General features: G+C 47.4%; 2 protein-coding genes across 2 annotated transcripts; both read left to right on the top strand.

The window, feature by feature from the left end:
• The first annotated feature begins 11,473 nt into the window (after positions 1–11,473).
• Positions 11,474–27,501, top strand: HSPBP1 (HSPA (Hsp70) binding protein 1). Its single transcript, XM_069742375.1, has 8 exons — positions 11,474–11,613; positions 13,482–13,611; positions 21,973–22,156; positions 22,855–23,079; positions 23,312–23,467; positions 24,768–24,864; positions 25,442–25,553; positions 27,267–27,501. The coding sequence occupies exons 2-8, from the start codon at positions 13,495–13,497 to the stop codon at positions 27,342–27,344; spliced, it is 969 nt and encodes a 322-aa protein (XP_069598476.1). The 5' UTR covers positions 11,474–11,613; positions 13,482–13,494; the 3' UTR covers positions 27,345–27,501.
• A 21,412-nt stretch (positions 27,502–48,913) lies between these two features.
• On the top strand, positions 48,914–126,975 carry PPP6R1 (protein phosphatase 6 regulatory subunit 1). Its single transcript, XM_069742854.1, has 23 exons — positions 48,914–49,207; positions 86,957–87,189; positions 87,347–87,533; positions 91,482–91,619; positions 92,953–93,018; positions 95,572–95,684; positions 96,844–96,957; positions 97,048–97,210; positions 97,286–97,438; positions 97,516–97,650; positions 100,124–100,188; positions 107,340–107,455; positions 107,541–107,626; positions 107,895–107,984; positions 109,389–109,486; positions 117,442–117,499; positions 117,597–117,742; positions 119,517–119,638; positions 119,925–120,087; positions 122,746–122,846; positions 123,349–123,544; positions 123,658–123,780; positions 126,077–126,975. Exons 2-23 carry the CDS (start codon positions 86,963–86,965, stop codon positions 126,078–126,080), a joined length of 2,664 nt encoding a protein of 887 aa, XP_069598955.1. The 5' UTR covers positions 48,914–49,207; positions 86,957–86,962; the 3' UTR covers positions 126,081–126,975.
• The last annotated feature ends 17,204 nt before the right edge of the window (positions 126,976–144,179 follow it).

Raw genomic sequence — 144,179 nt, 5'->3', positions numbered from 1 at the left:
TTCCACTGCCCCCCTACTAGGGCTATAACACAGGAATTAAATACAAGGCATATACAAGCCAGCGTAATCTAAATGTTACTGACATATACTGATGTTAAAAGGGCATCATAGTGATATAGTAATATATATGAGTATACATTAAAGACGATAATCAAAGAAGTCATAAACAGTATAAATCCATGAGTATGGAGTATAAAGTAAGGCACAGTGGCACCTATAATACAAGATCTCACCAGTCCACAGAGAGCAGGAACCGACGCGCGTTTCACATCTAGCTTCACCAAGTATTCCCAGGGCCACTTCGGTGCTTGACAGCCCACGAGCGTCTCCTCGGTCCATATTGGTGGGGGCTGATCCCCGGCTGTTGACCGGCATTGTCTAGGTTTCTGCTTGACCATTGACGAGTACAGTCTGGACTTTGACTGGCTTTGCTCTGGTCTTCGGTGCTTGACCGTCATCATCTAGGTCCGGGCCTGGTTGGTACCCATCTAGGTCTGGGTCGAAGCTGCAGCAGAGCGCCAAATCTCCTCCCGTTTTGGAGCCCTGACCTTTTATATTGAAGGCTGGTTTCATCACTGTCACCTGATCCAGGGGCACTGCCTAATTCTGTCCCCTCTGCAACTCTTTTCCTTGAGAATAGTTCTGCAGGGTTTTTTCAAGTCTAGAGGTCACACGGCTTTGTCACTTTGTCTCCTATGCTCCGTTCTCCTATGCTCGACCACTGTGTCTCCAACCGATCCTGAGAAAGGGACTCTGAAGTAACCCCTATGAATAGAGCAGAGGTCGAGAATGTGCAAGCCCACTACATTCATTCATAATGGGAGTCCCGAAGACCAGCCGAGAGCTCCTATTGAGAATGAATGAAATGGCGGTGTGTGTGCTCAACCTCCGACTCACGTGCTTGTAAGAGCCCTGTTCTCAGGATCTGTAGGGGATTAACTTCCAAACTTGACGCAACTGCTTTAATGTTTGGAGCCGTAAGATATGGATTGCACCATGTCAGTGGAACATGTTTAGCATGCATGACTGGAAAATCTACCAATGTAAACTTATGCGTAGGCTTCAGGAGCCAACTAGGTGATCAATATATGCCATCTGGTGTGGGTTTGGCGGATAATTCTCAGGATAAAGCTGCCTTAAAGGGGGTTCTAAGCTTAAACTATAGATGATCGATCCCCAGATTGTTGGTTGTTCAACACCCAGTTCCCCCACTGACCAGGAAATGTACAGCAGTTCACCGTGTAGTGGCCATTACTGGGTACTGCAGCTCCGCTCCCATTCACGTCAATAGGAACTAAATTATATTGAACAGCATGGTGGACTATGGTAATAGCGAACATATGCAATAGACTTAAAGTTGGCCAAAGAACGAACGAATACTCCCCTACTTCTAATATACTATATGGTGTATGAAACTCAACCCGCCAGTTAGGAAAAAACCCGACTACATCATCCACATCATCTCACTCTTGTCATTTCTAACAAAACATAATCAAGCGTTTCTGGATAATAATATCTGGAAGAGAAATGTTGGGATCTGAACAAAAGGCTCTCGTCCGGGTCATTAGGAGGCCGGCATGCACTGCAAGACGTGCGAACGATTGGTTCTGAAAATACCAAATCCGATCTCGGAAATAGAACAGTGTTTCACGCTCTGCCACAATGGAATGACTTTGGGGTGTTGTCAATAATTAGAATGAAGTGTGATTATTCTGCTGTATGCTGATGGGAGAGGGACTGATCATTAGCGAGACTGCAGCAGATGCTGAAATGATAGTCTTGTAGTAACGGCATTGATGTCATAATCAGCCTGGAGAATAGGAAAAGCTGAATAATGCATTTCACACTGCACAAAGACGGCGGTTTTATTTTTCACACAATAGCATACATATCACAGATGTAGCAGAGCCGAACTTGACATTTGGCACGGCTCATTAGTCTCTTGGTTAGCAATGTTTCCTTGTATGGGAACATGGGTTCAGATGTGACCAGCATCAGTATTGAGTTGGTCTCCTCGTTTTTGCTTAGGTTTCCTCCAGGCACTCCAGGTTCTCCACACACCCGAAGATATGTAGAAACATAAGTATGGTAATTGGCTTCCTATAGAATTACTGTGCATACCTCCCAACTTATAAAAATAGGAAAAACAGGACACAAGCTTCTGCTCGTATAGTGTAAGCCTGTACCCCAACCTTGTATCATCCCCTATGTGCCCAGCACACAGAAATATTCTCCTAGTGAAGTCCATTAGTGTTCACACACAGTATGGTAACCCTTTCGTGGCTCCTACTGTACCCAGTATGATGCCCCCACACATTATGAAGCCCCCACGGTGGTGCTTACTACAAACCATGTGATGTCCCCACTGTGCATACTCTCACCACACAGCATGGTGCCCCAACGGTACATTCCCTCCCACACAGTATGATGTCACCACTATACATTCCCCCACACACATTATGATGTCACCACTGTATATCCCCACACACAGTATGATGTCTCCACTATATATCCCCCAACACAGTATGATGTCCCAACTATATATCCCCCCACACAGTATGATGTCCCCACTGTATATCCCACCACACAGTATTGTACTCCAACAGTACATTCCCCCACACACAGTATGATGTCACCACTATATATTCCCCCCCACACACAGTATAATGTCCCCACTGTATATCCCCCCACACAGTATTGTACTCCAACAGTACATTCCCCCACACACAGTATGATGTCACCACTATATATTCCCCCCCACACACAGTATAATGTCCCCACTGTATATCCCCCCACACAGTATTGTACTCCAACAGTACATTCCCCCACACACAGTATAATGTCACCACTATATATTCCCCCCCACACACAGTATAATGTCCCCACTGTATATCCCCCCACACAGTATTGTACTCCAACAGTACATTCCCCCACACACTGTATGATGTCACCACTATATATTCCCCCCCACACAGTATGATGTCACCACTGTATATTTCCCCACACAGTATGATGTCCTCACTATATATACCCACACACAGTATTGTACTCCAACAGTACATTCATCAGACACAGTATGAGGTCCCCACTATACATTCCCCCACACACAGTATGATGTCCCCACTATACATTCCCCACACACAGTATGAGGTCCCCACTATACTGTATATCCCCCACACAGTATGATACCCCAGCAGTACATTCTCCTACACACAGTATGATGTCACCACTGTATATTCCCCCACACAGTATGATGTCCCAATGTATATTCCCCCACACATAGTATGATGTCACCACTGTCTATCCCCCCACACAGTATGATGCCCCAACAGTATTCTCCCCACACACAGTATGGTGTCCCAACTATACATTCCCCACACACAGTATGATAGTCCAACAGTACATTCCCCCACACAATATAAAGTCCCACTATACTGTACATTACCCCCACACAGTATAATGTCCCCACTTTACATTCCCCCCACACACAGCATGATGTCCACAGTATACCCCCACACAGTATGATACCCCAACAGTACCTTCCCCCACACATTATGATGTCCTCACTGTATATTGCCCCACAATATGGTGTCCCCACTGTATATTACCCAACACAGTATGATACCCCAACAGTACATTTCCCCTACACAGTATGATGTCCTCACTGTATATTCTCCCACAATATGGTGTCCCCTCTGTATATTACCCCACACAGTATGATTCCCCACAGTACATTTCCCCCACACAGTATGATGTTCTCATTGTATATTCCCCAACAGTATGGTGTCCCCACAGTATATTCCCCCACAGAGTATGATGCCCCAACAGTAATTCCCCCCACACACAGCATGATACCCCAACAGTACATTTCCCACACACAGTATGATGCCCCCACTATACATTCCCCCACACAGTATGATTTTGCCGCTGTACATTCTCCCACATGCAGTATGATGTCCTCACTGTATATGTATGATGTCCTTATATTCCCCACCCAGTAGGTTATCCACACAGTACATTTCCCCATGTAGAGTATGATGCTGTCACAGACCCCCCCCCCCCCCTCACAATGTGATGTCCTCACAGACCCCCCACAAGGTATGGTATCCCCACAGTACTTTTTCCCATGCATTATGATGTCCCCACAGTGTACATACACAACTGTGCTACACGTCACTTTGCTACATCAACACACAGTTCTGCAATACACAGACACCTGCTCCTCTTTACTCTTCGCCACTGATAATGTCACATGATCTAAAGGTTCTGGCAAAGCTTTCAGTCTTTATATAGACTGAATGTTGGAAGATTGATGTAATGGCTCCCTACTCCACCATCACAATCAGTTGCATTTGTGATCTTAGGACACCGATACAACTGCAGTCAGGACATATCTCAACAGCTGGGACTGTCTAACACATCCCGCACAGTCCAAGTAAGTCCTGCTGACGTCAGTACGTTGACTCGAGTTCATCGGCTATGAACTCCGCTCACCTTCTTCACGTAACCGCTCGCCAATGAAGCTGCGTTCTCACGCTCAGCTCAGTGTCTCCTGGATGCAGGGCTGAGGGGTCACATCATGCCACCGCTCATCAATGCATCCAGATGTTTTTCTGCATGTGTGGTTTTTATCTGAATTTAACTTATGAGGTTAGTAATGGGGGTGTCTGATAGACGCCTCTCCATTACTAACCCATGGGCTTGATGTCAGCTGACAATACAAAGCTGACATCGACCCCAATACTGTTAACCCACTTGCCACCGCACCAGGGCAAATGGGAAAAGCCGGGCAAAGGGCAAGAATTGGCATATCTGATAGATGCGCCTTTTCTGGGGCGGCTGCAGGATATTATTTTGAAGCCTGGGAGGGCCAAAATCCAGGGCCAGCCTCCAGCTGTCTGCTTTAGCTTGACTGCTTATCAAAAATGAGGGGGAACTCCGCACTATTTTTCTTAAATTATTCATATAAATAAAAAAAAGCATGGGGACCCCTCTATTTCGACAATCAGTCAAGATAAAGCTGACAGCTGAGGGATGCAGCCTGCAGCTGTCTGCTTTAGCTTTGCTGGTAATCAAAAACGGGAGGGGGACCCAACGCCATTTTTTAAATTTATTTACTCTAGAGCTGCAACAACTGCAGGGTGTCGCACTGCGCTCTGCGAGCCCCAGCTGCTGGGAATTGAGGTGACGTCACTAAAGATATCTCAGTTCACAGCACCCGGTACTCATGAGGGCAGGGCTGCTGTGAACTGAGAAAATCTTACTAAAGGCACCTGAGTTAATAGAACCTGGTTGTCATTCTGTGCAGCGCCAGTGCCGGACTGATGAATGAGAACAAGTCTGGCACTCGACACTCCAGTATTCATCAGTCTGATACTCGTCACTCCGGTATTCATCGGTCTGGTACTCGACACTCCGGTATTCATCGGTCTGGTACTCGACACTCCGGTATTCATCAGTCTGGCACTCGACACTCCGGTATTCATCAGTCTGGTACTCGACACTCCGGTATTCATCAGTCTGGTACTCGACACTCCGGTATTCATCAGTCTGGTACTCGACACTCCGGTATTCATCAGTCTGGCACTCGACACTCCGGTATTCATCAGTTTGGTACTCGACACTCCGGTATTCATCAGTCTGGCACTCGACACTCCGGTATTGATCAGTCTGGCAATCGACACTCCGGTATTCATCAGTCTGGCACTCGACACTCTGGTATTCATCAGTCTGGCACTCGACACTTCGGTATTCATCAGTCTGGCACTCGACACTCCGGTATTCATCAGTCTGGTACTCGACACTCCGGTATTCATCAGTCTGGTACTCGAGCTACTGTGAGACCTGTCGGCTGTGAACTCAGGTAGCCAAAGGTTATCTTCTCTTTTTCAGCTGTGAGGCCCGGAAACCTCATGGGAAACTTTGTGGGACACTTTAAGTTTACTTGTTTTTCCAGCTGCTGGAACACCTGGAGGCTGTGAACTAAGGTTACCTCGGGTATTTTACTGCACTTGTTAATAAATAAAAAGTATTCCTAACCAGCTGAGGAAAACCCGACTGCTGGAGGCTGTTAATATTCTTGGAAGGGGCCAATAGACATAAAGGTTCCTAAACTATTAATATCAGCTCACAGCTGTTTGTTTAGCCTTTACTGGTTATTATAAGGGAGATCCCCCAAAAAAGTGACGTGGGGTCCAACTATATTTACTAACCAGCAAAGGACAAACAAGACAGCTGCGGGCTGATATTAATAGCCTAGGAAGGGGCAATGGATATTGGCCCCCTCCCAGACTAGGAACATCAGTCCTCAGCCGCCCCAGAAATGATGCATCCATAAGATGCGCCAATTCTGTCACTTAGCCTCGGTTCTTCTCACTTGCCCTGGTGTGGTGGCAAGTGGGGTAATAGTTGTGGGGTTGATGTCAACTGTTTTACGGCCACTGACATTAAGTTGAGGGGTTAGTAATATAGACATGTTTATAAGAAACCACTGTTACCACATTCCTGGTCAAATGAGACACAAGTGTCAAAAACGCATAAAATATTGGTCTACGTGTAAGTTTTGGTGCATTTTTGCAAAGGTCTAGGCACAAACCTATTAGTAACATAGTAACATAGTTAGTAAGGCCGAAAAAAGACATTTGTCCATCCAGTTCAGCCTATATTCCATCATAATAAATCCCCAGATCTACATCCTTCTACAGAACCTAATAATTGTATGATACAATATTGTTCTGCTCCAGGAAGACATCCAGGCCTCTCTTGAACCCCTCGACTGAGTTCGCCATCACCACCTCCTCAGGCAAGCAATTCCAGATTCTCACTGCCCTAACAGTAAAGAATCCTCTTCTATGTTGGTGGAAAACCCTTCTCTCCTCCAGACGCAAAGAATGCCCCCTTGTGCCCGTCACCTTCCTTGGTATAAACAGATCCTCAGCGAGATATTTGTATTGTCCCCTTATATACTTATACATGGTTATTAGATCGCCCCTCAGTCGTCTTTTTTCTAGACTAAATAATCCTAATTTCGCTAATCTATCTGGGTATTGTAGTTCTCCCATCCCCTTTATTAATTTTGTTGCCCTCATTTGTACTCTCTCTAGTTCCATTATATCCTTCCTGAGCACCGGTGCCCAAAACTGGACACAGTACTCCATGTGCGGTCTAACTAGGGATTTGTACAGAGGCAGTATAATGCTCTCATCATGTGTATCCAGACCTCTTTTAATGCACCCCATGATCCTGTTTGCCTTGGCAGCTGCTGCCTGGCACTGGCTGCTCCAGGTAAGTTTATCATTAACTAGGATCCCCAAGTCCTTCTCCCTGTCAGATTTACCCAGTGGTTTCCCGTTCAGTGTGTAATGGTGATATTGATTCCCTCTTCCCATGTGTATAACCTTACATTTATCATTGTTAAACCTCATCTGCCACCTTTCAGCCCAAGTTTCCAACTTATCCAGATCCATCTGTAGCAGAATGCTATCTTCTCTTGTATTAACTGCTTTACATAGTTTTGTATCATCTGCAAATATCGATATTTTACTGTGTAAACCTTCTACCAGATCATTAATGAATATGTTGAAGAGAACAGGTCCCAATACTGACCCCTGCGGTACCCCACTGGTCACAGCGACCCAGTTAGAGACTATACCATTTATAACCACCCTCTGCTTTCTATCACTAAGCCAGTTACTAACCCATTTACACACATTTTCCCCCAGACCAAGCATTCTCATTTTGTGTACCAACCTCTTGTGCGGCACGGTATCAAACGCTTTGGAAAAATCGAGATATACCACGTCCAATGAATCACCGTGGTCCAGTCTATAGCTTACCTCTTCATAAAAACTGATTAGATTGGTTTGACAGGAGCGATTTCTCATAAACCCATGCTGATATGGAGTTAAACAGTTATTCTCATTGAGATAATCCAGAATAACATCCCTCAGAAACCCTTCAAATATTTTACCAACAATAGAGGTTAGACTTACTGGCCTATAATTTCCAGGTTCACTTTTAGAGCCCTTTTTGAATATTGGCACCACATTTGCTATGCGCCAATCCTGCGGAACAGACCCCGTCGCTATAGAGTCCCTAAAAATAAGAAATAATGGTTTATCTATTACATTACTTAGTTCTCTTAGTACTCGTGGGTGTATGCCATCCGGACCCGGAGATTTATCTATTTTAATCTTATTTAGCCGGTTTCGCACCTCTTCTTGGGTTAGATTGGTGACCCTTAATATAGGGTTTTCATTGTTTCTTGGGATTTCACCTAGCATTTCATTTTCCACCGTGAATACCGTGGAGAAGAAGGTGTTTAATATGTTAGCTTTTTCCTCGTCATCTACAACCATTCTTTCCTCACTATTTTTTAAGGGGCCTACATTTTCAGTTTTTATTCTTTTACTATTGATATAGTTGAAGAACAGTTTGGGATTAGTTTTACTCTCCTTAGCAATGTGCTTCTCTGTTTCCTTTTTGGCAGCTTTAATTAGTTTTTTAGATAAAGTATTTTTCTCCCTATAGTTTTTTAGAGCTTCAATGGTGCCATCCTGCTTTAGTAGTGCAAATGCTTTCTTTTTACTGTTAATTGCCTGTCTTACTTCTTTGTTTAGCCACATTGGGTTTTTCCTATTTCTAGTCCTTTTATTCCCACAAGGTATAAACCGCTTACACTGCCTATTTAGGATGTTCTTAAACATTTCCCATTTATTATCTGTATTCTCATTTCTGAGGATATTGTCCCAGTCTACCAGATTAAGGGCATCTCTAAGCTGTTCAAACTTTGCCTTCCTAAAGTTCAATGTTTTTGTGACTCCCTGACAAGTCCCCCTAGTGAAAGACAGGTGAAACTGCACAATATTGTGGTCGCTATTTCCTAGATGCCCAACCACCTGCAGATTTGTTATTCTGTCAGGTCTATTAGATAGTATTAGGTCTAAAAGTGTTGCTCCTCTGGTTGGATTCTGCACCAATTGTGAAAGATAATTTTTCTTGGTTATTAGCAGAAACCTGTTGCCTTTATGGGTTTCACAGGTTTCTGTTTCCCAGTTAATATCCGGGTAGTTAAAGTCCCCCATAACCAGGACCTCATTATGGGTTGCAGCTTCATCTATCTGCTTTAGAAGTAGACTTTCCATGCTTTCTGTTATATTTGGGGGTTTGTAACAGACCCCAATGAGAATTTTGTTACCATTTTTCCCTCCATGAATTTCAACCCATATGGACTCGACATCCTCATTCCCTTCGCTAATATCCTCCCTTAAAGTGGACTTTAGACAAGACTTTACATAGAGACAAACCCCTCCTCCTCTCCGATTTTTACGATCCTTTCTAAACAGACTGTAACCCTGTAAGTTAACTGCCCAGTCATAGCTTTCATCTAACCATGTCTCGGTTATTCCCACTATGTCAAAGTTACCTGTAGATATTTCTGCTTCTAGTTCTTCCATCTTGTTTGTCAGGCTTCTGGCGTTTGCGAGCATGCAGTTTAGAGGATTTTGTTTTGTTCCAATCTCCTCACTGTGGATTGTTTTAGAAATGTTCTTACCTCCCTTCTGAGTATGTTTTCCTGGATCTTCTTTGTTCAAGTCTAATGTTTTTCTTCCCGTCCCCTCTTCTTCTAGTTTAACGCCCTCCTGATGAGTGTAGCGAGTCTTCTGGCGAATGTGTGTTTCCCAGGTTTGTTGAGGTGTAGTCCGTCTCTGGCGAGGAGTCCATCATACCAGTAATTCACACCGTGGTCCAGGAATCCGAATCCTTGTTGTCTGCACCATCGTCTTAGCCAGTTGTTTGCATCAAGGATCCTGTTCCATCTCCTGGTACCATGCCCGTCTACTGGAAGGATAGAAGAAAAAACTACCTGTGCATCCAGTTCCTTTACTTTCTTCCCCAACTCTTCAAAGTCCTTGCAGATTGTCGGTAGGTCCTTCCTTGCCGTGTCATTGGTGCCAACATGTATCAGAAGAAATGGGTGGACGTCCTTGGAGCTGAAGAGCTTTGGTATCCTATCGGTCACATCCTTGATCATCGCACCTGGAAGGCAGCATACTTCTCTTGCAGTTATGTCCGGTCTGCAGATGGCTGCTTCGGTGCCTCTCAGTAGTGAGTCTCCCACCACCACCACTCTTCGTTGCTTCTTGGCTGTACTTTTTGCTGTCACTTGTTGCTGTGTGCCCTTTTCTTTTTTGCTTGCTGGTATTGCTTCATTCTTAGGTGTGCCATCTTCATCCTCTACAAAGATTTGATATCGGTTCTTCAGTTGTGTGGTTGGTGATTTCTCCATGGTCTTCTTGCTTCTTTTGGTCACATGCTTCCACTCATCTGCTTTTGGAGGTTCTCTGACACTTTTTTCACCTTCTGTGACCAGTAGAGATGCTTCTGTTCTGTCTAGAAAGTCTTCATTCTCTTTGATGAGTTTCAAAGTTGCTATTCTTTCTTCCAGACCCCGCACCTTTTCTTCTAAAAGGGCCACTAGTCTACACTTCTGACAGGTGAAATTGGATTCTTCTTCTGGTCGATCTGTGAACATGTAGCACATGCTGCAGCTCACCATGTAGGTTGTCACATCTGCCATGTTGCTCCTAGATCCTGCTGACTTGCTGTGTGTTTTCCTTCTTGTGTAATCTACTCAGCCAAGCTCTCTTGCAATAATGTCCTACAGGCAAAAATAAGGCGCGCGGTTTGGTGATGCTTTCGAAGCAGCTGGTCCCGGCTGTACCCAACGATCTTCTAGCTTAGGGAGACTCTTCGCTTTTCCCAGAAGGCACCTGGAATATGCAAATTAGCCTCCTCAAGCTTGAATCCCTGTGAGTAGTGACCCTCCCCTGTCAATGAGACCTGACGTTTTCAGTGATGCCATATTTTTTATTTATTTATGACTTTTTGCTCGTTTTTTATTTCTTTTCTTTATGTGTCAATATGATGAGAAAAATTAAATTTTTGTGTTTCTTTAACTGGTGAAACATTTTTGTTGTTTTCATTTTTTTTTTTTTTACATTTTTTATTGGACTTTTTATAAAAATGTGTTACTCAGTCCCAATATGGGACTAAACAAAACAGCTTTTACCGGTCTGATCCCTGCAATACATCAGGACGCGCGTTACACCCTGCTAATGGCGTGACCTGACAGGCCACCGTACCGCGCAGGACCTGGGGCGAAGATCTGGCTTCAGGTCGCCATCCGCACCCCACGAATGTGTCATGGTGGTACTCATAGGGATAAACAAGGCAGCCCCCTTCATCGTTATCAATCTAGATGTCGCTAGATAGCGGCATCTAAAGGGTTACATAGCACCAATGGGTGCGAGCATCGATTGTTGACAATTTAAAAAAAAAATAAAATACTTGTTTTTACAGGATAAAAAATCTACACCCCCAAAAAATATAGTGTCTGCTGACGTCACTGTTGCTAGCCACCATACATGCAGCATATGACGTCACATGACCATGCCGAGCAGTGGCCACCAGGTGGCGCGCCCGCTGTGCAGTCAGGCTGCCGGCTGCAGGAAGGAAGAAGCTTCTGGAAGAGCCTGGAAGTGTCAGCCCCATATAATATAACGTGCCGGGGCTGAGGAGGAGACTCCCACTGACAGGCGGTGACCGGGGCAGGTAGGTGTGGGCTCCGGTAGAATGACGGTGCTGGCGCCCTAATTCAGGCTGGTAGCGGTTCCGGGACTACACATCCCGGCATGCTCGGTCCCTGGTGCACCAGCGGTGGGCAACCTCGGTCCCGGAGCCGCTGCCCGTGTGCCTGCGGTCCAGCTCACCCGGATGTAGTGAGTGACGTGCGCGGTGCATCCTGGGAGCTGTAGTTTTTCCTGTACAACGTGGCTGGTGCTGTGATAAGTGTGATTGGGCGTGCGGGTTATATAAGAGTGTTGTGTGGCGGGTGATGTTCCTCCCCTGTGTGCCCACATGTGCCCGCACTGCCCGAGGGCACAGGGGCCACCTTCTACACGTGCAGTAGTGCTGCTCTCAGCCATCACCGCACACAGCCCCAGTGTGCTGCTCCTCCTCCCCCGGGTGCAGACCTGCAGGTGGCCGCCATGTGCCGCTGCGGGGAGAAAATGAAGAGTACCTTCCTGTCATGTCACTAATGTCTACCCCAGAGACACCGCGTTGTCCCCTCACCCCTAGGGAGCGCCTACAATATCCCCCACGGGCACCCACTCCATTCCCCAACCCCCCAGGGGCACCCATGCAATCTCCCCACCCCCAGGGGCACCTGCCCCGCCCGCCAAGGGTGCCCATACTGGTTACCGCCCCCAGGGACAGCTATCATGTCCACGGGCGCCCAAGCCATCTCCCTGCCCGCTAGGGGCACCCAAGCCTGTTCCCAAGGGTTGCCTATACTGTTCCCCCGGACCCAGGGATGCCCACATCTGTCCACCTAGGGGCACCCACCATCCCCCCTGTCCCCTAGGGATGCCAACACTGGTCCCCCTGCCTCCCAGGGACAGCATATGCCATTCCCCGCCCCCCAGGGGTGTCCACGCCATCCCCCTGCCCCCCAGGGGGTGTCCACGCCTTCCCCCCCGCCCCCCAGGGGTGTCCACGCCTTCCCCCCGCCCCCAGGGGTGTCCACGCCTGCCCCCCAGGGGTGTCCACGCCTGCCCCCCAGGGGTGTCCACGCCATCCCCCGCCCCCCCCAGGGGTGTCCACGCCATCCCCCGCCTCCCAGGGATGGCATACACCATCCCCCGCCCCCCGGGAGTGTCCACACCATCCCCCCGCCCCCCGGGGGTGTCTATGCCTGCCCCCCAGGGGTGTCCACACCTTCCCCCCGCCCCCAGGGGTGTCCACGCCTTCCCCCCGCCCCCCCCCCCCCCCCCCCCCCCGGGTGTCCAGGCCTCCCCCCACCCCCCAGGGGTGTCCACGCCATCCCCTGCCCCCCGGGGGTGTCCACGCCATCCCCCACCCCCCAGGGACAGCCCATGCCATTTCCCAAGGACGCCTACAATACCAAATCTCTATTTCACCTACATTAGTGACAGTTTGTTAGCCCCGTCTGCTGCTTACCCCCTATAGACACACCCCAGGTGCCCCCTCTTCAGCCATGTTTAGTTGGGATTATAGTAAGTGCAGATTGTGCTCTTGGCCAAGAGTATACGCTGGGAAAGCTCCTCCACCTTCCTGTAATCCACCATCCATGATGGAGACCAATATCGTGTCCTCTGGTAGAGGAACATTGTGTGCTGGCTTACCTGTATGGCGGAGCGCGGCACTTTCCTGCACCGCAACACAAACTACAGAAGTGACGTCCATTCTCCTGCAATGGTCACCGATGCTGCGGCCTCCATCCAACCTGTGGTCACCGTCAGTCCTAAAGCTCAGACGCTGTGCGCACTGACTCCATATCATGCGCCCCCAGCATCGATGGACACTGCCGGGACATGCAGACCATGTCCTGCGGCCATATACTGAGGCTCCTTATTAGCTACGATGGATCTTGCATTTGACTTTTCTTTCTGTTACAGACTTTGGACCATCATGGCGGACGAGCAAGGCAGGCAACACCCGCGCAGTCTTCAGGGCTTGCTGCACATGGCCATCGAAGCCGGAACAGAATCGGGCAGCGACCTTCAAACAGGACAGATGTCAGATGAGGTACAAATCTCAAAAAGGGGCTTAAAAAAAATCCCAAGACCTGCGATCCTGCAGGAAGAAACGTGTAATAATCACTGAACGTCCCCCGGCGTCAGGAGAAGGGGCTGAGCACTGCTCCCATCTGCCCGCAGAGGTGGGATGGTTCCTGTTACCGGGTCTTGGCCATATTATAAGGGCAGATATGGAAGCTGATTCACCAAGAACACGTGAGGTCCCCTCTGGGCTTCACCAATAGATAAAAGCAACCTCTGAGGCCAGGTGCACACTGTGTCCGTTTTTACCATCGGTGTGTCATCCCTGTGTCCGTTTTTACCATCGGTGTGTCATCCCTGTGTCCGTTTTTACCATCGGTGTGTCATCCGTGTGTCCGTTTTTACCATCGGTGTGTCATCCGTGTGTCCGTTTTTACCATCGGTGTATCATCCGTGTGTCCGTTTTTACCATCAGTGTGTCATCCCTGTGTCCGTTTTTACCATCGGTGTGTCATCCCTGTGTCCGTTTTTTACCATCAGTGTGTCATCCGTGTGTCCGTTTTTACCATCGGTGTGTCATCCCTGTGTCCGTTTTTACCATCATTGTGTCATCCCTGTGTCCGTTTTTACCATCGGTGTGTCATCCCTGTGTCCGTTTTTACCATCGGTGTGTCATCCCAGTGTCCGTTTTTACCATCGGTGTGTCTTCCGTGTGTCCGTTTTTACCATCGGTGTGTCATCCGTGTGTCCGTTTTTACCATCGGTGTGTCATCCCAGTGTCCGTTTTTACCATCGGTGTGTCATCCCTGTGTCCGTTTTTTACCATCAGTGTGTCATCCGTGTGTCCGTTTTTACCATCGGTGTGTCATCCGTGTGTCCGTTTTTACCATCGGTGTGTCACCACTGCTGGGTGTCATTCTGACTGGTCGGCGGTATGAAGCTTGTGCTGCTGCACTGTAGCAGTGCCCAGAGATGGAGGAAACGGTCCCCGAATCCTCTGCTCCCCAACTCTGCAGAGTATAGAAGGATGGCACAAGTGCTGGTGTATAGTGTAGTGACTGGTCTCTCCCAAGTGGACTGACATCCAGAAGTCTCCTTGTTGGGCTAAGTTCACATTTTCTGCTACATTTATCGGACCAGTCAAATCCTGGAAATTACAGATGTGCCTGGCATCGTCTTCAATTTGTAGACGTGACTGGTCCGATAACTTCCGCAGCCCATGTGAATATGGCCTTAGCCAGAATATTGGTAATTCTTAGGTTACAGAGGCTGCAGGAAGGGACTAGGCTTGTAAAAGGTCATTTATCTTGGACAGAATAGGGCTTTAGGTGTTTTTTGGCACCATAAACCAACAAGCCGCTGCCATCAGAGGAGCAGTCCTATGTCAGATAATGATGGATGTCTGATGGGACCCTCACCGATCTCCAGAACAGGGTCCCCAGACTTCTGTCTCACCAGGTGGAGAATGAATGGAGATGTGGCAGTGCGGTTCGGTTCTGTGGATCCCAATTAAGGAGATAAGTGCGGGTCCTAGAGGTGCTACCCTCATCCATTAGATATCTAGGTAATAGCCCTTTAACGGGAGCCATGCCTGTTGAGACTCGTTCACATTCACCAGAACAGGACATGATGCCTGATCTATGGTGGCTCCAATGGCGGCAAATCACATACAGTTATACTCCCAGAGGTCAGTCCTCCAGATTAGCTGCTTCTTTTGTATGTGCCAAGATCTTTTGGAATCTGCCAAAATCTGTTCTTTTATGCACATGTAGACTAATAGTTCTCTGATTGTTCTTCGGGAAGGGTGGAAGCTTTTAGTTTCTGCACCAGATGTTTCTTCCTAGGTTGGAGCTGGCACGTTTTCCAGTATTAATCATGACTGCATTAGGCCGGCGGTGTAGGATCTTAGCCACAATGTGAATTATGTTAATGCCCCGTCCTGGCTAACCTCCATGTGGAATTTAAATAGGAATTATGTTTACAATGGCTTTCCATCTTACATGCCATTTTTCAGCTTTGACAGTGCAGAGCTGCGGTCGGCTCTGCAGATTTAATCCTTGGTCCTCCTGAATGCCAGTCGCTGCTGTAGCAACCTCGGCATGTTCTCTCCTTTACACTTTTTGGAATAATTAATATATATATATTTACAGTACAGACCAAAAGTTTGGACACACCTCATTTAAAGATTTTTCTGTATTTTCATGGCTATGAAAATTGTAAATTCACACTGAAGGTATCAAAACTATGAATTAACACATGTGGAATTATATACTTAACAAAAAAGTGTGAAGCAACTGAAAATATGTCTTATATTCTAGGTTCTTCAAAGTAACCACCTTTTGCTTTGATGACTGCTTTGCACACTCTTGGCATTCTCTTGATGAGCTCCAAGAGGTAGTCACCGGGAATGGTCTTCCAACAATCTTGAAGGAGTTCCCAGAGATGCGTAGCACTTGTTGGCCCTTTTGCCTTCACTCTGAGGTCCAGCTCATCCCAAACCATCTCGATTGGGTTCAGGTCTGGTGACTGTGGAGGCCAGGTCATCTGGCGTAGCACCCCATCACTCTCCTTCTTGGTCAAATAGCCCTTACACAGCCTGGAGGTGTGTTTGGGGTCATTGTCCTGTTGAAAAATAAATGATGGTCCAACTAAACGCAAACCGGATGGAATAGCATGCCGCTGCAAGATGCTGTGGTAGCCATGCTGGTTCAGTATGCCTTCAATTTTGAATAAATCCCCAACAGTGTCACCAGCAAAGCACCCCCACACCATCACACCTCCTCCTCCATGCTTCACGGTGGGAACCAGGCATGTAGAGTCCATCCGTTCACCTTTTCTGCATCGAACAAAGACACGGTGGTTTGAACCAAAGATCTCAAATTTGGACTCATCAGACCAAAGCACAGATTTCCACTGGTCTAATGTCCATTCCTTGTGTTCTATAGCCCAAACAAGTCTCTTCTGCTGGTTGCCTGTCCTTAGCAGTGGTTTCTTAGCAGCTATTTTACCATGAAGGCCTGCTGCACAAAGTCTCCTCTTAACAGTTGTTGTAGAGATGTGTCTGCTGCTAGAACTCTGTGTGGCATTGACCTGGTCTCTAATCTGAGCTGCTGTTAACCTGCGATTTCTGAGGCTGGTGACTCGGATAAACTTATCCTCAGAAGCAGAGGTGACTCTTGGTCTTCCTTTCCTGGGGCGGTCCTCATGTGAGCCAGTTTCTTTGTAGCGCTTGATGGTTTTTGCCACTGCACTTGGGGACACTTTCAAAGTTTGCCCAATTTTTCGGACTGACTGACCTTCATTTCTTAAAGTAAAGATGGCCACTCGTTTTTCTTTACTTAGCTGCTTTTTTCTTGCCATAATACAAATTCTAACAGTCTATTCAGTAGGACTATCAGCTGTGTATCCACCAGACTTCTGTACAACACAACTGATGGTCCCAACCCCATTTATAAGGCAAGAAATCCCACTTATTAAACCTGACAGGGCACACCTGTGAAGTGAAAACCATTTCCGGTGACTACCTCTTGAAGCTCATCAAGAGAATGCCAAGAGTGTGCAAAGCAGTCATCAAAGCAAAAGGTGGCTACTTTGAAGAACCTAGAATCTAGAATATCCTACTATATAATTGTCTAAGGGTCACTTCCGTCTGTCTTTCTGTCATGGATATTCATTGGTCGCGGCCTCTGTCTGTCATGGAATCCAAGTCGCTAATTGGTCGTGGCAAAACGCCCACGACCAATCGGCGACGGCCACAGTCCGGCGGAGGTATGGCCGCTCTTTCCTCCCTGCAGTCAGTGACCGCTCCATACTCCCCTCCAGTCAGCCCTCACACAGGGTTAATGTCAGCGTTACCGCAGCGCGGTTTGACGCACTCCATTAACGCTGCTATTAACCCTGTGTGACCATTTACTATTGATGCTGCGTATGTAGCATCAATAGTAAAACGATCTAATGTTACAAATAACAATAATAAAAAAAAAAAAAAAACATTATTCTCACCCTCCGACGTCGTGTCCTGTCCGCCGGCAGGTTCCGGTGCTAAGGATGCTATGGGAGGATGACCTGCCATGACGTCACGGTCGTGTATGTATGTATGTATGTATGTTTTATTTTTTTTTCAATAGGATAGCTAATATGCATCCCGTTTTATCTGATACTGGCTCATGTACAGGTATTTCACATGGAAAAATATTGCAGCAATATTGTAATGTACGGACCCTACTAGAGTAATGTAAGTGCCGGAAGCTCTATGCGGACCAGCTGACAGTCACATCTGCAATTTGTGGACATGACTGGTCCCATAATCCCACTGGCCCATGAGAACGTAACGTGGTGTTTATCAGCTATCTAACGTGTATGTGGGGGGGCACAAAAAAAAATATTCTATTCCCGACATGTTTGTTGGAAAATACCATTTTATTTCATTTGCATTCCTCCAAATTTTGTAACCGTCAGACCCTAAATTGTTGATCTGGTGCGTTCTGCGTCTCCTGCCCCGATACAGCAGCATTATGTCATATTTCGGTATGCTACCAGGCGTACAGATAAGTGTGTCCCCGTGATACTTGCGGTCTAGCTGTGATCTTAAGCAGATGGAGAGCAGAGAAGTGCGTGGCCGGCAGATGCAGATCCATTTTCTGCTTTTAGATGGTGATAGAAAGCAGCGTCCTTGTACATAAACAGCGTCGAGGGTCGGTGAGTGACTCCTGCACATGATTAATTGCTCCTGCGCGGCCCGTGATCCGGGAGCTCGACGCTGCAGCTACAAGGTCTACAATGCATTAATAGTGTAGATCCGAACGCTGCGGGTGATCAGCGAAGCGCACCGTAATCTTTCCTTCTTATAGCGGCATTCATGTAAAGTACGGTAATTAGCTGGTGTCTGCTACGGGGAACGTCTGCTTGACCGAGCTGCACTAAATCTGCATCTGAAGGAGTCGGCGATTAATGTAATGAGAATGTAACTAAATGGCGGACAATTCTTGAAAGGATGGATCACAGATTTCGCCGGTAGTGTGTGTGTTTTTTTTTTTTTTTTTTTGCAGAACTCGGGTTTGTAGTGCCTTCCTGCAAGCACAATAAGGCCGGCTTCACACTTGCGAGTTTTACGGACGTAAGAGCGCAGAAACTACGTCCGTAAAACTCGCAAAAAATACGGCACAATTATTCTCTATGCCCCTGCTCCTATCTGCCGTATTTTACTGATCAGTATTATACGGCTTTCTACGGCCGTACAAAATCGCAGCATGCTGCGCTTGTCACCGTACTGCGCAAGAAATACGCCAATGAAAGTCTATGGAAGCGTGAAAAATACGGATTACACACGGACAAGCAGTGTGACTTGCGAGAAATACGCAGCGCTGTTAGAGAGAAAAGCCGGCAATTCAGTGCGGTGTACAGTAAAATCACACTGACAGCTTACAGTAGAATAGGTAGAATAAATGTGTACACATAGAATAGGTATATATATATATATATGTATGTCAGTGAGACACATATATGTATATATATTAATATTTATTCCAGCGCTATACAGCTTGAAAGCCGGTAATTCAATTACCGGCTTTTTCTTTCTCCTTCCTAAAACCCGACATGATTTGAGACATGGTTTACATACAGTAAACCATCTCATATCACCATTTTTTTGCATATTCTACACTACTAATGTCAGTAGAGTGTATCTGCAAAATTTGGCTGTTCTAGCTCTTAAAATAAAGGGTTAAATGGCGGAAAAAATTGGCGTGGGCTCCCGCGCAATTTTCTCCGCCAGAGTAGTAAAACCAGTGACTGAGGGCAGATATTAATAGCCTGGAGAGGGTCCATGGTTATTGGCCCCCCCTGGCTACAAATATCTGCCCCCAGCCACCCCAGAACAGGCACATCTGTAAGATGCGCCTATTCTGGCACTTGGCCACTCTCTTCCCATTCCCGTGTAGCGGTGGGATATGGGGTAATGAAGGGTTAATGCCACCTTGCTATTGTAAGGTGACATTAAGCCTAATTAATAATGGAGAGGCGTCAATTATGACACCTATCCATTATTAATCCAATTGTAGTAAAGGGTTAAATAAAACACAAACACATTATTTAAAATTATTTTAATGAAATAAAAACAATGGTTGTTGGAGTATTTTATTCTACGCCCAATCCAGTCACTGAAGACCCTCGTTCTGTGAAAGAAAAAACATAATAAACCAACAATATACTTACCCTCCGCAGATCTGTAACGTCCAACGATGTAAATCCTTCTGAAGGGGTTAAAACATTTTGCAGCAAGGAGCTTTGCTAATGCAATACTACTCCTCGCTGCAAAACCCCGGGGAATGACTCTAAATATAGATCAATGAGCTATATTTAGCTTCATTTGAGGTGAGGCGCCCTCTGCTGGCTGTTCATAGATCGTGGGAAATTACCTAGAAAGCCTGGGAGCTTTCTAGGTAAGTTCCCACGATCTATGAACATCCAGCAGAGGGTGCCTCACCGCAAATGCAGGTAAATATAGCTCATTGATCTATATTTAGACTCATTCCCCGGGGTTTTGCAGCGAGGAGTAGCATTGCATTAGCAAAGCTCCTTGCTGCAAAATGTTTTAACCCCTTCAGAAGGATTTACATCGTTGGACGTTACAGATCTGCGGAGGGTAAGTATATTGTTGGTTTATGTTTTTTCTTTCACAGAACGAGGGTCTTCAGTGACTGGATTGGGCGTAGAATAAAATACTCCAACAACCATTGTTTTTATTTCATTAAAATAATTTTAAATAATGTGTTTGTGTTTTATTTAACCCTTTCTTTCAATTGGATTAATAATGGATAGGTGTCATAATTGACGCCTCTCCATTATTAATTAGGCTTAATGTCACCTTACAATAGCAAGGTGGCATTAACCCTTCATTACCCCATATCCCACCGCTACACGGGAATGGGAAGAGAGTGGCCAAGTGCCAGAATAGGCGCATCTTCCAGATGTGCCTTTTCTGGGGTGGCTGGGGGCAGATATTTGTAGCCAGGGGGGGCCAATAACCATGGACCCTCTCCAGGCTATTAATATCTGCCCTCAGTCACTGGCTTTACTACTCTGGCGGAGAAAATTGCGCGGGAGCCCACGCCATTTTTTCCCGCCATTTAACCCTTTATTTTAAGAGCTAGAACAGCCAAATTTTGCAGATACACTCTACTGACATTAGTAGTGTGGAATCTGCAAAAAAAATGGAGAGAAGACATGGTTTACTGTATGTAAACCATGTCTCAAATCATGTCGGTTTTAGGAAGGAGAAAGAAAAAGCCGGTATTTGAATTACCAGCTTTCAAGCTGTATAGCGCTGGAAAAAATAGTAATATATATATACATATATTTGGGACACATGGATCATTTCTATAGCGGTATGTTGGTTTTGCAAGCCTGCGAGAAAACCACGCAGTACGGATGCCATACGGATTACATACGGAGGATGCCATGCACAAAAAACGCTGACACACCCTGCCTACGGAGGAGCTACGGACCACTATTTTCGGGACATTTCAGCGTATTACGGCCGTAATATACGGACCGTATTTTCATACGCTGAGTGTGAAGCCGGCCTAAGGATTCTGTATTTGCAGCAGAGACTTTCACAGTAAAAATGCTGCGTTAAATGCACGCTTTTTTTCCCACAATTTTTTTTTTTTTTTTTATGCGTTTAGAAAAAAAAACCTCAAAGAATTGACACTGCAGATCTGGAATATTTTCAAATCTGCAAGGAAAAATAAGAATCGTGTGCACGAGGCTTCAGATACCTTATTTTGCTGGTACGAGGATATGCTTCAGTTTCTGTGGCCAAACTGCGGAGAAAAAAAATGCAACAAATATTTAATGTGCCTTTTTCAGACTGGGCAATGTCTAATTTTATTTCATACATTTTTTTGGGGAGAAGGGGTCAAAAAGTATTAGAAAAATTGGCACCATGGGGTACATTTAAAATGATTAGTAGCAGAGGTCATACAGAAGATAGGCATTGCATTGAGCACTACAGTGGCCCGGTCATACACAAAGGCAGCACACTGTAGCGCCATAGCATGCAAATATGAAAACTGAATTGCATTACTGCATTAGAAATATGAAAAATTGAGAAAGTTTAGCTCATAAATTGGCCAATTCATGTGTACCTGGAAGCCACGATAAGGCATTTCTCGTTTCCAGGGCCTAACAATGCCTTTCCTCTCTGAGAATAAAGTCTTCATCTGAATGGGAACCTAATTTGAGTCCTCTCTATACGTGCTGCCCATTCGTATGAGTAGGGCCAACTGATGAAGGGGGGGGGGGGGGGTTCTGTTTGGTCTCATTGTAATGTTATCACTTTTTTTTTTTTTTTGTTTGTTTTTTTTTTTGTTGCTCACCCTTGTGATAGAGGAGACAATGGCTACAAGAAGCCATGAGCAGTGCGTTTTCCGGCCAGGCAGATGAAGTTCAGCAAATGAAGGAGTGCCTGAAAGAGCTCGGCGGCGAAACAAGTGACGAAGATGGGGATGAACGTAAGAAGAAAGCCCTGGAGTTACTCGCAGACCTGTGCGAGAATATAGACAATGCTTCTGGTAAGATACATAATGACCTCAATAAAGATCTATCTACTGAAAACTGTTTTTCTGGAGCTTTAATAGTCTTTAAAATAGGTGATCAGTAGCCGATCAGAAAGCAACTTCGGGAACTACAACTGATCCATTGATTGAGGAGGTCAGAGCGCTATACATTGTGTAGTGGCCGTGATTGGTACTGCAAGCCCTCGTTTACTAATTTGTATGGGAGGGCAACTACTTCCCATAAAAAATCAGGGTGTCAGGAGATCAACCCCCAACTGACCTAATATTGATGATCTATCCTAAGGATAAGCCGTCAATATTTAACTCTGGCACGTTTTGGTTTTATTTTGGATACTTATCCCATTAGGATAATTCCGAGTTGCAGTATATTGTGAAATTAACCATCTCCTATGAAGCCCGTGCAGAGTGGATCAGTATAGATGTGTTCTCTGCGATCCCTACTGATCATAATAGGCTCCATCGATCACCAGTGCCCCTCCACTGATCTCCCTGGACGGTGGTGCTCCTGGCCATGAGTCGTGGAGGAAGCAGCCCCGATTCTTATTGAGAATGGTTCTGATGCTATTATCTATTTGCTGATGGCAGCATTGACCGTCTTACCCTCACTGCCTCTGTAATGCGCAGGCATGCATAATATTTAGTTTTTAATGTGACCTTTTTATTTTTTTTCTTCCTCTACCCCCCCCCCCCAGATTTCTGTAAGCTGGGTGGGATGAGCTTGATGTTGACTCGTTATCTGAGTCGCCCCGAGGCCGAACTGCGCTGGCGAACCGCTGACCTGATTGGCATTTGCAGTCAAAACGTGCCCTTCGTCCAAGAGATGGCGCTGAGCCTCGGTGCCGTGAGCAAACTCTTGGAATTGCTGGACCTCGACACCAGTGAAACCGTCAGGATAAAGGCGCTCTTCGCAATCTCTTGTAAGTGTTGATGTTCACACTTTATTAATTCTATAAATAAAAATGAATACGCGAGGAACTTTCTGCTTAAAACGAGCACAAGTGGATGGGCGCTCGTTCATGGGCTGAAGAAAACTCCACGTGTCCTTTATAGCACACATCCACATGTAGAGGCAGATTCTCGATATAGGAACATGTGCGGCCTCCCCTGTGTGCGGCACGAGCATTAATCCCTCTGATTGTGTCCGTACAGGCTTGGTGCGGGAGCAGGAGGCCGGACTGGCGGAGTTTGTGAAGTTGGACGGGTTTTCTGTGCTGATGCGCGCCATGCAGACACATATACTGAAGCTGAAGATCAAATCGGCGTTCTTACTGCAGAATCTTCTGATCAGCCATCCCGAGTACAAAAGTAATAATAATGGAAGTGTGTAATTGTCCCTCCTACATGCGTCAGCTACTATTAAAGGGGGTATCCAGGCCTGTTTCATTTTTTTTTTTTTTTTCACTATGATCCTAAGAACTTACCGGCAGGTAGTTACTGACTCCCTGTCTGTTGTGGGCAACGTTGATCTGTCACCACAGATCTGCTGCTAGTGATTCTGCAGCTTTGGCTAACGTCACGTCGATATAACAACTCTTCTGTGTGCCTGTTCTACCCGGCACCAAATCAGACCTGTCACTGACCGCTCCTGCCAGTGATTCTGCTGCTCCACATCAACTCTTCCTCTTCGCCCTGTTGACGGGGCGTGTCTGTCAACGTCATGCTGATGAACAGTTGGCCCCCAGTTGCCTAACTTCAGGGAGCGGATCGTCAGTCGGCATGATGCCGACAGTAACGCACTGGCAGCCCGGAAGAGGAGGAGTTGATCTGGAGCAGCAGAATCGCTGGCAGGAGCGGTCAGTGACCACTCTGACCTGAACAGGCACATAGTTTCCTCAGTTAGGAACAACCTGCAACAACAAAAAAAAAAAAAAGTCCTGGACAACCTCTTTTAAAGATACATTAATTATACTGTACGTGAAATAATTTGTCCAGTTTGGAAAACCTATTGTATATATCCTGTTATGAAATTGTGAGTTAACAGAAGGGGATTCAGTGTACCTGCCTCCTGATAAGAAGAATAGAGAATAGTGTACCTGCCTCCTGATAAAATACTAGTGCCATATTCTCTATTCTTCTTAACGAAGCAGTCGATTGATGTGCGCCCTGGCCTTCACTGTGACTATACTATCACTGTATGTGCTGAGCATTGCTTGTCAGGCCAGGGTACGTGGCTTTTATTTCACAAACGTATATCCAGCATTACTTTGGTTAAAGGGGTTGTGAGCACTTTGTTTTGCTCACCTTATGGCCTGTGTGTGCTATAATAAAAATGAACTGCACATACTCTCCCCTGGATCCCCTTCCGTTCCTCCGTCCCACTGACTGGGTTTCCCACCACTCTCCTCTCCCCACTAGTCAGTGCCTGTCTGTAGCAGCGGTGAGCAAAGTCTCACCACTGCTGCCAATGATTGGCTGAAGCGGTCATGTGCCGACCAGGCAAGAAGAGAGCAGTGGCAGAGAAATGGACAAGGAGCCGGAGGAGCGGTGGTGTATCCAGGGGTGGAAAATGCCTTTTAAATAGAGTCCTTGATCAGGACAGGTTCACTATAGTAGAATATTTGCCTGTGGCCAGTTATATGTGTGAGCGCACTGTCTTTGTATGCAGGTACCTTGTGTGCCATGGGGATGATCCAACAACTGGTGTCTCTGCTCCGAACCGAGCATAGTCCTTTCCATGAACATGTCCTCTCTGCTCTGTGCAGGTAATTTCCACACTTTGTCTCTTTTTTTTTTGCAGTTCGATCATCTAGCAAAATTACATAATTGCTCAAGTTATGAGAAATTTTGTGTACAAGTGACATGCAAATCAGGCTGGAAGTGCACGGGGGCGTGTCAATGCACTTGGAAGAAGCAGACCACTGACACACCCCTAGTACACTTCCAGTCTAATTTGCATATGGCATTTACAGTAGATTTTTTTTATGACTGGCACATCGGTATCGTTTTTATATAGCAATATCACTGCTGCTTATTGGAAAACATGCCGACAGGCTCCATTTAAGTGTTGTTGGTGGGGCATACCCCTTTAGCATTTTATAATGACCTCTTCCTGACAGTCTGATTCTAATCCTTCAAAATATATAATCTGGCACCTCTCAGGTCCCATTAGGAATCTTATCATGCCTCTTGTATTTCAGAAATACAATACCAAAAGCTTTCACACACAAAATGTCAGATTGTGAAATTGAATAATTTATGATATTTTGTGTTACAATATTGAAGAAAAAATAGTTCTGGAAGTTGATGGATAGTTGACTGACTTTCCTTACCCGTGTCTAGTATGGCGACAGATTTCCCACGAGGCGTAGCAGAATGTCAGGCGCCCGAATTGGCTTTTGAAGATTTGCTCAAAGAACGATGTAAAATGGTCGAGAAACAGGAGGAATATCAGGTACAGAATATGGGCAGCCAATGGGACAAATTTTTTATATTGTTGCTAAAGGCATTTTTGCAGTGAGATTTCATTGATAATGTTTAACAATTTAGCATCAATAGCCGGTATGTCTGGCTGCAGAAAGGGTTAACAGAGAGCAGCGTTGTTTTCTGACCGGTGGTACAGTGGGTAATCCAGGACTGAAGAACTAACAGGCAGGTACCTGCCTATTGTGCCCGGCACAGAACGGTCACAGACCGCTCCTGCCGATGATCCTGTGTCTTCTGCTGACGTAGCGACAACAGAGCAGCAGCTTCTCTTCCTGTCTGCTCTCTTGACAGCGTAACTGCTTAAGTCATGCTGATTGACAGCCGTCTCCTCGCAATCAGCATGACGTCAGCAGTCACGCCCTGTCAACAGAGCAGCTACATCTCCCCATTTGTGCAGAGACGGCCAAATCGGCAGCGAGTGTAAACTGATGAGTTCTGGTGCAGGGAGTGTCGGAGATGTACGGTCGGGTGACACCCCCATTGTACGGGGATCTGAGCACTGGTAAATTATACCCTTACCTCCTACAATAACTGCTCATTTACTTGTTACAGTCTGATTTGTATTTCTAGCGTTGGTTATTTGCATAAGCCCAGCTAATTGTTTTCTAGCACTCCGCAATTAAATTCTTACTGTTAATTAGCAATGAGACTAATGTGGAAACGACTAGTTTCTTTTATCCGGCTCCCTTCTCATTTCTTTCCTTTTGTATTCTATAACTATTTAGTGGAGAAGAGGTAAAAGGTTTCCATAGAAAGGAGGATATCTGATCCCTGGCGATGAGTTATGGGTCGCCAAAGTACAGAATTGTCATGACGTGATCATCACCCGTACTATATTCTTGCCGCCCGATGTCTCGGTGTTGCCATTTTACTTTCGGGGAATAGTTGGCTGCAGAGGTCACAGTGCTACAGTATTGGCCTTCACAAGCTCCTAAGAGATACTTTTTTTGGCTTCATTGATCCATGTTTGGCTCCCCAGGAAGTAATATATGCAATAAAGAGAAAACTATCTACAAATGCAGTTGTAGAGACCCCCATTCTCCAAATAAGTGCAGGGTCCACGTCCAGAGCTTCATGAGAAAAGGAGGATGCACAGCCTAGTTGACCTAGTAGGGTGCGTCATCGTGTACCTCCCTTTTTTTTTTTTTTTTTATTATTCCTCGATAAATGGATGATAATACTCATTTAAAAGGGAGTGTCCATGTGTGTAATAAGCTTTCAGTCACTCTAGGTGAGTTCTGAATAGTGACAGCGTGTGACGTGTACACTGTCACGATTCCTCGGTATTGCTGGTCCTTGTGGGCGACCACGTGCTGCCTATACACCTGTGGCTTCTCTTAATACAAGTGAATGCAGAGACGTTGGATGAGACTAGTCCTCTCGTGACCACAAGTGTGTAAATTGAATGGATGTGGACACGTGGCCACCAATACTGGAAAATCGTGACCGCATGTGCAGCGCACGCCATCACAATACTGCAGTAAGCGAACGAGGCGGTCTGGACAGATGTGGGGCATTACTCTATATACAAGGGTAATGACCGGTCCCCGACACCTGGAAATATATGTAAAATCGTATTATCGAGCTCTTCTCCAAAAGAAAATAACATTTCTTGATGCCTCTGTACAGACAGTGATGTAGTATGACGCTATAGTGATATTCCTGTTTTCTTGTCTTTTAGGAAGAGCTGGATTACTGTGAGCAGCTTCTGAAGATCTGTTTCGGAGACAATCCTGAGGATAACGGCATGGATCGGTGATCTGGAAGATCTGTCCACCAGCGGTGCCCCGTGATGGTGCAGGATGAAGATGATCTAATTTATGGACTACCCCGGATCCCCTCAGATGTGTAATCTTTGTTTCAAAAGAAAAGTCTAAGACTCTGGGATTTTTTTTAAAATAAAAAAGTGAAAAATATTGTGGCTAATGTTTTACATTTCAGCGGCATTAACTTGGGGAGCAGACTTCACTGCCCAACTTTCTTTATCGCCTCTCATTGGGGGACACAGGAACCATGGGTGTATGCTGCTGCCACTAGGAGGCTGACACTATGCAAATAAAAAAGTTAGCTCCTCCTCTGCAGTGTACACCCCACCGACTGGCATTATACTCTTCAGTTTAGCTTAGTGTCAGTAGGAGGTGGACACGGGTCTTTCATTAGACCCTTATCTACCTCAATGTGCGTCGTTTCTTTTCAGGTTTTTCCGGAGGGATACAGGGTGAGCAGTCACACCTGTAGTCCCACAAGCGGACTATGAGTACGGCGTGTACTGCCACCCCGTATCCTCATAGATCCCTCTCCAGGACCAAGATCCTAGCACACAAGCGTGCTGAGAAGTCCGGTCCTGGCTCCGTCCCCCACCCACTCGCCCACCAGAGCCTGTCGGTTTGGAGGAGACGAGGACGTCCATCAGCTCCCTGGACGTCTCAAACCCTTCCTGTCAGGTTAGTATCGGCGTGGGATGTTTTAGGTGAGTATTTCTCCCATTCCCATCCCACATCTTTTATAGGGGGGGACCTTGTTAAGGGCTCCCAGCCTCCTTTCATACCTGTCATCATCTGCGTCCATACAGGACACGGCCGGGATTGTTTGTGTCGCGCTGCGACATCCGTAGGTGCGCTTTCTTCTGCACCTCTTCTCCCTATTCTGATACGGGGGCCCTCTGCCTTCTTTCCGGCGCGGGGCCCTTACAGGATGCACCGTTCTTCTGCATGCCTGCACGTTGGGCTGCCATACGTTCCAGGCGCCGCAGGAGGTGCGGCGCACCCCTCTGTGCTGCGGCTCTTCATGGGGCACCATTCTCAGCGCGGCAGCCTTGCAGGCTGTCGCGCCGCTTCTCCCTGCGGCGCTCTGCTCTGGCGCCGCAGGAGGTCCTTCTCTGGGCGTCCCTCAGCGGCGCAGCCTGGTAGGCGACCGCGCCGCTAGCTCTCTTAGGGCGCTCCATTCCGGCGCCGCGGCTCCTTTCCTCGGCCGCCGGCCCCTAATTTAGGCCCCGGCTTCGGTCGGGGCCTACTTCCGGTTTTCGGTTCCCTCTCTTCCGGTTCTGCGGGCGGGCTTTTTCCCGCCCGACTTACTGTGCCCTGCCTACCGGCGCTCCTGCGTCTGGCTCCGCCCCCTTCCTCCTGGTACACTCGTCTGGTGTGCACACCACTTTGTACCGGCAGCAGCACCAGCTCTCGCAAGCGCACCCGCACATCTGCTGTGGACACAGCTCTATCTGCGCTGAATACTGCTCCTCAGGGCACTCCATCGACAGTGGGACATCTTCCAGACCGGGTCCGTGAGTAGCTGCACTGCAGTCTGACACCCCCCTCTGCCCACTGTCCCCTAACCCACTGGCATCTTCAGGGCTCAAAATGTCTACCTCTAAAGGGGGCCGCTCTCGCCCCCCTACTTCTTCATCTACCGCCTTAGTCACGTACTTTGCATGTTCGTCCTGTAACAGCAAACTTCCCTCAGGTTAGTCCTCCCCGCTGTGTCAGTCCTGCAGCAACCCGATTGTTCCCACCGCCCAGGATCCCCCAGCTGTTCCGCCCGAGAGTGATCCCCCCATCCCAGGCTGGGCCGCCTCTCTGTCACAATCGGTGGCTGATTTAACACGGGTATCTCAAACCCTGGTGTCCGCGCTGGATCGGTTACCCCTGCAAACCCCGGCCATAGCCAGCGGGTCGCAGGAACCGCCGCCCGAGCCCTCCTTGATAAGCCACAAAAGGTCCAGACAGGAACGTCGGTCTGAGTCCTCTTCTCGTTCCATCTCGCCGCTCGGCCCTCCCCCGCGGTTGGTGTCCCACCGATCCTCCTCCCCTGAGTCAGGCGAGGCATTATCTGATGCGCCCTCGGAGGACATTTCGGAGCTGGATCCTAACCAAATTGCCACCATGAGTGAGACAGTCCAGAACCTCATTGGGGCAATAAACCAAACCTGTGGCATCAAGGATCCCTCTACAGAACCCGCAGATCAGGCGGTTTCGTTTAGACGGGCCAAACCACCTTCTAAATTTTTCGCTCCTCATCCTGAGTTCGAGGAAATCTTGTCCAGAGAGAGAGAGAACCCCACTAGGCGTTTTCAGAGGGGAAAACGCCTGGGTGTGCTATATCCTTTTTCTCCAGACCTTACCGCCAATTGGACGGTCTCTCCCTCGGTGGATCCACCAGTGTCCAGGCTGTCCACCAACACGGTGCTTCCTTTGTCCGGCGGAGCATCTCTGAAGGATTCTAACGATAGTTATAGAATCCTTCGCGAAATCTGCTTTTGAAGCGGCTTCAGCGGCGCTATGTCCAGCCTTTGCTTCCACTTGGACTTCAAAATCCATCTCAAAATGGGCCAAGGATCTTCGGCGAGGTATCCTGGACGGGGCGCCTCCCGCGCAATTAGCGTAGCTTGCCAACCAGATTTCCCACGCTGGGGAATACCTGGTTTCCGCCTCCCTGGATGTCGCGTCTTGTGCGGCTCAAGCTTCCAGCAATGTCGTTGCCATCCGCCGGACCGTTTGGCTGAAGGCCTGGCAGGCGGACTTGTCCTCCAAAAAGTCCCTCACTAGTCTGCCCTTCCTGGGCTCTCGTCTCTTTGGTTCCCAGCTGGACCAAATAATTAAGGACGCCACCGGGGGTACAAGCTCTCTTCTCCCCCAGGCTAAGCCTAGTCGCCCTCCTCCTAGACGACAGTTTCGTTCTTTTCGGCCTTTTCGTCGCTTCGCTGCGTCAAACTCCTTTTCCCAGCAGCAACAGAGGCCACAGGCACGTCAAGAGAGGAAGGCGGTGTCCTTTAGGCCCACTCCGTCCTGGCGTCCTCGCTTCCCCCAGGGTAGATCCTCCAGGCCCAGGACTGGAAGATCCACCTCGGCATGACTCTCAGCAAGACTCCAGCCCAACTTCCAGTTTGGGCGGCCGTCTTCTCCTTTTCAGGGACGTCTGGATTTCCGCAGTAGAGGACGCATGGGTCAGGGAAGTTGTATCCTCGGGATACAAGATAGAGTTCGCCTCCCGACCCAGGGATCGTTTCTTCCAATCCCGTCCTCCAAGAGATCCCGCTCTAGTTCCGGGCTTCTTCTCAGCCATCGCTTCTCTGCTCAAATCCGGAGTAATCGTTCCCGTCCCAGAAAAAGAACGCTTCACGGGTTTCTACTCGAATCTTTTTGTGGTACCGAAAAAAGACGGCAAGGTTCGCCCCATTCTGGACCTCAAATTGCTGAACAGGAGAGTTCGCCTGAGACACTTCAGGATGGAATCCCTTCGTTCAGTAATTGCTTCCATGGAGGCTCAGGAATTTCTATGCTCTATAGATATCCAGGACGCCTACCTACATGTCCCGATATTTCCCGGACATCACCGTTTCCTGCGCTTCGCAGTGCAACGAGATCATTTTCAGTTCGTCGCCCTGCCGTTCGGTCTCGCAACCGTGCCAAGGGTGTTCACGAAGATCATGGCGGCACTGATGGCCATCTTGAGAGTCAGAGGCTTGGTCCTTTTTCCATATCTCGACGACATCCTCATCAAGGCTCCGTCCTTTGCTCAGGCCCACGAAAGCCTGTCCATTGTTCTCGATACCTTAGCCCGTTTCGGGTGGCTGGTCAACCGGAAGAAGTCCTGCCTTATTCCTTCTCAGCGCATCATCTTTCTGGGCATGCTTCTCGACACTCGTCAGAGCAGAGTCTTCCTTCCCAAAGACAAGAGATCTTCTCTTTGTCGGGACATACGCTTGCTCCAGGGTCCTCGGCCTCCCTCCCTCCGTTCGGCCATGAAGGTTCTGGGGAAAATGGTAGCTACATTGGAAGCGATTCCCTTCGCCCAATTCCATTCGTGACCCCTTCAGCAAGCCATTCTGTCTCAGTGGGACAGGTCTGTCTTCTCCCTGGATCGGCCGATCAGACTCTCTTCTCGGGTCAAGTGGTCCCTCTACTGGTGGCTGACGTCACCTCTCATTTCCCAGGGCAGGTCCTTCCTTCCAGTTCACTGGCAGGTGGTGACAACGGACGCCAGCCTGATCGGCTGGGGTGCGGTTTTTCGCCACCTGACGGTTCAGGGCCGTTGGTCGTCGCAGGAATCAACTCTGCCAATCAATGTCCTCGAGATTCGGGCCATCTTTCTGTCCCTCCGCCACTGGGAAAGGATCCTCAGGGGCCTTCCAGTCCGGATCCAGACGGACAACGCCACGGCTGTGGCATATGTCAACCATCAGGGGGGGGACCCGGAGCTCCTTGGCCCTTGCCGAGGTATCCATGATCCTCCTTTGGGCAGAGGCAACGGTTCCGGTGATATCCGCGGTGCATATCCCCGGCGTGGACAACTGGGCCGCCGACTTCCTCAGCCGCGAGGGCCTCGCGGCAGGGGAATGGTCCTTGCATCCGGAGGTCTTCCATCAGATTTGTCTTCGATGGGGGACTCCGGATGTGGATCTCACGGCGTCTCGAATCAACAGGAAGGTTCCGCAGTTCGTCTCCAGGTCCCGCGATCCTCTCGCAGTGGGCGTCGATGCTCTGGCCATTCCTTGGTCACAGTTCGAGCTGCCCTACCTGCTCCCACCCCTTCCATTACTTCCCAAGCTTTTGAAGAAGATCAAAGCGGAAGGGGTGCCGGTCATCCTGATCGCCCCGGATTGGCCCAGGAGAGCTTGGTTCGCGGAGCTCGTCAACCTTCTCGCGGACGCTCCCTGGCGCCTTCCAGACAGGCCCGATCTGCTGTCCCAGGGTCCGATCTGCCACCCGAATTCTCGGTCGCTCAGTTTAACGGCGTGGCTGTTGAGACCGCGGTTCTAAGAGCGTCCGGCCTTTCGGACGGGTGATTCTCACCATGATTCAGGCTCGGAAGCCTTCGTCTTCCAGGATCTACTACCGCACCTGGAAGGCTTACTTCCGTTGGTGCGAGTCCAACCGCGTTCCGCCTATGGTTTTTTCCCTGCCTTCTCTTTTGGCCTTCCTTCAGGCAGGACTGGATTCGGGCCTGGCTCTTAGCTCCCTGAAGGGTCAGGTCTCTGCGCTTTCCATCCTCTTTCAGAAGACCTTGGCCTCTCGGCCACAGGTTAAGACCTTCTTTCAGGGGGTAGCCCACGCCGTCCCGCCGTACAGGGCCCCTGTGGAGGCATGGGACCTAAACCTGGTACTGGACGTTTTGAAGGTTTCTCCCTTTGAACCTCTTAGGGAGATTCCTCTATCAGTTTTATCTTGGAAGGTGGCCTTTCTTGTGGCCATCACGTCCATTCGCCGCGTTTCCGAGCTGGCGGCACTGTCTTGCCGCCCTCCATTTTTGGTCATTCACCAGGACAAGGTGGTCTTCCGACCCCCACCTTCTTTTCTTCCTAAGGTGGTTTCCACCTTCCACCTCAACGAGGACATCGTTCTACCTTCCTTTTGTCCAGCTCCGACTCATCCTCTGGAGCGATCGTTGAACAAGCTAGACCTCGTCAGGGCAGTGAGGATTTATCTGGATAGAACATCCTCTTTCCGGAAGACGGATTCTTTTTTCGTCATTCCTGATGGCACGCGCAGAGGCCAGCTGGCTTCTAAAGCGACTATTGCTCGATGGATGAGAATGGCAATTTTGGAGGCTTACCGGGTCAAGAACAGAGTGCCCCCTCCTGGGATTAAGGCTCACTCTACCCGGGCAGTCGGCGCCTCCTGGGCGGTGCACCACAGGGCTTCCGCCCTACAGCTTTGCAAAGCGGCAACTTGGTCTTCCATCCACACGTTCGTCAAATTTTACAAGGTCCATACCTACGCATCGGCGGACGCCAGCCTAGGCAGAAGGATCCTGCAGGCGGCAGTGGTGAGTCCTCTGACCTGATGGAAGTCTGTTTTTCCCACCTTTGGGACGTCCCATGGTTCCTGTGTCCCCCAATGAGAGGCGATAAAGAAAACAGGATTTTTGGTTGCTTACCGTAAAATCTGTTTCTTGAAGCCTCCATTGGGGGACACAGCTCCCTCCCAATGTTTTCTGTTATCTGTTCCATGACTGTTCTCACGTTACAGTTCTCAAGTTTGTGTTTATGGTTTTCAACCTTGTTTCATTATCTCCTACTGCTTTCTCACTAACTGAAGAGTATAATGCCAGTCGGTGGGGTGTACACTGCAGAGGAGGAGCTAACTTTTTTATTTGCATAGTGTCAGCCTCCTAGTGGCAGCAGCATACACCCATGGTTCCTGTGTCCCCCAATGGAGGCTTCAAGAAACAGATTTTACGGTAAGCAACCAAAAATCCTGTTTTTTAAAAGGGAATCCACCTTACATAAACTCCACCATAGCGCTATATAGGATGATACCAGGTTTCTGATAACAGGTAGGGTGGTATGCTTTAATCAGCTTTCGGACATCCAGCGTACAAACAGGTGCAATATAACTAGCCCCAAGGGTGGTTTGCACGTTATGGACCGGGCCAATTTTTACAATTCTGACCACTGTCCCTTTATGAGGTTATAACTCTGGAACGCTTCAACGGATCCCGGTGATTCTGACACTGTTTTCTCGAGACAAATTGTACTTCATGATTAAAATTTCTTTGATATTACCTGCGTTTGTGAAAAAAAAAAAGGAGATATGGCGAAAATTTTGAAAATTTCGCAATTTTCCAACTTTGAATTTTTATGCCCTTAAAGCACAGAGATATGTTTCACAAAATACTTACCGTAAGTAACATTTCCCACATGTCTACTTTACATCAGCACAATTTTGGAAACAAAATTTTCTTTTGTTAGGGAGTTATAAGGGTTAAAAATTGAGCAGCAATTTCTCATTTTTATAACATCATTTTTTTCTTAGGGACCACATCACATTTGAAGTCATTTTGAGGGGTCTATATGATAGAAAATACCCAAGTGTGACACCATTCTAAAAACTGCACCCCTCAAGGTGCTCAAAACCACATTCAAGAAGTTTATTAACCCTTCAGGTGTTTCACAGGAATTTTTGGGATGTTTAAAAAAAATGAACATTTAATTTTTTTTTTTTCAAATAATACTTCAGCTCCAATTTGTTTTATTTTACCAAGGGTAACAGGAGAAAATGGACTTTTTGTGAAGTAAAGATATTCAATGTAAGCGTCCTCGAATGACCCTAATAAGTCCCTTTTTTAAGCTGTAGTTGTTCCTGACTGCGGAGGAAGGCACCCTAAAACTTGATATGGCGCCCCATCTCAACGTTGGCAGTCCCTCAGAGTCCCTAACATAGAACTTATAGTATTTAACTAACATACACACAGCACCAACCTTGCTGTCTATTATTCTACTTTTCTGTGGCTGTGAGAGAAGCTGTAGACTACAGCGAGTCTTTTCTATTCTGAACTAGGTATGTAAACTGAATCCAGAGGTCTGTGTTATCAAGAAGGCCCTCTGGTAGTTCACTGGGTCCTGAATAGGATTCCCTCAAGATGGCTATCCCTCAGTTTTAGTTATGCCACACAATAAAGTGCATGTGTGCTTGTATATCTAAGTCTAGTATACCACATCTAGTTGATACAGGTGCATATGTGCCCTATCAGTGCCGTTAGCTTGCCATACATCATTCGACAAGGGTCATATGCATCCTGTCAATAATCATAAGGAAAATAAGAATAGATGCCAATGAATCACTTACCTGATAGTTGTCAGGGAGCTAGTACTTCCCAAAGTCCATTGTCCCTATGCATTTTGCTCCCTCCCTTTATCAGGGCTCATCAGGAGACCCAAGCTAGGAATATGCCATAGTAGGTATCTGAGTTAGAGACACACCTGTGATGTATTTTAATGCACACCTGAAACACATTGCTTCTTTGTGTAGCATCATGGGAAAGTCTCTAGAAATCAGCCAAGATATCAGGAAGAGAATTGTGGACTTGCACAAGTCTGGCTCATCCTGGTATAATTTCAATGAACCTGAAGGTGCCTCGTTCATCTGTACTAACAATTATACGCAAGTACAAACAAGATGGGAATGTCCAGTCATCATACCGCTCAGGAAGGAGATGGGTTCTGTGTCCCAGAGATGAATGTGCTTTGGTCCCACATGTCCATAACAACCCAAAGACAAAAGTAAATGACCTTGTGAAGATGGTGGAAGCTGGTGAGATTGTGTCAATCTCCACAGTGAAACATGTACTGTATCTACATGGGCTGAGAGCCCACTCTGCCAGGGAGAAGCCATTACTCCAAAAGAAACATAAAAGCCAGAATGTTTGCAAACACACACAGGAACAAAGACCTTAATTTTTGGTGACATCCTGTGGTCTGATGAAACTAAAATTGAACTTTTTGGGCATAATGACCATCGTTACGTTTGGAGGAAAAAGGAAGAAGCTTGGAAGCCTAAGAACACCATCCCAGCTGTGAAACACGGGGGAGGCCGCATCATGTTGTGGGGTTGTTTTGCTGCAGGAGGGACTGGGGCACTTCACAAAATAGATGGTATCATGAGAAAAGAAGACTGTGGCAATACTGAAGCAACATCTCAAGACATCAGCCAGAAAGTTAAAGGGATCTGCCATTACAGAATGCTGTAGATAAGCCCCTGATGACGGTGGCCGCAGCTTATAGGTGAATGAGGTGAGAGATTCCCTTTAAAGCTTGAGCGGAAATGGGTCTTCCAAATGGACAATGACCTGAAGCATACTGCCAAAATGATAACAATGTGGCTCAAGGATTACAAAGTCAATGTTTTGGAGCGGCCATCACAAAGCCCTGGTCTCAATCCTAATTAAAATGTATGGGCAAAGCTGAAAAGGCCGGTGCGAGCAAGGCGACCTACAAACCTGGATCAGGAGGAATGGGCCCAACTATTGTGAGAAGCTTGTGGAAGAAGGTCCCAAATGTTTGACCCAAGTCATTCAGTTTAAGGGCAATGGTGCCAAATACTAATGAAATGTATGGAAACTTTTGACTTTGCAGTAACTAATAAAAATGCCTGAAAAACATTCTCTCTCATTCTGGCAAATAATAATTATGGTAAATCCTAATTGACCCAAAACAGGAAAGGTTTATTCTGATTTCATGTCAGATGCTGAGAAATCATGCAGAATGTGTCTTTATATATAGTGTATGGAAACTTCTGGTCTAAATTGTACCTTGTACCCCTTCTTTTTTACATTTTGCAGCACTAGGTGATACTATTATACTATGAACCTTTTGAGCGACCATTCCGGTTGTGTATATGTATACATGCATGTGTCTGCACTCCACATGGATCAGTTTACTACTTATAGTTCTAACATTTCATGCTAAATATACTATGGACTTCTATGCCAGTCTTCATCTTTCTCTAATACAGCTTTTTTTTTTTTTTAACTGTTTTTACCCTTGTGCTTAAAATAAAGATGTTTGATTATTGTTTTGTCTCGTTTGGGAGTAATTTTTTTGTAGATTTTGTAAGTCCAAGATCTATTGATTCTGGTATTTGGTTCGAAGGAAAATCCCTTTAAATGTTTGGCCACGCCAAGGGTGCACCTAGCGCTTGTACCTGGTTTGCTTAGTCATACTCTGCTGACAGTCCCTTACATGTCTCTGCCATTTAGTGATAAAATGTCAAACTACAACAGTTATAGCCAGCTTCCTACACAACCATATGAGAAAACTAGGAAACATTTTGGTTTTTAATACTCACATACAAGTGCTTCTCAGAAAATTAGAATATCATCAAAAAGTAAATTTATTTCAGTGCTTCAAAACAAAAAGTGAAACTCATATTATAGAATCATTACAGAGTGATCTATTTCACGTGTTTATTTCTGTTAACGTTGATGATTATGGCTTACAGCCAACGAAAACCGAAAATTCGTTATCTCAGTAAATTAGAATACTTTATAACACCAGCTTGAAAAAATGATTTTCATATCCCAAATGTTGGTCTACTGAAATGTATGATCAGTAAATGTACTCAATACTTGGTCCGGCTCCTTTTGCATCAGTTACTGCATCAAGGCGTCGTGGCATGGAGGCGATCAGTCTGTGACACTGCTGAGGGGTTATGGAAGCCCAGGTTGCTTTGATAGCAGCCTTCAGCTCATCTGCATTGTTGTGTTTGGTGTTTCATCTTCCTCTTGACAATACTCCATAGATTCTCTATTGGGGTTAAGGTCAGGCAAGTTTGCTGCCAATCAAGCACAGTAATACTGTTGTTTGTAAACCAGGTATTGGTACTTTTGCCAGTGTGGGCGGGTGCCAAGTCTTGATGGAAAATGAAATTTTCCATCTCCAAAAAGCTTGTCGGCAGAGGGAAGCATGACGTGCTCTAAAATCTCCTGGTAGACCGGTACGCTGAATTTGGTCTTGACAAAACACAGTGGACCTACACCAGCAGATGTCATGGCTCCCCAAACCATCACTGATTGTGGAAACTTCACACTAGACCTCCAGCAGTTTGGATTGTGGCCTCTCCACTCTTCCTCCAGACTCCGGGACCTTGATTTCCAAATCAAATGCAAAATTTACTTTCATCTGAAAACACCTTGGACCACTAACAGTCCAGTTCTTTCTCCTTGGCCCAGGTAAGACGCTTCTGGCGGTGTCTATTGGTCATGAGTGGCTGACACAAGGAATGTGACACTTGTAGCCCATGTCCTGGATACGTCTGTGTGTGGTGGCTCTTGAAGCAATGACTCCAGCAGCAGTCCACTCCTTGTGAACCTCCCACAAATTTTTGAATGGCCTTTTCTTAACAATCCTTTCAAGGCTGCGGTTATCCCTGTTGCTTGTGCACCTTTTTCTACCACACTTTTTCCTTCCACTCAACTTTCCATTAATATGCTTGGATACAGCACTCTGTGAACAGCCATCTTCTTTAGCAAAGACCTTTTGTGGCTTACTCTCCTTGTGGAGTGTCAGTGACTGCCTTCTGGTCATCTTTCAAGTCATCAGTCTTCCCCATGACTGTAGAGCTACTGAAACAGACTAAGGGACCTTTTTAAACACCTTTGCAGGTGTTTATTTTGTTATTCTAATTTACTGAGATAATGATTTTTGGGTTTTCATTGGCTGTAAGCCATAATCATCAACATTAACAGAAATAAACAATTGAAATAGATCACTCTGTAATGACTCTATATAATGAGTTTCACTTTTTGTATTGAAGAACTGAAATAAATTAACTTTTTGATGATATTCTAATTGTCTGAGAAGCACATATACAAGTCTATATACTGGAAAGAATTTTACCATTAACATTTTTTTCCTGTAAATTCCTCGTCGGTTTGGAATGTTTTATTGTCAGTCCTTAAAGTGGAGTAAACTTGTGACACCTTTGTTCTCAGCAGTGATCTGGGAGTCCGAGATGCTTCCAGGGGTCTTCACCATGCTGTTTTCCTTCCATTTCAACATTTTCACTGCCCCCCAGACCTCTTTGTAGGGTTTGCCAGAAATAAAGCTCAGCTTTCCTGTTATCTCTCACTATACTCGTCACTCGAAACGAGCATGTGAGTATTAGGAATTGCTCGGTTCGAGAAACGGGCACCGGAGCATTTTGGAGCTCGCTCATCTCTATTCATAAACGCCAATTGCAAAAATGATTTTTAACCCATTATATGCATTTTAGTAAAAAAAAAAAACAATTGTCCCAAAGGTGGACAACCTCTTTAAATGATCTGCCTACATGACATGCCGCCACCCATCTGCTGTATGCAAGACAAGTCCCTTTAACCCTGCTGTTGTCTTCGGTCAAAAACGACCGACCTTGAACTTCAATAATCTTTAAAATATTCAATATGCGGCTCTGAAACCCGTGGCCGACTGACCCATCCTCATTTAAGTCAATCAACCACAAGTTTCAGAACCGCATCTTGAACACCCAAAAAATACCAAAGTTCAAAATCGGTCTCCCCAGACCGAAGACAACAGCAGGGTTAAAAACTCACAGACTCCTTTATTTCTGCTGAGGATCAACCAGCTTAACATATAGAAAAAATACATACGCAGCTTAGAGCTGCGGGCAGGAATAATCAGTGCAGATTGAGTGAGCCGCACATTATTGGTGCCGTACTGCAGCGTATATGTGCCAGTGAATAAATCCCGGGTACAGGCTTAAGTGGATGTTTAGATCCTTGGCTGGAAACCTTATATCTTCCATTCTTACCACTTTGTATATACATGACTTATTGATCACTTTTTATTCTGACTTTTTGTAAGACTGGATGAAGAAAAAATAAACATTTCTGGCATTTTTTTTTTAATTTAGTGACAATGGAGGATAAATAATGGGAAAAGTTTATAGTTTGAGATTTTAAATGGTAATCTCAAATATATATATTTTGGCCCTACTATGTATTTTGATCCCTTTTATTGTATAACTGTAAGTGAACTCTGGGAGATATTCTTTAATGCAGAAGAATCAGGTAAGGAAATCCAGCTTCCAGGAATATCCATTAAGATCCAAACACTTTTATTGAAAAAAAAACATTTAAAAACAAATCGCAGCGACACACCATCATATAAAAGCAAACGGGTTTCAGACGCAAACATCCTTAGTCATTGTATACAGATTAGTGAATGGATCGGTTTTAAATATCATATCCTGTGTAATCACATGACAAAGAACCTATGGCTGTTGGTATAAAGTAAAGTTTTTTTTTCCCCACAAACAAAAGTTAATTTTAATCAATAAATCTTGGAATAATAATTTCCACTTAATTATGATTAAGAGTGCATAGCCACCTAAAACTCGTCAGTCATATCATGTAACTGTCAACGCTGATGCTGTTTTACCCTCCTCTGCTGTACACTTTTGGTAAATAAAGAAGTTTGTTTACACGCTTGTTGAGCTGGATTTCTCGTTTTTGATTGCTCCACACCTTGACACAGCGTTTCCTGTGCTCCGAACACCTAAAGATGTCTATTACGGTGAGCTGGACTTTTTCATAGAATCCCGAAGCGCTGTGCACATGATCAGTATTTTTCCTTTCAGGATTTGTGCTGCTTTTAAATCCGCAGCATGTCAATTCCTTGTGCGTTTTTCAACCACTGACTTCATTCGAGTTAAATACACAGCAAAAATGCAGTCATAAAAATGTTTGCGGATTTGCTGCGTTTTTGCTCCTATATGGGTACTTCCAACGCTGTCATCCGTGTGGCAGCACGAGAAACACCGGCGGCTCTGATCGGCGTTAAGATAGTTACCGCCGGTCAGAACAATGCATGATAACGTTGTCAGATGTCAGCCTGAGCCCGCAGCTTTGACTATGACTGGCCGTAAAAAGCTTACCCCAGGTCACAGGCGTCAACTGATGAGAGACTACTACTCACATCAGCCTACGCCTGCTGTTGCTGATAACAGCGAGAGCAGGCGCTGTTCATGGTTATAGTCATCAGCTGGCATCTATGTTCAAAGTAAAAGAAAAAAAAAAGTTAAATAAATATTGAAATAAAAAAAACACAGTTATACTCACCTTATCAGCTAATCCCTGAAGCCCTTGCCCCCTGTAAAAAAACAAAACAAAACAAAAAACAATACTCACCTTAACGCCTAATCACTGGTGCCCATGTCACCTGTAAATGAAAAGGAATAATAAACCACCATATCTGCCATAATTCTTATGGTCCCACGACGATTTGAATCACTTGTAGCGCAGTCACATCAGCTGATGCGACTGCTCTACCCAACTACACACTGACAGGAATGTGTAATCACTCCTACAGTGTGTGCCGCTTAGCTGCGGTGAGTTCACCTGAATTCATCAGCTGATGGCCCCGGTGATCTCACTTATGGCACCATCGCTGGGTGAGAAAGTTCTCACGCAGCAGCACTGACAGTGAGTTCATCGGGGCTCATCAGCTGATGAACTTTCTCATCGTACACACTGCAGGAGTGATTACCTCTGTGTCATTGTGAGCCTGCTGACCTTGAGAGCAGACACATCAGTGAATGCTTCTCCCTGCTCACTAACAGTGACAGGCAAGCCACTGAGTGCATGTGTAGGCAATGGATTGTGAGTCACGGTCAGCGGGCCGGGAGAAGCAACCGGGGACCCGCCTGTATGAATAATCAGTCCCCGATATTATTAAAAGCAGCATTTCAGAGTCAAACATACATGGCTTTGATCACACCGCCAGTGGCTGATACATGCAACCCACGATTTAGGCAGGATGTATCAGCCAATAGGTTCTCCTACCTTTCATCCAGCCACCATGGACACTCATTGGGTAGAACCAAACAATCATGGCACGCATATCGGTAACAAAGAAACGCCTCCCTCGATCTTCTTAGATTCAGCGATCATTACTGACTGTTGCATCTAAAAAGGGTTAAATGTCCAGAAATCATATTGATGTTACAGGCTGGGGTTGTTTGGGCACTCCGTTACAAAACTATTTGTCAATCATTTGGTCCAAGATGTTGCTAAGAAGCCTACAGCAACATTAAAGGAGCTGCTGGAATTTTTGGCAAGTACTGGTTGTGTGCTGCATGTGACAACAATCTCCAGTGTTCTTCATATATCTGCCCTGTGGAGAAGCGTAGAAAGGCAGAAGCCTTTCCTTACAAAGAAAAACATCCAAACCCGGCGATGGTAGGACAAAACCTATATCAAGTCTGCCAAAAGCATGTGGGAAAATGTGTTAAGATCTGATGAGACCAAGGTTGAACTTTTTTGGCCATAAATCCAAAAAATATATCTGGCACAAAGCCAACACTGTGCACTAAAAGAAGACCATACCCACAGTGAAGCATGGAGGCAGCACTATGCTTTGGGGCTGTATTCAGAAGTCAAGATGGAGGGGATCATGGACAGTTCTAAATATCAGTAAATTTTGCAAGAAAAAAAAAAAAAAGCTAAAAAGCTAAAGATGAATTAATTACACCTTTAAGCACGACAACGACCCTATGCATACCTCTTCGCCAGAGGAAGATCAAAGTTTTGGAATGGCCCAGAGTCCAGATCTGACCCCAAGTGACACTCTGTGAGTGACGTGAACAAGGCGCTATACACAGGAGACACCCATGCAATCTTGGGTGAAGATTTCTAATTCTAGATGTGCCGCGCTGATAGAATTCTGCCCCAAAAGACTGGGGGTCCTGAGTCATCATTTCAGTTTTCTTTAAGTAACTTTCCTTTTTTTGTCTTGAGGTATTCACAAAGGGATAATCCACCAAGTTCATCAAAATGGCGCCCGCTCTTCATGAATTTGGTGTAAATTCAAAAAATGGCTTCTTTATTGTCGTTAACCATTTTTGCGACTTTTTGATCTAAAAGTCACGTCTTTTTAAAAATTTCGCAAGTAGATGCAACTTTTTTGAAAAACATGCGTAAAAATACACCAGGGGGGCACTGGAGGAGAGTTACGTCACATTTTGCAACTTTTTTAAAAAGAAGCAATTGATGAATCGGACGAAAAGCAGAAAACAAAAATGGACATTCGAGCACATATAACAGACTTAAAAAAAGGAGCAAAGAGGATAATGAATTGGGTGCAAACAAAAAAAAAAGGCACAAAACACAAAATTAGACAAAAATCAGGCACATAGGCAATGGTGAATTGGTTCCAGTGATGTGTCACTTACTGCGCTGCGTGCTGTAGTTTTTTCATAAAATCCCTGTTTTATCAGCAGGAGATTATCACTAGAGGACTAGTAAACATTCTGCCAGGCAGGCCAACCCCACCCCACCACTGACTGACAGCCTTCTGCCTATGCACAGTGTACACAAAGTGTGGTTACAGCAGATTTGGGGTGAGAGACTCCATTTATAAAGCCTCGTCTTCTTTTCCGATTGTAGATCCACTTCGCCGCTCACAGGTTCAGGATATTGAACTTTTCTTATTCCCCTTCAGGTTTTGAAAAACACCTAGTGGGAGAAAAGAAAGTGCAATCTGCTCCAAACTGGTCACCGTCCAATCACAAGGCTGCAAGACATACTTCAGGAAATTAAAAAAGTGTATGGCGGTATTATATGGGCGGTGTAATATGGTCAGTGTATGGCGGTGTTATATGGGCAGTGTATGGCGGTGTTATATGGGCAGTGTATGGCACACAAGCACCCCGACTCACAGGCACGCAAGCACCCCGGCTCACAGGCACGCAAGCACCCCGGCTCACAGGCACGCAAGCACCCCGGCTCACAGGCACGCAAGCACCCCGGCACACAAGCACCCCGGCTCACAGGCACACAAGGACCCCGGCTCACAGGCACACAAGCACCCCGGCTCACAGGCACACAAGCACGCCGGCACACAAGCACCCCGGCACACAAGCACCCCGGCTCACAGGCACACAAGCACCCCGGCTCACAGACACGCAAGCACCCCGGCTCACAGGCACGCAAGCACCCCGGCTCACAGGCACGCAAGCACCCCGGCTCACAGGCACGCAAGCACCCCGGCTCACAGGCACGCAAGCACCCCGGCTCACAGGCACGCAAGCACCCCGGCTCACAGGCACACAAGCACCCCGGCACACAAGCACCCCGGCTCACAGGCACACAAGCACCCCGGCACACAAGCACCCCGGCTCACAGGCACACAAGCACCCCGGCTCACAGGCACACAAGGACACAGGCACACAAGCACCCCGGCTCACAGGCACACAAGCACCCCGGCTCACAGGCACACAAGCACCCCGGCACACAAGCACCCCGGCTCACAGGCACACAAGCACCCCGGCACACAAGCACCCCGGCTCACAGGCACACAAGCACCCCGGCTCACAGGCACACAAGCACCCCGGCACACAAGCACCCCGGCTCACAGGCACACAAGCACCCCGGCTCACAGGCACACAAGCACCCCGGCACACAAGCACCCCGGCTCACAGGCACACAAGCACCCCGGCACACAAGCACCCCGGCTCACAGGCACACAAGCACCCCGGCTCACAAGCACCCCGGCACACAAGCACCCCGGCTCACAGGCACACAAGCACCCCGGCTCACAGGCACACAAGCACCCCGGCACACAAGCACCCCGGCACACAAGCACCCCGGCTCACAGGCACACAAGCACCCCGGCTCACAAGCACCCCGGCACACAAGCACCCCGGCTCACAGGCACGCAAGCACCCCGGCTCACAGGCACGCAAGCACCCCGGCTCACAGGCACGCAAGCACCCCGGCTCACAGGCACGCAAGCACCCCGGCTCACAGGCACGCAAGCACCCCGGCTCACAGGCACGCAAGCACCCCGGCTCACAGGCACGCAAGCACCCCGGCTCACAGGCACGCAAGCACCCCGGCTCACAGGCACGCAAGGACACAGGCACACAAGCACCCCGGCTCACAGGCACACAAGGACACAGGCACACAAGCACCCCGGCTCACAGGCACGCAATCACCCCGGCTCACAGGCACGCAAGCACCCCGGCTCACAGGCACACAAGGACACAGGCACACAAGCACCCCGGCTCACAGGTACACAAGGACACAGGTACACAAGCACCCCGGCTCACAGGCACACAAGCACCCCGGCTCACAGGCACACAAGCACCCCGGCTCACAGGCACACAAGCACCCCGGTCACAGGCACACAAGCACCCCGGCTCACAAGCACACCGGCTCACAGGCACACAAGCACCCCGGCACACAAGCACCCCGGCTCACAGGCACACAGGCACCCCGGCTCACAGGCACACAGGCTCACAAGGACACAGGCACACAAGCACCCCGGCTCACAGGCACGCAAGCACCCCGGCTCACAGGCACGCAAGCACCCCGGCTCACAGGCACACAAGGACACAGGCACACAAGCACCCCGGCTCACAGGCACACAAGCACCCCGGCTCACAGGCACACAAGGACACAGGCACACAAGCACCCCGGCTCACAGGCACGCAATCACCCCGGCTCACAGGCACGCAAGCACCCCGGCTCACAGGCACACAAGGACACAGGCACACAAGCACCCCGGCTCACAGGCACACAAGCACCCCGGCTCACAGGCACACAAGGACACAGGTACACAAGCACCCCGGCTCACAGGCACACAAGCACCCCGGCTCACAGGCACACAAGCACCCCGGCTCACAGGCACACAAGGACACAGACACACAAGCACCCCGGCTCACAGGCACACAAGCACCCCGGCTCACAGGCACACAAGCACCCCAGCACCCCGGCTCACAGGCACACAAGCACCCCGGCACACAAGCACCCCGGCTCACAGGCACACAAGCACCCCGGCTCACAGGCACACAAGCACCCCGGCACACAAGCACCCCGGCTCACCGGCACACAAGCACCCCGGCTCACAGGCACACAAGCACCCCGGCACACAAGCACCCCGGCTCACAGGCACACAAGCACCCCGGCACACAAGCACCCCGGCTCACAGGCACACAAGCACCCCGGCTCACAAGCACCCCGGCTCACAGGCACACAAGCACCCCGGCTCACAGGCACACAAGCACCCCGGCTCACAGGCACACAAGCACCCCAGCACACAAGCACCCCGGCTCACAGGCACACAAGCACCCCGGCACACAAGCACCCCGGCTCACAGGCACACAAGCACCCCGGCTCACAGGCACACAAGCACCCCGGCTCACAGGCACACAAGCACCCCGGCACACAAGCACCCCGGCTCACAGGCACACAAGCACCCCGGCACACAAGCACCCCGGCTCACAGGCACACAAGAACCCCGACACACAAGCACCCCGGCTCACAGGCACACAAGCACCCCGGCTCACAGGCACACAAGCACCCCGGCACACAAGCACCCCGGCTCACAGGCACACAAGCACCCCGGCTCACAGGCACACAAGCACCCCGGCACACAAGCACCCCGGCTCACAGGCACACAAGCACCCCGGCACACAAGCACCCCGGCTCACAGGCACACAAGCACCCCGGCTCACAAGCACCCCGGCACACAAGCACCCCGGCTCACAGGCACACAAGCACCCCGGCTCACAGGCACACAAGCACCCCGGCTCACAAGCACCCCGGCACACAAGCACCCCGGCACACAAGCACCCCGGCTCACAGGCACACAAGCACCCCGGCTCACAAGCACCCCGGCACACAAGCACCCCGGCTCACAGGCACACAAGCACCCCGGCTCACAGGCACGCAAGCACCCCGGCTCACAGGCACGCAAGCACCCCGGCTCACAGGCACGCAAGCACCCCGGCTCACAGGCACGCAAGCACCCCGGCTCACAGGCACGCAAGCACCCCGGCTCACAGGCACGCAAGCACCCCGGCTCACAGGCACGCAAGGACACAGGCACACAAGCACCCCGGCTCACAGGCACACAAGGACACAGGCACACAAGCACCCCGGCTCACAGGCACGCAATCACCCCGGCTCACAGGCACGCAAGCACCCCGGCTCACAGGCACACAAGGACACAGGCACACAAGCACCCCGGCTCACAGGCACACAGGTACACAAGGACACAGGTACACAAGCACCCCGGCTCACAGGCACACAAGCACCCCGGCTCACAGGCACACAAGCACCCCGGCTCACAGGCACACAAGCACCCCGGTCACAGGCACACAAGCACCCCGGCTCACAAGCACACCGGCTCACAGGCACACAAGCACCCCGGCACACAAGCACCCCGGCTCACAGGCACACAGGCACCCCGGCTCACAGGCACACAGGCTCACAAGGACACAGGCACACAAGCACCCCGGCTCACAGGCACGCAAGCACCCCGGCTCACAGGCACGCAAGCACCCCGGCTCACAGGCACGCAAGCACCCCGGCTCACAGGCACACAAGGACACAGGCACACAAGCACCCCGGCTCACAGGCACACAAGCACCCCGGCTCACAGGCACACAAGGACACAGGCACACAAGCACCCCGGCTCACAGGCACGCAATCACCCCGGCTCACAGGCACGCAAGCACCCCGGCTCACAGGCACACAAGGACACAGGCACACAAGCACCCCGGCTCACAGGCACACAAGCACCCCGGCTCACAGGCACACAAGGACACAGGTACACAAGCACCCCGGCTCACAGGCACACAAGCACCCCGGCTCACAGGCACACAAGCACCCCGGCTCACAGGCACACAAGGACACAGACACACAAGCACCCCGGCTCACAGGCACACAAGCACCCCGGCTCACAGGCACACAAGCACCCCAGCACACAAGCACCCCGGCTCACAGGCACACAAGCACCCCGGCACACAAGCACCCAGGCTCACAGGCACACAAGCACCCCGGCTCACAGGCACACAAGCACCCCGGCTCACAGGCACACAAGCACCCCGGCACACAAGCACCCCGGCTCACCGGCACACAAGCACCCCGGCTCACAGGCACACAAGCACCCCGGCACACAAGCACCCCGGCTCACAGGCACACAAGCACCCCGGCACACAAGCACCCCGGCTCACAGGCACACAAGCACCCCGGCTCACAGGCACACAAGCACCCCGGCACGCAAGCACCCCGGCTCACAGGCACGCAAGCACCCCGGCTCACAGGCACGCAAGCACCCCGGCTCACAGGCACGCAAGCACCCCGGCTCACAGGCACGCAAGCACCCCGGCTCACAGGCACGCAAGCACCCCGGCTCACAGGCACGCAAGCACCCCGGCTCACAGGCACGCAAGCACCCCGGCACACAAGCACCCCGGCTCACAGGCACACAAGCACCCCGGCACACAAGCACCCCGGCTCACAGGCACACAAGCACCCCGGCTCACAGGCACACAAGCACCCCGGCACGCAAGCACCCCGGCTCACAGGCACACAAGCACCCCGGCTCACAGGCACGCAAGCACCCCGGCTCACAGGCACGCAAGCACCCCGGCTCACAGGCACGCAAGCACCCCGGCTCACAGGCACGCAAGCACCCCGGCTCACAGGCACGCAAGCACCCCGGCTCACAGGCACGCAAGCACCCCGGCTCACAGGCACGCAAGCACCCCGGCTCACAGGCACGCAAGCACCCCGGCTCACAGGCACGCAAGCACCCCGGCTCACAGGCACGCAAGCACCCCGGCTCACAGGCACGCAAGCACCCCGGCTCACAGGCACGCAAGCACCCCGGCTCACAGGCACGCAAGCACCCCGGCTCACAGGCACGCAAGCACCCCGGCTCACAGGCACGCAAGCACCCCGGCTCACAGGCACGCAAGCACCCCGGCTCACAGGCACGCAAGCACCCCGGCTCACCGGCTCACAGGCACGCAAGCACCCCGGCTCACAGGCACGCAAGCACCCCGGCTCACAGGCACGCAAGCACCCCGGCTCACAGGCACACAAGCACCCCGGCTCACCGGCTCACAGGCACACAAGCACACCGGCACACCGGCTCACAGACCAGCTGAAAAAAACAGCGATCAACGCGTCTCAACTATCCGTCTATTCATGACTTGAGACAGCGCCCCCAACGGCCGCACGAAGCCGCTCACACATTTCCGCCCTCGGTCGCGGAAGCCACGCCCCCTACACGACTTCAGCCCAAAGCCCCGCCCTGAAGCTTACGCCGCCCGCCCCCATCTCCACAGCCCTGCACAGCGCCACCCGCAGGCCTCTCGCAGCGCACCGGAACCCCCCTCTTCCCCCACCCGTGGTCCTGGAGAGCGGAAGCGGAAGACTCGGCTCTTTCCGCTGCTGCCGTCCTTCCAGAGATTGCCTACTACCCCCCCACAGTGACAGCAGCGACAGCCGGGACTGTGCGCTCCTCCCGCCCCTCTCCTGCACCCCCTCACCGGGAAGCGGAGCTCCGGCCGCCGCGCCTGCCTCGTACGTCCAGTGTGTGGGGAGAGCCGCCACCGGGTGAGTGTGTGCACCGGGCCTGTCACGCGTGGGCTCCTGAGAACTCTCCTGGGGGCGCTTAACCCCTGCCGGGCCGGCCCTGGCTGCAGCGTATCTCCTAGCAACACTGCGGCCTGGAAACCTTATTACCCGGCGTGCCCTGCGCCTGCTCCCAACTGCTGAGCGTGACACCACATAACCCTCCACCGGCGGCCGGCCACTGACACCGGCCACTGACAGCTCCTCTCCGGGGGCCAGCCACTGACAGCTCCTCACCTGCGGCCGGCCACTGACAGCTCCTCACCTGCGGCCGGCCACTGACAGCTCCTCACCTGCGGCCGGCCACTGACAGCTCCTCACCTGCGGCCGGCCACTGACAGCTCCTCACCTGCGGCCGGCCACTGACAGCTCCTCACCTGCGGCCGGCCACTGACACCGGCCACTGACAGCTCCTCTCCGGGGGCCAGCCACTGACAGCTCCTCACCTGCGGCCGGCCACTGACACCGGCCACTGACAGCTCCTCTCCGGGGGCCAGCCACTGACAGCTCCTCACCTGCGGCCGGCCACTGACAGCTCCTCTCCGGGGGCCAGCCACTGACAGCTCCTCACCTGCGGCCGGCCACTGACAGCTCCTCACCTGCACCGGTCACTGACACCGGCCACTGACAGCTCCTCTCCTGCACCGGTCACTGACACCGGCCACTGACAGCTCCTCTCCGGGGGCCGGCCACTGACAGCTCCTCACCTGCGGCCGGCCACTGACAGCTCCTCACCTGCGGCCGGCCACTGACAGCTCCTCACCTGCGGCCGGCCACTGACAGCTCCTCTCCGGGGGCCGGCCACTGACAGCTCCTCACCTGCGGCCGGCCACTGACAGCTCCTCACCTGCGGCCGGCCACTGACAGCTCCTCACCTGCACCGGTCACTGACAGCTCCTCACCTGCACCGGTCACTGACAGCTCCTCACCTGCACCGGTCACTGACAGCTCCTCACCTGCACCGGTCACTGACAGCTCCTCACCTGCACCGGTCACTGACAGCTCCTCACCTGCACCGGTCACTGACAGCTCCTCACCTGCACCGGTCACTGACAGCTCCTCACCTGCACCGGTCACTGACAGCTCCTCACCTGCACCGGTCACTGACAGCTCCTCACCTGCACCGGTCACTGACAGCTCCTCACCTGCACCGGTCACTGACAGCTCCTCACCTGCGGCCGGCCACTGACAGCTCCTCACCTGCACCGGTCACTGACAGCTCCTCACCTGCACCGGTCACTGACAGCTCCTCACCTGCACAGGTCACTGACAGCTCCTCACCTGCACCGGTCACTGACAGCTCCTCACCTGCACCGGTCACTGACAGCTCCTCACCTGCACCGGTCACTGACAGCTCCTCACCTGCGGCCGGCCACTGACAGCTCCTCACCTGCGGCCGGCCACTGACAGCTCCTCTCCGGGGGCCAGCCACTGACAGCTCCTCACCTGCACCGGTCACTGACAGCTCCTCACCTGCACTGGTCACTGACAGCTCCTCACCTGCGGCCGGCCACTGACAGCTCCTCACCTGCGGCCGGCCACTGACAGCTCCTCACCTGCGGCCGGCCACTGACAGCTCCTCACCTGCGGCCGGCCACTGACAGCTCCCCACCTGCGGCCGGCCACTGACAGCTCCTCACCTGCACCGGTCACTGACAGCTCCTCACCTGCGGCCGGCCACTGACAGCTCCTCACCTGCGGCCGGCCACTGACAGCTCCTCACCTGCGGCCGGCCACTGACAGCTCCTCACCTGCGGCCGGCCACTGACAGCTCCTCACCTGCGGCCGGCCACTGACAGCTCCTCACCTGCGGCCGGCCACTGACAGCTCCTCACCTGCGGCCGGCCACTGACAGCTCCTCACCTGCGGCCGGCCACTGACAGCTCCTCACCTGCGGCCGGCCACTGACAGCTCCTCACCTGCGGCCGGCCACTGACAGCTCCTCACCTGCGGCCGGCCACTGACAGCTCCTCACCTGCGGCCGGCCACTGACAGCTCCTCACCTGCGGCCGGCCACTGACAGCTCCTCACCTGCGGCCGGCCACTGACAGCTCCTCACCTGCGGCCGGCCACTGACAGCTCCTCACCTGCGGCCGGTCACTGACAGCTCCTCACCTGCGGCCGGCCACTGACAGCTCCTCACCTGCGGCCGGCCACTGACAGCTCCTCACCTGCGGCCGGCCACTGACAGCTCCTCACCTGCACCGGTCACTGACAGCTCCTCACCTGCACCGGTCACTGACAGCTCCTCACCTGCGGCCGGCCACTGACAGCTCCTCACCTGCGGCCGGCCACTGACAGCTCCTCACCTGCGGCCGGCCACTGACAGCTCCTCACCTGCGGCCGGCCACTGACAGCTCCTCACCTGCGGCCGGCCACTGACAGCTCCTCACCTGCGGCCGGCCACTGACAGCTCCTCACCTGCGGCCGGCCACTGACAGCTCCTCACCTGCCCGGTCACTGACAGCTCCTCACCTGCGGCCGGTCACTGACAGCTCCTCACCTGCGGCCGGCCACTGACAGCTCCTCACCTGCGGCCGGCCACTGACAGCTCCTCACCTGCGGCCGGCCACTGACAGCTCCTCACCTGCGGCCGGCCACTGACAGCTCCTCACCTGCACCGGTCACTGACAGCTCCTCACCTGCACCGGTCACTGACAGCTCCTCACCTGCGGCCGGTCACTGACAGCTCCTCACCTGCGGCCGGCCACTGACAGCTCCTCACCTGCGGCCGGTCACTGACAGCTCCTCACCTGCGGCCGGTCACTGACAGCTCCTCACCTGCGGCCGGTCACTGACAGCTCCTCACCTGCGGCCGGCCACTGACAGCTCCTCACCTGCGGCCGGCCACTGACAGCTCCTCACCTGCGGCCGGCCACTGACAGCTCCTCACCTGCGGCCGGCCACTGACAGCTCCTCACCTGCGGCCGGCCACTGACAGCTCCTCACCTGCGGCCGGCCACTGACAGCTCCTCACCTGCGGCCGGCCACTGACAGCTCCTCACCTGCGGCCGGCCACTGACAGCTCCTCACCTGCGGCCGGCCACTGACAGCTCCTCACCTGCGGCCGGCCACTGACAGCTCCTCACCTGCGGCCGGCCACTGACAGCTCCTCACCTGCGGCCGGCCACTGACAGCTCCTCACCTGCGGCCGGCCACTGACAGCTCCTCACCTGCGGCCGGCCACTGACAGCTCCTCACCTGCGGCCGGCCACTGACAGCTCCTCACCTGCGGCCGGCCACTGACAGCTCCTCACCTGCGGCCGGCCACTGACAGCTCCTCACCTGCGGCCGGCCACTGACAGCTCCTCACCTGCGGCCGGCCACTGACAGCTCCTCACCTGCGGCCGGCCACTGACAGCTCCTCACCTGCGGCCGGCCACTGACAGCTCCTCACCTGCGGCCGGTCACTGACAGCTCCTCACCTGCGGCCGGCCACTGACAGCTCCTCACCTGCGGCCGGCCACTGACAGCTCCTCACCTGCGGCCGGCCACTGACAGCTCCTCACCTGCACCGGTCACTGACAGCTCCTCACCTGCACCGGTCACTGACAGCTCCTCACCTGCGGCCGGCCACTGACAGCTCCTCACCTGCGGCCGGCCACTGACAGCTCCTCACCTGCGGCCGGCCACTGACAGCTCCTCACCTGCGGCCGGCCACTGACAGCTCCTCACCTGCGGCCGGCCACTGACAGCTCCTCACCTGCGGCCGGCCACTGACAGCTCCTCACCTGCGGCCGGCCACTGACAGCTCCTCACCTGCCCGGTCACTGACAGCTCCTCACCTGCGGCCGGTCACTGACAGCTCCTCACCTGCGGCCGGCCACTGACAGCTCCTCACCTGCGGCCGGCCACTGACAGCTCCTCACCTGCGGCCGGCCACTGACAGCTCCTCACCTGCGGCCGGCCACTGACAGCTCCTCACCTGCACCGGTCACTGACAGCTCCTCACCTGCACCGGTCACTGACAGCTCCTCACCTGCGGCCGGTCACTGACAGCTCCTCACCTGCGGCCGGCCACTGACAGCTCCTCACCTGCGGCCGGTCACTGACAGCTCCTCACCTGCGGCCGGTCACTGACAGCTCCTCACCTGCGGCCGGTCACTGACAGCTCCTCACCTGCGGCCGGCCACTGACAGCTCCTCACCTGCGGCCGGCCACTGACAGCTCCTCACCTGCGGCCGGCCACTGACAGCTCCTCACCTGCGGCCGGCCACTGACAGCTCCTCACCTGCGGCCGGCCACTGACAGCTCCTCACCTGCGGCCGGCCACTGACAGCTCCTCACCTGCGGCCGGCCACTGACAGCTCCTCACCTGCGGCCGGCCACTGACAGCTCCTCACCTGCGGCCGGCCACTGACAGCTCCTCACCTGCGGCCGGCCACTGACAGCTCCTCACCTGCGGCCGGCCACTGACAGCTCCTCACCTGCGGCCGGCCACTGACAGCTCCTCACCTGCGGCCGGCCACTGACAGCTCCTCACCTGCGGCCGGCCACTGACAGCTCCTCACCTGCGGCCGGCCACTGACAGCTCCTCACCTGCGGCCGGCCACTGACAGCTCCTCACCTGCGGCCGGCCACTGACAGCTCCTCACCTGCGGCCGGCCACTGACAGCTCCTCACCTGCGGCCGGCCACTGACAGCTCCTCACCTGCGGCCGGCCACTGACAGCTCCTCACCTGCGGCCGGCCACTGACAGCTCCTCACCTGCGGCCGGCCACTGACAGCTCCTCACCTGCGGCCGGCCACTGACAGCTCCTCACCTGCGGCCGGCCACTGACAGCTCCTCACCTGCGGCCGGCCACTGACAGCTCCTCACCTGCGGCCGGCCACTGACAGCTCCTCACCTGCGGCCGGCCACTGACAGCTCCTCACCTGCGGCCGGCCACTGACAGCTCCTCACCTGCGGCCGGCCACTGACAGCTCCTCACCTGCGGCCGGCCACTGACAGCTCCTCACCTGCGGCCGGCCACTGACAGCTCCTCACCTGCGGCCGGCCACTGACAGCTCCTCACCTGCGGCCGGCCACTGACAGCTCCTCACCTGCGGCCGGCCACTGACAGCTCCTCACCTGCGGCCGGCCACTGACAGCTCCTCACCTGCGGCCGGCCACTGACAGCTCCTCACCTGCGGCCGGCCACTGACAGCTCCTCACCTGCGGCCGGCCACTGACAGCTCCTCACCTGCGGCCGGCCACTGACAGCTCCTCACCTGCGGCCGGCCACTGACAGCTCCTCACCTGCGGCCGGCCACTGACAGCTCCTCACCTGCGGCCGGCCACTGACAGCTCCTCACCTGCGGCCGGCCACTGACAGCTCCTCACCTGCGGCCGGCCACTGACAGCTCCTCACCTGCGGCCGGCCACTGACAGCTCCTCACCTGCGGCCGGCCACTGACAGCTCCTCACCGGGGGCCAGCCACTGACAGCTCCTCACCTGCACCGGTCACTGACAGCTCCTCACCTGCGACCGGCCACTGACAGCTCCTCACCTGCGGCCGGCCACTGACAGCTCCTCACCTGCGGCCGGCCACTGACAGCTCCTCACCTGCGGCCGGCCACTGACAGCTCCTCACCTGCGGCCGGCCACTGACAGCTCCTCACCTGCGGCCGGCCACTGACAGCTCCTCACCTGCGGCCGGCCACTGACAGCTCCTCACCTGCGGCCGGCCACTGACAGCTCCTCACCTGCGGCCGGCCACTGACAGCTCCTCACCTGCGGCCGGCCACTGACAGCTCCTCACCTGCGGCCGGCCACTGACAGCTCCTCACCTGCGGCCGGCCACTGACAGCTCCTCTCCGGGGGCCAGCCACTGACAGCTCCTCACCTGCACCGGCCACTGACAGCTCCTCACCTGCGGCCGGCCACTGACAGCTCCTCACCTGCGGCCGGCCACTGACAGCTCCTCTCCGGGGGCCAGCCACTGACAGCTCCTCACCTGCACCGGCCACTGACAGCTCCTCACCTGCGGCCGGCCACTGACAGCTCCTCACCTGCGGCCGGCCACTGACAGCTCCTCTCCGGGGGCCAGCCACTGACAGCTCCTCACCTGCACCGGTCACTGACAGCTCCTCACCTGCGACCGGCCACTGACAGCTCCTCACCTGCGGCCGGCCACTGACAGCTCCTCACCTGCGGCCGGCCACTGACAGCTCCTCACCTGCGGCCGGCCACTGACAGCTCCTCACCTGCGGCCGGCCACTGACAGCTCCTCACCTGCGGCCGGCCACTGACAGCTCCTCACCTGCGGCCGGCCACTGACAGCTCCTCACCTGCGGCCGGCCACTGACAGCTCCTCACCTGCGGCCGGCCACTGACAGCTCCTCACCTGCGGCCGGCCACTGACAGCTCCTCTCCGGGGGCCGGCCACTGACAGCTCCTCACCTGCGGCCGGCCACTGACAGCTCCTCACCTGCGGCCGGCCACTGACAGCTCCTCTCCGGGGGCCAGCCACTGACAGCTCCTCACCTGCACCGGCCACTGACAGCTCCTCACCTGCGGCCGGCCACTGACAGCTCCTCACCTGCGGCCGGCCACTGACAGCTCCTCTCCGGGGGCCAGCCACTGACAGCTCCTCACCTGCACCGGTCACTGACAGCTCCTCACCTGCGGCCGGCCACTGACAGCTCCTCACCTGCGGCCGGCCACTGACAGCTCCTCACCTGCGGCCGGCCACTGACAGCTCCTCACCTGCGGCCGGCCACTGACAGCTCCTCACCTGCGGCCGGCCACTGACAGCTCCTCACCTGCGGCCGGCCACTGACAGCTCCTCACCTGCGGCCGGCCACTGACAGCTCCTCACCTGCGGCCGGCCACTGACAGCTCCTCACCTGCGGCCGGCCACTGACAGCTCCTCACCTGCGGCCGGCCACTGACAGCTCCTCACCTGCGGCCGGCCACTGACAGCTCCTCACCTGCGGCCGGCCACTGACAGCTCCTCACCTGCGGCCGGCCACTGACAGCTCCTCACCTGCGGCCGGCCACTGACAGCTCCTCACCTGCGGCCGGCCACTGACAGCTCCTCACCTGCGGCCGGCCACTGACAGCTCCTCACCTGCGGCCGGCCACTGACAGCTCCTCACCTGCGGCCGGCCACTGACAGCTCCTCACCTGCGGCCGGCCACTGACAGCTCCTCACCTGCGGCCGGCCACTGACAGCTCCTCACCTGCGGCCGGCCACTGACAGCTCCTCACCTGCGGCCGGCCACTGACAGCTCCTCACCTGCGGCCGGCCACTGACAGCTCCTCACCTGCGGCCGGCCACTGACAGCTCCTCACCTGCGGCCGGCCACTGACAGCTCCTCACCTGCGGCCGGCCACTGACAGCTCCTCACCTGCGGCCGGCCACTGACAGCTCCTCACCTGCGGCCGGCCACTGACAGCTCCTCACCTGCGGCCGGCCACTGACAGCTCCTCACCTGCGGCCGGCCACTGACAGCTCCTCACCTGGGGCCGGCCACTGACAGCTCCTCACCTGCGGCCGGCCACTGACAGCTCCTCACCTGCGGCCGGCCACTGACAGCTCCTCACCTGCGGCCGGCCACTGACAGCTCCTCACCTGCGGCCGGCCACTGACAGCTCCTCACCTGCGGCCGGCCACTGACAGCTCCTCACCTGCGGCCGGCCACTGACAGCTCCTCACCTGCGGCCGGCCACTGACAGCTCCTCACCTGCGGCCGGCCACTGACAGCTCCTCACCTGCGGCCGGCCACTGACAGCTCCTCACCTGCGGCCGGCCACTGACAGCTCCTCACCTGCGGCCGGCCACTGACAGCTCCTCACCTGCGGCCGGCCACTGACAGCTCCTCACCTGGGGCCGGCCACTGACAGCTCCTCACCTGGGGCCGGCCACTGACAGCTCCTCACCTGGGGCCGGCCACTGACAGCTCCTCACCTGCGGCCGGCCACTGACAGCTCCTCACCTGCGGCCGGCCACTGACAGCTCCTCACCTGCGGCCGGCCACTGACAGCTCCCCACCTGCGGCCGGCCACTGACAGCTCCTCACCTGCACCGGTCACTGACACCGGCCACTGACAGCTCCTCTCCGGGGGCCAGCCACTGACAGCTCCTCACCTGCGGCCGGCCACTGACAGCTCCTCACCTGCACCGGTCACTGACACCGGCCACTGACAGCTCCTCTCCGGGGGCCAGCCACTGACAGCTCCTCACCTGCGGCCGGCCACTGACAGCTCCTCACCTGCGGCCGGCCACTGACAGCTCCTCACCTGCGGCCGGCCACTGACAGCTCCTCACCTGCGGCCGGCCACTGACAGCTCCTCACCTGCGGCCGGCCACTGACAGCTCCTCACCTGCGGCCGGCCACTGACAGCTCCTCACCTGCGGCCGGCCACTGACAGCTCCTCACCTGCGGCCGGCCACTGACAGCTCCTCACCTGCGGCCGGCCACTGACAGCTCCTCACCTGCGGCCGGCCACTGACAGCTCCTCACCTGCGGCCGGCCTCTGACAGCTCCTCACCTGCGGCCGGCCACTGACAGCTCCCCACCTGCGGCCGGCCACTGACAGCTCCTCACCTGCACCGGTCACTGACACCGGCCACTGACAGCTCCTCTCCGGGGGCCGGCCACTGACAGCTCCTCACCTGCGGCCGGCCACTGACAGCTCCTCACCTGCACCGGTCACTGACACCGGCCACTGACAGCTCCTCTCCGGGGGCCAGCCACTGACAGCTCCTCACCTGCGGCCGGCCACTGACAGCTCCTCACCTGCGGCCGGCCACTGACAGCTCCTCACCTGCGGCCGGCCACTGACAGCTCCTCACCTGCGGCCGGCCACTGACAGCTCCTCACCTGCGGCCGGCCACTGACAGCTCCTCACCTGCGGCCGGCCACTGACAGCTCCTCACCTGCGGCCGGCCACTGACAGCTCCTCACCTGCGGCCGGCCACTGACAGCTCCTCACCTGCGGCCGGCCACTGACAGCTCCTCACCTGCGGCCGGCCACTGACAGCTCCTCACCTGCGGCCGGCCACTGACAGCTCCTCACCTGCGGCCGGCCACTGACAGCTCCTCACCTGCGGCCGGCCACTGACAGCTCCTCACCTGCGGCCGGCCACTGACAGCTCCTCACCTGCGGCCGGCCACTGACAGCTCCTCACCTGCGGCCGGCCACTGACAGCTCCTCACCTGCGGCCGGCCACTGACAGCTCCCCACCTGCGGCCGGCCACTGACAGCTCCTCACCGGCGTCCGGCCACTTGACAGCTCCTCACCGGCGTCCGGCCACTGACAGCTCCTCACCGAGCATTTTTTTTACTTATCATTTTGATGGCCTATTATAGTTCCAAAAAATGGCGTCCACCGTGTTGCTGAATGCAGATTTTTGTACAATTCAGTTAGTCATTTATTCCCTTATCTCTAGTTGTCTAGATCTTTTATGTTGCTTTTATCCTGGTTTGCTGTTCACATGTCCGCGTATTTTTTGTCTGACTGTTTTTGATTCGAGTCAAGGACCACAATCACCCGTACAAGAATGAATCCATGAAAATCAGAGACCGTGCATCTCCGGGCCGTCTGTGTGCGTCCATGATTAGCATGGGAAAGGATAGGAGTTGATTTGTAATGTATGTAATCAGGAGAGCAGACTCAGTCATTACATGTCTCACACTGCCATCGCCCCTTTTTGTTTACCGTATATACTCGAGTATAAGCCGACCCCCCTAATTTTGCCACAAAAAACTGGGAAAACTTATTGACTCGAGTATAAGCCTAGGGTAGAAAATGCAGCAGCTACCGGTGAATTTCAAAAATAAAAATAGATGCTCCATACCGTTCATTATTGCCCCATAGATGCTCCATATACAACTGTGCTATATAGAATGCTCTGCACCGTTCATTATTGCCCCATAGATGCTCCTTATAATGCTGTGCCATATATAATGTTCTGCACCTTTGATTATGGTTCCATAGATGCCCCTTATAATGCTGTGCCATATATAATGCTCTGCACCTTTGATTATGGCCCCATAGATGCTCCTTATAATGCTGTGCCATATATGCTCTGCACCTTTGATTATGGCCCCATAGATGCTCCTTATAATGCTGTGCCATATATGCTCTGCACCTTTGATTATGGCCCCATAGATGCTCCTTATAATGCTGTGCCATATATGCTCTGCACCTTTGATTATGGCCCCATAAATGCTCCTTATAATGCTGTGCCATATATAATGCTCTGCACCTTTGATTATGGCCCCATAGATGCTCCTTATAATGCTGTGCCATATATAATGCTCTGCACCTTTGATTATGGCCCCATAGATGCCCCTTATAATGCTGTGCCATATATGCTCTGCACCTTTGATTATGGCCCCATAGATGCTCCTTATAATGCTGTGCCATATATGCTCTGCACCTTTGATTATGGCCCCATAGATGCTCCTTATAATGCTGTGCCATATATGCTCTGCACCTTTGATTATGGCCCCATAAATGCTCCTTATAATGTTGTGCCATATATGCTCTGCACCTTTGATTATGGCCCCATAGATGCCCCTTATAATGCTGTGCCATATATAATGCTCTGCACCTTTGATTATGGCCCCATAGATGCTCCTTATAATGCTGTGCCATATATAATGCTCTGCACCTTTGATTATGGCCCCATAAATGCTCCTTATAATGTTGTGCCATATATGCTCTGCACCTTTGATTATGGCCCCATAAATGCTCCTTATAATGTTGTGCCATATATAATGCTCTGCACCTTTGATTATGGCCCCATAGATGCTCCTTATAATGCTGTGCCATATATGCTCTGCACCTTTGATTATGGCCCCATAGATGCCCCTTATAATGCTGTGCCATATATGCTCTGCACCTTTGATTATGGCCCCATAGATGCTCCTTATAATGCTGTGCCATATATGCTCTGCACCTTTGATTATGGCCCCATAGATGCTCCTTATAATGTTGTGCCATATATGCTCTGCACCTTTGATTATGGCCCCATAAATGCTCCTTATAATGTTGTGCCATATATAATGCTCTGCACCTTTGATTATGGCCCCATAAATGCTCCTTATAATGTTGTGCCATATATGCTCTGCACCTTTGATTATGGCCCCATAGGTGCTCCTTATAATGCTGTGCCATATATAATGCTCTGCACCTTTGATTATGGCCCCATAGATGCTCCTTATAATGCTGTGCCATATATAATGCTCTGCACCTTTGATTATGGCCCCATAAATGCTCCTTATAATGTTGTGCCATATATGCTCTGCACCTTTGATTATGGCCCCATAAATGCTCCTTATAATGTTGTGCCATATATGCTCTGCACCTTTGATTATGGCCCCATAAATGCTCCTTATAATGTTGTGCCATATATGCTCTGCACCTTTGATTATGGCCCCATAAATGCTCCTTATAATGTTGTGCCATATATGCTCTGCACCTTTGATTATGGCCCCATAGATGCTCCTTATAATGCTGTGCCATATATAATGCTCTGCACCTTTGATTATGGCCCCATAAATGCTCCTTATAATGTTGTGCCATATATGCTCTGCACCTTTGATTATGGCCCCATAAATGCTCCTTATAATGTTGTGCCATATATGCTCTGCACCTTTGATTATGGCCCCATAGATGCTCCTTATAATGCTGTGCCATATATAATGCTCTGCACCTTTGATTATGGCCCCATAAATGCTCCTTATAATGCTGTGCCATATATGCTCTGCACCTTTGATTATGGCCCCATAGATGCTCCTTATAATGCTGTGCCATATATGCTCTGCACCTTTGATTATGGCCCCATAGATGCTCCTTATAATGTTGTGCCATATATGCTCTGCACCTTTGATTATAGCCCCATAAATGCTCCTTATAATGTTGTGCCATATATAATGCTCTGCACCTTTGATTATGGCCCCATAGATGCTCCTTATAATGCTGTGCCATATATGCTCTGCACCTTTGATTATGGCCCCATAGATGCCCCTTATAATGCTGTGCCATATATGCTCTGCACCTTTGATTATGGCCCCATAAATGCTCCTTATAATGCTGTGCCATATATGCTCTGCACCTTTGATTATGGCCCCATAAATGCCCCTTATAATGTTGTGCCATATATGCTCTGCACCTTTGATTATGGCCCCATAGATGCCCCTTATAATGCTGTGCCATATATAATGCTCTGCACCTTTGATTATGGCCCCATAGATGCTCCTTATAATGCTGTGCCATATATGCTCTGCACCTTTGATTATGGCCCCATAGGTGCTCCTTATAATGCTGTGCCCTATATGCTCTGCACCTTTGATTATGGCCCCATAGATGCTCCTTATAATGCTGTGCCATATATGCTCTGCACCTTTGATTATGGCCCCATAGGTGCTCCTTATAATGCTGTGCCATATATGCTCTGCACCTTTGATTATGGCCCCATAGATGCTCCTTATAATGCTGTGCCATATATGCTCTGCACCTTTAATAATAAATAATAATCTTTATTTTTATATAGCGCTAACATATTCCGCAGCGCTTTACAGTTTGCACACATTATCATCACTGTCCCTGATGGGGCTCACAATCTAGAATCCCTATCAGTATGTCTTTGGAATGTGGGAGGAAACCGGAGTGTCCGGAGGAAACCCACGCAAACACGGAGAGAACATACAAACTCTTTGCAGATGTTGTCCTGGGTGGGATTAGAACCCAGGACCCCAGCGCTGCAAGGCTGCTGTGCTATCCACTGCGCCACCGTGCTGCCCGTGCTGCCCACCTTTGATTATGGCTCCATAGATGCTCCTTATAATGCTGTGCCATATATAATGCTCTGCACCTTTGATTATGGCCCCATAGATGCTCCTTATAATGCTGTGCCATATATAATGCTCTGCACCTTTGATTATGGCCCCATAGATGCTCCTTATAATGCTGTGCCATATATAATGCTCTGCACCTTTGATTATGGCCCCATAGATGCTCCTTATAATGTTGTGCCATATATAATGCTCTGCACCTTTGATTATGGCCCCATAGATGCCCCTTATAATGCTGTGCCATATATGCTCTGCACCTTTGATTATGGCCCCATAGATGCTCCTTATAATGCTGTGCCATATATGCTCTGCACCTTTGATTATGGCCCCATAGATGCTCCTTATAATGCTGTGCCCTATATGCTCTGCACCTTTGATTATGGCCCCATAGATGCCCCTTATAATGCTGTGCCATATATAATGCTCTGCACCTTTGATTATGGCCCCATAGATGCCCCTTATAATGCTGTGCCATATATGCTCTGCACCTTTGATTATGGCCCCATAGATGCCCCTTATAATGCTGTGCCATATATAATGCTCTGCACCTTTGATTATGGCCCCATAGATGCTCCTTATAATGTTGTGCCATATATGCTCTGCACCTTTGATTATGGCCCCATAGATGCTCCTTATAATGCTGTGCCCTATATGCTCTGCACCTTTGATTATGGCCCCATAGATGCTCCTTATAATGTTGTGCCATATATGCTCTGCACCTTTGATTATGGCCCCATAGATGCTCCTTATAATGCTGTGCCATATATAATGCTCTGCACCTTTATGGCCCCATAGGTGCTCCTTATAATGCTGTGCCATATATGCTCTGCACCTTTGATTATGGCCCCATAGATGCTCCTTATAATGCTGTGCCATATATAATGCTCTGCACCTTTGATTATGGCCCCATAGATGCTCCTTATAATGTTGTGCCATATATGCTCTGCACCTTTGATTATGGCCCCATAGATGCTCCTTATAATGCTGTGCCCTATATGCTCTGCACCTTTGATTATGGCCCCATAGATGCTCCTTATAATGTTGTGCCATATATGCTCTGCACCTTTGATTATGGCCCCATAGATGCTCCTTATAATGCTGTGCCATATATAATGCTCTGCACCTTTATGGCCCCATAGGTGCTCCTTATAATGCTGTGCCATATATGCTCTGCACCTTTGATTATGGCCCCATAGATGCTCCTTATAATGTTGTGCCCTATATGCTCTGCACCTTTGATTATGGCCCCATAGATGCTCCTTATAATGTTGTGCCCTATATGCTCTGCACCTTTGATTATGGCCCCATAGATGCTCCTTATAATGCTGTGCCCTATATGCTCTGCACCTTTGATTATGGCCCCATAGATGCCCCTTATAATGCTGTGCCATATATAATGCTCTGCACCTTTGATTATGGCCCCATAAATGCTCCTTAGAATGCTGTGCCCCATATATGCTCTGCACCTTTGATTATAGCCCCATAGATGCTCCTTATAATGCTGTGCCATATATGCTCTGCACCTTTGATTATGGCCCCATAGATGCTCCTTATAATGCTGTGCCCTATATGCTCTGCACCTTTGATTATGGCCCCATAGATGCCCCTTATAATGCTGTGCCATATATAATGCTCTGCACCTTTGATTATGGCCCCATAGATGCCCCTTATAATGCTGTGCCATATATGCTCTGCACCTTTGATTATGGCCCCATAGATGCCCCTTATAATGCTGTGCCATATATAATGCTCTGCACCTTTGATTATGGCCCCATAGATGCTCCTTATAATGTTGTGCCATATATGCTCTGCACCTTTGATTATGGCCCCATAGATGCCCCTTATAATGCTGTGCCATATATAATGCTCTGCACCTTTGATTATGGCCCCATAGATGCCCCTTATAATGCTGTGCCATATATGCTCTGCACCTTTGATTATGGCCCCATAGATGCCCCTTATAATGCTGTGCCATATATAATGCTCTGCACCTTTGATTATGGCCCCATAGATGCTCCTTATAATGTTGTGCCATATATGCTCTGCACCTTTGATTATGGCCCCATAGGTGCCCCTTATAATGCTGTGCCATATATAATGCTCTGCACCTTTGATTATGGCCCCATAGATGCTCCTTATAATGCTGTGCCATATATGCTCTGCACCTTTGATTATGGCCCCATAGATGCTCCTTATAATGCTGTGCCCTATATGCTCTGCACCTTTGATTATGGCCCCATAGATGCTCCTTATAATGTTGTGCCATATATGCTCTGCACCTTTGATTATGGCCCCATAGGTGCCCCTTATAATGCTGTGCCATATATAATGCTCTGCACCTTTGATTATGGCCCCATAGATGCTCCTTATAATGCTGTGCCATATATGCTCTGCACCTTTGATTATGGCCCCATAGATGCCCCTTATAATGCTGTGCCATATATGCTCTGCACCTTTGATTATGGCCCCATAGATGCTCCTTATAATGCTGTGCCATATATGCTCTGCACCTTTGATTATGGCCCCATAGATGCTCCTTATAATGCTGTGCCATATATGCTCTGCACCTTTGATTATGGCCCCATAGATGCTCCTTATAATGCTGTGCCCCATATATGCTCTGCACCTTTGATTATGGCCCCATAGATGCTCCTTATAATGTTGTGCCCTATATGCTCTGCACCTTTGATTATGGCCCCATAGATGCTCCTTATAATGCTGTGCCCCATATATGCTCTGCACCTTTATGGCCCCATAGATGCTCCTTATAATGCTGTGCCATATATGCTCTGCACCTTTGATTATGGCCCCATAGATGCTCCTTATAATGTTGTGCCCTATATGCTCTGCACCTTTGATTATGGCCCCATAGATGCTCCTTATAATGTTGTGCCCTATATGCTCTGCACCTTTGATTATGGCCCCATAGATGCTCCTTATAATGCTGTGCCCTATATGCTCTGCACCTTTGATTATGGCCCCATAGATGCTCCTTATAATGCTGTGCCACACAGAATGCGGCTGCAATAAAAAAAAAAAAAATCACATACTCACCTCTCTTCTCAGGACGCCGGCGCTTTCAATATTTACCTGCTCCTCGTGCGGCTCCGTCTCCAGCACTGACGCTCAGCAGAGGGCGCACACTGACTACGTCACAGCGCCCTCTAACCTGAGCGTCACTGCTAGAGGACGCTGCAGACGGAGCCGCACCGGAGCGAGGAGCAGGTAATTATAGCGCTGCGCTCCCCTTACCTGCTGCGGCGCGGTCCCTGCAGTCCCTGGCTTCCCCGGCGCTGCAGCTTCTTCCTGTAATTGAGCGGTCACATGGCACCAATCATTTACAGCAATGAATATGCGGCTCCTCCCCTATGGGGGTGGAGCCGCCTATTCATTTCTGTAATGAGCGGTGCCATGTGACCGCTCAGTACAGGAAGAATCTGCAGCGCCGGAGAAGCCAGGGACTGCAGGGACCGCGCCGCAGCAGGTAAGTATGACTACACAGCCCCCGCTCCCCCTCCCCTGCCGACACCCGGGTATATGACTCGAGTATAAGCCGAGAGGGGGACTTTCAGCCCCAAAAAATGGGCTGAAAATCTCAGCTTATACTCGAGTATATACGGTACTCTAAGCTCAGGAGGCAGACTCTCGGCGAGATCTATGTCCGGCCCATAGATCTTAACAGCTCATTTACATATTAGAAAAAAAAGTGGATTTCTCTGGAATAAAACATCGGATCGCAGATATCAAGGATTCATTTTATTCAGCTTCCTATGACCCACATGCGCATATAGACAGCCGAGGAGGCGTGATCCTACTGACATTCCCTTTAATAAATTAATTCAGGACTCTACAGTCTCCCCTATGAATAATTTGATCAGCGTTCTGAGGAAATATTACTCAGTATGTTTGCTGTATAGCGCCCCCTGACTGCGTGCTGCAGGCGGTACAGGATGATCTGGATTCGATTGGAGACAACTACTAGGAAAGAAGGAAAATGTGTCCAGAATATTTTTAGATACGTAGTACAACAAGGGGCTCTCGCAGGGACTGGACCCCTTTATCTTGGACAATATGTTCAATGCCCTAGGAAGTAAAGTGCACTGATCCTTTCACACACGACCTGTGGAAAGGTCTTGCTGCCGTCATTCTCACGTCAAGGTGAAGCTGCTTTTGGTGGACATAGCGGTTAATATTTGCCAGAGCTGTCCTGGTCTTCAGGCTGTGTAACCTGGCGTCTGACTCCAGTGGGCGCTTCCCTGTCATCCACATTCTGTTACAGGGAACCGTCAGCAGGATTGTGCTTAGTAACCTACGGACAGTGTCAGGTCGGCGCCATTATACTGACTACAATGATTCCTGCCGATGGAATCCGTCTTGTGGTTGTTGTGTAATCTTTATTTTCAGTTTTGAGTTAATAATGTGCTCGTGCTCCGCTGTGGTCTTTGGGGGTCTTCATGCTGTGCTCTGGTCACATATTTGTCAGTATGGGCTTATGACACGTCACTGATTCCTCACTTACCTGCCCCCTAGTTTACTTACTGAATATCATATTGTGGGGTTACAAAAAATGATGTATATCTAATATGCATATATGTATTTATGCTTTAGTCCTACAGTTAGGTCCATATATATTTGGACAGAGACATTTTTCTAATTTTGGTTATAGACATTACCACAATGAATTTTAAACAAAACAATTCAGATGCAGTTGAAGTTCAGACTTTCAGCTTTCATTTGAGGGTATCCACATTAAAATTGGATGAAGGGTTTAGGAGTTTCAGCTCCTTAACCCCTTCATGACCCAGCCTATTTTGACCTTAAAGACCTTGCCGTTTTTTGCAATTCTGACCAGTGTCCCTTTATGAGGTAATAACTCAGGAACGCTTCAACGGATCCTAGCGGTTCTGAGATTGTTTTTTCGTGACATATTGGGCTTCATGTTAGTGGTAAATTTAGGTCAATAAATTCTGCGTTTATTTGTGATAAAAACGGAAATTTGGCGAAAATTTTGAAAATTTCGCAATTTTCAGATTTTGAATTTTTATTCTGTTAAACCAGAGAGATATGTGACACAAAATAGTTAATAAATAACATTTCCCACATGTTTATTTTACATCAGCACAATTTTGGAAACAAAATTTTTTTTTTGTTAGGAAGTTATAAGGGTTAAAATTTGACCAGCGATTTGTCATTTTTACAACGAAATTTACAAAACCATTTTTTTTAGGGACCACCTCACATTTGAAGTCAGTTTGAGGGGTCTATATGGCTGAAAATACCCAAAAGTGACACCATTCTAAAAACTGCACCCCTCAAGGTACTCAAAACCACATTCAAGAAGTTTATTAACCCTTCAGGTGCTTCACAGCAGCAGAAGCAACATGGAAGGAAAAAATGAACATTTAACTTTTTAGTCACAAAAATTATCTTTTAGCAACAATTTTTTTATTTTCCCAATGGTAAAAGGAGAAACTGAACCACGAAAGTTGTTGTCCAATTTGTCCTGAGTACGCTGATACCTCATATGTGGGGGTAAACCACTGTTTGGGCGCACGGCAGGGCTTGGAAGGGAAGGAGCGCCATTTGACTTTTTGAATCAAAAATTGGCTCCACTCTTTAGCGGACACCATGTCACGTTTGGAGAGCCCCCGTGTGCCTAAAAATTGGAGCTCCCCCACAAGTGACCCCATTTTGGAAACTAGACGCCCCAAGGAACTTATCTAGATGCATAGTGAGCACTTTGAACCCCCAGGTGCTTCACAAATTAATCCGTAAAAATGAAAAAGTACTTTTTTTCACAAAAAAATTCTTTTAGCCTCAATTTTTTCATTTTCACATGGGCAACAGGATAAAATGGATCCTAAAATGTGTTGGGCAATTTCTCCTGAGTACACCAATACCTCACATGTGGGGGTAAACCACTGTTTGGGCACATGGTAAGGCTCGGAAGGGAAGGAGCGCCATTTGACTTTTTGAATGAAAAATTATTTCCATCGTTAGCGGACACCATGTCGCGTTTGGAGAGCTCCTGTGTGCCTAAACATTGGCGCTCCCCCACAAGTGACCCCATTTTGGAAACTAGACCCCCCAAGGAACTTATTTAGATGCCTAGTGAGCACTTTAAACCCTCAGGTGCTTCACAAATTGATCTGTAAAAATGAAAAAGTACTTTTTTTTCACAAAAAAATTCTTTTCGCCTCAATTTTTTCATTTTCACATGGGCAGTAGGGTAAAATGGATCATAAAATTTGTTGGGCAATTTCTCCCGAGTACGTCGATACCTCATATGTGGGGGTAAACCACTGTTTGGGCACTCGGCAGGGCTCGGAAGGGAAGGCGCGCCATTTGACTTTTTGAATGGAAAATTAGCTCCAATTGTTAGCGGACACCATGTCGCGTTTGGAGAGCCCCTGTGTGCCTAAACATTGGAGCTCCCCCACAAGTGACCCCATTTTGGAAACTAGACCCCCCAAGGAACTTATCTAGATGCATATTGAGCACTTTAAACCCCCAGGTGCTTCACAGAAGTTTATAACGCAGAGCCATGAAAATAAAAAATAATTTTTCTTTCCTCAAAAATGATTTTTTAGCCTGGAATTTCCTATTTTGCCAAGGATAATAGGAGAAATTGGACCCCAAATATTGTTGTCCTGTTTGTCCTGAGTACGCAGATACCCCATATGTGGGGGTAAACCACTGTTTGGGCGCACGGCAGGGCTCGGAAGGGATGGCACGCCATTTGGCTTTTTAAATGGAAAATTAGCTCCAATCATTAGCGGACACCATGTCACGTTTGGAGAGCCCCTGTGTGCCTAAACATTGGAGATCCCCCAGAAATGACACCATTTTGGAAACTAGACCCCCAAAGGAACTAATCTAGATGTGTGGTGAGGACTTTGAACCCCCAAGTGCTTCACAGAAGTTTATAACGCAGAGCCATGAAAAAAAAAAAATTTTTTTTCTCAAAAATGATCTTTTAGCCTGCAATTTTTTATTTTCCCAAGGGTAACAGGAGAAATTTGACCCCAAAAGTTGTTGTCCAGTTTCTCCTGAGTACGATGATACCCCATATGTGGGGGTAAATCACTGTTTGGGCACATGCCGGGGCTCGGAAGTGAAGTAGTGACGTTTTGAAATGCAGACTTTGATGGAATGCTCTGTGGGCGTCACGTTGCGTTTGCAGAGCCCCTGATGTGGCTTAACAGTAGAAACCCCCCACAAGTGACCCCATTTTGGAAACTAGACCCCCAAAGGAACTTATCTAGATGTGTGGTGAGCACTTTGAACCCCCAAGTGCTTCATAGAAGTTTATAATGCAGAGCCGTGAAAATAATAAATACGTTTTCTTTCCTCAAAAATAATTATTTAGCCCAGAATTTTTTATTTTCCCAAGGGTTACAGAAGAAATTGGACCCCAAAAGTTGTTGTCCAGTTTCTCCTGAGTACGCTGATACCCCATGAGTGGGGGTAAACCACTGTTTGGGCACACGTCGGGGCTCAGAAGGGAAGTAGTGACTTTTGAAATGCAGACTTTGATGGAATGGTCTGCGGGTGTCACGTTGCGTTTGCAGAGCCCCTGGTGTGCCTAAACAGTAGAAACCCCCACAAGTGACCCCATTTTAGAAATTAGACCCCCCAAGGAACTTATCTAGATATGTGGTGAGCACTTTGAACCCCCAAGTGCTTCACAGACGTTTACAACGCAGAGCCGTGAAAATAAAAAATCATTTTTCTTTCCTCAAAAATTATGTTTTAGCAAGCATTTTTTTTGATTCACAAGGGTAACAGGAGAAATTGGACCCCAATAATTGTTGCGCAGTTTGTCCTGAGTATGCTGGTACCCCATATGTGGGGGTAAACCACTGTTTGGGCACACGTCAGGGCTCGGAAGTGAGGGAGCACCATTTGACTTTTTGAATACGAGATTGGCTGGACTCAATGGTGGCGCCATGTTGCGTTTGGAGACCCCTGATGTGCCTAAACAGTGGTAACCCCTCAATTCTACCTCCAACACTAACCCCAACACACCCCTAACCCTAATCCCAACTGTAGCCATAACCCTAAACACAACCCTAACCGCAACACACCCCTAACCCTAACCACAACCCTAATTCCAACCCTAACCCTAAGGCTATGTGCCCACGTTGCGGATTCGTGTGAGATATTTTCGCACCATTTTTTAAAAATCCGCGGGTAAAAGGCACTGCGTTTTACCTGCGGATTTTCCGCGGATTTCCAGTGTTTTTTGTGCGGATTTCACCTGCGGATTCCTATTGAGGAACAGGTGTAATTCGCTGCGGAATCCGCACAAAGAATTGACATGCTGCGGAAAATACAACGCAGCGTTTCCGCGCGGTATTTTCCGCACCATGGGCACAGCGGATTTGGTTTTTCATATGTTTACATGGTACTGTAAACCTGATTGAACACTGCTGCGAATCGGCAGCGGCCAATCCGCACCGTGTGCACATAGCCTAATTCTAAAGGTATGTGCACACGCTGCGGAAAACGCTGCGGATCCGCAGCAGTTTCCCATGAGTTTACAGTTCAATGTAAACCTACGGGAAACAAAAATCGCTGTACACATGCTGCGGAAAAACTGCACGGAAACGCAGCGGTTTACATTCCGCAGCATGTCACTTCTTTGTGTGGATTCCGCAGCGGTTTTACAACTGCTCAAATAGAAAATCGCAGTTGTAAAACCGCAGTGAAATGCGCAGAAAAACCGCGGTAAATCCGCCATAAATCCGCAGCGGTTTAGCACTGCGGATTTATCAAATCCGCAGCGGAAAAATCCGCAGAGGACCAGAATACGTGTGCACATACCGAAACCCTTACCCTAGCCCTAACCCTACCCCTAACCCTACCCCTAACCCTAACCCTTATTCTAACATTAGTGGGAAAAAAAAATTTCTTTATTTTTTTATTGTCCCTACCTATGGGGGTGACAAAGGGGGGGGGGGGGGGGGGGGGGTCATTTATTATTTTTTTTATTTTGATCACTGAGATATAATCTATCTCAGTGATCAAAATGCACTTTGGAACGAATCTGCCGGCCGGCAGATTCGGCGGGCGCACTGCGCATGCGCCCGCCATTTTGGAAGATGGCGGCGCCCAGGGAGAAGACGGACGGGACCCCGGCTGGATCGGTAAGTATGATGGGGTGGGGGGGGACCACGGGGGGGGGGATCGGAGCACGGGGGGGGGAATCGGAGTGCGGGAGGGGTGGAACGGAGCACGGGGGGCGTGGAACGGAGCACGGGGGGGTGGAACGGAGCACCGGGGGGGGTGGATCGGAGTGCAGGGGGGGTGATTGGAGCACGGGGGGGTGATTGGAGCACGGGGGGAGCGGACAAGAGCACGGGGGGGAGCGGAGCACTGGACGGAGGGGAGCCGGAGCAGTGTACCGGCCAGATCGGAGGGCTGGGGGGGCGATCGGTGGGGTGGGGTGGGGGCACACTAGTATTTCCAGCCATGGCCGATGATATTTCAGCATCGGCCATGGCTGGATTGTAATATTTCACCCGTTATAATAGGTGAAATATTACAAATTGCTCTGATTGGCAGTTTCACTTTCAACAGCCAATCAGAGCGATCGTAGCCACGAGGGGGTGAAGCCACCCCCCCTGGGCTAAACTACCACTCCCCCTGTCCCTGCAGATCGGGTGAAATGGGAGTTAACCCTTTCACCCGATCTGCAGGGACGCGATCTTTCCATGACGCCGCATAGGCGTCATGGGTCGGAATGGCACCGACTTTCATGACGCCTACGTGGCGTCATGGGTCGGGAAGGGGTTAACATGTGCCACCCTGGTTTTAAAGGAACCAAAAGTAATTGGACAATTGACTCCAAGGCTATTTCATGGACAGGTGTGGGCAATCCCTTCGTTATGTCATTCTCAATTAAGCAGATAAAAGGCCTGGAGTTGATTTGAGGTGTGGTGCTTGCATTTGGAAGGTTTTGCTGTGAAGTAAACATGCGGTGAAAGGAGCTCTCCATGCAGGTGAAACAAGCCATCCTTAAGCTGCAAAAACAGAAAAAAAAACATCCGAGAAATTGCTACAATAATAGGAGTGGTAAAATGTACAGTTTGGTACATCCTGAGAAAGAAAGAAAGCACTGGTGAATTCATCAATGCAAAAAGACCTGGGCGCCCACGGAAGACAACAGTGGTGGATGATCGCAGAATAATCTCCATGGTGAAGATAAACCCCTTCACAACAGCCAACCAAGTGACCAACACTCTCCAGGAGGTCGGCGTATCAATATCCAAATCTACCATAAAGAGAAGACTGCATGAAAGTAAATACAGAGGGTTCACTGCACGGTGCAAGCCACTCATAAGCATCAAGAAGAAAAAGGCTAAAAAACATCTAAAAAAAAGCCGCACAGTTCTGGAAGAACGTTCTTTGGACAGATGAAACCAAGATCAACCTCTACCAGAATGATGGAAAGAGAAAAGTATGGTGAAGGCGTGGTACAGCTCATGATCCAAAGCATACCACATCATCTGTAAAACACGGCGGAGGCAGTGTGATGGCTTGGGCATGCATGGCTGCCGGTGGCACGGGGTCACTAGTGTTTATTGATGATGTGACACAGGACAGAAGCAGCCGAATGAATTCTGAAGTATTCAGAGCCATACTGTGTGCTCAGATCCAGCCAAATGCAGCCAAACTGATTGGTCGTCGTTTCATACTACAAATGGGCAATGACCCAAAACATAAAGCCAAAGCAACCCAGGAGTTTATTAAAGCAAAGAAGTGAAATATTCTTGAATGTCCAAGTCAGTCACCTGATCTCAACCCAATTGAGCAGCATTTCACTTGTTAAAGACTAAACTTCAGACAGAAAGGCCCAGAAACAAACAGCAGCTGAAAACCACCACAGTGAAGGCCTGGCAGAGCATCAAAAAGGAGGAAACACAGCGTCCGGTGATGGCCATGAGTTCAAGACTTCAGGCAGTCATTGCCAATAAAGGGTTTTCAACCAAGTACTAGAAATGAACAATTTTTTTTTTTAATTATTGAATCTGTCCAATTACTTTTGGTCCCTTTAAAAACAGGGTGGCACATGTTAAGGAGCTGAAACTCCTAAACCCTTCATCCAATGTTAATGTGGATACCCTCAAATGAAAGCTGAAAGTCTGAACTTCAACTGCATCTGAATTGTTTTGTTTAAAATTCATTGTGATAATGTCTATAACCAAAATTAGAAAAAGGTTGTCTCTGTCCAAATATATATGGACCTAACTGTATACTATCATGAGAAAAAAATATTTAAATAGTCGTCGGTGCCTGCGCAGTAGCATCTCTCGCGATCCGATAGGATAAATGCTACTGCACAAGTGGAGGTGGCACCTTTTTGCTGAAGGAAAAATAAATTGCCATGGAAAATAGAAAAAAATGGAGTCCGGCTCAACAGGACTGGATTTTCCGTTTTCTTTTTCAAAACAAAATATAGTGCATACAAAAGAAAAATTTGCATGATCGACGTGACCCGGTCGACGCGTTTCGACTGCACTAGGTGTCATGAGTAAGACTTCCTAGTGCAGTCAAAACGCGTCGACTGGGTCATGTCAACCATGTAAATTTTTCTTTTGAAAAAGAAAAGGAAAATCCAGTCCTGTTGAGCCGGACTCCAATTTTTTCTATTTTCCTTGATGTGAGGCCGGTGTCTGAGCCCCAGGTGGATGAGCATAGAGCAACTTGGGTGAACTGGAATCAAGTTTCTATCAAAATGCCATGTCCTACTCCATATTCATGAGCTCTGTATAACCCCGCCCCCACTTCTGATTGGCAGCTTTCTGGCTATGTACAGTAAACAGCCAATCAGGGGTGTGGACAGAGTTATACGCAGCTCAGCATTCAGAGAACTGCTAGAGAAAGCAGGATTTGTTTCAAAACTACAGCATGTAGCCCAGTAAGTGTCACATCTGGAATCCGGGACTCTTCCGCTACATACAAACACCTGTTGACAGCTTCCTTTTCAGACCTATGAGTACTGCTAGTGGGCTCACACCTAGCAGGTATAGTATATATGTATAATCTGAGAGCAGCATGAAGTAGGGCCTGAGTGTGATTCCAGCGATGTCACTTATTGGGCTGTGTGCTGTAGTTTCAATACAATCAGTGTTTTAGCAGCAAGAGATTATCACTGCCGGACTAGCTGTGGTGTGTAGGCCAGTCCAGCTAATTTGTGCCTCCAGCACTGATCTCACCATGGGGAATGCTGGGGGTTGTAGTTTCTGAATAACTGTGGAGTTACAGGATAAAGGCCTCCGTGGTGCTAATAAGGGAATGAATGGGGAGTGATCTAGAATCTGCAGGACTGGGCGGTGACATCTGAGCGTGCAGTGTGTTTGTGGAGCGCCGTCTCCAAGTGTCTGCACTCTGGCTCATGTACGGACGCCTTCAGTGTTTGGGTTTGTTGCTCGGTTCTTTAATGTCGCACACTGACTTCGTTATAATCAGTTACACAGTGACAGAATCTAGAGCTGCATGGAGTAAATCATTGACTGCCGGCAGCCGTACAGCCATTATATTAACCCCTTTACCCCCAAGGGTGGTTTGCACGTTAATGACCGGGCCAATTTTTACAATTCTGACCACTGTCCCTTTATGAGGTTATAACTCTGGAACGCTTCAACGGATCCCAGTGAATCTGACATTGTTTTCTCGTGACATATTGTACTTCATGACAATGGTAAAAATTCTTTGATAGTACCTGCGTTTATTTGTGAAAAAAACGGAAATTTGGCGAAAATTATGAAAATTTCGCAATTTTCCAACTTTGAATTTTTATGCAATTAAATCACAGAGATATGTCACACAAAATACTTAATAAGTAACATTTCCCACATGTCTACTTTACATCAGCACAATTTTGGAACCAAAATTTTTTTTTGTTAGGGAGTTATAAGGGTGAAAAGTTGACCAGCAATTTCTCATTTCTACAACACCATTTTTTTTTAGGGACCACATCTCATTTGAAGTCATTTTGAGGGGTCTATATGATAGAAAATACCCAAGTGTGACACCATTCTAAAAACTACACCCCTCAAGGTGCTTAAAACCACATTCAAGAAGTTTATTAACCCTTCTGGTGCTTCACAGGAATTTTTTGAATATTTAAATAAAAATGAACATTTAACTTTTTTTCACAAAAAATTTAATTCAGCTCCAATTTGTTTTATTTTACCAAGGGTAACAGGAGAAAATGGACCGCAATCATTGTTGTACAATTTGTCCTGAGTACGCCAATACCCCACATGTGGGGGTAAACCACTGTTTGGGCGCATGGCACAGCTCGGAAGCGAAGGAGCGCCATTTGACTTTTCAATGCAAAATTGACTGGAATTGAGATGGGACGCCATGTTTCGTTTGAAGAGCCCCTGATGTGCCTAAACATTGAAACCCCCCACAAGTGACACCATTTTGGAAAGTAGACCCCCTAAGGAACTTATCTAGAGGTGTGGTGAGCTCTTTCACCCACCAAGTGCTTCACAGAAGTTTATAATGTAGAACCGTAAAAATAAAAAATCATATTTTTTCACAAAAATTATCTTTTCGCCCCCAATTTTTTATTTTTCCAAGGGTAAGAGAAGAAATTGGACCCCAATAGTTGTTGTACAATTTGTCCTGAGTAAGCTGATATCCCATATGTGGGGGTAAACCACTGTTTGGGCGGATGGGAGAGCTCGGAAGGGAAGGAGCGCCGTTTGACTTTTCAATGCAAAATTGACAGGAATTGAGATGGGATGCCATGTTGCGTTTGGAAAGCCACTGATGTGCCTAAACATTGAAACCCCCCACAAGTGACACCATTTTGGAAAGTAGACCCCCTAAGGAACTTATCTAGAGGTGTGGTGAGCACTTTGACCCACCCAGTGCTTCACAGAAGTTTATAATGCAGAACCGTAAAAATAAAAAAATCATATTTTTTCACAAAAATTATCTTTTCGCCCCCAATTTTTTATTTTTCCAAGGGTAAGAGAAGAAATTGGACCCCAAAAGTTGTTGTACAATTTGTCCTGAGTGCACTGATACCCCATATGTGGGGGTAAACCACTGTTTGGGCGGATGGGAGAGCTCGGAAAGGAAGGAGCGCCGTTTGACTTTTCAATGCAAAATTGACAGGAATTGAGATGAGACGCCATGTTGCGTTTGCAGAGCCCCTAATGTACCTAAATAGTAGAAACCACTCACAAGTGACACCATTTTGGAAAGTAGACCCCCTAAGGAACTTATCTAGATGTGTGGTGAGCGCTTTGACCCACCAAGGGCTTCACAGAGGTTTATAATGGAGAGCCGTAAAAATAAAACAAAATTTTTTTCCCACAAAAATTATTTTTTAGCCCCCAGTTTTGTATTTTCCCGAGGGTAACAGGAGAAATTGGACCCAAAAATGTGTTGTCCAATTTGTCCTGAGTGCGCTGATACCCCATATGTGGGGGGAAACCACTGTTTGGGCGCATGGGAGGGCTCGGAAGGGAAGGAGTGCCATTTGAATGCAGACTTAGATGGAATGGTCTGCAGGCGTCACATTGCGTTTGCAGAGCCCCTAATGTACCTAAACAGTAGAAACCCCCCACAAGTGACCCCATATTGGAAACTAGACCCCCCCGGGAACTTATCTAGATGTGTTGTGAGAACTTTGAACCCCAAGTGTTTCACTACAGTTTATAACGCAGAGCCGTAAAAATAAAAAATCTTTTTTTTTCCCACAAAAATTATTTTTTAGCCCCCAGTTTTGTATTTTCCCAAGGGTAACAGGAGAAATTGGACCCCCACAGTTGTTGTCCTATTTGTCCTGAGTACGCTGATACCCCATATGTTGGGGTAAACCCCTGTTTGGGCACACGGGTGAGCTCGGAAGGAAAGAAGCACTGTTTTACTTTTTCAACGCAGAATTGGCTGGAATTGAGATCGGACGCCATGTCGCTTTTGGAGAGCCCCTGATGTGCCTAAACAGTGGAAACCCCCCAATTATAACTGAAACCCTAATCCAAACACTCCCCTAACCCTAATTCCAACGGTAACCCTAACCACACCTCTAACCCTGACACACCCCTAACCCTAATCCCAACCCTATTCCCAACTGTAAATGTAATCTAAACCCTAACTGTAACTTTAGCCCCAACCCTAACTGTAGCCCTAACCCTAGCCCTAACCCTAGCCCTAACCCTAGCCCTAACCCTAGCCCTAACCCTAGCCCTAACCCTAGCCCTAACCCTAGCCCTAACCCTAGCCCTAACGGGAAAATGGAAATAAATACATTTTTTTATTTTTCCCTAACTAAGGGGGTGATGAAGGGGGGTTTGATTTACTTTTATAGCGGGTTTTTTAGCGGATTTTTATGATTGGCAGCCGTCACACACTGAAAGACGCTTTTTATTGCAAAAAATATTTTTTGCGTTACCACATTTTGAGAGCTATAATTTTTCCATATTTTGGTCCACACAGTCATGTGAGGTCTTGTTTTTTGCGCGACGAGTTGACGTTTTTATTGGTAACATTTTCGGGCACGTGACATTTTTTGATCGCTTTTTATTCCGATTTTTGTGAGACAGAATGACCAAAAACCAGCTATTCATGAATTTCTTTTGGGGGAGGCGTTTATACCGTTCCGCGTTTGGTAAAATTGATAAAGCAGTTTTATTCTTCGGGTCAGTACGATTACAGCGACATCTCATTTATATCATTTTTTTATGTTTTGGCGCTTTTATACGATAAAAACTATTTTATAGAAAAAATAATTATTTTGGCATCGCTTTATTCTCAGGACTATAACTTTTTCATTTTTTTGCTGATGATGCTGTATGGTGGCTCGTTTTTTGCGGGACAAGATGACGCTTTCAGCGGTACCATGGTTATTTATATCTGTCTTTTTGATCACGTGTTATTCCACTTTTTGTTCGGCGGTATGATAATAAAGCGTCGTTTTTTGCCTCGTTTTTTTTTTTTTTCTTACGGTGTTTACTGAAGGGGTTAACTAGTGGGCCAGTTTTATAGGGCGAGTCGATACGGACGCGGCGATACTAAATATGTGTACTTTTATGGTTTTTTTTTTTTTTTTATTTAGATGAAGAAATGTATTTATGGGAATATATTTTTTTTTTTTTCATTATTTAGGAATATTTTTTTTTAATTTTTTTTACACATTTGGAAATTTTTTTTTTTAACTTTTTTACTTTGTCCCAGGGGGGGACATCACAGATCAGTGATCTGACAGTTTGCACAGCACTCTGTCAGATCACTGATCTGACATGCAGCGCTGCAGCCTTCACAGTGCCTGCTCTGAGCAGGCTCTGTGAAGCCACCTCCCTCCCTGCAGGACCCGGATCCGCGGCCATCTTGGATCCGGGACCTGGAGCAGAGAGGGAGGGCGGCAAGACCCTCGCAGCAACGCGATTACATCGCGTTGCTGCGGGGGTCTCAGGGAAGCCCGCAGGGAGCCCCCCTCCCTGCGCGGTGCTTCCCTGCACCGCCGGCACATCGCGATCATCTTTGATCGCGGTGTGCCGGGGGTTAATGTGCCGGGGGCGGTCCGTGACCGCTCCTGGCACATAGTGCCGGATGTCAGCTGCGATAGGCAGCTGACACCCGGCCGCGATCGGCGCCGCTCCCCCCGTGAGCGCTGCCGATCGCATATGACGTACTATTGCGTCCTTGGGAAGTAGGGCCCACCCCCCATGGACGCAATAGTACGTCTAATGGCAGAAAGGGGTTAATAGGCAAATAGAAGTGCTAAACTGCTGATGGGAGAGGATTACTGATCGGGGGCTGTGCAATGTACAGACAGATCCCATAATCTACACCCGTACGTGTGCTATACAGTGGCATGCAAAAGTTTGGGCATCCTTGGTCAAAATTACTTTTATTGTGAACAGTTAAGCAAGTTGAAAATTAAGTTAACGCGAACCTGTCAGCAGGATTTTGCTAAGTAAACTACAGACGTTGTCAGGTTGGCGTTGTTACACTGATTAAAATGATATGTGGTGAAGAAATCCGTTTTGTGGTTCTTGTGTAATCAGTGTTAGAAGTTTTCAGTTAATGATATGCTCGTTCTCCGGGGTGGGACTGTAGGCCGAGTCTTACCTTGATGCTCTAAACCAGAGAAGCCAAGAAGAAAGCTGCCCACAGGCCACCCAGAAGCACAATAGTGTTCCTCATCATAGAGACACAGACTGTTTGTGCTTCTGGGAGGCCTGTTGTCTTGGAGACCGTCCACTGTCTAGCTTGTAAGCGCTGAAGCTGGCTGCGGTTAGGAGGTAACGGCGCGCTCCAACGATCCTGACCAGCTTCAAAACTGCCCGTGACTTACAGTCTAGCCACGGTGGTCGGTCTCCAATACAATGAGCCCTAAAGAAAAGTGTAACAATCTCAAGAATGGCTGAAAATGTTACTGCCCTGTAAATTGCCGAATCGCTTGTGTTCACAGGCACAGTCACCTAGTGTTACCGTCTGTGCCATCATTCATCTTCAGGCTTTGGAAAGCGAGGGCAAAGCATGACGCCACATTCTGACACTTATTTCTTCTTTGTACTGTAGTTGAATGCGCTGTTTCTCTGTTCTCCTGCTTCTGACAGAGCGTTGTACAGAGCTTCATGTAACACCGTGAAGGAGGAAAAATATAGCGCCAAATTCAGTAAATGCAATGTGCAGTTAGAGATTATTTGCCATAGGTTCTCCACATCAGCGTATTTTAGTGAAATCTTATTAAACTGCAGCCTGTAATTGCCATTGTTGCTGCCAGGCGGCACATCCCTCTCCCCTGGCCGCACCGTGCCAGTCCACCTGTGAACTGAAGAGCTGAGTCACATGAGGGACAGACTGGGGCCTTTTATACTGGGTTATCAGGCAGCGCGGCTCTGCCAAACAACCTGCCATCACTGACGCCTGCAGCGTAGGTCACCAAACCCAGGGCCAAAAAGCCGCATTGACGTTTGGCCTCTTTCTGTTTCTTCATGCCAGTTGAATTGGTGCCAAATCTTCAGCTCATTGTCACACAGTGAGGTGTGTTTTTATTTGATACAATTCATTAATGCAGGACAATACTGCCTCTTAAGGTACTTTCACACTAGCGTTTTTTTAAAATCCGTCACAATGCGTCGTTTTGCAGAAAAAACGCATCCTGCAAAAGTGCTTGCAGGATGCGTTTTTTCCCCATACACTTCTATTGACGACGCATTTGCGACGGATTTGCACACTTCGCATCCGTCTTGCGACGAATGCGTCGTGCTTTGGCGGACCGTCGGGGGAAAAAAACCCTACATGTAACGTTTTTTTCTCTCGACGGACCGCTTTTTCCGACCGCGCATGCGCGGCCGGAACTCCGCCCCCACCTCCCCGCACCTTACAATGGGGCAGCGGATGCGCCGGAAAAATGCATCCGCTGCCTCCATTGTGCAATGCAGCAAACGCTAGCGTCGGAATCTCTCCCCGACGCATTGCGACGGGGAGATTCCGACGCTAGTGTGAAAGAAGCCTTAAAGACAAGGACACAATTATACTATTCCTTATATACAAGAATATAACTACTATAATACTGCCCCTATGTACAAGAATATAACTACTATAATACTGCTCCTATGTACAAGAATATAACTACTATAATACTGCCCCTATGTACAAGAATATAACTACTATAATACTTCTCCTATGTACAAAAATATAACTACTATAATACTGCTCCTATGTACAAGAATATAACTACTATAATACTGCCCCTATGTACAAGAATATAACTACTATAATACTGCCCCTATGCACAGGGATATAACTATTATAATACTGCCCCCTATGTACAAGAATATAACTACTATAATACTGCTCCTATGTACAAGAATATAACTACTATAATACTGCTCCTATGTACAAGAATATAACTACTATAATACTGCTCCTATGTACAAGAATATAACTACTATAATACTGCTCCTATGTACAATAATATAACTACTATAATTCTGCCTCCTATGTACAAGAATATAACTACTATAATACTGTCCCCTATGTACAAGAATATAACTACTATAATACTGCCCCTATGTACAAGAATATAACTACTATAATACTGCCCCTATGTACAAGAATATAACTACTATAATACTGCTCCTATGTACAAGAATATAACTACTATAATACTGCTCCTATGTACAAGAATATAACTACTATAATACTGCTCCTATGTACAAGAATATAACTACTATAATACTGCTCCTATGTACAATAATATAACTACTATAATACTGCCCCTATGTACAAGAATATAACTACTATAATACTGTCCCCTATGTACAAGAATATAACTACTATAATACTGCCCCTATGCACAGGAATATAACTACTATAATACTGCCCCTATGTACAAGAATATAACTACTATAATACTGCTCCTATGTACAATAATATAACTACTATAATTCTGCCTCCTATGTACAAGAATATAACTACTATAATACTGTCCCCTATGTACAAGAATATAACTACTATAATACTGCCCCTATGTACAAGAATATAACTACTATAATACTGCCCCTATGTACAAGAATATAACTACTATAATACTGCTCCTATGTACAAGAATATAACTACTATAATACTGCCCCTATGTACAAGAATATAACTACTATAATACTGCCCCTATGTACAAGAATATAACTACTATAATACTGCCCCTATGTACAAGAATATAACTACTATAATACTGCCCCTATGTACAAGAATATAACTACTATAATACTGCCCCTATGTACAAGAATATAACTACTATAATACTGCTCCTATGTACAAGAATATAACTACTATAATACTGCTCCTATGTACAAGAATATAACTACTATAATACTGCTCCTATGTACAAGAATATAACTACTATAATACTGCTCCTATGTACAATAATATAACTACTATAATTCTGCCTCCTATGTACAAGAATATAACTACTATAATACTGTCCCCTATGTACAAGAATATAACTACTATAATACTGCCCCTATGTACAAGAATATAACTACTATAATACTGCCCCTATGTACAAGAATATAACTACTATAATACTGCTCCTATGTACAAGAATATAACTACTATAATACTGCTCCTATATACAAGAATATAACTACTATAATACTGTCCCTATGTACAAGAATATAACTACTATACCACTGCCCCTATGTACAATAATATAACTACTATAATTCTGCCTCCTATGTACAAGAATATAACTACTATAATACTGTCCCCTATGTACAAGAATATAACTACTATAATACTGCCCCTATGCACAGGAATATAACTACTATAATACTGCTCCTATGTACAAGAATATAACTACTATAATACTGCCCCTATGCACAGGGATATAACTATTATAATACTGCTCCTATGTACAAGAATATAAGTACTATAATACTGCCCCTGTGTACAAGAATATAACTACTATAATACTGCTCCTATGTACAAGTATATAACTGCTATAATACTGCTCCTATGTACAAGAATATAACTACTATAATACTGCCCCTATGCACAGGGATATAACTATTATAATACTGCCCCCTATGTACAAGAATATAACTACTATAATACTGCTCCTATGTACAAGAATATAACTACTATAATACTGCTCCTATGTACAAGAATATAACTACTATAATACTGCTCCTATGTACAAGAATATAACTACTATAATACTGCCCCATGTCAAGAATATAACTACTATAATACTGCTCCTATGCACAGGGATATAACTATTATAATACTGCCCCTATGTACAAGAATATAACTACTATAATACTGCTCCTATGTACAAGAATATAACTACTATAATACTGCTCCTATGTACAAGAATATAACTACTATAATACTGCCCCTATGCACAGGGATATAACTACTATAATACTGCCCCTATGTACAAGAATATAACTACTATAATACTGCTCCTATGTACAAGAATATAACTGCTATAATACTGCTCCCTATGTACAAGAATATAACTACTATAATACTGCTCCTATGTACAAGAATATAACTGCTATAATACTGCTCCCTATGTACAAGAATATAACTACTATAATACTGCCCCATGTCAAGAATATAACTACTATAATACTGCTCCTATGTACAAGAATATAACTACTATAATACTGCCCCTATGCACACGGATATAACTACTATAATACTGCCCCTATGTACAAGAATATAACTACTATAATACTGCTCCTATGTACAAGAATATAACTACTATAATACTGCTCCTATGTACAAGAATATAACTACTATAATACTGCCCCTATGTACAAGAATATAACTACTATAATACTGCTCCTATGTACAAGAATATAACTACTATAATACTGCTCCTATGTACAAGAATATAACTACTATAATACTGCTCCTATGTACAAGAATATAACTGCTATAATACTGCCCCTATGCACAGGGATATAACTATTATAACCATTTTTGTGTATGGCATTTGTCAGCCCTGGAACCTTTCCGTATACTGTGGGCTGTTTGTCCATATTAGGAATCCCAGTAATGTGACCAAAGTGCAGCGCCTGCCTCTGTGCCTCTGTATCTTCCTTTAATTTGTCATTTATTGCATCATATAAAGGCTTAGAATATGTACACATCACGTCTTTTTGAGGGGGTACACCCAATGAGTTCAAGAGGACGGTCAGCAAACAAACGCTCTCCTGGGAAAAAAAAACAAGAAAAAAGACATTTCAGGAAAACATCTTTTCAAGTGTTGTGGGGTTTTTTTTTGTTTGTTTTTTTTAGAAGTGCTTTGTTGGTATCTTTGTCCTCTCGCATTTTTGTTTAATTTTTTTGTTTTGGGATTATTTTTTTTCTTATCTCTGTTTCCTGACGTTTTTCCTGTGTTTTTACATACAGTATATATTTTTTTCAATCCATTTAACAATAAGAAAACTGCTTATAGTTTGTTCAAGCAAAAGTGCTGGCAAAATGCTCTTTGAGAAGCCCTGGTGTTTTCTGAGCCATTCCATTGACTTATATTACAAAGCCTAGAGCATCTTTGTTGTAGAAAACTCCTGAAGAACAGTCACTTCTTTTAATCAATTGGCATCTTTGGAAGCTGTTCAACTCAAAAAGACTGAGCGTATGAACAGCAAGCCATTTTTATGTAGAAATTAGCGATGAGTGAGCATGCTGGAGTAAGGTGTTATCTGAGCATGCTCGGGTTCCCACAGAGTGTCTTCGGTGTGCTCTAATAATATGTTCTAGTCCCCGCGGCTGCATGTCTTGGGGCTGTTTGACAGCCGCAACACCAATCCAATTTGTAAACCTTTTTTTCCCCCCAAACAAAGGGTAACTTGTGTATCTGATTTGTATCCAAAGTAAAATACATAACCAGGAAACTTATGTTTCCACATTTTATTATGTGGATATGATAGTAGTATTGCTAGTCCTCCACTGGTTCTGACCATCTGATTTACCTCTATGGAGAATGCCTGCACACGCCAAGTACTTCAGACAGAAGAGGAGATTTGGGGCTCTCTAAGGCCAGATTCACACCACTATTTCTCCACATCTGAGAAAAACGGTCCAGTTTTTCTAATTTTACTGTGATCTGGTCGCACTCAGATTTCATCTCGGCATTTTACAATTGCAGCTGGGTAAGGAAAAATTAATTTAAAACATAACTTTTAATCACTTAAAAGGGGCTAATAGCCACAATGCATGTATGAACAACCAAACAGTATCATAAAGTGCAAGTGCTCAAAATAAAAATACTGGTGTGATATCACCAAAGTAGTATTTCCTTTCTCCTTGTGAAACCGCTGGAATAGGCTACATAACCTTATGGGTAATTTATTTACAAGTCCATACTAGGGTACTGCCCTTGTTAAAGCAGCAGCAATGCAGGGGCACGACACGGAGTGTTAAAAAACAGAAAAATACTCCCTCCTTTTCTCTCTTTCTATTTATTCCCCATTGACTTAAAGGGAAAGAGATCCTTCATTCCTACGTGAAACAACATGTATACAACAAGGCGGAAGGAAATAGTACTTTGGTGAGATCATACCAGTTTTTTATTTTGAGCACTTGCACTTTATGGTACTGTTTGGTTTTTCATGTATGCATTGTGGCTATTAGCCCCTTTTAGGTGATCATTAATTTTGCCTTACCCAGCTGCAATTGTTTGGTTCCCAAAATCAGACATGTCTTCAATTTTTTTCCGCAGACCACTGAGTCCGAGGAGAAGTATCGGACATGTACACAGCCCCATGGAATAAAGTGCAGGTGCTATTCATGAAATCGACAGCTGACTCTCGTACGTGAAAGTTAGTTGTGTGCATGAGCCCTTACTCTGCGCCATGTAAGTCCCAAAGGTCTTACTGCTGCCGTAACTCGCTGTAGCAGCCACGTCTGATTTTCTAATGAATGAAACATGAAAATCTGATTCAGACAATGCAGGAGCTGTGTGTTAGGAGTGAACCTGCCAGGTTTTTTCTTGGTTCATGTACACTGTACCTTAGGGCGTTTTAGGTGTTGGCAGGTAGAACTTTTATGAACTTTTGTCTTGTGTCTTGATGTTGGTTTGTCGGCGTTTTTTCGACCTATGTCCTCATGTTACCTGTGCAGTTTATGCACTTCATCATTTTGGGCATCTCCTTATTGATGCTTGCTCCTCTCTGCTCGTCCCAGTGATGTTTCGGCTCTGCGGTTTGTTCCCGAATTATCTGTCCTTTCATTGATGGTTGGCTGTTTACTAAATGATAAAATCTTGACAATATCAGAATGTACAAAGTGTTAACTTCAATTTGCAAGAATATATACGGTATATATTTTTAAATACAGGTATGTTTTTATTAGTATGGACCCATTTAATAAATGAACACCTTTTGAAAGACAAAATTCACCTGAAAGTCAAAATTACCGAAATTTCTTCCATTGCCGTGCAATAAAAATTAACTCATTAACTTGTACCCTAAATGTGTTTTACTGCACAAAAAAAATGACCTCGTACTTCTCGACAGCAGAATAAATAATCTCTCTTCCCCCATTAATTATGCTAATATGCTGCAAAAAAAATGCTATAACCAAAACAACAATATATGTGGTATCATAATAATCCTACCGACCCATAGAAAAAAAGTAACCTATCGTTTTGTGCAAAGGTATCGTAGTGTGAAAGGTATTCTGCAAAAAAACAGTGGAGGAATCATTTCTGTCACATTTCTTTTCTATCCAAAATAAGTTAATGAAAGGTAATTTGTTATATTTCTTGTAAAATGAAGATACAACTTTATCCTTCAAAACCAGGAGGCAAATAGAGTGCAAAATCAGTGGGCTAGGCTTGGGGTTATCTCAAGGTTTGGACATAACCTCTCGCCTACGGACTTCCTGATCGCTTGAGGTCTGACCTCTGGGACCCCCACTGAGTCCAAGATCCAGGCTGTGATAAGCCTGAGTGGAGGTCCTCCGCTTCCACCCATGGCTATGGAGTTGGAGCCCATTTTGGTGGAGTCAGTCGGTGTCATGGAAATTGAGGAGTGGGAGGTTTGGTTACCGACTCCACCGCCCTGCTTCCACCCCAATCATTCTCCATGGAGCCGCTGTAGATAGCCGAGCGGAGGTGCCCACGATTGACCACTGCTACATCATACCGGGCTCTTCAGAACCTCAGTTCGGTGGGTCTGTGGGGGTCCTAGTGGTCGAACCCCAAGTTATATCCTATGCTATGGATCGGAAATACATTCTAAACGACCCACTTAAAAGGGGTGACCATCCTAGAGGAGGTGAATCTAACGTTCATATTAATGGGGTTGTCCATGTTTCGCCCAAGAGACTACAGAGTCATCACGGTTCCGCATCAGTCCCTCGGGCTGCCACGTCACCTGGATATACATATTACGCCAGTGTATTTGGCGACGGTAACCTATCAATAAGAAATGTATTTATTTTGCAGTGAGATATGTTTTGGAAATTTGACCTGCACACAAGTTCGCACGTGGACACCCTGCTGGAGAGAGAAAATGTTACTCTCTATGAGCTGCTGGACGAAGAAGATGTGCTCCAAGAGTGCAAAGTGGTCAACCGCAAGCTGGTGGAATTCCTCGTCCAGCCCCAGCACATGGAGGAGCTGGTGACGTGCATCACCCAGGAGCCGCCCAGCGACATGGACGAGAAGCTGCGCTACAAGTAAGCAGCGGGGCATTCTCACTATTCACGCGATGAAAGTCCGATCGCCGGCCGTCCGATTGTCCTCACCGGTGATCAGAGGAAAAAACCAAACGTATTGTACATATCACTTTCAGCACTGCTTATTAGGTTTACATCTTTTTGTTCTTTCCTTTAGGTTTCCCAGTGTATCCTGTGAGATCCTAACAGCAGATGTAACACAAATCAATGATGCTTTAGGAGAAGATGAGCAACTCCTGAAGCGCCTGTACAGCTTCCTACAGAACGAGGATGACTTAAATCCACTGCTAGCCAGCTTCTTCAGCAAAGTCATGGGAATACTTATTAACCGCAAGACCGAACAGGTAACACGGAGCAGTCACAGGCGTCATTCATGGAAATGAGTGATATGCCAGGACCTGTAACTGGGGCTGATATGCCAGGACCTGTAACTGGGGCTGATATGCCAGGACCTGTAACTGGGGCTGATATATGCCAGGACCTGTAACTGGGGCTGATATACGCCAGGACCTGTAACTGGGGCTGATATACGCCAGGACCTGTAACTGGGGCTGATATACGCCAGGACCTGTAACTGGGGCTGATATACGCCAGGACCTGTAACTGGGGCTGATATACGCCAGGACCTGTAACTGGGGCTGATATACGCCAGGACCTGTAACTGGGGCTGATATACGCCAGGACCTGTAACTGGGGCTGATATACGCCAGGACCTGTAACTGGGGCTGATATACGCCAGGACCTGTAACTGGGGCTGATATGCCAGGACCTGTAACTGGGGCTGATATACGCCAGGACCTGTAACTGGGGCTGATATGCCAGGACCTGTAACTGGGGCTGATATGCCAGGACCTGTAACTGGGGCTGATATATGCCAGGACCTGTAACTGGGGCTGATATATGCCAGGACCTGTAACTGGGGCTGATATATGCCAGGACCTGTAACTGGGGCTGATATATGCCAGGACCTGTAACTGGGGCTGATATATGCCAGGACCTGTAACTGGGGCTGATATACGCCAGGACCTGTAACTGGGGCTGATATACGCCAGGACCTGTAACTGGGGCTGATATACGCCAGGACCTGTAACTGGGGCTGATATACGCCAGGACCTGTAACTGGGGCTGATATACGCCAGGACCTGTAACTGGGGCTGATATACGCCAGGACCTGTAACTGGGGCTGATATACGCCAGGACCTGTAACTGGGGCTGATATACGCCAGGACCTGTAACTGGGGCTGATATACGCCAGGACCTGTAACTGGGGCTGATATACGCCAGGACCTGTAACTGGGGCTGATATACGCCAGGACCTGTAACTGGGGCTGATATACGCCAGGACCTGTAACTGGGGCTGATATACGCCAGGACCTGTAACTGGGGCTGATATGCCAGGACCTGTAACTGGGGCTGATATATGCCAGGACCTGTAACTGGGGCTGATATATGCCAGGACCTGTAACTGGGGCTGATATGCCAGGACCTGTAACTGGGGCTGATATGCCAGGACCTGTAACTGGGGCTGATATATGCCAGGACCTGTAACTGGGGCTGATATATGCCAGGACCTGTAACTGGGGCTGATATATGCCAGGACCTGTAACTGGGGCTGATATGCCAGGACCTGTAACTGGGGCTGATCTATGCCAGGACCTGTAACTGGGGCTGATATACGCCAGGACCTGTAACTGGGGCTGATATACGCCAGGACCTGTAACTGGGGCTGATATACGCCAGGACCTGTAACTGGGGCTGATATACGCCAGGACCTGTAACTGGGGCTGATATACGCCAGGACCTGTAACTGGGGCTGATATACGCCAGGACCTGTAACTGGGGCTGATATACGCCAGGACCTGTAACTGGGGCTGATATACGCCAGGACCTGTAACTGGGGCTGATATACGCCAGGACCTGTAACTGGGGCTGATATACGCCAGGACCTGTAACTGGGGCTGATATACGCCAGGACCTGTAACTGGGGCTGATATACGCCAGGACCTGTAACTGGGGCTGATATACGCCAGGACCTGTAACTGGGGCTGATATACGCCAGGACCTGTAACTGGGGCTGATATACGCCAGGACCTGTAACTGGGGCTGATATACGCCAGGACCTGTAACTGGGGCTGATATACGCCAGGACCTGTAACTGGGGCTGATATACGCCAGGACCTGTAACTGGGGCTGATATACGCCAGGACCTGTAACTGGGGCTGATATACGCCAGGACCTGTAACTGGGGCTGATATACGCCAGGACCTGTAACTGGGGCTGATATACACCGGGACCTGTAACTGGGACTGATATATACCGGGACCTGTAACTGGGACTGATACACCAGCCCCAGTTACAGGGAAAATCCATAACGAAAAGAATGGATCAGTATGTTAAGTTACCATCTCCTCCCTCCCACCAATGGTCTTAGGAGACAAGAAAGGAGACAAGCGCACATAGAGGGTGACACTGAGTTATACTTTGGGGTTGCGCTATTGCTCACCTGACGGACTTGTGATTGTCACAGTTACAATAAAAGTCTGTGTTTAAAATCCGTTTTCCGCAGTCATGTCAGCAGGTAAAAGATCTGCGTACAATAGATATAGGGTGGAAGATAGGTTTGGAGAAACCACGCTGCTGTAGATGATGAGATCCACCTTCCAACGTAGACTCAAGTTGACTTATTTACACGTCTATGGTTTGAACCAAAGTTTTTTTATTTCAAAATAAGTAGAGATAGCGCTCTTCTCTGGCGCGGGCTCTTCTCCGGCGCGGGCTCTTCTCCGGCGCGGGCTCTTCTCCGGCGCGGGCTCTTCTCCGGCGCGGGCTCTTCTCCGGCGCGGGCTCTTCTCCGGCGCGGGCTCTTCTCCGGCGCGGGCTCTTCTCCGGCGCGGGCTCTTCTCCGGCGCGGGCTCTTCTCCGGCGCGGGCTCTTCTCCGGCGCGGGCTCTTCTCCGGCGCGGGCTCTTCTCCGGCGCGGGCTCTTCTCCGGCGCGGGCTCTTCTCCGGCGCGGGCTCATCTACAGACGCTTCTTCTCCTCCCTGTATTCAAAATATCCCAAACCCTATGGAGGGCACAGTATGTACGTAGAGTAAACTAAAAATCAAGAAAAAGTAAACTAAACACCGCAAGTTCAAATTGCTATTCATAGCCCTGTCCCTATAAACAAAAATGAATTTATTAAAATAATTTCTATGGAAAGAGGAGCGCAACTTAATTTTTTTTTTTAATTTTAGTGAATCTTTTTGGAATTAAAAATGTGAGAAATAGGCTCTTCTTTCCTTTTTTTCTCTTTACCTTTTCCCCTGTTAACAGTAAAAGAAAAAAAAGAAAAATTACTTGAATGTAACAAGAAAAATGTTATTAAATTGTCGAAAAAAAATGAAACTGTGCCTCGTGAGGAAAGGGGGAATAACCAGCATGGGGCTCGCCCACCCCAGGTTTAGCGCAGCCTCTTAGCCGTTGCTCCAGCAATTTGTTTACACTCTGCGGCAGTGTTTTCATGGCAGTATCGTACATCACCGCTGCAGTCAATCAGTTCTGTTGATGTACTCTGCATAAGCCGCTGATGTCAGTGATTGACTGCAGTGCTGATGTGTGCTGTTGTCCTGACTTGCCCTCCACAGGCTGCAAACAGTCACCGGAGCAACAGAGGAGAGGCTGCGCTGAACCAGGGGAGGGCGAGTTACTACACCCTATTAATTTAACCAATTATTGGCCGATATAATAATAATAATCTTTATTTTTATATAGCGCTAACATATTCCGCAGAGCTTTACAGTTTTGCACACATTATCATCACTGTCCCCGATGGGGCTCACAATCTAGAATCCCTATCAGTATGTCTTTAGAATGTGGGAGGAAACCGGAGTGCCCGGAGGAAACCCACGCAAACACGGAGAGAACATACAAACTCTTTGCAGATGTTGTCCTGGGTGGGATTAGAACCCAGGACTCCAGCGCTGCACGGCTGCTGTGCTATCCACTGCGCCACCGTGCATATGGTGATAAACGCTATCCCTGTAAAACCCCTTTAGCTCTTAGTGGTGGAACTCTTATTAACTGTTTAATGCTAATTGTGCGGTGCGCCATTTCTGAAGACTCGTGAATGCTGCGCTGCACCGTAAGATGTAAGACGTATGAGAAGTGAATAGAGTGAATATCTGCAGCCTCTGATCAGGCTGAATGATGCACGTTTTTTCTTATTATGATTTGATGCGGCCATTTGCTTCTAGCTATCCTCTATTATTTGTCTTTTTCAGCCGTGTAGCACATTGCGCTTTGTTTTTCAGATTATCGCCTTTCTGCGTAAGAAGGATGACTTTGTAAACCTGCTGCTGCGGCACATCGGCACGTCGGCCATCATGGACCTGCTGCTGCGGCTCCTGACCTGTGTGGAGCAGCCTCAGCTCCGGCAGGATGTTTTCAATGTAAGGAGAAACTGGTTTGGGGGGTTGGAAGGATTGACATTTCTGCTGCTGATCTGTGTAAGAAATGGCTGCAAAACTTGACGCTTTCTTTTGCAATACCTTAGTATCTGTTTGATTAGTATGTGTACTACTTTAACATCACAAACCGCTGCAGACAATCACTAGTGCCAGCCGTAATGCAGAGGTTATCAAATTTTCATATCTAGGGGACTAAGAAATACAGGAAAAGTGAGAAAAAAATGTTTTAAACACTGAAAAAAAAAATGCAAAAGTTCAAATTGCCTCCCATTTTGCCCCAGTAAAAATAAAACAAACTTATTTTTGGTTTTGCCGCATTCAGAAAAGTACACCATATTAAAAATATGAATATGATCGATAAACGGCGTAACAAGGGAAAAATATCGAAACCTCCGAATGACTTTTTTTTTTTTTTAATGGGTTGCCGCAACATTGCAATAAAAAGCAATAACAGACGATCAAAACATCGTATCTACCCCCAAAATGGTATCAGTAAAAACATCAGCTCAAGGCGCAAAAAAATAAGCCATCACCCGGCTCCAGATACCAAAAATTGGAAGTGTTACGGGTCTCAGAAAATGGCGACAAAATGAAAAAAAAAAAAATTATTATTTTTTTTTTTTTTACAAATTTCATAATTTATTTTCACCATCTAAAATAGAAAAAAAACAAAACATGCATGTTTGATATCTGTATAATCGCACTGACCTGGAGAATGATATTGTCAGTTCCGTTTTACCGTATAGTGAACATGGTAAATAAAAAAATAAATAAACAAGGGGTTAATATCTATTAATCTTGGCTCGTTAGCGCACATGTACCCAATGTGTTGTGTATTGATTTAATAATTGAGGGTAATTAGATGCTGATGGAACAAAGAAGCGGTGAATGTTTGGGTTAGCGCGCCTCGGTGCCTCCCGCTGCCGCCAAAGCAGTAATTACAGGAATAATCAACTCCGATCAGGAGCCTCCTTGTTGGAGGGTGAGACTGCGCTGGGCTGAGCGCCTCATTCACATGGTCGGTGAAGTGTTGGGTCCACAGTATGAGGAGGCAGCGCTCAGTGTGTCCACCTCTGCATTGGGTCACACAGAAGTGGTCGGAGCGGGGTGGTGCGATGCAGGGTTTGACCAGGGTCTCTGTTCATTGCAGTCTGACATCTGACTTGTACACTGTTAGGACTGCTCCTTAGGCGGCCATCTGCTGCCCAGCTCATCTCTTATTAAAGGAAAACCCCTTTAATATGACATATTGGACAGTTTCCCATATCGTGTATTAAATGTGACATTTTCTTTTTCTTTTTTTCCATAAACACAGTGGCTTAATGAAGAAAAAATAGTTCAGAGGCTGATTGAAATGATTCATTCATCAAAGGACGATAATGTGAGTATATTTTCTCCTTGCACAAGTTTAATTTATGTGCCAGGGTTTTTTAGGCATTTAGGAGTTCTATATGTAGTGCGGAGGCCCTTGTGTGGGCGCTGGACGACCCTGCGGAGGCCCTTGTGTGGGCGCTGGACGACCCTGCGGAGGCCCTTGTGTGGGCGCTGGACGACCCTGCGGAGGCCCTTGTGTGGGCGCTGGACGACCCTGCGGAGGCCCTTGTGTGGGCGCTGGACGACCCTGCGGAGGCCCTTGTGTGGGCGCTGGACGACCCTGCGGAGGCCCTTGTGTGGGCGCTGGACGACCCTGCGGAGGCCCTTGTGTGGGCGCTGGACGACCCTGCGGAGGCCCTTGTGTGGGCGCTGGACGACCCTGCGGAGGCCCTTGTGTGGGCGCTGGACGACCCTGCGGAGGCCCTTGTGTGGGCGCTGGACGACCCTGCGGAGGCCCTTGTGTGGGCGCTGGACGACCCTGCGGAGGCCCTTGTGTGGGCGCTGGACGACCCTGCGGAGGCCCTTGTGTGGGCGCTGGACGACCCTGCGGAGGCCCTTGTGTGGGCGCTGGACGACCCTGCGGAGGCCCTTGTGTGGGCGCTGGACGACCCTGCGGAGGCCCTTGTGTGGGCGCTGGACGACCCTGCGGAGGCCCTTGTGTGGGCGCTGGACGACCCTGCGGAGGCCCTTGTGTGGGCGCTGGACGACCCTGCGGAGGCCCTTGTGTGGGCGCTGGACGACCCTGCGGAGGCCCTTGTGTGGGCGCTGGACGACCCTGCGGAGGCCCTTGTGTGGGCGCTGGACGACCCTGCGGAGGCCCTTGTGTGGGCGCTGGACGACCCTGCGGAGGCCCTTGTGTGGGCGCTGGACGACCCTGCGGAGGCCCTTGTGTGGGCGCTGGACGACCCTGCGGAGGCCCTTGTGTGGGCGCTGGACGACCCTGCGGAGGCCCTTGTGTGGGCGCTGGACGACCCTGCGGAGGCCCTTGTGTGGGCGCTGGACGACCCTGCGGAGGCCAGTCTGTGGGCGCTGGACGACCCTGCGGAGGCCTCTCTGTGGGCGCTGGACAACCCTGCGTAGGCCAGTCTGTGGGCGCGGGACGACCCTGCGGAGGCCCGTCTGTGGGCGCGGGACGACCCTGCGGAGGCCCGTCTGTGGGCGCGGGACGACCCTGCGGAGGCCCGTCTGTGGGCGCTGGACGACCCTGCGGAGGCCAGTCTGTGGGCTCGGGATGAGCCTGTGGAGGCCCTTGTGTGGGTGCTGGACGACCCTGCGGAGGCCCGTCTGTGGGAGCGGGACGACCCTGTGGAGGCCCTTGTGTGGGCGCTGGACGACCCTGCGGAGGCCAGTCTGTGGGCGCAAGATGACCTTGTGGAGGCCCTTGTGTGGGCGCTGGACGACCCTGCAGAGGCCTGTCTGTGGGAGCTGGACGACCCTGCGGAGGCCCATCTGTAGGTGCTGGACGGCCCTGCGGAGGCCTGTCTGTGGGCGTGGGACGACCTTGTGGAGGCCCGTCTATGGGCGAGGGATGACCCTGCGGAGGCCCGTCTGTGGGCACTGGACGGCTCTGGGAGGCCTGTCTGTGGGCACGGGACGGCCCTGCGGAGGCCCGTCTGTGGGCGCTGGACGACCCTGTGGAAGCCTGTCTGTAGGTGCGGGACGGCCCTGCGGAGGCCTGTCTGTGGGCGCGGGACGACCCTGCGGAGGCCCGTCTGTGGACGCTGGACAGCTCTGCGGAGGCCCGTCTGCTGGCGTGGGATGGCTCTGCGGAGGCCCGTCTGCTGGCGTGGGATGGCTCTGCGGAGGCCCGTCTGTTGGCGTGGGATGGCCCTACGTAGGCCCGTCTGTGGGCGCAGGACGGCTCTGGGAGGCCTGTCTGTGGGCATGGGACGGCCCTGCGGAGGCCCGTCTGTTGGCATGAGATGGCCCTGCGGAGGCCCGTCTGTTGGCATGATGGCCCTGCGGTGGCATGTCTGTGTGCGCTGGACGGCCCTGTGGATGCCCGTCTGTGGGCGCTGGACAGCCCTGTGGATGCCCGTCTGTGGGCGCTGGAAGGCCCTGCGGAGGCCCGTCTGTGGGCGCGAGACGGCCCTGTGGATGCCCAGTTTAGACGACCATTCCATATCATATCCGTAAGACACAGACCAACAAAGATAATGTCGCCTTGTTTACTGTAATTGTTTCAGATCAGATGGTCTTATGTGCTACATATGTATTATTGTACTTAAAGGGGTTTTCCAGGTTGATGACCTATCCTTGGGATACTTTTTGGCTGCTCCCAGCTCACGTCAGCTATCTCAGCTATTTGCACACATCACCTGAGTGTTGACTGTTTCCTATAATAACTAGTATAACAGTACCTTCAGCCTCGGGCTGTAATTCAGGAGGGTGCAGATGCTACACCCGTACGCCTTACACTTCCATGTGCACTGAATGTACATTAACACCGTACTGTGGTGAGAGCCTGAAGATACTCTGTGGTCTGTGTGTAGCGCTCTCTACAGGCCGCGTGCTGCAGGTACAGGACGTCAGGTTTAATCTGACTATTTTCTCATTTCAGCAACATTCCAACGCTTCGCAGTCGCTCTGTGACATTATCCGCCTGAGCCGGGAGCAGATGATCCAGATTCAGGATAGCCCTGAGCCCGACCAGTTGCTGGCCACTCTGGAGAAGTAAGGCGTGCGCTGCTACACGTAGCTTCATCCATACAAGCCCGCTATAGTGCTCGTTGGCACAGATTGTGTCGGCGTGGGCACATTCTTATTGGATAGATGCACCAATTACTGTAGAAGACATCTAGTTAAAGAATAAGGAAAATCGTTTAATAAAATTGATGTACAAAAAACCCGATTCCTCTACACTGGCTGTGGGGCGAGTGCGCTAATGTCTTCTACCCCAAGGAGCAAAATAACCCCAACTAAGGCAACATTTACACATCCATGTGACACGGGCTCTGAACCCGGACCGGTTTATAGCTGATGTGTACGGATCAGTGAAGCTCAGCGGGTCCATATGCTACACAGGGATAAAAAGACATCACGTGGACACGTGGAGTTTCATTCAGCCATGCAAAAAACAATCCGTGTTTCTAGAATTGGGATTCAGAGCAGGGCCTAGTCACTTTGCGGACCAGTTTTGCCTATTAAAGTCTGTGGATATCTGTATAAAATAGATGGATGAAGTGCAGACTTTGTACTTCAGTATAATACTATTTTCACTTATTAATGGCGTTGAGCAACCCTTTCTGAATCCCTATGTCTCCCCCAGTAAACCAATAAAACCTATACTCACTGTTGGCGCCATTCCAGCAGTGTCTGCCCTGGCTTTCCCGGGGTTTGTGTGACATAATGTTATGCAATCTGTGAGGTCAGTCAGGGCTCCTCACCTTCAGACAAATCGAGACTTTCGGAGTAAGTGACAGAGCAGCCACAGCTCCCACATTCTCCGGAGAGTGAAGCCAGCACTGACTGGCCGCAAGGATCCCGTGACATTCTAGTGTCATGCAAGCCCTGAGACACCGACATCGGTGGAATGGCGTCTGATGTGAGTATAGGTGTTACTATTTTACTGGGCGGATCATAGGGATTCGGAAGGGCTTGTCTGAGTAGTTGGACAATCTCTTTAAGAGTCAATGTTTAAATAAAAGCTCGCATAGCCTACCAGAGGGGACAAAAACAGATGACACATGAGAAACATAACACTCGCCCTGAAAACATGGTGGTAAATGGTGGACCCTCACAGTGGGGCAAAACTCACAAATCTGTACTTTAGTGATGAAATTCTAAAATGGATGATGTTCTCCATTTATTTTGTCTTCCTTCCTTTTTACAGACAGGAGACCATTGAGCAGCTTCTTAATAACATGTTTGAAGGCGATCACAACGAGTCTGTGATTGTCAATGGCATCCAAGTTCTTCTAACTTTACTGGAGCCGCGAAGGCCACGGTAAGGCGTCCTCCCGAAACCATGAAGGTGGCGGCTTTCAAAACCGCGTACAGGTTGGAGCCTCACAGTGCGCCATTGTTTCTCTTGCAGAGCTGAACTCGGAGGGTTGAACGCTTTCTACTGTAATTTAGAGGGTCAGCTGGAGATGAATCCGGGCATAGACTCCTGCAGTACCCAGGCCAGCGTGGGCACGTTGGTGGCCATCAAGCAGAGTCTAAAAGACTTTCATCAGCTCCTCATCGATCCTCCTAAGGTAATGCTAGGAACCTGGAACTAAAATACTATTTTTTTTTTCCTTGTCATCATTTTTCTTGTGTGCTTTCTGTAGAAGGAAAGCTTGCAGACCACGTGGGGCGTCCTGGATCCACCGTTGGGGAACACTCGCCTCCATGTGGTGAAACTGCTGACTAGCGCAGTCAACGCAAACAACAGGCCTTTAAACCAAGAGCTGATTGAGCTCGATGCCGTCAACACCATGCTGGTACGTGCTCCCCTATTATATGTAGAATATTACATGGAATAAATCACAATTTCACCATTTCTTTTTCTTCTTTCCAGAATTTGTACTTCACGTACATGTATAACAATTTTTTACACTCTCAAGTTGAGGCTTGTATCACCAACATCCTGAACTCCAGCGCGATCGAAGACGCCAGCGAGAGCGACGCGGCCGAGAACTTACTTGTCAAATATGTAAGAACTTTTCTGACATTGACTTTTATGGGTTAAAGGGGAAAGGGGCAATTAACTTACCGCGGTTCTCGTCAAAGGCTTTGATTTATTATTTGACTTCTTTTTTTTTTTTAAAGTCCTTTCTATTTTGTCTTGTGAATTTGTTGCCATTTTTTGTGACGCTTTTCTTAAATTTTGCTTAAAGTTGTCATTACTCCTGGCTTTAACCTTTTTATGACTTTTGAGCGTAAAATGATGCAAAAATGGCATAAAAATCTTCTGCCGTATGTAATATCACTCTAGGGGTGGGTGACTAAAAAATAAGTAAATTCCCCTGCAGCACCCATTCCTAAACTTACCAGCCCCTTCTAGTCTTTTCTTCCTGGTCCCATCTCCACACAAGGAGATGGCAGGTATTGCATTGTTTTAGTTTACATTCTTTTTCTTATAAAACACTGTATCTCATATGTGATCAGCAGTATAGTGCGGTACTATATGTCCTGTGCTGCTTGTCACCTTTGCAGGATGAGCTGTCCCTTTGCTCCATGTTATGGTTCAGAAGTGCACAGGATCCTGCTCCTGTCCTCATCATAGAAAGTTACTTGTAGCTTCCAGCAACTATTTGTGACCCTGTGGCCAGTCGCCCACAATCCGGAACCATCAGCGCTTTGGACGCAGCGTATGTGCTCTTCTTCCGAAGCGCTGCCTTCTATTGAATGCCTGTGAATCCGCATGTGATCACTGAACCATGCGGATTTAGTGCATCCAGTACATTGTACGGGTGACATTTATCTTGCGGAGTCTGTCGTCTCTGCAAGAGAAATTGGCATGTTGTGGTCTGGAGAGACGCGTCACACGTCCGTCTCCGCAGGTGAGTGATGCGCAGATGTCTCTGGACAGAGTGTGAGTCAAAAGACGTGAGCACAGCTACTAGGGTGCACGGGTAGGTTCCCAAACCATATGCATATAGATATAAAGAACCCGGCACTCAACTTGAATATATATAGCGCAGCTGAGAGTGGCCGGGTCCTGACGCGGTGTCCACCGCTGTCGGCGTGAAAGCCCGGGACACCGCGTCAGGACCCGGCCACTCTGAGCTCACAGTTGCTCTATATCTATTTAAGCGGACCACCATTACGTGATAACCCACGGATCTATCACACATACTGAGGTTATTCTCAGTCATTCTTCAGTACGTAACTGACGAAGGCCACACTAGGCCGAAACGTTTTTTCGTACTACGGAATAAAAAACCTCAAGTTTAATTCAAGTTGAGTGCCGGGTTCTTTATATCTGGACACATAGTGAACATGGGATTTCTAGAAATCCCATCCACTATGCTGTAACATCTGGACGCTGCAGGTTTAGCGCAGCGCAAGTACACAGCATCAAACCCTCAGGATCGTGGGCACATACCCTTTTAGTTACGGACTTGTCCTCACCTTTTCTGTGCTAGGTTTCTGCATATTAATCTTTGTTTTGGAATGACTAGGATGCAATGGACATAGAATGGTGAATCGTCAGTCTGAATGATTTGCGATGTATTGTCAGTCTGAGTGATTGCGGTGTATCGTCAGTCCACTACTAATTGCGGTGTGTCGTCAGTCCACAGCTGATTGCGGTGTATCATTAATCCACGACTAATTGCGGTGTATCATCAGTCCACTACTGATTGCGGTGTATCATTAGTCCACAACTAATTGCGGTGTATCGTCAGTCCACGGCTGATTGCGGTGTGTCGTCAGTCCACGACTGATTGCGGTGTATCGTCAGTCCACTACTAATTGCGGTGTATCACTAGTCCACAACTAATTGCAGTGTGTCGTCAGTCCCCGTCTGATTGCGGTGTGTCGTCAGTCCACGACTGATTGCGGTGTATCGTCAGTCCACTACTAATTGCGGTGTGTCGTCAGTCCACAGCTGATTGCGGTGTATCATTAATCCACGACTAATTGCGGTGTATCATCAGTCCACTACTGATTGCGGTGTATCATTAGTCCACAACTAATTGCGGTGTATCGTCAGTCCCCGGCTGATTGCGGTGTATCATCAGTCCACGACTGATTGCGGTGTATCATTAGTCCACAACTAATTGCGGTGTATCGTCAGTCCACGTCTGATTGCGGTGTGTCGTCAGTCCACGACTGATTGCGGTGTGTCGTCAGTCCACGACTGATTGCGGTGTGTCGTCAGTCCACGACTGATTGCGGTGTGTCGTCAGTCCACGACTGATTGCGGTGTGTCGTCAGTCCACGACTGATTGCGGCGTATCGTCAGTCCACGACTGATTGCGGTGTGTCGTCAGTCCACTACTGATTGCGGTGTATCATTAGTCCACAACTAATTGCGGTGTATCGTCACTCCACGACTGATTGTAGTATATCGTCAGTCCACGACTGATTGCGGCGTATCGTCAGTCCACGACTGATTGCGGTGTATCGTCGGTCTACACTTCATTATTTCTAATTACTGCGCTTCTGTCTTTCAATATCAGCTTGTACAGAAATGCCAGCTAGTGCAGAAGATCCTTTCATCGTGGGACGATAACGAGAAAGAGCAGTAAGTGATAATATGATCATACATAATAGAAATACTTTATTGCAGGATGAAGGAGAGGCGCCGCTGGTCTCTTTAAGCTGCGTGTGCCTGTAGGAATGGTCACTGATGAGATTTCTTCTGGTGTATTACACTGTGTCATGATGTAACTATGTAATACACTCGGCAGCTTTCTTAAAATGTAAAAATAAATGACGTATAGTTGCTTATGCATTTAAAGGAGTTTTCCACTAAACTTATATTGATGTCCTCTGTCTACATTTAAACTCTGTCCTTAGGATTGATCACCGGTATCCGATAGATGGGGCTCCGACACCCTTTATACCAATAGCGAAATGAATGGCGCTCATCTGCCATATCAAAGAGCAGCCGCTAAAGAGCGGTCTCGTTCCACTCCTCACAGCATTATCAGACGGAGCTCATAATGGCCGGCCTAAGGGATGTCGGACCCTCTCCAATACCCATCATAAGCAATGTTTATCAATACCGGTGTAGTTGAAAAACGTCTTTAAATGGGATGTGTCAGACTGTATATGGAATTGAAATGTCCCGGTTTAAAGGGGTTCTCCAGCCAGATACAATTTCCTTAAATATGTCAAAAATGCAAATTATTAAACGCATTCCCAACCAGTGTAACGGTCTAAACGTTGCATGATGATGCCAGAGAGGTAGACAAGCTTTTTATCCCATGGATGCTGTCACTTTAAATAAGCGTTACAAAACTTTGTGAAACCAAACACTCAGTGCAACAGGGGATAACCCCTTTAATCACCTTTGTGCCCCCTTTAAAATAAAACCAATGTATGGTCAGCTCTCGGAGCTTTATTCCTCCGGACTCGGCTATTCTCGGCTCACCACATAACATTATTGTGTCGTGACCGCTGCAGCCAATTATCAGGTGATGATCAGCTGCAGCCCATCAAAGTGAACATCCACTGTGCAGGCGATCAGTGGCCAATGTTTGGTTGCAGCGATCACAGTACCTACGCCGCTCTGGGAGGTGAGAATACATTATTATTTCTCCTTCGCCTCATTGGGGGACACAGGACCATGGGTTATGCTGCTGTCACTAGGAGGCTGACACTAAGCTGAGACAAAAAAGGGTTAGCTCCTCCCCTGCAGTATACACCCTCATGCTGGCATGCAGAGACCCAGTTTAAGCTTAGTGTCCGTAGGAGGCACACTGATTTTTTCTCTCTTTTTTCATCTATTCCGGACGAAGGGGGCGACGGATTCTTCTAAGGTCCGATCTCCCCCGAACCAACAACAGGCGAGCACGGGAGTTTCACCTCACCGTATCCTCTCCTGCGACGTGGGAGCCACTGCCTGAGCTGTCCTTTTTTTTCGGGCGACGGTTTCTCCCCTAATGGGCCCCGATCTCCCCTTATACAGACGAGCACTGGTGTTCCTACCTCCAGTATCCTCCTCTGCAGCCAGGCCTTTTTATTGCCGGACATCTGCCCTGTCCACCAGGTTCTACCCTCGGCTGTACAGTGGCTTTATCCCAGTGGCGTCCGTGCAGACCACACTGCATCACCAATGTGACTTGTGACTCAGGTGGTGGACGGTTCCTCTCCACCCCCCATGTGGGGTAGGTGGATAGAAGGCTTCCCAACCCCTGCACCGTTCCTATATATGGCACCATGGTTCCCTCTCACCTCCATCTTCAGGGTAAGTGCCCGGTGGGGGGACTGGGGGGGGGTGTCGCCGGCGGTCAGGAGGGCTCCTCATCCCTGGGCTCCATCTGCAGGCTTTTTGGGCGGTCCCTGTCCCTTTCCGGCGCTCGCGACCGCGCGCCGGGCCAAGGCCGCAAATTTAGTCCCCGGCTTCGGCCTAGCCGCTGGTCGCCGCCGCTAAGCTCCGCCCACTCCAGCCAGTGTCTGTGGCGCCGCCCCCCGCTCCTGGCGCTTCTCACAGCCGCCGAGATTTCTCTTCCTGATCTCGGCGGCCATCTTGGTCCCTCTCCTCAGCGCCGCAGCTCCTGCCTGTCGCATCTCTGGCGCGTCAGTGGCCCACGTGCAGCCGGCTTCCTCCTCTCAGAGTGAACACCCCAGCAGTTCGTCTCTCCTGGATAGCGGGACACAGGACCGGGGTAAGGAGACATCGTTAGCTCCCCTCTGCAGCGCCCTCTCAGTCACTGGTCACCTCTATATAGACCCTGTAATTTTGTCTGCATTAGCATCATGTCGCAGTCAAGGTCTAAAAAATCTTCTAAGGTGCATACAACCTTCTTTTCTGCGTGTACCACCTGCCAGGCCCCTCTTCCCAGGCCTCAAAGCTCTCCCCTCTGCTCTGCCTGCGATGCCCCGTGTGCCCAGGAGCCCTCCACCGCCGCCGACCCTGGAGTACCTAGCCCCCCCCCCCGTGGGTCGCCTCGCTTTCTCAGTCCGTGGATTTTTTAGCTAACGCCATCAAGTCCATTCAAAATCCTCCCGGGGAACGGGGCAATCCGCTACAGGTGCTAAGGGATCCCTCCATAGCAGGGGAATCGTCGGCCAGCAGGGGCCGCTCGCCTCTTAAAGAGGCACGGTCGTCCAGAAAACGGACCCGTACTACCTCTCCGGAGCCTCTCGCTCACCCTCTTTGGGGGCTCGAAGCGTTCAGGACTCTGAACATGAGTCTGAAATTTCTTTGGATCCGGAGGCTCCGGAGTTCAGAGCCACGGTTGACTCCCTCATCGTAGCAGTCAATCACGCACTAAAGGTGGATGACGATTCTAATTCCGCTCCGGAACATGCGGTCTCCTTTTCCAGAACCAAGCGTTCTCACAAAGCTTTTGCCTCTCATCCAGCCTTCCTGGACATAGTCAGGCGTCACAGGGAACACCCAGACAAGCGCTTCACGGGTAAGAAGGTCTTGGTTTCCAAGTATCCCTTCTCAGCTGATCTCGTGAAAGACTGGACGGATCCCCCCACGGTAGATCCGCCGGTCTCGCGCCTGGCTTCTAAGACTCTTCTCTCAGTCCCGGAGGGCGCTTCAATTAAGAGTCCCACCGAACGCCAGATAGACTCTCTAGCTCGCTCGGTGTACGAAGCCTCTGGCTCGTCCCTGTCTCCCTCCTTCGCCGCGGCCTGGGTGTCCAAGGCTATGGTTTCCTGGGCGGATGCCCTAGCGAAATCCATTAATGAGCAGGACCTCCCCTCGGAGATGGCGGACCTGGCTAAGCAGCTAGCCATGGCCAGCGATTATGTTATGTTCGCATCTCTCGACGCGGCAAATTGCGCTGCTTCGGCGGCTTCCAACGCCATCGCTATTAGAAGGGCCCTTTGGCTCAGAGATTGGCGCGCAGACTCTTCCTCTAAAAAATCCCTGATTTCTCTCCCTTTTCAAAGCGGGCGTCTTTTCGGCGAAAAGCTTGACCAGCTTATTTCCGACGCCACAGGGGGAAAGAGCAAGTTTCTTCCCCAACAGAGGCCCAAGGCGGCTTTCCAGTGCCAGCCTTACTTTCGTTTTCGGCCTTTTCGTACCAACTCTGCCTGGTCCAATCCCTCTGGCCTTCCCAGATCGGACCGCTCCGCCCGCGCAGACAGAGACGTTCGTCCATCCTTCAGACCTAATCCCTCCTGGCGCGGGAAACCGAGGCAGCCCCGAACCAGAGGTTCCAGACCTCCCAGATTCCCTTCTCAATGACTCGGGAACAGCGCCAGTCGATCCCAGAAGAGTAGGCGGTCGTCTACTCCTTTTTCAACAAGCCTGGCTCTCCGTCGTTCACGACGAATGGGTCAGAGATCTGGTATCGTCTGGCTACAAGATAGAGTTCTCCTCTCCCCCTCCCACTCGGTTCTTCCCCTCTCGTCTTCCCAGTTCGGGAGCTCAGTCTCGCGCCCTTCTTTGCGCCATCCACTCCCTCCGCCAGAGCGGGGTCATCGTGCCGGTCCCGGAACACGAGAGGTTCAGAGGCTTCTACTCAAACCTCTTCGTCGTGCCAAAGAAGGACGGGACCGTTCGTCCCATTTTGGATCTGAAGCTTCTGAACAGGTGCGTGAGAGTCCGGCACTTCAGGATGGAATCGCTCAGATCAGTCATCTCCTCCATGGAAAGAGGGGAATTTTTGGCCTCGATAGACATCAAGGATGCCTATCTTCACATCCCGATCTTCCCGCCTCATCAGAGGTTCCTTCGCTTTGCCATTCGAGAGGACCATTTTCAGTTCACAGCCTTGCCCTTCGGTCTCGCCACGGCGCCCAGGGTGTTCACCAAGGTCATGGCGGCTGTCATGGCCATTCTTCACTCTCGAGGAGTCGTCGTATTACCTTACTTAGACGATCTCCTCATAAAGGGCCCGTCGTTTCAGGCCTGCGAGTCAAGCGTCCACATTACCCTGGATTCGCTTTCTCGCCTGGGCTGGCTGATCAACTTAGACAAGTCATCTCCCGTTCCTTCCCGTCGGATCTCCTTTCTGGGAATGATCCTGGACACTTCAAGGGGGCTGGTTTTGCTTCCTCGGTCCAAGGTCCAAGCGCTCCAGCAGGGAGTCCGTACACTCTGCCATCCTCGCCCGCGAACCATTCGGTTCGCCATGAAGATCCTGGGAAAGATGGTTGCGGCAATCGAAGCTGTTCCCTTCGCTCAACTCCATCTCCGCCCCTTACAACAGGCTCTGCTGGACAACTGGGACAGGAGTCTCTTTTCTCTCGACCTCCCTTGTCCCCTGTCTCCTCGGGTCAGACATTCTCTCATTTGGTGGACCCTGGGACCATCTCTTCTCCAGGGGAAGTCCTTCCTCCCGTTCCGCTGGTTAGTGGTAACCACCGACGCCAGTCTTCTTGGCTGGGGGGCGGTGTTTCTTCACCACTCGGCCCAGGGTCGTTGGACTGCTCGGGAATCCAGCCTCCCCATCAACATTCTGGAGATTCGTGCTATCAGACTTGCTCTGATTCACTTCCACGCTCTGCTTGCGGGTCACCCAATAAGAGTCCAATCGGACAACGTCACGGCGGTGGCTTACATCAACCATCAGGGGGGTACCCGCAGCAGGGCGGCGATGAGGGAAGTCTCTCTCATCCTTCGTTGGGCCGAGACCAACCACTCCATCATCTCGGCGGTGCACATTCCGGGAGTCGAGAACTGGGCAGCGGACTTCCTGAGCCGCCAGGGCCTTGCCTCGGGGGAATGGGAACTTCACCCAGAAGTTTTTCACCAGATCTGTCTTTGCTGGGGGACCCCGGACGTGGATCTGATGGCATCCAGATGGAACGCCAAGGTCCACAACTTCATCGCTCGATCTCGGGATCCCCAGGCCATTGGAGTGGACGCGCTAATTTCTCCGTGGCATCATTTTCAACTCCCATACGTGTTTCCTCCTCTTCCCTTACTGCCGAAGGTCATCCGAAAGATCAGGACGGAGGGAGGACCGGTCATTCTGGTCGCCCCAGACTGGCCTCGTCGCGCTTGGTACGCGGAGCTCGTTCAGCTCGTAGCCGACGTCCCCTTGCGGTTGCCAGACCGCCCAGACCTACTTCGCCAAGGACCGATCTACCATCAGAGCTCAGGGGCCCTACGTTTGACGGCGTGGCTGTTGAAACCTGGATTCTAGCTCGTGCTGGTTTCTCTCAGCAGGTCATTCCTACCATGCTAAGTGCTCGCAAGGCGTCCTCTGCCTCTATCTACCACCGCGTCTGGAAGACCTTCTTTTCTTGGTGCAGGCTCCGAGGGCTCCCTCCGCTCAGCTTCTCCATCCCTTGTATCCTGAATTTCCTTCAGTCCGGTCTGGATTCCGGTTTGGCCCTGAGCTCTCTTAAAGGTCAGATCTCAGCCTTATCCGTGCTGTTCCAGCGTAGGATCGCCACCAACCTTCAGGTCAAGACTTTCATTCAGGGAGTCTCCCATGTTGTTCCTCCTTACAGGATGCCTTTGGAGACCTGGGATCTCAATTTGGTCCTGGGGGCTCTCCAGGAACCGCCGTTCGAACCCCTTCAAGACGTTCCGCTCTCTGTTCTCTCTTGGAAGGTTGCCTTCCTGGTAGCGGTGACGTCCATCAGAAGGGTTTCAGAGCTCGCCGCTCTATCCTGTCGGGCACCTTTCCTTGCCTTTCATCAGGACAAGGTAGTCCTACGTCCTTCTCCCGCGTTTCTTCCAAAGGTGGTCTCATCTTTCCACCTTAACGAGGACATCATCCTTCCCTCCTTTTGTCCGCAGCCTAAACATAAGGTCGAGAAGGCTCTCCATACTCTGGACGTGGTACGGGCTCTCAGGAGGTACATTTCCAGAACGGCACACTTCAGAAAATCGGACGCCCTTTTCGTGCTCCCGGAGGGTCACAGAAAGGGTTTGGCGGCGTCTAAATCCACGATAGCTAGATGGATCCGATCTGCTATCCAGGAATCCTATCGGGTCAGGGGCAGTCCTATCCCGGCGGGGATTAGAGCTCACTCCACTCGGTCGATGGGTGCTTCCTGGGCCATCCGGCACCAGGCATCAGCGGAGCAGGTTTGCAAGGCCGCAACGTGGTCCAGCCTGCATACCTTCACAAAGCATTACAATGTGCATATCCAATCCTCTGCGGACGCGGCCCTTGGCAGGCGTATCCTGCAGGCGGCCGTTGCGCATTGGTAGTCAGATGGTACATGAAGTTACGTGGTTGTATTGTTTCCCTCCCAGGGACTGCTTTGGGACGTCCCATGGTCCTGTGTCCCCCAATGAGGCGAAGGAGAAATAGGGATTTTTGTGTGTACTCACCGTAAAATCCTTTTCTCCGAGCCACTCATTGGGGGACACAGCACCCACCCTGGTAGCCTTACGGCTAGTTATCTTTTTTAGTCTTTGACTGTTGTTTGACATGTTATGTTCCAATGTTTTTTGATATATTGTTCTCATTATCCTACTGCTTTTGCACTTAACTGGGTCTCTGCATGCCAGCATGAGGGTGTATACTGCAGGGGAGGAGCTAACCCTTTTTTGTCTCAGCTTAGTGTCAGCCTCCTAGTGACAGCAGCATAACCCATGGTCCTGTGTCCCCCAATGAGTGGCTCGGAGAAAAGGATTTTACGGTGAGTACACACAAAAATCCCTATTTTATATAGCTGACATACATCATTAATAGTCACTGTGACGGCTCATAGACCCCACTGAAAAGCTGTGATTTCGGATCTCCGTTGTTCCAGGCCGGACTAAACCTGTTCATTATGGCTTTCCCTTTCCTGTTAATCTTTCAGGTCAGAAGGCGGACGCAGGAAAGGCTTTATGGGTCATCTCACCAAAATCGCAAATGCTCTGGTGCAAAGTTCGGAGAAAGGTCCTAATAACGCTCTCATTAACCAGCTAATTAAAGGTGACGGCAAAGGTTCATTGGAAATATTCGTATCTAGTTTACACTACGGCAATTGAGGTTTAATATTGTCCGTTTCTACATCCAGAGTTCCCAGATGAGCAGCAGGAGCAGTGGGAAAGCTTCATTTCGGGATCTCTTACCGACACCAACAAGAAGAACACCGTCGACCTTGTAAGGCTTGTATGGTTACTTTTAGGTTGGGTTTGGATGTGTTGGTCGCCCACTAATATGGTTTCTCACAATAAACAAATGGCCAGACCCTAAGGTCGTAACAGCTGACATCCTGCTGCAGTGGCCAGGTTAGGTGGCATCTCCCATCTTGGCCGTTTAACCCCTTGGTGAGCCAATCAGTGCCCCTATAACGTTGTTCCTGGGCTAGATGAAGGGCTGCCGAGATTTCTGTACCTAAAAAGCTTTGTGGTCTTTTTCACTTTCCCAGGTAAACACAAGAAACATGCACTCCTCCAGTGATGACGAAGACAATGACCTGAAGGAATTTAATTTTCCCCAAGAGGCCGTTCTCCAGCAGGTGACAGCCATTCTCCTTACATAAATGCAAAGCAAAGTTACTGCATGGAAAATACAATACGTTCCTGGTCAGATAGGGAATAGAAACAAGACTTCTAAGTGAAAATCAAAATTGATCCTCAGTTTACATGTCAGGTTTTTGGTAATTTGTCAACCTCATTGGCAAAATATTGACTGCTGTTCATTCAGGGACTTTGGGGGGGAAACACAGATAATTTGGTTCCCCTCTGCTGCCCTGGACTAATTATGGATTTCTGATTTTTGTGTCAAGGTCTGTTTTCCTGGAAAAATGTAGTTGGTCAAATTAATTCTTTCGTAAATATCGGGTACAACGCTCAATGGAATATTTATTTAGTTTGCGTCTTCTTTTACTACTTTGGTGTATTGGGAGTCTGTAAGCCAAAATTAACAGTATAAAGTAAGCATATCGCCTTATAGGAGATATCACCCCTATATAAATCAGACGTTTAGTGAGGTAACCGCTGCCTCCGTTCTGCAGAAACTGAAGTTTTACCAAATATGAAATTTTTGGTGCACCCTGGGTGTGGCCAAGAGGCTCAATGCACCGTTTCGCCCACAGAGGTTCTGCTTGCCCTGCGGACCTCACTGCACTAGCTTGCCTGTCACGAGAACTGCCTACAGATAAAGCTCAGGCTCTGCCAGTCGCCAGTAGGGCATGCAAAGCCTATGGACACAACTTTAGACTGAGCTGCTTGGCCACACCAAGGGTGCACCTCCCAAGCCAAAATGGTGCTAATAAAAGACTATAGTCATGCAAACAAGACCACATACAGCTCCATTGACTAAAAAAATAAAGTTATGGGTTTAGAGAAAATGGCAACACAAACGAATCCTTTTCTTAATGGAGTTCTGCATGTTTGTTAAAGGAGGAGATCATAGTACCTGACTCACAGGCCGGATGAATCAGACCCACTGCATTATTGCAGCCTTGTATGTTTTGGTACCTGACGGCTTCTCCCTGCATTTTCAGAGTTGCATTAGCGTCGCCAGTGTCTGATTCATACTACCTGTGGTTTCGGAAATCATGAATCGCCCGTCAGGTTTCCTTTTGAGATTGAGGATGATCTTTTTGAACGTCTTAAAAAGGAAAAAAAAATTTTCACACCATTTCACATCACTTTTTTTTCCCCCATCATTTTTAAGTACATTATATGGTCGTTGAAAACTACAACTTGTCCCTCCAAAAGCATGCCCTCATATGCATATGTCAGTGGAAAATATGAGCGCTATGGCTCTTAGAAGGGGAGGAAAAACAAAAAAAAAGCACAGAAATGAAAAATCGGACCGGTCCGAAAGGGATTTTTTGTAATTGTCAGCATGCCGCCCTTTTTTATAAATTTATAATGTTTATCTGTTGTGTTTTTTTTGTTGTTTTTTTTTCCAGGCTTTTGTTGACTACCAAGTACAGCAGATGACATCTGCTTTTATAGATCACTTTGGGTTCAATGATGAGGCGTTTGGAGAGCAAGAAGAGAGTGTCAAGTTAGTATTAATAATACAGTCCTACATATCACCCATGAGTTTACATGCAGAACATACATTTGTTGCACTGTATTTCCGGCCGCAGTTTATCTTCATAGCACACATGCCTATAGATCTATGAAACATTTAGCTGGGAGGGTATGTACATTCAAGTAAACCTATTGTTTAAGTGAAAAAAAAAACATTTCTCAAATATTTAGTACATTTTAGGAAAATACATGTCTTAAGTTAGTGCTCATAACTGACACTTTAAAGATAGACTGAAGTCAGCTTAAGTTGTCTCTCCCTCTAAATTTTCACAGCCTTGTGAGTCTTTCTGCATTTAGGCTGTCTACAATACAAAGCGTGAGAATCGGATTAACACTTCACAAGCAATTGATGTATTCATTTACAGGTTAACTTTTTAGAAGCAGCAGTGCCCTCTTGCAGATAAGCCCTTTAGAAGCAGCTCTGTCTTCCTTTTTGCTGCATAATTCACAGGAACATCTTATTAAATGGCTCGTAAATTGCAATGTCCTGTATGAAGTAAAATAGACACCTAACTGGAGCTGGAGTAAATTTTCACCTAATTTGCATTTTGCTGATATATAGCTCAATAGGACGCATTGGTGAATTAATTTAGTATGTTTGTACTTCTGGTAAATATGGGGAATCAACTCTTCCGCCGTATTATCGAATTCTGTAAACCAGCTAGTTGACAAAACTGTGAAACAGGCCAAATTCTGTCAGATTTGAGCATAAGGCCGTATAGAATCTGTTCCCGTTTCCCAGCTGGTGCCTCCAAATTTTACCCTCACTCAGGTTAGAGAGAAAGTAAAACGTGTGGTCTCCTTTAACCCCTTATAAACATCTGCCATAAATGTACGGTGCAATTCGGTTGCAGGTGTATGAAGCAGGCTTATGGGGTGAGACCACCCCATATTCTGCAGGTAATGGCTGTGTGTTACAGCCAGGACCTGCCTCTAACAATCACAGGTGGTGAGAAGGGCACTCGCAATTGTAAACCTGTTTAAATGCCACTGTCAAACTCTTTTGACAGCATTAACAACACACCGGCAGGGGAGTGCGTTTTTCAACGGTACCTTCGGATGCGCCTGCGATGTGATTGTGGGTCTCCGATGGGCTGCTCTGACGGCCGGGGGTCTGCTGAAGACCCCCATGTTTATGATTATGGAGCTCCCGTGAAACCTTGCCTGTGTGCCGACTTCAAAGGAGACTGTAATTTTTACTACATACAGCAGTACTTGTGGTATTACAGCATATAGCACAAGTGATCAGACAATCACAGGTTAAAGTCCCCAAAAAACTTAAGTTCAAATCACAGCACTTTTTTTCCCCCATTAAAAGTAAAGATGATAAAAAAAGTACACTTGTTGTATTGCCTTGTTCAGAGAAGTCTGATCTATCAAAATACAAAAGTAATTAACCCTATCGAAAAACACCATAAACAGAAAAAAATTAAAGTTTCAAAATTCCGGGTTTTTTTGGTCGCTGCAAAATCACAAAAAATGCTGTAAAAAGCTATCAAAAGGTCATATCCATCCTAAAATGGGATTAATAAAAAAGTTGTCTGGCCCAGCAGAAAATGACCCATCGCAAGGCTCCATGTTTATGTGGTGCTCTGCTTAGGCATTCATCTGTGTGGCTTCTGACAGGTCACTGATCCACGGCGGTACTTCCGGTTCCTTTTAAGGTTCCCACGGTAGGCGAGAGTCTGATTTGTTGTGGTAGAGAGTTCCAGAGCAGTGGGAGAAATCTTGTATACGATTGTGGGAAGAGGAGATAAGAGGGGAGTAGAGAAGGAGATCTTGTGAGGATCGGTAATTGCAGGCAAGACTGGGAGACTAGGTCACAGATGTATGGAGGACACAGGTTGTGGATGGCTTTGTATGTCATGGTTAAGGTTTGGAACTGGAGTCTCTGGGTAATGGGGAGCCAGTGAAGGGATTGACAGGGAGGAGAGGCCGGGGAATAGCAGTGGTATAAGTGGATTAGTCGGGCAGCAGAGTTGAGGATAGATTGGAGGGGTGCGAGAGTGTTAGAGAGGAGGCCAAAGAGCAGGAGGTTGCAGTAGTCAAGGCGGGAGATGATGAGGTTGATTAAGGAATGTACGGATCCGGGAAATATTTTTGACTTGGAGTCGGCAGGAAATGGAGAGGGTTTGGATTTGTGGTTTGACGTAGAGATTAGAGTCCAGGATTGCCCCGCGGCATCGAGCTTGCGAGACTTGGGAGAGTGAGCAGCCTTTGACTTTGATGGAAAGGTCCACTGGGTGGAGGTTGAATGAGATGGGGAAATATGATGAGTTCTGTTTTGTCCAAGTTAAGTTTTCGAAATCTAGCAGAGAAGGGTGAAATAGTGGACAGACATTGTGGGATTCTAGTTAGATCTGTGTGTCATCAGCAGAAAGGTGAGACTCCATGAGCTGTCCCAGGCCGACGGTGTAGATGGAGAAGAGCAGTGGTCCTAGAACTGAAACTTGTGGGACTCCCGACAGATAGGGGGCGAGGTGAGGAGGTGGTGTGTGAGTTGGAGACTCTGATTGTCCCGTCTGTTAGGTATGATGAGATCCAGGATAGGGCCAAGTCTGTGATGCCAAGAGATGAGAGGGTCTGTAATAATAGGGAATGGTCCACTATGTCACAGGTAGAGGAGCACAGAGTAGTGTCACTTGGATTTGGCGGTTAGTAGGTCATTGGAGACTTTAGTCAGGCAAGTTTCAGGGGAATGATGCGGTTGGAAGCCAAATTGTAAGCGGTCATGGAGGGAGCAGGAGGAGATGTGGGTGGACAGTTCAAGATGGACGTGTTGTTCAAGTAGTTTTGAGGTATAGGGGAGAAGCGATATGGGGTGTTGGCTAGACACAGAGGATGGGTCAAGAGAGGACTTTTTGAGGATGGGTGTGATCGAGGCATGTTTGAAGCGTGAGGGGAAAACACCAGTTGTTAATGATAGGTTGAACAAACGTGTTCTGGTTAGGATGAAGACTGATGAGGTGGGATGGGATCGGGTCGAGTGCACAGGAGGGGAGATGTGATCTTGAGAGTAGAGAGGAAATACATTGGAGTCATAACGATTCACTGTTTTTTTTCCAAGTGATGGATTAGCCAAATTGCCCTTGTTTATGTTGCGCTGGCCACAATCAGAACAGACCTGTGGCTGTAACGTGCGGCCCTTACATGGCACATTCATCTTTACATTGCTCTGTGCATTGAGCAGATTCCATAGGTTGTCTGCGTGCAAAGATGGATTTTTCTGGTGTAAATCCAGCTAAGAGTTTTGCTGTGAATCTTTATGTAAAATGTGGATTTTATAGTAGACTTCACCTCTCTCTACGTTAAAGGGGTGAAGTCCGGACCTAACAGGCTGCTGCAAATCATCCTATTAAACATTGAGCCTTTTTAGATCTTGCCTTGTTTCCCCCTATACGCCATCTTGGTGGGACACCAGTTGTGTGTGTTGGGTCACATTTTCCCCATTATCAGTACTCCATATATTGATTATGAATGATTTTACTCCCAAGGTAACACTGACCTGTATAGCATTAGTATAGATATCTCCAATCAGTCCAACTAAGGGCCTTTCATAATAATCTGAGTATCCTCGTTAAATGGGCATGTAATCAATATCTGAAGTCACTGTCCTTTTATTGTTTTTGTCAGAGGTTTGTGTTGCACTTGAATGACTGCCTACATTGCACTTCTCACTTTAGTGCCAGTTTTCTTTTTGTCATTGACCCGTTGCCTCTGTCATTGATTTGCTTTGCCACCTTTTTCTCCTCCTTCCACTTTTAGTTTGATGTGTTTTGCTTGTTTCTTTCTCTAACTTGCAGTGCTCACTTTCGACAGCTGAAGAGGTAAAACATGCTTACACAGTTATGGTAGGGCATTACACGGTGACATGTACCCTTCAGCCTCCAACTTATGGAATTTTTTTTATTGCATTTTTTTTTTTGTTATGGCAAGCATTCATTTGTTGTGTGATGTTTGGCTTCAGACGGCCCATTACATTCACATTTCCACTTGTGGTTTACCTATAAAAGCATTCATGGACCTTCCAACAACATTTCTTTCTCCGCATGCAAAGAGCGGTACAATACTTTTTAGAAATAAAAATTATAAATAATATAAAAAATTTTTGCATCTAGTAAAAAAAAAAAAAAGTTGCACCCAACAGTTACCCATTTTTTTAAAAAAAAAATACAATGTTCTGTCACATGCATTAATGGACGGACGAAAATAATTGTATGTATGTATTGTATGTATATACACACACACACACACACACACACACACACACACACACACACACACACACACACACACACACACACACACTGTGTACGGAAAGTATTCAGACCCCTTTAAATTTTTCACTCTGTTTCATTGCAGCCGTTTGGTAAATTCAAAAAAGTTCATTTTTTCCTCATTAATGTACACTCTGCACCACATCTTGACTGAACAAAAAACAAATGAAAATGAAATGATTTGAAAGAAATGTTTGCAAATTTATTAAAAAAAGAAAAGCTGAAATATCACATGGTCATAAGTATTCAGACCCTTTGCTCAGACACTCATATTTAAGTCACATGCTGTCCATTTCCTTGTGATCCAGTCAAGCTGTATTTAATTAAACTGATAGGACTTGATTTGGAGCGGCGCACACCTGTCTATATAAGACCTCACAGCTCACAGTGCATGTCAGACCAAATGAGAATCATGAAGTCAAAGGAACTGGCCAAGGAGCTCAGAGACAGAATTGTGGCAAGACACAGATCGGGCCAAGGTTACAAAACAATTTCTGCAGTACTCAGGGTTCCTAAGAGCACAGCGGCCTCCATAATCCTTAAATGGAAGACGTTTGGGACCACCAGAAGTCTTCCTAGACCTGGCCGTCCAGCCACACTGAGCAATCATAGGAGAAGAGCCTTGGTGAGAGAGGTAAAGAAGAACCCCAAGATCACTGTGGCTGAGCTGCAGAAATGCAGTAGGGAGATGGGAGAAAGTTCCACAAAGTCAACTGCAGCCCTCCACCAGTCGGGCCTTTATGGCAAAGTGGCCCAATGGAAGCCTCTCCTCAGTGCAAGACATATGAAAGCCTGTATAAAGTTTACTAAAAAAACACATGAAGAACTCCCAGACTATGAGAAATAAGATTCTCTGGTCTGATGAGACGAAGATAGACCTTTTTAGTGATAATTCTAAGTGGTATGTGTGGAGAAAACCAGGCACTGCTCATCACCTGCCCAATACAATCCAAACAGTGAAACATGGTGGTGGCAGCATCATGATATGGGGGTGTTTTTCAGCTGCAGGGACAGGACGACTGGTTGTCATTGAAGGAAACATGAATGCGGCCAACTACAGAGATATCCTGGATGAAAACCTCTTCCAGAGTGCTCTGGACCTCAGACTTGGCCGAAGGTTCACCTTCCAACAAGACAATGACCTTAAGCACACAGCTAAAACACCAAAGGAGCGGCTTCAGAACAACTGTGACCATTCTTGACTGGCCCAGCCAGAGCCCTGACCTAATCCCAATTGAGCATCTCCGGAGAGACCTGAAAATGGCTGTCTACCAACATTCACCATCCAACCTGACGGAACTGGTGAGGATCTCCAAGGAAGAATGGCAGAGGATCCCCAAATCCAGGGGTGAAAAACTTGTTGCATCATTCCCAAGAAGACTCATGGCTGTACTGGCTCGAAAAGGTGCTTCTACGCAATACTGAGCAAAGGGTCTGAATACCCATGTATGTATATGTGTATATACAGTACAGACCAAAAGTTTGGACACACCTTCTCATTGAAAGATTTTTCTGTGTTTTTATGACTATGAAAATTGTACATTCACACTGAAGGCATCAAAACTATGAATTAACACATGAGGAATTATATACTTAACAAAATAGTGTGAGACAACTGAAATTATGTCTTATATTCTAGGTTCTTCAAAGTAGCCACCTTTTGCTTTGATGACTGCTTTGTACACTCTTGGCATTCTCTTGATGAGCTTCACTGTGGAGGCCAGGTCATCTGGCGTAGCACCTCATCACTCTCCTTCTTGGTCAAATAGCCCTTACGCAGCCTGGAGGTGTGTTTGGGGTCACTGTCCTGTTGAAAAATAAATAATGGTCCAACTAAACGCAAACCGGATGGAATAGCATGCCGCTGCAAGATGCTTTGGTAGCCATGCTGGTTCAGTATGCCTTCAATTTTGAATAAATCCCTAACAGTGTCACCAGCAAAGCCCCCTCACACCATCACACCTCCTCCTCCATGCTTCACGATGGGAACCAGACATGTAGAGTCCATCCGTTCACCTTTTCTGCGTCGCACAAAGACATGGTGGTTGGAACCAAAGATCTCAAATTTGGACTTATCAGACCAAAGCACAGATTTCCACTGGTCCATTCCTTGTGTTCTTTAGCCCAAACAAGTCTCTTCTGCTTGTTGCCTGTCCTTAGCAGTGGTTTCCTAGCAGCTATTATTCCATGAAGGCCTGCTGCACAAAGTCTCCTCTTAACAGTTGTTGTAGAGATGTGTCTGCTGCTAGAACTCTGTGTGACATTGACCTGGTCTCTAATCTGAGCTGCTGTTAACCTGCGATTTCTGAGGCTGGTGACTCGGATACACTTATCCTCAGAAGCAGAGGTGACTCTAGGTCTTCCTTTCCTGGGGCGGTCCTCATGTGAGCCAGTTTCTTTGTAGCGCTTGATGATTTTTGCCACTGCACTTGGGGACACTTTCAAAGTTTGCCCAATTTTTCAGAATGACTGACCTTCATTTCTTAAAGTAATGATGGCCACTCGTTTTTCTTTACTTAGCTGCTTTTTTCTTGCAATAATACAAACTCTAGCAGTCTATTCAGTAGCACTATCAGCTGTTTATCCACCAGACTTCTGCACAACACAACTGATGGTCCCAACCCCATTTATAAGGCAAGAAATCCCACTTATTAAACCTGACAGGGCACACCTGTGAAGTGAAAACCATTCCCGGTGACTACCTCTTGAAGCTCATCAAGAGAATGCCAAGAGTGTGCAAAGCAATCATCAAAGCAAAAGGTGGCTACTCTGAAAAACCTAGAATATAATACGTAATTTCAGTTGTTTCACACTTTTTTGTTAAGTATATAATTCCACATGTGTTAAATCATAGTTTTGATGCCTTCAGTGTGAATGTACAATTTTCATAGTCATGAAAATACAGAAAAATCTTTAAATGAGGTCTGTCCAAACTTTTGGTCTGTACTGTATATATGTGTGTGTGTATGTATATATATATATATGTATATGTGTGTGTGTATATATATATATATATATATATATATATATATATTATAATATAGATACATATAATAATTTTCGCCCATTTAAAAAAACAAACATGAGTACCTTTTGAGTGCAACTTTTTTTATTTTACTTGATGCATGTACTTTTTGGCTAAAAACAGTCTTTGCACTTCTGTGACTGTCAGGGTAAAGTCAGACTGTCCCTTAAAAATATTTTAAGGCAAAAAAAATGTACACATTTAAGAACAAAAAATGCTCCCCAATGTGTGTCTACCCTTTATATCCCATATGTGCACTGCCTTTTTTGTGTAGTGATTTAATAAACACATTTCCATAGTGCAGACCTTTGTCTTTTACTTTTGTTGTTGGAAGTCCAATGCGGGGAGGTAATCGGCGTCACATTTGCACGACATGGATGGTTCTTTTTTGCATGGCGGTAGCTGTGACACCTGCGTCTCACTCATCACACGGATATGTCGGAGGTGATGGTTGCAGCGACACTGCATGACAGAATAGCAACGTTCTGCCAATTTCTATTCTTTAACCAAGTTTGTTCAATATAAAAGCATTATGAAATGTGAATTTTGTGACCAGCAATAAGCAGAAACCGATTCCCAGAATTGTGACCTATTGTCATGCTTCGTATTTATTTATTTTTTTAGTGCTCCTTTTGATAAAACTGCCAACATCACGTTTTCCCTGAATGCAGATGAAGAAAGTGTAAGTTGTTGTTTTTTTCTTTTATTTATTTGTGTATTTATTCTGTAAAAAAATTTTTTATTTTAATTGTTATTTTATTATTATTCATGTACTACAGCCAAATTCCAACTTGTTTGAGATTTGCTACAAGGAGCGCATTCAGCAGTTTGATGACGATGAAGATGAAGGCTCAGACGGAGAGGATATCTGGCAGGAGAAAGAGATCCGGTTTTCTTCAGGCACATTGCAGAGTACTGGCACAAGGTAGGGGACTTTGCGTTATATGGTTACAGAAAATAACTATCTTCAATCCTGTTAATGAGGGAAGGACGTTGTTGGCTAAAATTTCACTATACATAACATCATCCATCCTCCCATCATTATGGTTCAGTCATCCCCTTTGCAGAATGCACTCCCCAAAGAATGATGTTTCTCCTACCATGTTTCACGGTTGGGACGGTGTTCTTGCGGTTGTTGTACTCGTCCTTCTTCTTCCTCCAAACAAGGCGAGTGGGGTTGATAACAAAAGTTTCTATTTTGGTCTCATCTGACCACATAACCTTGTTCCATGCCTCATCTGGATCATCCAGATGGTCACTGGCGGACTTCAAATGGGCCTGGACATGTTCTGGTGTGAGCAGGGGGACCTCGCGTGCCCTGCAGGATTTTAACCCATGACAGCGTGTTATGTTACTAACAGTACGTATAATACTTTGTGCACGGTGTGAGCTCCACTTACGATAACCCCTGGCAATTAGTCTTTTGTGTGCATTATTAATCTCCTGCTCAAAACATTGTACGTCACTCCAGCTCTGCAATATTCTAGTGTATTCACCTACCGGTATAGACCTAATAGTGAGGTGACATGTAGAATGGTGTTTCCAGTAATGGGTTTTGTATACAAGGATTTGGTTTGGGACACTCGCGCATTGTAAATCTAAAAAGTGATGGTGAATGAATGATGGACTGCGGTGAATTTCACATTGTACTCATTAGTCTTATTGTACTGATCGACTGATGTATTATTGGATGCTTGGCCATACTCGATAATTAACACATCATCGATAGATCTACCGTACCAATAAAAAAAAATAATAATGGATTATTATGCGTTTACAAAAAGTGTTCGTCCCAAAATGCCATGACCAGGCTTGCTAAAGATGATGAAAATGTTGCTGTAAGTAGTAACACAAGCAAAAAATGTGGCACTTGAATGATGTAACCTAAAGAAAAACCTTCCGGTATTCATTCAATGGTAGCACTAGAGAAGCTACTGGAGGGATTTGTAGTAAGTTTGGTGGACGTAGGGGGGTCATTCGCATGGAAATAGTTTGAGGTTTATACATGGTGGAATCCATGACAACTGCGACCTCCCCCTCGTCCGACATTTTTTCTGACAATATCATGGATATGACTTAATTCAGACCAATAAGACTGGAGTAAGATTTGATCTAAAAGACTTCGAGTTCTTGGGAGTCAAGTAGAATTTTAATTAGTTCTTGGAATCTGTCCATACAATCGACTCGGGATTGAATTTGTTAAAAAAAAAAAAAAAAAAAAGCATTTTGTAATTTGAGTTGAGTATATTAATTAATGGCATAATATGTATTATTCACATCCTCAAGGCATAATATGGCTGATCTTTCAAACATCCGGTGGGCATTGGAAATGCAGTGTTGTGTTGCAGCAAAGGATTCCGAACCTTCAGACCAAAAATGAACATCTTGACCCCAATTATAAACCCATTGAAGAGAGTGATCCCGCAGGTCACGTGGAAACTTGCGTTTTTTCACAGTAATGGTCTCATCCTCTAGTTTGGTAATAGATTTTCGGATGCGATCGGTGAGACTCTGATTTAGAAAGTGATTCCTCCAAGGATTTTCTGTCCAGACCATAGACTGATCGTTTCAATCTCCTTCTTTCATTTCGAATGATGGAAGGAAAGTGACATTTGCCTCCTCTCTTCTGCTCTTTGCTTTGAATTCTATGTTTTCTACATCCAATATCGAGCGGGATGTTTGTTTTTTTTGCCTTTTAGGAGCTGTGGAAGCACAGATAGCGAAGACAGTCGAGATTCTGATGAAGAGGAGGAAGATTCAGGCGGTGGCTCTAGTAGTACTAATCATTCAACCACAGATCCAGCACCACAAACGTCAGAAGGTGGGTGACTGTCCACAGGAGGGGAAAAAAAGGCATTTGATCAACTGGAAGTCCCGTCTTTCCAATCCGTAACGGAGTGCTGCATCCCCGTCACAATTTTCCCAGCGCTCCTGGGAAATGTAGTAGTAAAAATGGATCTTTGCTGCAGCTTTACCCACAAGGATGTGGCGCTACAGCCCGGAGGTTGGATCCTACATGGGACTGTTCTTTCATGTTCCCTCTCATATTGGTAGAATTGTTACACAAATGGTAGTTATTGGTAGATAAATCTTTTTCACCTTTTTAGCGCCTGCTTGGACAGCAACATTTGATTCCACTTCTACAGAAGCCTCAGTGTCCCCATCGGTAACATCAGTAGACACTGGGTCATCGGCGTGGGCAGAGAGCGTACCCAATAACAGTAGTGAAGCCGCCTGGGCTGTCTTCGCAGAAGTCAGTAAAGAAACAAGGTTATTATATATTTTCTCAAATTTTTTTTATCCTAAGCAATAAAGTTCTGTCGTGCCGGAAGGTTATGTCCTCGCATAAGGTGTTTGTTAGACGATCCCCGCATGTGCTGAGGTTGTCGAACAGCCGCGGGGACTCGAACACAGTATTCGAGCACGCCGAAGTCACTCGGTTACCACCCGAGCACGGAGGATAACGCCTTATCATAGACCTATAAATGTCTTTAGTTAGACATTTAGAATATATATCTCCATGTGGAACAGAAGTAGGTTATTGGTTTGCGCTAAAGGGTGGAGATATTACAATATTCCATGATATTCCACACGGCATGATTGAAAGATTCTTACCAGTACAGTGCAAAAACCTTGTAAAATCAAAGTTCCAGTGTTGAGGATAAAGTAAAAAAAAAAAATATATATATATATATATATATATATATATATATTGTAAATCTGAAGGCTAAATCATGTGAGGATGTTTAACCCCTTCATGACCCAGTATATCTTTTTACGGCGGTCATTGAGGGCCTTATTTTGTCTTTACAGAGCTGAGAAATAGGTTTAGCGGCACCAGACGGGCAAAACTACAGCAGGTATCGGCTGTATGCTACAACCTGACAATGCACTGACTCCTCTAATTTCTGGTGGAGGGGTCTCCCTCTAAAACCCCGTCACCCCGCATTCATAAGGGGCTCCGATAGTTGCCATGGCAAACTAGAGCCAACCACAGTGGTCTTTTGAGCCCTGCCATGCGCAAAGTCTAAAATGTAAAGTTTCAATGTAACACTGCCAGGTCTGACGTACTGCATTAAGGAAATACTGCCGTCTATCAGACCAATAAAATATTCACCTTTCATAGTGGGAATAAATTAAGAAAAAAAAAGCCGAAGCCATGAAAAAAAAAAAAATGTTTTGCCCCCGACTTTATATAAAAACAAAAATTAAAAAGTTCAAGTCCTCATTGGTGTTGCCCAAGCTACTAATCATAAACCTCAAAACGATACCAAGTCGCCCCTGCAAAATAAACAGCTCTCGTACGGCTATGTCGGCCAAAAAAATAAGTGGTATTAAGAATATTAAGCAGCAAAAACAAAATTAGGTGTTATAGTGATTGGCTTCATTGAAGGTCTGGTCTGAATCACATTTTTGGGGATTTAGAACCCTGACCTAAATGTAACGCACAGGATAAATGTGAACGTTGCCTTAAAAAAAAATCAGAAATGTTATGAACTCCCAACATGCTACCAATAAAAAGCTTCAACTCATCCCACAAAAAAAGCCAACCCACACTGGGGTCCGTCAAGTCAGAATGATGTCACAACTTCTCAATGCAAATCTGAGAGCCACAACGAGACTCCCATAGACTTGTACTGAAAAGTCACCTCCGCGCCGCTCCAGGAAATACGACAGCTGCCGACAGATGATTTTTCGCCGAAGACCAACGAGAGCGACACTGGAAAAAATTGAAGGTGGCATCGGGTGAGAGCAGTGGAATTATATTTAAAGCACAGCTCCAGTGGTGCAATAAAAAAACTCTGGAGTGGTGCTTTAACAATTTATGGGGTACGTGTCTCCAGAAGCTGGGCACAACGTGCGGGCGCTAAACTGATACATTTTCAATTTTCACTCATGGAAAGCACCTGTGGAGCCAAAATTCTCACTAAGCCCCTAGATGAATTACTTACATTTACAAAATATGGTCACTTGTGAGGGGTTTCTGAATTTTTTAGGACGTCAAGAACATGGAGTCTAGTCTCACCCAGAAGTCTAATTGTGCTCCATGCCGTGTTCCTAAATAGTGGTGTCCAATCACATGCGAGGTCTCGCTTTGTTTGGGTTAAATTGAATAACAAATTGTGGGGCTCATTTTCTCCAATTGCCACTTGTGAGAAGAAAAACTACGGCCAAAGTAGCGTTTAGCAGCAAAAATTTAGTTTTTTGGTGGGTTCACAGCCCAATGTTATAATGTTATGTGAAGATCCAGTGGATTATGAATGCTCGCCACACTCCTCTCCACACCACACTCACATTTGCGGGGTCCATTTTTTCCACTTACCTTTTGAAAAATTAAAAATTGGGGACTAAAACCTAATTTATTTATTTTTTATTCCACTTTGCGTTAATTCCCATCAAGCCCCTGAATGGTTAATTAATGTGCTGACCGCAGTATTGAATACTGTGAGGGTCCAGTTTTCAACATCGTCTCTATTTAAAGGGGGTTTCCAATATATCGGCCCCCCTCGGTCATTTCAAAAGTGAATTGGTTGGTAAGAGAAAAAAAAAATTGTTTAGAAATTTCGTGGAACAAATGGCAAATTGTGCTAAACTTTTAACCCTTCTAACATCTGGTTTAAGCGTTTAGAGTTTGAAATCCCCAAATTTGTTTTCAAAACTTTCGCCAAACTCGTAAACCACCTGTGGCATACAGTTTCGTTAGAAGTCGCTTAAAAAAGAAAATATGAAGGCTGCTGAGGAGCTGAGCCCGCTTCTTACCAGGTGGGTGCCAGCTGTGATGCGCAGACAGCACCTGCAGCGACTGGAGCTTGCGCCGATTGCTGCCATTGGAAGCAGTTGAAGGACGTAATTTTTGGACTTTTTACTGTACGACCAGGTTGTAAGTTTCTATTGAGCAAAGTGCTATATAATCTTTTTTTTCCACAGTCCCGCATCAGCAACCCCCGAGGAGGCACCTACAGAATCCGAAAACTGTTCAGCTCAGGAAGTGAATAACGGTGAAACTTCTGATACATCTGTAAAAGAAGGTAAGTGTGTGCTGCCATGGTGTGATGGGGTGCACATACACCTACCAGAGATAGTTTTACTTTTACCCGATGGGTTTGGATCAGCCCCAATCAGTACATTTATTATTGGAGGTTTACTAGGATTTGCGGTACAGAGGAATCGGGGTTAGAATTTGAGAACGACAAGACATCTAGCGTTAATAGGTAACAAGCCGGAAAAAAAACCAGGAACACCGCCACTTGTATGTCAGCCATTAGGATACAATAGTTTATTGAGATTTTAATTAATAGACTTTGGCAAATTCTAAAGAATCCCCAAAAGATCTGCACAGTATAATTGTACATAATTTTAATTATTTGGAAAGGTTTTATGTAATTATTATGTACAATTATTTTGTACCAATATTTTGGGATTTTTAATTTGTTTTTTTTCAAATTTTTTATTTATTTAATAAAATGAATCTATTGAATCCGAACTGTAATTTTACAATTATGTATTGGCATTTTCCTATCTATCATCCAGAAACCATGGAAACCTCAACCACACTGGGTGACCCCCAGGAAAGTATAGCAGCCCCACAGTGTTCAGCAGCAGAAACGGGTACAACAGTGCCATCGTCCAGCGAACCTGGGGATGAAACCACATGCAGGTTGACGGTAAATGGTGAAACTACCGAGCCTGTGAGGCGAGATGAAACTGTGACTGAAGATGCGAACAGGTACAGTAATTATCGTTATACTGTCGCCCGGAGGCAGATCAGGTCTAGAATATGTGACCACGAGCAGGGGGGCATCCGGACAAAATGGCTCATCAGGTTTCCTTACCTTGTAGGGTGGAAGACAGAGCCCCATCTACCTCACAGATGGACAGCATTGCAGAGTCTAAACAACAGAGCTTGGAATTAACAAACGACACTTTAGATAAGAACTCTAATGAAAACCAGACAGAAATCCGGTAAGAAATCTTTGGGATGGACAATGTGCCTAAGTAAGGTTGAGCACCTTGGTCACGGTCTTGGGCGAGGGTAGAAGGAGAAAGTGACTTTAGAAGAGAAAAATTAGAAACTTGCAAACTTTCTGTTCATTTGACATCCACTCAGCTTGTGATAGCATTTATGGCACATTAATCCTACATGTGTCATCTACGCAGCTATCCATGTATTGTCCTCGGTGTGTCCTTAACAAGCTTTCTCTCTAGCTGCGACTTTAGATAAAGCCACTATGTGATGTGTCCGTCACTGTAGATATGCCAGCGCTAATCAACCCTGTCATGTGCCGAAGCCTGTCTCCAGTGGTAATGTGGTGGCATCAGTAGGTGGCCATAGACTTTTTTTTTTTTTTTTTTTTTAAATCAGATTTTTATTAACAATATTCAAATTGACAACCACACACAATTGTCAGCAAAGGAGAATAAACATGTTTACAAACATTTTCCCCACCCTCCCTCCTAGGACAATAGCATACATTGCTGACATAATAAAACCACATCCCACTGGAATCCGTTCCTCTCCATCCACGGTTTCCAAAGTGTTTCAAAGGTTTCCACACTTTTCCTTTTTTCCATAAATACCCTTTTCCATATTAATAACCATATCAGACTGTCTATAGAATTCCTGCAGAGTCGGCGGTGTCTCACTCAACCAGTGCCTGGCGATTAGCTTTCGCGCAACATACAATAATCTAGTTATGGCCACTTTATGACGATTTGGAATGCGGATCTCTTCCACATATCCCAAAATATGTATCACAGGATCGCTTGCGATTGTACAGCCATACGATCTCCCAATTGCTTCTCCCACCTCCAACCAGTATGAATTAAATCTCGTACATTGCCATAACGTGTAGAATCCCTGCCCTCTCGGACTGGCACCTAGGACGCTCGGAGGTCTGTCTCAGCCCTGCCTTATATAGCCGATCCGGAGTTCTATATACTCTGAAGCACATATATTTGCGAAAGTCTACCCGGCTCACGTACTGATAATTGGGGAATATACTCCATGATATCCTCCCATTTATCCTCCTCTATCCTTCCCAGCTCTTCCTCCCATTTCTCTTTTGCTTTAATAGGGAATCTATTAAGAAAGGTATATAACAAATCCCTATAAATATCCAAGACTACCCCTTTCGTTCCTCCGGTCGCACAGATATAGTCCACTAGAATGTGTCTCTAAACTCCCATATCCATCGTTTTACTCTGCGCAAGATAGGCATGTCTCGGCTGTCCATATTGTGTCCTAAACCTGTCCAGCAATGGGGACAGATTCAGATCGACATAGCTCGAGAGAGGAAAAGACACTTGAACACCCAAATATTTGAACTGTGAAACCACTGTCAGCTTACTACCTTCCCCTGACATTGGGATGTCATCGCCCCCTTTATCCACTATCAAGATATTTGACTTCGCCCAATTGATTTCAAGACCCGATATATCACCGAATGTCCTAAGAATATTCATCGCACCCTCCAAGGCCTCTCCAGAATTTTCTAAAAAGAGTAACATGTCATCGGCATATAGGGCTATTTTCTCCTCTATCATGCCATACCGGAACCCCCTAACCGAAGTCGAGCTCCTAATTGTCTGTGCCAGGGGCTCCACTGCCAACGCAAATAGCAGCGGAGACAGCGGCCACCCCTGCCTAGTCCCCCTATATAAACCATAACTTCCAGACAACTCTCCATTAACTCTCACCCTAGCAGTCGGAGAAGAGTGGCCATAGACTTTAGAATTGCCATCTCGCCAATTTTGGTAGGACTGGGCTGACCCTCAAACGTGCATTGAAGTGTCTTAACCCCTTGATAGATGAGTGTTAGGGAGAATCGGGCTGTTTAGTTATGACCTTGCCCGTTTCGCACGAGTCTGGTTTATACAGGACGATACTCCACCAAGTGCACTCTGGAAAAGGTCATTCCACCCGATGAACGAGCACAGGACTATGTTCCAGAGAGTACAATGAGTTTTTGCGCTGCGGAAAAGATCATTTCACCCGATGAACGAGCAGTTTGCCTGTTTACACCGCTAGGTAATCGTAAAACGAGCGTTTTTACCAAACATCACACTTTTAGATCGCCCTCATCGGTAAAACTTTTCTTGGCCTGAAATTAACTTTTAAGTGTTGAAACGTTGCAGACAACTCTCCTTGGCGGAAAAAAGATTCTTCGTTCTCTCTGATGGTGTGCTGTGTAAGTTTTTAAGATGTTTTCACTGAAGATATAAGTAATGTTGTTGTTTTTTGTTTTTTTTTTTCTTCCAGGTAAACTTTGTCCCCTAATCTGGCATCAGAAATAGATGACTGTACATCCAAAGATCTGCATTAAGTACACACATGGATTTTCCAACCAGGACAAAGACCAAGCCTCTGTCTCCGTACAAGGAAGCACGAGACACCAATCCAGAATCCGTCGTAATCCATTGTGTACGAGAAGATTGCGAAAGCGAGAGACAAACGATACTATTTTTTTTGCACTGAAAGTTTAATAGCATATATGTGTGTTTGCGACTGTCTGTGCATATATATATGTAGGATATTATATGTACACACATCTATCTCACACTTGCTTTTATATATATTTATATATGAAAGTGGCAGCGGTAAAAAAAAAAAAAGAAAAACCGGAATTAATGACATTTAAATTATATATAAATTTTATTTTACACTTTTTTTTTTTTTTTTGGATGGCAGACGATGCCGAAGACTTAAGCACAACAAGTCGAAGCCAAATTCTTTGTTTTGCTCTTCCCCACTCGATCCATCACAAGAAAAATAAAATCTAAAAAAAACCAGTCTATGCAGATGTCCACAGCGCAGTAATCGGCCCGCGGACGTAACGCCTCGGCTGGATTATTGCCTTTGTCAGGCTTAGTTGTATAATTGATGTCAAATGCCTCTGATTAACACGTCACTTTTTTTTTTTTGTATTTTTTTTTTCAATGTCCAATTCCCTTTATACGATAATCCACGGCCATCTGATTCTGTTTGCTTAGATAGTTTTCTGTAATGTGGTTACCAAAAAAAAAAAAAAAAAAATCCCCCTACAATGAAAAAAAAACCCCAATCTCCTAAGTTGTTAGATTCTCAGTAATAATATTAGCAGTGCCTTATTGTCATCCCATACACGTGTAACCCATTAAACTGTTCTAGGAATGACATTACCCAGTCTATGTGTATATTGTGCATCCGGGAGGGGGCAGGCGGAGACATTAGCACAGATCCTGCCGTCTGCTTCACATATTGGAGTGGTGGTCTATGGTTTACCGGAAGGCTACAGCTAACCCGTCCCCCAACACGGGCGCCGAACATCGCCAGCAAATATATTCAATGTGTGCAGACCGGGGACGGGCCAACCAGAACCTAGTGAGCGCTATTAATTGTGCAGCCATTTCCGCTCGTAGTTGCAGGTTCTCCTTTTTTTTTTTGAGCGAATCTGCCCCATGTCTTGGAGGATAGAGTAAAAAACATAGAGGTGTCTGAGTTTTAGGAAATGGTGAAAGACTTTACTAACTAAACCTTAATGCAACCCTGGGATGGGGCTTATCTGGTTAGAAGGTGCCGGGCATTGCATTATGAGGAAAGAGTGAAAAAGCCAAAGGTTTTGTTATGTTATAGAACCAGCCAGGGTTTATTAGGGGACGGCACTCCCATTAACTCTCTAATTAAAGAGGATATGGAAAGCACTGGAGAGAAAATGTAATAAAAAAAAATACATGTAAATATATATAAAATATAAATAGTTTGTGGGGGTAAATCTATACATACATTACATACATGTGTATATATATATATATATATATATATACATACATAGATTTTATATATATATATATGTTATATATATATATATTATAATAAATATATATATATTATGCATAGATTTACCCCCACAAACTATTTATGTGCATATAGCGCTCAAAGCCGAGTCCAGCGATACCTTTACATGGTAAATCCATTCCTCCTTTACGGAGAAATCGGCGTTTGAACATAATATGCGAATGAGGCTGAAGTGCTATGGTAGATCTGAAGCCTCTGTCACTCCAGCTCTATTCCCTGACGAGCGCTGCCGCCTCCTGCTTGACTGTTGGCCTCTACGCTGTGTGACTTCAGGCAAAGGAGGAGGCGGTGGCGCTCGGTGGGGAGAATAGAGCTGGAGTGACAGAAGCTTGGGATCTACCGTAGTCCTTCAGCCTCATTTGCATATCGATTCAAACGCTGATTTCTCCGTGATGGAGAATGGTTTCCATATCCTTTATCTGTTTGTTTTAGCAAACACTTGTCTTCCATAATATTATAATTCTGAAAAATCGTCTTATTCCTCTGCTCTGTGATGTTTCCGTTTTCCCCCAGTTAATAAACCGCGTTTGCACAATGCTGACAGTATGAGACTATGGGGCAGGGCCAATCCCACAGCGGTGAACTACAACTCTCAGCAAGCACTGGTCGCCCTTTTGCTGTCAGGACATCTTGGGTGTTGCACCTCCTGATGTAGGGACATAACGAATTGACAAAGAATGGTAATAACCAGCAAGAACAGCAAAACCGATGCTCCTGAATTATTTTTTCGGGAATTTTCTTGGAAGAAAAAAAAAGACTCGTCAGCAGGGCGGGGGAGTCACCAACATGGATGCTAGTAAATATTCCTTATGTTACTGTTAAAGTAGACCAAAAAGTAAGCGTGGGCGGGCATTTACCCCACGGACATCCTCCAGGGTGGTCTCCGATATGAGTTTATGTACTGATCATAAAGCAATAATTTGCATGTCCATTATTAGTCGGGTTTGGGTGGCGATGACCATACGTATAAAGAAATAAAATGTGAAAAATATGGTCGATTCCCCAGTTCAAGATCCTTTAAAGTGTAACTATGACTTTGTAAACCTTTGGCGAGGTGGTTCTTTTCCTGAAATCCCCACCAATAGGTCAAAACACCTGTGGTTAGCTGCCAGATTCCAGCGATGTGTCACTTACTAGGATGCTTGCTTCAGTTTTGATAGAATCTCTGCTTTTTCTGCCATATTTGTAGCAGTGCTCAGAATGCTGAGCTGTGTCTAACTCCGCCCACGCTCCTGATTGGCAGCTTTCTGTCCACACTGTCAGCAAGCTGCCAATCAGTGGTGGGGGCGGAGTTGCACAGATTAGCTGGACTGCCTGGCACGAGTCACCTAGTCCTGCAGTGATCATCTCCTGCTGATAAAACACTGACTGAATGTATTAAAACTACAGCACATAGCCAAACAAGTGACACATCGCTGGAATCAGACTCTCAGCCCCTACTGTTTTCATTCTACATAGCAAAAACTTGCTGACCGATTCTCATTAAAGGTGATCTTTTTTTTACTGTTTTGATATGTACCTTCCATTGATTTCACTAGAAAAAGATTTGTCCGATTCCTATTGAAATATGAACCGGGACCTTTCCATTTTTCACGTCGGTGATGTTTTTCCCGTAGCCCCAAGTCTTGTGAATTTTACAATAAAGCAATAGTTTGGAGAACGCCTTTAATTTTCATCCTGTACAGTATGAGCTATCCTTGTAAGTTTGTGGACCACTGTGGCTGTAGGATCACAAGTATTCTTGTTGGGTTGATGGGTGTTTGTTTTTTTTGTTTTTTCTTACTTTTATATATGTTCAGTTAGTTACAATGAAAACCACGACACAACATTTCCTAATATTCTGGTTCTTTTGTTTGAGCGATGGATTTTTAGAGGTCGTCCACCCAAATGTTTTTGCAAAAATGTGATAAATACTATGAGAGAGAGCAATAGACTTGGCCCCGATTCATTATTGCCTTTTCCACCAGTTTCCTGTTTTTGTACCCAATTCATTGTTCTATTTGCGCTTTTGGAGTTGCGCCAAATTTGACCACTTTTGCGTAAAAAAAACTAACGATAAATAAGGAAAGGTGACTTTAACCCCCCCCCTCACCCCACAAATGATGAATCGGGGCCCTTGACCACCTACACACCTAATTACCCTTTCTCAGTTCAGGCAATAATTCTGCCTTGAACTGAAAACCTCAGTAGTCCTAGAAGGACTAGTTGAATTTAGAGTTAATCTTTTTCATTTCGCACCCTTTAAATGATGAACGGGATTTCCCATGACTATTAAAAAAGATATATATATTTTTTTTTTCCTGAAACATGCCCCCTTATGTCTGACTCTAAAGGGCATGCCTATTGAAGTAAATGAGGCCGATTTATTCTAGGTCTGAAGAATAGGAGACTGTTCATTTCAATAGCTAAGCCAGCCCCCTTCACTTTTTATACATTGGTCGTGATGGAGAAGGGGGAGATTCTCTTAGCTATTAGAATTAGCAGTCAGCCTGCCCCCCAAACACACAGGTCTGGACACATGGCAGTGCGGGAAATTCTGTCCTGTGTCCAACACAAGCCAAAAGAGCATGTGCCAAGACGAGGTCATAGCTGAAAATCGGACCTGAAGTATGTCAGTAAGTTGTTTTTTTTTTGTTTGTTTTTTTTAATATTATTTTTACTCTTTTTTTTTTTAATTAATTTTATTCTTTCATTTTTTAATTTGTATTTCTTTTTCTTTTTTCTCCTCATTTTATTTTTTTATTCTTTATTAATTTTATTTACTTTTATTTTTATCTATTTTATTTTCTTTTTTTATTTGTATTTTTTTTATTTTCTTTTTTTTTTTCATTTTCTTTTTTTTACTCTTATTTTATTTTCATTCATTATTTTTTTGTATTTTCTTTTCTTATTTTATCTTTTTATTCTTAATTTATTTTATTTTGATTTATTTTTATCTTTTTATTTTTCATTCATTATTTTGTATTTCTGTATCTTTTCTTTTTAATTTTATTTTTGTTTTTACTCTTGTATTTTCGCTCATTATTTTTTTATTTGTATTTCTTTTGTCTTTTTCATTTTATCTTTTTATTCTTTATTTTTATTTTTCGTTCATTATTTTGTTTGTATTTCTTTTCTTTTTTTTCTTTCATTTTCTTTTTATTCTTTACTTTTTATTTTATTTTTTTATTTTTACCCTTATTGTATTTTCGCTCATTTTTTTTTTTGTATCTCTTGTCTTTTTCATTTTATCTTTTTATTTTTTTATTTATTTTTATCTTTTTATTTTTCGTTCATTATTTTGTTTGTATTTCTTTATTTTCTTTCATTTTATCTTTTTATTCCTTACTCTTTATTTTATTTTTTTTACTTTGTCAATAAAGTCATCCATAAATATATATATTCAGCATTTCAATATACTAACCTGTCTTAAAGTATGTTTGTACCCTAGCAGAGAACATTATAGTGAATCGGATGGCATCAGTATTTTTTTATAACCCGAGAGCACCTTTAAGACTACGTATAAAAATGTAAAACTCCTTTTCTGGGTCCCAAAATACAAAGTAATTTGTCCTTTGTGTCTCTCTTCATTGACTTAATGCAGAAAAGGGATAAATAAGACTGGGGTGCTGTAGTCGACTTCAGTATTTTAGATTTTCTAATTGTTTTTTTTTTTCTTTTTTAATTAGTTTTCTATTTGTCATAAAGCAATCAGCATTTTTAATTTGTGCCTTTTCACTGGCCCGATGTGGTTGGTGCATGTTGACTGTCCTCGTTATACTTCTTAAAAAAAAAAAAAAATTAAATTAAAAAAAAAAAAAAAGTAATGGTACAAGAGGAATCTAGGTGTAAAGTGTGTTCTGTATCCACCTTACCCCCCGATACCTCCCGGCATTTCTGTGAAGTCATTATGCCACTTAGCAGCAGCAGGACTTAATTGTTTCATTTTTTTAATAAAAAAAACAAAATGTTAAGAAAATGATTTCCAATTATATCAGATAATTTATATATTTTTCTTTTTTTTTTTCAACTTTGAGAATATTTTAAATATGTGTCCTTTATTTTTTCTTTTTGCTGGAAAGAAAAATAAATTATACATATACTTGCTTACAGTGTATCTGTATTACATGTTTTTGTTTTTTTTGTGTGTGTTGTGTTTAAAATGCGTTTTGGGGGAATAATTAAGAGCTTTGTATCCAGATGACAATGCATAATTCACCAGGATTGTGTTGTATTAGGACCTGATATAAGTGCACGTGCATTTTATACGTGGCCCCATAATGAGGTAAACTAGCGGGTGCAGTATGGGGGAGGACGCCATACCACGTCCTGCCGGTAACAGCAGGGGATGCTAATGAACTGATTTGTAAATTGCTATATGAATAAAGGTTATTAATAATATGCATATTATTAGCAAACATTTCTTTGGCCGAATGCATAGATATTAAACGAAATTCATTAGTTATAGTGTACCGGTGTAAAATGTACGGGGGACACCTACACGTTTCACCCGCATCAGCTTTTATCGTGTCTAGTGATGAGCGAACGCACTCGGATAAGGTGTCATCTGAGCATGCTCTGGTGCTAACCGAGTGTCTTTGGCGAAAAAAGGATTCCAAGACCCCACGGCTGTTCGACAGCCACAGCACACGCAGGGATTAGCTGTTTGTTAGACAATCCCTGCATGTGTTGTGGCTATCGAACAGTGGCGAGGACTCGGAACATATTTTTTCGAGCACGCCGAAGTCACTTGGTTAGCACCCGACCACGTTCAGATGACACCTCATCCTAGCACGTTCACTCATCGCGTCCCATTGTAAGGCTTTTAAAACCTTGTATGCACAGGCAGATCGTACTTCTGATGATCGATCGCTTAGTGCTCACCAGCTGCTGAAGTTCTTGGCAGTGTGGGTCCTGACTAGAGTTTTAAGCAAATTTTTCAAAATTTGGTTCCAATTACGATCGGCGGCGAATGTTCGAACGTCAATGGGAGTAGAAATTAAGAAATATCTTTGGAACCATCATCAAACATAAATTCGGCACAAATCGGGTACTAATATGGCAAATTCAGATTCGGTGATCAATTTCGAACGGCTCAACTCTAGTCCTGACTACACAGGATGATTCCCTGTCGAGAACGACGATGTTTTGGCTAACCACAAGACAATTTGACCCAGTTAAATTTTTTTGTTAGTTTGCCCGGTGAATGGCAGGCTGTTTTTAGACTGAACAACTTTTGGAAAACGATAGCTCACAATAGTCAGGCCTTTAATCCATTGGCATTAATACAAGATGATGTCCACTTTTCAGCTATAACAGCTTCCACTCATCTGAGAAGGATTTCTACAAGATTTTGGAGGCGTCTGTGGGATATTTTTTTTCCATTCATCCAGAAAAACATTTGTGAAGTCAGACCCTGATGTTGGACTAGAGGCCGGACCCCCAAACTCCATTCTAGTTGGCGATGGGGTTACATAGTATAACATAGTATAACATAGTTAGTAAGGCCGAAAAAAGACATTTGTCCATCCAGTTCAGCCTATATTCCATCATAATAAATACCCAGATCTACGTCCTTCTACAGAACCTAATAATTGTATGATACAATATTGTTCTGCTCCAGGAAGACATCCAGGCCTCTCTTGAACCCCTCGACTGAGTTCGCCATCACCACCTCCTCAGGCAAGCAATTCCAGATTCTCACTGCCCTAACAGTAAAGAATCCTCTTCTATGTTGGTGGAAAAACCTTCTCTCCTCCAGACGCAAAGGGTTGAGGTCCAGGCTCTATGCGACCAGTCATGTTTTTCACCACCGAACTCCTCCAAACATGCCTGTATGGACCTTGTGCGCTGGACAGAATAGGGTCTTCCCCAATCAGTTCACACAAAGTTAGAAGCTACACCTGTCCTCAAAACCTTGTGCTGAAGTACAAAGATTTCCCTGGAACTAAAGGATTGAGACTGATCCCTGAAAAACAGCCCATGGCATCATTCACACTCTACAGTGGACACAATGCAGTCAGGTTGGTAACGTTCTGGTATTTGTCAAACCCAACCCAGACTCTTCCATCAGACGCCGGATAGAGAAGTATGGTCCTTCACTGCATAGAACACGTTTGCTCCATAGTCCAGGGGCAACATGTCATACACCACCCCATCCGAAGCTGAATGTGGGCCGAGGGGGCCGACTTCATACATTGAGGGCAATGGAACTGAATGTAAAACTTGAACTCAATGATTAACCCCTTAATCCCATATGACGCACTATCCTGTCAAGGTGACCTGGGACTTAATTCCCAGTGACGGGATAGTAAGTCATGCGCGATCGGCTGCGCTCATGGGGGGAGCGCGGCCGGGTGTCAGCTGACTATCACAACTGACTTCCGGCACTATGTGCCAGGAGCGGTCACGGATCCTGCAGGGACTGCTTCCGGGTCCAGAGCAGGCTCTGGTAACTAAGGAGCAGGGCACGCCAGATCGCTGATCTGATACAGTGCTCTGCATAGTGTCAGATCAGCGATCTGTCACTATACAGTGATGTCCCCCCTGGGACAAAATTAAAAAAATTCCTAAATAAAAAAAAAATATATATTGTTACATAAATATTTTTTTATCTAAATATAAAAAAAAACAATAAAAGTACACACATTTAGTATCGCCGCGTCCGTAACGACCCGACCTATAAAACTCCCACTAGTTAACCCCTTCAGTGAACACCGTAAAAAAAGACGGATATAAATAACCATGGTACCGCTGAAAACATCATCTTGTCCCGCAGCAAAAAAATAAAGTTACAGTCCTCAGAATAAAGCGATGCAAAATAATTATTTTTTCTATAAAATAGTTATCGTATAAAAAATGCCAAAACATTAAAAAAAAATGTAAATGAGGTGTCGCTGTAATCGTACTGACCCGAAGAATAAAACTGCTTTATCGATTTTACCAAACGCGGAACGGTATAAACGCCTCCCCCAAAAGAAATTCATGAATAACTGGTTTTTGGTCATTCTGCCTCACAAAAATCGGAATAAAAAGCAATCAAAAAATGTCACGTGCCTGAAAATGTTACCAATAAAAACGTCAACTCGTCCCGCAAAAAAATAGACCTCACATGACTGTGGACCAAAATATGGAAAAATTATAGCTCTCAAAATGTGGTAACGCAAAAAATATTTTTTGCAATTAAAAGCGTCTTTTAGTGTGTGACGGCTGCCAATCATAAAAATCCGCTAAAAAACTCACTATAAAAGTAAATCAAACCCCCCTTCATCACCCCCTTAGTTAGGGAAAAATAAAAAAAATTGTATTTATTTCCATTTTCCCATTAGGGTTAGGGTTAGAGTTAGGGTTGGGGCTAGGGTTAGGGCTAGGGTTAGAGTTAGGGTTGGGGCTAGGGCTAGGGTTAGGGCTAGGGTTAGGGTTGGGGCTACAGTTAGGGTTGGGGCTAAAGTTACAGTTAGGGTTTAGATTACATTTACAGTTGGGAATAGGGTTGGGATTAGGGTTAGGGGTGTGTCAGGGTTAGAGGTGTGGTTAGGGTTACTGTTGGGATTAGGGTTAGGGGTGTGTTTAGATTAGGGTTTCAGTTATAATTGGGGGGTTTCCACTGTTTAGGCACATCAGGGGCTCTCCAAACGCGACATGGCGTCCGATCTCAATTCCAGCCAATTCTGCGTTGAAAAAGTAAAACAGTGCTCCTTCCCTTCCGAGCTCTCCCGTGTGCCCAAACAGGGGTTTACCCCAACATATGGGGTATCAGCATACTCAGGACAAATTGGACAACAATTATTTCTCTTGTTACCCTTGGAAAAATAAAAATTTGGGGGGCTAAAAAAAAAAAAGTTTTGTGGGAAAAAAAATAATTTTTATTTTCACGACTGCGTTATAAACTGTAGTGAAACACTTGGGGGTTCAAAGCTGTCAAAACACATCTAGAGAAGTTCCTTGGGGGTCTAGTTTCCAAAATAGTGTATTTGTGTGGGGTTTCTACTGTTTAGGTACATCAGGGGCTCTGCAAATGCAACGTGACGCCTGCAGACCAATCTATCTAAGTCTGCATTCCAAATGGCGCTCCTTCCCTTCCAAGCTCTGCCATGCGCACAAACGGTGGTTCTTCCCCACATATGGGGTATCAGCGTACTCAGGACAAATTGGACAACAACTTTTGGGGTCGAATTTCTCCTGCTACCCTTGGGAAAATACAAAACTGGGGGTTAAAAAAATAATTTTTGTGAAAAAAAAAAAATTATTTTCACGGCTCTGCATTATAAACTATAGTGAAACACTTGGGGGTTCAATGCTGTCAAAACACAGCTAGATAAGTTCCTTAGGGGGTCTGATTTCCAAAATGGTGTCATTTGTGGGGGGTTTCAATGTTTAGGCACATCAGGGGCTCTCTAAACGTGACATGGTGTCCCATCTCAATTCCAGTCAATTTTGCATTGGAAAGTCAAACCGTGCTCCTTCCCTTCCGAGCTCTGCCATGCACCCAAACAGTGGTTTACCCCAACATGTGGGGTATCAGCGTACTCAGAACAAATGGCACAACAACTTTTGGGGTCCAATTTCTTCTCTTACCCTTGGGAAAATAAAACAAATTGGAGCTGAAGTAAATTTTTTGTTAAAGTTAAATGTTATTTTTTTTTAAACATTCCAAAAATTCCTGTAAAACACCTGAAGGGTTAATAAACTTCTTGAATGTGGTTTTGAGCACCTTGAGGGGTGCAGTTTTTAGAATGGTGTCACACTTGGTTATTTTCTATCATATAGACCGCTCAAAATGACTTCAAACGTGATGTGGTCCCTAAAAAATATTGGTGTTGTAAAAACGAGAAATTGCTGGTCAACTTTCAACCCTTATAACTCCCTAACAAAAAATTTTTTGGTTCCAAAATTGTGCTGATGTAAAGGAGACATGTGGGAAATGTTACTTAAGTATTTTACATGACATATCTCTGTGATTTAAGGGCATAAAAATTCAAAGTTGGAAAATTGCAAAATTTTCAACATTTTCGCCAAATTTCCGTTTTTTTCACAAATAAACACAAGTTATATCGAAGAAATTTTACCACTTTCATGAAATACAACATGTCATGAGAAAACAATGTCAGAATCGCCAAGATCCGTTGAAGCGTTCCAAAGTTATAACCTCATAAAGGGACAGTGGTCAGAATTGTAAAAATTGGCCGGGTCATTAACGTGCAAACCACCCTTGGGGCTTAAGAGGTTAATAGGTGTATGCTAATAATTTGTGCATATATTGTGGTTCTAGTGCATTTTTTTTCATTTTGGGAAAAATTTATAGAAATAGACTTTGAGGTCCTTAACCCCTTTCTGACATGGGATGTACTATCCCGTCGAGGTGGGGTGGGCCCCCATGACCACGGACGGGATAGTACGTCCAGCGCGATCGGCGGCGCTCACGGGGGGAGCGCCGCCGATCGCGGCCGGGTGTCAGCTGTTTATCGCAGCTGACATCCGGCACTATGTGCCAGGAGCGGTCACGGACCGCCCCCGGCACATTAACCCCTGGCACACCGCGATCAAAGATGATCGCGATGTGCCGGCGGTATAGGGAAGCTTCCCGCAGGGAGGGGGCTCCCTGCGGGCTTCCCTGAGTCTCACCTCCCTCCCTGCTTCCTCCAGCCCCAGATCCAAGATGGCGGCGGATCCGGGTCCTGCAGGGAGGGAGGTGGCTTCACAGAGCTTGCTCAGAGCAGGCACTGTGAAGCCTGCAGCGCTGCATGTCAGATCAGTGATCTGACAGAGTGCTGTGCACACTGTCAGATCACTGATCTGTGATGTCCCCCCCCTGGGACAATGTAAAAAAGTTAAAAAAAAATTTTCAAAATGTGTAAAAAAAAAAAAAAAAAAAAAATATTCCTAAATAATGGAAAAAAAAAAAAATATTATTCCCCTAAATACATTTCTTTATCTAAATAAAAAAAAAAACAATAAAAGTACACATATTTAGTATTGCCGCGTCCGTAACGGCCCGACCTATAAAACTGGCCCACTAGTTAACCCCTTCAGTAAACACCGTAAGGAAAAAAAAAAAGAGGCAAAAAACAACGCTTTATTATCATACCGCCGAACAAAAAGTGGAATAACACGCGATCAAAAAGACAGATATAAATAACCATGATACCGCTGAAAGCGTCATCTTGTCCCGCAAAAAACGAGCCGCCATACAGCATCATCAGCAAAAAAAAAAAAAAAAAGTTATAGTCCTGAGAATAAAGCGATGCAAAAATAATTATTTTTTCTATAAAATAGTTTTTATCGTATAAAAGCGCCAAAACATAAAAAAATGATATAAATGAGGTGTCGCTGTAATCGTACTGACCCGAAGAATAAAACTGCTTTATCAATTTTACCAAATGCGGAACGGTATAAACGCCTCCCCCAAAAGAAATTCATGAATAGCTGGTTTTTGGTCATTCTGCCTCGCAAAAATCGGAATAAAAAGCGATCAAAAAATGTAACGTGCCCGAAAATGTTACCAATAAAAACGTCAACTCGTCCCGCAAAAAACAAGACCTCACATGACTCTGTGAACCAAAATATGGAAAAATTATAGCTCTCAAAATGTGGTAACGCAAAAAATATTTTTTGCAATAAAAAGCGTCTTTCAGTGTGTGACGGCTGCCAATCATAAAAATCCGCTAAAAAACCTGCTATAAAAGTAAATCAAACCCCCCTTCATCACCCCCTTAGTTAGGAAAAAATTAAAAAAATGTATTTATTTCCATTTTTTCCATTAGGGTTAGGGCTAGGGTTAGGGTTAGGGCTATGGTTAGGGCTATGGTTAGGGCTAGGGTTAAGGCTACAGTTAGGGTTGGGGCTAAAGTTAGGGTTAGGGCTAGGGTTAGGGCTACAGTTAGGGTTGGGGCTAAAGTTACGATTAGGGTTTAGATTACATTTACAGTTGGGAATAGGGTTGGGATTAGGGTTAGGGGTGTGTCTGGGTTAGAGGTGTGGTTAGGGTTACCGTTGGAATTAGGGTTAGGGGTGTGTTTGGATTAGGGTTTCAGTTATAATTGGGGGGTTTCCACTGTTTAGGCACATCAGGGGCTCTCCAAACGCGACATGGCGTCCGATCTCAATTCCAGCCAATTCTGCGTTGAAAAAGTAAAACAGTGCTCCTTCCCTTCCGAGCTCTCCCGTGTGCCCAAACAGGGGTTTACCCCAACATATGGGGTATTATCGTACTCAGGAAAAATAGGACAACAACTTTTGGGGTCCAATTTCTCCTGTTACCCTTGGGAAAATACAAAACTGGGGGCTAAAAAATAATTTTTGTGGGAAAAAAAAAGATTTTTTATTTTCACGGCTCTGCGTTATAAACTGTAGTGAAACACTTGGGGGTTCAAAGTTCTCACAACACATCTAGATAAGTTCCATGGGGGTCTAGTTTCCAATATGGGGTCACTTGTGGGGGATTTCTACTGTTTAGGTACATTAGGGGTTCTGCAAACGCAATGTGACGCCTGCAGACCATTCCATCTAAGTCTGTATTCCAAATGGCACTCCTTCCCTTCCGAGCCCTCCCATGCGCTCAAACGGTGGTTCCCCCCAACATATGGGGTATCAGCGTACTCAGGACAAATTGGACAACAACTTTTGGGGTCAAATTTCTCCTCTTACCCTCGGGAAAATACAAAACTGGGGGCTAAAAAATGATTTTTGGGGGAAAGATTTTTTTTTTCAATTTTCACAGCTCTGCATTACAAACTGTAGTGAAACACTTGGGGGTTCAAAGCTCTCACAACACATCTAGATGAGTTCCTTAGGGGGTCTGGTTTCCAAAATGGTGTCACTTGTGGGGGGTTTCTACTGTGTCGGTACATTAGGGGCTCTGCAAATGCAATGTGACACCTGCAGACCATTCCATCTAAGCCTGCATTCCAAATGGAGCTCCTTCCCTTCCGAGCCCTCCCATGCGCCCAAACAGTGGTTCCCCCCCCCACATATGGGGTATCAGCGCACTCAGAACAAATTGGACAACAAATTTTGGGGTCCAATTTCTCCTGTTACCCTCGGGAAAATACAAAACTGGGGGCTAAAAAATAATTTTTGTGGGAAAAAATGTTTGTTTTATTTTTACGGCTCTCCATTATAAACTTCTGTGAAGCCCTTGGTGGGTCAAAGTGCTCACCACACATGTAGATAAGTTCCTTAGGGGGTCTACTTTCCAAAATGGTGTCACTTGTGGGGGGTTTCTACTGTTTAGGTACATTAGGGGCTCTGCAAACGCAATGTGACACCTGCAGACCATTCCATCTAAGTCTGCATTCAAATGGCACTCCTTCCCTTCCGAACACTCCCATGCGCCCAAACAGTGGTTCCCCCCACATATGGTGTATCATCGCACTCAGGACAAATTGGGCAACAAATTTTGGGGTCCACTTTCTCCTGTTACCCTCGGGAAAATACAAAACTGGTGGCTAAAAAAATAATTTTTGTGGGAAAAATTTTTTGTTTTATTTTTACGGCTCTGCATTATAAACTTCTGTGAAGCACTTGGTGGGTCAAAGTGCTCACCACACATCTAGATAAGTTCCTTAGGGGGTCTACTTTCCAAAATGGTGTCACTTGTGGGGGGTTTCAATGTTTAGGCACATCAGTGGCTCTTCAAACGCAACATGGCGTCCCATCTCAATTCCTGTCAATTTTGCATTGAAAAGTCAAATGGCGCTCCTTCGCTTCCGAGCTCTGCCATGCGCCCAAACAGTGGTTTACCCCCACATGTGGGGTATTGTCGTGCTCAGGACAAATTGTACAACAATGTTTGGGGTCTATTTTCTCCTGTTACCCTTGGTAAAATTAAATAAATTGGAGCTGAATTAAATTTTTTGTGAAAAAAAGTTAAATGTTCATTTTTATTTAAACATTCAAAAAATTCCTGTGAAGCACCAGAAGGGTTAATAAACTTCTTGAATATGGTTTTGAGCACCTTGAGGGGTGTAGCTTTTAGAATGGTGTCACACTTGGGTATTTTCTATCATATAGACCCCTCAAAATGACTTCAAATGAGATGTGGTCCCTAAAATAAAATGGTGTTGTAGAAATGAGAAATTGCTGGTCAACTTTTAACCCTTATAACTCCCTAACAAAAAAAAATTTTGGTTCCAAAATTGTGCTGATGTAAAGTAGACATGTGGGAAATGTTACTTAAGTATTTTGTGTGACATATCTCTGTGATTTAATTGCATAAAAATTCAAAGTTGGAAAATTGCGAAATTTTCAAAATTTTCGCCATATTTCCGTTTTTTTCACAAATAAACGCAGGTAATATCAAAGAAATTTTACCATTGTCATGAAGTACAATATGTCACGAGAAAACAATGTCAGAATCACTGGGATACGTTGAAGCGTTCCAGAGTTATAACCTCACAAAGGGACAGTGGTCAGAATTGTAAAAATTGGCCCGGTCATTAACGTGCAAACCACCCTTGGGGGTAAAGGGGTTAAGATGCTATGGTGAGCTTAATCTATTGCAGACCTAAAGAAAGCCCTAAAAGTGCGCCCTCATTGTGGTCATGTGAATGTGACAACATTTTCAGGTTGATAGGAGTTTGATACCTGCTCTTCTTCAGGACTGAGTGAGTTTACCAGAGGTAAGTAACATAGATGCAGGAATTTATTTTAAGACCTTCTGAAACCTGATTGTGTCGCACAGAACAGATCTAGTGTGAATTTTATGTAGAGGAAACCTAAAAAATGACCTGTGTTTTTGCATCCAATCCTAGTTTTGGTAATCCTATAAATCACTGACATCGACATTTAAACATCGTGATCTAGCCTGGACGTTAGTTTAGGCGCCCATCTGCTCCCCGCGGTGTGATTGCTGGGAGCCAATGGGAATCTATGAGCGCTGGCGGCTTTTTGAATGCCCCCTTTGCTTGTCAAGTGATCTCTCCTGCGACGTCCAGCCTGTGGCAGGGAGTGATAAGAGATTGTCATTTTCACTATATACAGCAATACTGTAAATAAAGAATTGTAAAAATTAAATACCGTACTCTTTTTTTTTTTTTTTTTTTTTTAATCACTGTGTTCAGAAAAGTCCGATTTATCAAAATATAAAATTACCGGTAAGTCGATCAGTAAAAACGCCGTAACAAAAAAGCCCAAACACCACCTGCCTTATTTTTGCTTGCTATAATAATAATAATAATAATAAAAAAAATGAAATAAGAAGCAATCAAAGCATAGTATGTGCCCCATAGTTAGTTTGTACTAATAGAAACATTTTTCCTAAATTCAGATTTTTCTTACCCCAATAAAATAGTAAAAATATTATACTTAGGATCTCCGGAATTGTACTGACCCGGAGAATCATCATTCTAATTTATTTTTACTGTACCCTACAAATAAAGCTAAAAAAAGGAATGTCTGAATGGTTTTATTTTCAGCGTTTTACCGCACTTGAACTTTTTCTTTCTAGCAACCTTTGCTGGTGGAAAGTCAGGGAGATCTGAAACCTTAGATGATTGAACCGTCCCTCTTGGATGACTTCAATGTGACTTAATATTATTTCACCAAATGCCGGGGCGTCTTAAAATAATTTTCCGACAAACCTGGATGTATCGTGCAGTATATTTTATCCAATGTATCACGATAAAGTATAGAAATCGAATATACATATATAAATTTTTTTGTTATTTTCTCCTTTGTAGTTGGAAGGTGGCTTCCCCTGATCATACCGGCAGATGTATCACACGGCACGTTAGTGTTTAGGCTGAGTGTCTCTTTAGGACCAGAAAGTAAATTTATCGAGAACCTTCTTTATAGTTTTGGACTTACTTGTAAGAGACGATCAATAGTCCTGTTGGTCAATGTGAATGTATGCTTCCATGTAAAATGAATATCTGATACTTTTATCTCTCATGGACTTTGGTATAAAGCTGCAATAAAAGGATTGCTTGATGGTAATATGAGAAGTATAGGAGATAAATGGAATATTTTATTCCTAAGAAGTGGAAATCTGGCCTTACACGTTAGTTTACACAAGTGTCAGGATTGGCTGATAGTAAATTGAAATTATCGTTTTAAGGTTGAGGGTAGACATAAATCCATACCTTGACATACTGATCCAGAGGAAGCAAAAAACCCCATGAGGAACGTGCCCCATATTAGGTGAACAATTCCTTCCCGACTCCACATGCTGGATTAGCGCCCCATCAGAGAACCTACAGGTCCTTCTCAAAAAATTAGCATATAGTGTTAAATTTCATTATTTACCATAATGTAATGATTACAATTAAACTTTCATATATTATAGATTCATTATCCACCAACTGAAATTTGTCAGGTCTTTTATTGTTTTAATACTGATGATTTTGGCATACAACTCCTGATAACCCGAAAAACCTGTCTCAATAAATTAGCATATCAAGAAAAGGTTCTCTAAACGACCTATTACCCTAATCTTCTGAATCAACTAATTAACTCTAAACACATGCAAAAGATACCTGAGGCTTATATAAACTCCCTGCCTGGTTCATTACTCAAAACCCCCTAAGACTAGCGACCTGACAGATGTCAAGAAGGCCATCAATGACACCCTCAAGCAAGAGGGTAAGACCCAGAAAGAAATTTCTCAACAAATAGGCTGTTCCCAGAGTGCTGTATCAAGGCACCTCAATGGTAAGTCTGTTGGAAGGAAACAATGTGGCAGAAAACGCTGTACAACGAGAAGAGGAGACCGGACCCTGAGGAAGATTGTGGAGAAGGACCGATTCCAGACCTTGGGGAACCTGAGGAAGCAGTGGACTGAGTCTGGTGTGGAAACATCCAGAGCCACCGTGCACAGGCGTGTGCAGGAAATGGGCTACAGGTGCCGCATTCCCCAGGTAAAGCCACTTTTGAGCTACAGAGAAGCAGCACTGGACTGTTGCTAAGTGGTCCCAAGTACTTTTTTCTGATGAAAGCAAATTTTGCATGTCATTCGGAAATCAAGGTGCCAGAGTCTGGAGGAAGACTGGGGAGAAGGAAATGCCAAAATGCCTGAAGTCCAGTGTCAAGTACCCACAGTCAGTGATGGTGTGGGGTGCCATGTCAGCTGCTGGTGTTGGTCCACTGTGTTTCATCAAGGGCAGGGTCAATGCAGCTAGCTATCAGGAGATTTTGGAGCACTTCATGCTTCCATTGGCTGAAATGCTTTATGGAGATGAAGATTTCATTTTTCAGCACGACCTGGCACCTGCTCACAGTGCCAAAACCACTGGTAAATGGTTTACTGACCATGGTATTACTGTGCTCAATTGGCCTTCCAACTCTCCTGACCTGAACCCCATAGAGAATCTGTGGGATATTGTGAAGAGAAAGTTGAGAGACGCAAGACCCAACACTCTGGATGAGCTTAAGGCCGCTATTGAAGCATCCTGGGCCTCCATAACATCTCAGCAGTGTCACAGGCTGATTGCCTCCATGCCACGCCGCATTGAAGCAGTCATTTCTGCCAAAGGATTCCCGACCAAGTATTGAGTGCATAACTGAACATTATTATTTGATGGTTTTTTGTTTGTTATTAAAAAACACTTTTATT

The sequence above is a fragment of the Ranitomeya imitator genome, chromosome 10, assembly GCF_032444005.1.
Source record: "Ranitomeya imitator isolate aRanImi1 chromosome 10, aRanImi1.pri, whole genome shotgun sequence".
Taxonomy (NCBI): Eukaryota; Metazoa; Chordata; class Amphibia; order Anura; family Dendrobatidae; genus Ranitomeya; species Ranitomeya imitator.
The sequence above is the reverse complement of the archived record's forward strand: the minus strand, read 5'-3'. Positions and strand labels throughout refer to the sequence as shown.

Coding starts and splice junctions, on each gene's coding strand:
- HSPBP1 (XM_069742375.1), top strand. CDS start 13,495: ATGGCGGACGAGCAAGGCAGGCAACACCCGCGCAGTCTTCAGGGCTTG. Junction 23,080..23,311: donor GGCGCTCTTCGCAATCTCTT/GTAAGTGTTGAT, acceptor GTGTCCGTACAG/GCTTGGTGCGGGAGCAGGAG. Junction 23,468..24,767: donor CAGCCATCCCGAGTACAAAA/GTAATAATAATG, acceptor CTTTGTATGCAG/GTACCTTGTGTGCCATGGGG.
- PPP6R1 (XM_069742854.1), top strand. CDS start 86,963: ATGTTTTGGAAATTTGACCTGCACACAAGTTCGCACGTGGACACCCTG. Junction 87,190..87,346: donor GACGAGAAGCTGCGCTACAA/GTAAGCAGCGGG, acceptor TCTTTCCTTTAG/GTTTCCCAGTGTATCCTGTG. Junction 122,847..123,348: donor TGATACATCTGTAAAAGAAG/GTAAGTGTGTGC, acceptor TCTATCATCCAG/AAACCATGGAAACCTCAACC.